We start from the raw sequence: 144,179 nt of genomic DNA, 5'->3' as shown, positions 1-144,179 counted from the left end.
ATTTAACTTTTATGAATTATACAAATCAATTAAGCGAAAAAAGTAAAGTGAATTTTATAGGCAAGAATAAATTAATATTACACTTTACCAATATAGCCAACATAAAAAAGGGTATTCTTTTCAGAAAAGCTTTGCTACTAAAAAATGAAATACCGCAATTTAAACAAAAACGGGTATAGCCCCTTTCATAAAATCGCCTTCTAAGGGGCGTTTCGTCATTTTTTCAAAGCAGCTTTTCTCCAATTTCTTGCCCCTGCGGAGGGCTCTAACCCTGCGGGACGATCACCAAACCTAACCTAACGTAAAGTAACCTATCAAAAGCTACTGTGAAAATATGACTTAACACCCATCAAGAGGCGATGTCACGAAAGGGACTATACCAGAAAAACTAATGCTGTAATGAAAAAACGTCAAAGGTAACACTAATCGCTTCATTAAAAGAAAACCTATTTTATGGGAGAGATCATTTCACCCCTTTATATTCTGACAACAGAATTTTTAGAGGGCTTGTCTACCTACAATTTAGACTATTTCTAACCCCCCCTTAATAAATCCACGTAAAATAACCTTAAACTTGCACGTTCGATTCCATTCAAGTAAAGAAATTTAATTTATTTACTAGCAGCTATTAATATATCAGTTGTCTACAAATATTGACAGCCGTTTACGGTATATTACTTAACAAACATATATACATCAAACTACTTTAATACATATACAGTTGGTACATTGGTATTTAAATTTACTCAGCCCATATTAGAGAAATCAAGAAAATCTATTAGATATTTTCTCAACCCCTTTATAGTTCTTTTTGTGAATTAAAAATGGGGTTTTAAAATTATCAGTATTCATTTTTTCTCATGGAAGTTTTGCGTATTGTTATTTGAAATTAATTTTAAAGAAAATTTATCCTGAATTATCAAAAACTTTAATTCTAAATAGCGAAGCTTCTCAGTAAGAGACGGTTTTTCATTTGTATTCAAACCGGTCTTAGTCATACTGAAAAAATGTATCATATCATATTATAGAAAATTTTAAAATAATCATTAAAGTGATACAAGTTTTGTTAGCTCGGGCCTTCGACACATCGGGCTAACAAAACTGGTTTTAATCTCTTAATTTTCCATTTCAATATCCACGGAAAGCTGTCTATGATACGATGCGATAAATAGATAATTCTTGTCAAAACATTGTTTTCTTAATATAATTGAATAATATTAGTATTGGTATATTATGATAACATAAAAAATAACAAGAACAATTTGTCCATGACTAGAAATACCATCAAAACTTGAAAGTCATCTTTTTGAAATTAATACATAATAGCCAAAACAGCGAACTTGCTATTTTGTAATTTTTCTATACATAGTTAGAACTTTTTCGCTCTCTTTTCACAAGCCCATTTTCACCATAAGATACCATGTATAGTTTGTTTCATAAACCTTGTTCTCTATGTATAGGATGGATAATTTTTACCCTAAGATACCATGTATAGTTTGTTTCATAAACCTCGTACTCTATGAAAAGGAGGGATAATTTTCACCCTATGATACCATGTATAGTTTGTTTTATAAACCTTGTACTCTATGTATAGGATTGATAATTTTTACCCTAAAATACCATGTATAGTTTGTTTCATAAACCTCGTACTCTATGTATAGGGTTGATAATTTTCACCCTAAGATACCATTTACGAAACATATCGGACAGATGGACCAACCATAATTATAGAAAAGCTTTGCTTTTTAAAAAGAAGTAAGTTTTTTTTGTCTGTAGCTTACAATATCAATAATTACTTCACCAATTTAGTTCAACATTGGATAAAAGCTTCACATAGGTATCAAACTTGTTTTAATCTATTTAATTTTTAAATGATATTCCCAGCTATGTATTAAGATGTTCATGTAGCACACTGTGGTTTGTATTGGTGATTAAAGTTGTATGAATACAGGTAATAAGATACCTTACCCTGTACATATACTTAGAGGTTCATGTACCTCACTGTGGTTTGTATTGGTAATTAAAGTTGTATGAATACAAGTAATAAGATACCTTGCCCTGAATATCCTAAGAGGTTCATGTACCACACTGTGGTTTGTATTGGTGATTAAATTTGTATGAATACAAGTAATAAGATACCTTGCCCTGATATATACTAAGAGGTTCATGTACCACACTGTGGTTTATATTGGTGATTAAATTTGTATGAATACAGGTAATAAGATACCTTGCCCTGAATATCCTAAGAGGTTCATGTACCACACTGTGGTTTGTATTGGTGATTAAAGTTGTATGAATACAAGTAATAAGATACCTTGCCCTGATATATACTTAGAGGTTCATGTACCACACTGTGGTTTGTATTGGTGATTAAAGTTGTATGAATACAAGTAATAAGATACCTTGCCCTGATATATACTAAGAGGTTCATGTACCACACTGTGGTTTGTATTGGTGATTAAATTTGTATGAATACAAGTAATAAGATACCTTGCCCTGAATATCCTAAGAGGTTCATGTACCACACTGTGGTTTGTATTGGTGATTAAATTTGTATGAATACAGGTAATAAGATACCTTGCCCTGAATATCCTAAGAGGTTCATGTACCACACTGTGGTTTGTATTGGTGATTAAAGTTGTATGAATACAAGTAATAAGATACCTTGCCCTGATATATACTAAGAGGTTCATGTACCACACTGTGGTTTGTATTGGTGATTAAAGTTGTATGAATACAAGTAATAAGATACCTTGCCCTGAATATCCTAAGAGGTTCATGTACCACACTGTGGTTTGTATTGGTGATTAAATTTGTATGAATACAATTAATAAGATACCTTGCCCTGATATATACTAAGAGGTTCATGTACCACACTGTGGTTTATATTGGTGATTAAATTTGTATGAATACAGGTAATAAGATACCTTGCCCTGAATATCCTAAGAGGTTCATGTACCACACTGTGGTTTGTATTGGTGATTAAAGTTGTATGAATACAAGTAATAAGATACCTTGCCCTGATATATACTAAGAGGTTCATGTACCACACTGTGGTTTGTATTGGTGAATAAAGTTGTATTCATAAGGTACTAAGATACCTTGCCCTGTACATATACTTAGAGGTTTATGTACCACACTGTGGTTTGTATTGGTGATTAAAGTTGTATGAATACAAGTTAACAAAGGAGCCGATGTGCTTTTTAATAATACTTACAACGAAACCCTTTTCTTAAGAGAAACGGATGAATAATCTTTTCAAAAAACATATTGCATTGTATAAATAAAGGTAATAAGTAGTTATGTATAATCAAGACAACTAACTGGCCCTTTTTTTCTTGGGGACATTTTTCGTCTGCTAGCAAACTGCTTTTTGCCCTTTTGTAGCGCCTTGGCTGTGTTAATATTTATGATGCTATTGGCAAATATTCAAATACCCAATTAAAAGTTGGCCCAGGGTCCACAGTTATTTAACCCCTTTTCCGTCTATTGTTTTACTCTAATATTGTATCTCAGTTTACACATCGTCAATGGATTTAGGAGGTAAATTTTATTTCATTCTTAAATAGACTAGAAAGTATAACTTTTCATGTAAATAGTTTTATTTATTGAACTTTTTATGGTGTAAATGTGTTAAGAAATTTATCAAATATATTTGAAAGTTTTCAGCTATTTTTGATTTAATATCAAAACTAAAATATTTTCTAAAGAATTCACATTTTGTCATGAATTTTATGTATAATTAGGATCAGGTTCAAATCAATGTACTCAACCTTTTTCCCTGAACCTTAAAGCCCTTTTTAAGGTCTAAATAATGTTATTATTTGGGGTTCTCATGAAACTTGTGTTTTACAATTGCGCCAGTTTTTGACATGACTCATTAAAAACAAGGATGACAATATCCAAAAGTTTCAAAGAGACTTAAGGAATCTTAAGGGATAAGACAAGGTATGATAAATTAATGAATACCCCTCCCCCCTCCCCCAATTAGTTTAAACAAAATTACTCCTTCTGGGAATTAAAATTATCTAGTTTGTACTACCAAATAAAGATTTAAGAATGATAGAGCGTGTTCATATAACATTGAGTACCAGTGTAATCTTTAATACCTAAGAATTTGATAAAACAGCCACACTGATGGAGAGACTGATGATCAAAATTACATATAAATAGAATATATGCCCACTTGTAGAAGTAATATTTTCCCCCTGACGATCTAACAAAAAATTAAGTCTTAGAGAAGTGTCGTTCCAGAAGACAACTAAACACAAAATGTGGACATTAAACAGTATGATGTAAAAGAGGGCGAAACTACTTTTGAAACACTATTCTAAGCAAGGCTGCGCCATTTTTATTATCTTAATAGCAAATGAGAAAATCATTCTTTCTCTTTAATATTAATTACAGATAGACAGACTTATAGAGCAGTTTCTAAACAGGAAGGAATCTCTAGAAAGTGAATATAATCTAGCGCCTGCGCCCTTTCATCTATGGAGGGAATCATAAAACCATCCCAAGATTTAAATAATATTTATTTCTCGCATCGTATTATAAACAGCTTTCGCGGATATAGAATGTACAATTATAAGATTAAAATTATAAGATTATGATTGTACATTTTTATATTCGTAGAATGCTGGATATAATACGATGCTAGACATAGTTTTTTCGTATGGATGAGAACCGGTTCCTATCCACCGGTTCGAATGAATACGAGAATAGTTATTTCTCGTATCGTATTATAAACGGCTTTCCGCGGATATAGAATGTACAATTATAAGATTAAAACTAGTTTTTTTAGCCCCGTGGTGCCGAAGGCACCGGCTAAAAAAACTAGTTTTAATCTTATGATTGTACATTTCTATATTCGTAGAAAACTGGATATAATACGATGCTAGACATAGTTTTTTCGTATTCATGAGAACCGGTTCCTATCCACCGGATTCAAATGAATACGAGAAAGATTATTAAAATCATCTAGGGAACTTCCCAAAAATAAAGACATCAATTGGGAACACAGTAATAGTGTCTGACTGATTATGACGTAACAAAAAAAAATTAGCCAATGAGAGGCCGTTATTGACAAATGGTAAAATTTATAGTGGCCTCTCATTGGCTAATTTTTTTTGTTACGTCATAATCAGTCAGACACTATTACTGTGTTCATCAATTGGTTTTATGGTTAGCAACGGAAAGACTAAAAAATCTTTTTCTACATAAAAGTAACAGGATCAGTGTCTATCTGTCTGTTACGTAGGATCTCTCCAAACTCTGAACCGATATGGATCTCCTTTTCTGTGTAGTTTCTCATGCAGGTCCTGAGAAGGTTTATAACTATTTTGGGAAAATGTACCAACCTCATAAAATAACCCCATAAATAAATGACACTCACCAATTTATTTTTTACCTTTTCATTTTTCAAAACCTTAATTAATTAAAACAATTGCATTTAGGGGCGAGGCTGGTAGTTAATTTATATAATTGGATGGTGGGTAAATACGTTGATTGATTATTATCCCTCTGTTTGCCCTAATAACCAAAACAAACAATTAGTCAAAATTTAATTAATCCATCACATGAGTAGATAGATAGATAAAAAAGAACAAGGATGAAAAATCAATAAGTATCGACTCGAGTATCCTACTTTAATTAATTGATTCACAAACAGTTTACCGCAGATGCACTAAAAAACTTTTTTAAATATTTTTTCTGTATCTAAAAAAGAACTACAATATATTTTTTATGTTGTTAAAAAAAGTATTTTTTTATGTTTTTTTAGGTAAAGTTAAGAGCCATGCTAAAGAATATATTTCTTGCAAATAAAATAAAACCGATTTGACAACGGACCCTCACCAAACGGATGTACAAAGTAGGATATTAAGTAGCTGCGCTACTAACACAAATAATAATTACTGAATTGCTAATTGAGTAATCTCTAAAATGAATTGCCTCAAACTGTTTAAGGAAGAAATATTGCTCAAGGAGAAAGAAAAAAAAGAAAGAAAGGGAGAAAGAAAGAAAGGGAGATGGGGAAAGAAAGAAAGAGAGAGAGAGAGAGAGAGAGAGTGAGAGAGAAAAGAGAGATAGAAAAAAGAGAGATAGGAAAAAGAGAGATAGGAAAAAGAGAGATAGGAAAAAGAGAGATAGAAATAAAGAGAGAGAAAAAAAAAGAGTATTAATTATAGAGTTGCTACGCTTTAAAATAAAAGTTCAATTTGTAAGACAGAGAGACAAAGGGGTCTTTTTTCAACCCCCCTCCCTTTATCTTCAATACACAGATTTTAATCTTTTTAAATCAAACTTTGAAGTCATCCTACAATTTAACTTTAGCCACAAAAACTATTTTTGAAAGTAAAGCTTTTTATACAATTTTGTATGTATGTTTGTTTACAACGGATAGCTTTAAAATTCAGATTGACGCTACTCTTTGACAAGGAAATGTAAGTACGTCCCAAAATTTCTTATTGTAATGAAATACATCGAATTGTTTACTAAATTAAGGCCTCAATACAAATTTTAGAGTGAAGCTTATCTTTAATTAGAGTATTTGTGTAAGTCTTTAAATAACGGAGCAAATTTAATTTATTATTATTTAATCAAATTGTTCTCTTTTTAAAATAACCCTAATTGCTTAAAATGAAAAAAGAGAAACATTGGCTTGGATTTATATAAACAAAAAAATTCTAAATGATAAAATTGCTTTATTTTACTGCTATAATCTACATAAACACATAATTTTAAATTAGCATAAGTAATGCGGTAAAAAATTCTTATTTCTAACTATAAAGTAGTAAGAATTTTTTTCTAAGGGCGAAGATTTCAAAAACTACTGAACCGATTGAGTTCTCTAATTAGGTTCCAAGATAATTAGGTTATTTTACTAATGGATTTGAAGTGTTTTAAGATATTTTTGCTTCTTCTCTAAAATAGCAATCATTGGACCTTTACAAAGCTCTGAAGAATCTCCCTGTCGATATTAAACCTTAAATTTAGATTAATGAAACAATAAGGTACACTTTAGAAAGTGTGTCAACTCTATATTCAATACAAGTAAGTCTTTTCCTACTTATTCTTTTATTGGTCTTTGTTAAGAGTTCGTTTTAGGTACTAATACCATTCGAGGGAACAACGACGCCTAATGGTGGGGGTAAGGAGGTTAAAGTGGTGATTATCCCCCCCCCCCCAAATGAAAAAGCTTGGACGCCCTTGCGAGGGAAACCGCCGCTAGACTTAGATAAATAAACTCTGACAAAAGCAAAATTTTTTATCAATTTAAAAGATCTGTATAAATATATTTGCGTTTAAATTATAAAATTTGCAAGCACAGAATTGTTTATGTTGCCCACGCACGGTTACATAGATAGGTTATTATTGTCAGTTTTTTTTATTCATTGTGTTGGTTTTTCAAAAACATGTTGCTCCTACTGATATATCATCGACATAGTTAATGTTATTAAAAGTGACCATGGCTGACATATTATCAAAATATATTTTAAATCCTATACTTAATGAGTGGGGAATTTTTTTATCTTCCATTGACGAATCCCTTAATCCCTTATTTAAGCAAAGATTTTAAATATAGGATAGGATAGCTAAAGTGTTATTTGAATATGGATGTATTATTTTTCCAACAATTTTGAAATCTGAAAGAATTCTGAACAAAAAAATGATATTAATCTGTCGTAAAATGCTAGAATAGAAGCAACATATAAGAACATACTTAGTGCTTACTTATTTGTAGATTTATTATGCTTATAACAGATTGCCTAATCGCCATAGGAATGAACATTTAAAACATAGTTAATTAAGAACAATTATATTTGCTTTGCATTGCTTGCATTTCTATTGCAGGTATAAAATAAATGTGACAATTCTTACAAGACCAATTTTATTTTTAGTGCGATTCGGATGGTAAGACGATCAGATCCTAAATTAAGAAAAACTAAATGGTTAAATCAAAATGAAAGTCTAGTCTAACTTTGAAATGTATTGATTTTTGTTAAGGAGAATCAGTGCAGAATAAAATGTTATCTCCTTGTATTTTTATTTCTATTTAGAGAGCTATGGTGGAATGAATCGGTCTCTTGGGGTCTCAAATCTTTTAATAGGATGCATCCATTTTATATATCACTTAAATTTTTAAATTTTCTCTCCTTTTTATTCTTTTCTCTCTCTTCTTTTCTTTCTATTTCTGTCTTTTTACTTTTTTTTCTGTCTCTTTATCTATATGTCTTTGTTAACTTTTTTTTTGTCTTTCTCTATTTTTCTGTCTTTCACAATCATTCTCTCTATTTTTTTTCACTCTTTCTCGTTTTGTCTCTCTATCTCTCTCAGATAGTTTGTTTATGGTGCATTTAAAGTTGATTAGAAATGTCACAAAAAAACTATTTTAATACCAGGTTTGTGCAGGTATAAAATTCGCTGTAGCCTAATCCTTGGGTTCTCATCTCTGTTTCCATTTATCAAACTTCGTGACTTGGATCACGAGCACCACCAGCATGGTGTGCCCATACTTCTGCAAATTGCCATATCCTCAAAGTTTTCTTATAATAGCCAAACAACATTTATGCAAATTAATTGTATAGGTTTTTTAATAATTAAATAGTGAAGCAAATGGTAAGGGGCTTTTGAGCTGTTATATTATTTGCAGTTATGATAATTTGTTAATTTTAACATTTTAGTGGTAATGATGTCACACCCACCAGAACAGTTAGTTACACAATACTATACACTTTCTATAGTATGGGTAACCATTGTAGTATGTATATAGTAGAGATGTACACCTAATAGTTAGTTACACTATTCTACTCACTTACTATAGTATGGGCAACCATAGTAGTGTGTATATAGTAGAGAGGTACACCTAATAGTTAGTTGCACTATTCTACACACTTTCTATAGTATGGGCAACCATAGTAGTATGTTTATAGTAGAGAGGTACACCTAATAGTTAATTACACAATACTATACACTTTCTATAGTATGATCAACCATACTAGTATGTATATAGTAGAGAGATACACCTAATAGTTAGTTACACAATACTATAAACTTTCTAGAGTAGGGTAACCATAGTAGTATGTATATAGTAGATAGATACACCTAAGGATTATTTACACAAACTGTACACTATCTATAGTATGGGTAACCATTGTAGTATGTATATAGTAGAGATATACACCTAAGGATTATTTACACAATACTATACACTATCTATAGTATGGGCAACCATGGTATTATGTGTATAGAAGAGTTATACACTTAGTATGGGCAGCCATAGTAGTGTGTATATTGTAGAGAAACATGACAAGCCAATAGATTGTTTGTTGGATAAAATGTAATTAAACCTATTTCAGAAGAAATTTGCTCCAATAAAGAAAACTTTATGAATGTTATTTCAAAAAATTTTTTTTTATTTGCGCCTGAAATTTCTATTGAATTGTTATTCAAATAATCAGAAACTGACAAGATGACAATTTAATACTTTTGTACAAGTTTAAGTTGCTCTTATAAAGTGCAACATTAATTATAATAAAAAATCATGTTTTCAATCCAAATTGTTTTGTTAAAAGAGTTGTTATATTAATTTCAAACTTTTATTACTTTTACTCAATTATATATGATTGCAATTATTTTAAGTTAATTGCCTATTTTGTGCAAGAAACAAATATTTTATTTATGTTTCCGAGGATTAAATGGCTTATTTCAACATTTAAAACCGGTTTATATCCAACGGAAAATAATCGGATATGGAGTTTAAGTTTTGAAACTTAACCTTATCAATCTCAGAGAGAGAAGGGACAATGGGCTGTTTATCACACTAGTCCCCAAAGTTTTATAATAACGTTTTCTTATCCGTTGGCTTAACAACTTTGGGGTCATAAGTGAATTTTGACTGATTTATTAAGTTGAGTGTGCAAACGGTTTATTCGCTACAGTAGGGATAATTTTGTTTATCATCATTGGGGATGTACATCAATTTATCGGCTATTGTCTTATCTCTTTTAACCCCTGATCAATCTATCTTTGAACGGTATGCATGCTAAAACAAACCAAATTTGTTTCCATATATGGGGCATAAGAATTTTAGCACAAATTGTTGCATAATTTTTAAATACAAAGCTTTTCTATATGTCTAAGGATGCCCCGTTCGTCCATCACATGTAATAGTAATAATTGTCAGTTTTAGCTTGGTAAAATCGTCCTTTTGATTTGAAACTGTGTATGAAGATTTCTGAAATAAAAAGAAATAATTTCCGAGGCATAACAAATGTATAATTATTACAAAAAAATGAGAAGCTAATACCAACTATCTGTATTTTAAGGATGATATTAAAGATTTTAAGACAAAAAATTCTTAATTAACGATAAACAAAATTGTCCGTTGGACAACCCATTTGATTTGATAAACTCCTAACATATGGAAGATCGTTTTTATAAACCTTTGGGAACCCCCATCTTTTACATTCGAATGTTCTCTATCTCTCTGATTTTTTATGGATATTTTCATCCTTGTATGAAGATCCTCTACCTTACTGTTACAAATTCAAAATAGAGCATCTTATAGAAAGCTATAGAGAGGTAAGCTCGAAGATGATTAAAGTCTCTCCACGGATTATGACGTCATACGATAGAATAACCAATGAGAGGCCAGCATAAATTTTACCATTACAGTCAATTACAGTGTATACTGGCCTCTCATTGGCTATTCTATCATATGACGTCATAATCTGTGGAGAGAATGTAATTATCTTCGGTAAACTCTTTTCAAAGAATTCAACTATTATTCATTACACGGTTTTAGGCCAATTCCTTTGGGTATTTATCTGACATACCTCTCCCCAAAAAAAATGTCAACCCCCCCCCCCCCTTTTACTTTAACATATTTATTTATTTATTTTAGTGAAGTTACCCATACACCCTTTTGGAGGGCCTCTAGGGGCGTATCTGGTGGTAAGATGACAAAAAAAATAAGTTATAGTATGAAATAAATCAGATGTTTGAAAAAAAATTTAAAAAATGTCTGTCTATATTCAGTATGTCTTCTTAATAGACATGGTCTGAAGGTATTTTTGAAGTTTTTTCACATCTTGAAATCACAATACAAATCTAACCTTAACTGAAGTTCATTTACTAGTGGAATATTACAATATAAAAGACCTTAGACCTCACTTACTAACCCCCCTTGCTGAGTCCAAAACAATAAAATTTCCTGAGCGCAATTTTATTTGTTTTACTGCACATTCAATTCTTTATGGAGGCTTTAATGCATAATTCAAAAAATCAACAGTCATTGGACGTAAGATCTCGTACAGTTTTTTTAGCTGCATAGCTACTCTATAAATCATCGTTCTTTTTAGGAAAAGAGTGGGCATTAGACTTCTACCCAAAGTTTTACAACTACGTGTTTATTGTTGGCTTAAAAACTTTGGATACTTTTATTGAATTGCTATCGGTTGGATCCAAGCTAGTATTGCCCAAACTTTTCCATTGTCTTATCCCTTCAAGATCACTGGTTCTTTCTGTCCGTTTTTTTGTCCCTCATTAAGATATTTTTGGCGCACTTATTCTGATTATTTTAGGTTTTTTAATAGTTATATTTTGATGACACTATTTTGAGCTGAACTACCCTACAATATAGTCACAAAAAAAACCTTAAAAATCTTGACTATTAAAGAAAAAAGAAAAAAATTATTTCTGTTTAGTTTAGAGATGGAGGGGCCATTTTACAGGTGAGCAACGTTGTGATCTCTCATTCGTTGCTTTTAAAACTTTAGCTACTTTTATAGAATCTTGATCATTTTGTACAAACCTTCAGTGTCAAAACTTTACTACCAATAATAATAATCCACATACTTTGATTTATTGTGTTTTGGTAAATAAATGTGTCGTCCATTGTCTTATCCCTTAAGATTCCTGAGTTGTAAAAAATATGTGTATGTTCAATAACTTTGAAGATGATTAAAGTCCCTCCACAGATTATGACGTCATACTATTGAATAACCAATGAGAGGCCAGCATAAATTTTACCATTGGTCAATTACAGTGTATACTGGCCACTCATTGGCTATTCTATCGTATGACGTCATAATCTGTGGAGGGACTTTAATCATTTTCTATAACTTTAAAAAGTGGCACAAAAATCAGTCATGTAACGTCATAAAAAGGATGGAGATGGGAGGAGAAGTGGGAAAGAAAACCCCTACAAAAGAGGAAGATAATCCCTCATTTTTATAATCTCACATGGCTGTGTAAAGTTACTATGTACATAGTTCATTTGTAAAAATGCACATTTAATTAGGTCCATTTATTGTTGACTATTCAAACAGCTTCAACAACATACATTTAAGCACTGAATCATATTTTGGTGTGTCTTTTCTTTCTCTCTTGTTTCATCCCTTCAACCCCTTGACCCAATCCGCTCCCCTTATACTGGATGAACGAACTGGCCAATAAATGAGTTCCATGTTAGCAACCTAAACAATTTTTCCCCTGTCATAATATCCACGTATATTACATATTCAATGTGCCAAATAACTGATCCATTATAAACAGTTCTTAGATATTCATCTTAGTTTTTTTAAAATTTGTATGTTATATTTTCACATATTTATCTACTAAAATCTTTTCATTAAACATATAGAAAGGCTAAATGGTCTGAAATAACTCGCAATCAAGAAATACCCCTTTAATACACAAAAAAGTCAGGGATAAGGGATGGGAAACGTAAGAAAATATTATTCCAGGCCTATTTTCCAACTAGGCCTAAAAAACTAGTTTCGGGATGACGCAGTAGTTAGATTTGAAAACTATGAACAATGATGAAATAGCTATTATATGAATGCAAAGAAAAAAAGTATAGAATAGAATTCAGGTAGTTGATTTCACCAATCATAAAATATAATAAAAACTTTCCAAAGAACCAATATGTTATTGGCTTTAAGTAGAATCCCGTTATTACTTCGCCAACCCCCCCCCCGGCCCCCCCCCCCCCCATTTAAAAAAAAGTTTTTTTTGAGATGGTTAAATCTGATTTATTTTCAAACATTTTAAGGGGGGATCTATTTCACCCCAAAATTTGTATTTAGAAATAAACACCGCTTTAGCCCCCCAGCTTTAATAAATAAATTAAGTAGATTTGAATAAGTACATGGGTAACATTCTATCAACTAATTGTTCCATAGCACACATATAAATTAAGAATTTTTAAAAAAATTAATTTTACGTTAAATATTAACAAAAAAGTTCAATTAAGTGTGCATTAATTTTTACCAAAATTAATGAAAATTTTTTTTTAACAAAACACAGTACACTTTTATTTACATATTGAACTAGTTTTGTATTTGTAATCATTTAGGTGGGTTATCAATTCCACATGAAATGTAACTTTTAAATTGTCTAAAGACAATGAGTTTTTCACATTGTTCTAAAGTATAAAATGTTGAATCCTACTCAGTCTTCAAAAAACGATCTCTCAATTTATGTTTTGCTATATGGACATTTATTAATGTGTAGATTTAATGATAAGTTGATGTGATTGAACGTCATATATATTGTTGTCCTTCTGATAGCAGAAACTTTCCATTGTTGTCTTTCTAATAGCAGAAATTTATGTTTGCTTGAATTAATTTAGCCAATAATGAACTGGGGGACGCGTTTGTTATTAATAATTGGTTAATGCTAAAAGCAAGTTTCAGGTTATTGGATATTGGCCTACAGCCAATGAGGAACTGGCGAAAATGAGTTGATTTTATAGGCAAAAAAGAAAAGTTGCCCCATCACTTTTAAAAGGAGGCTGAGACCTAATTTTCGGCCAGGTTTCCCATCCCTTATCCCTGAAAAAAGTATGATAATACAATTATTTTACTGCTATGTACAAGCAAAAATATATAAAATTAGAAGATTTATTAGGTTTTAAATTCAAATTCCTTAAATAAAATCATTATCAAAATTATGTAAGATCTTGGGTACGCCTTTAATAAACCCATGGATATCATATTAAGGAGAATGTCATCTCACATTAACATCTTACATGAATCAAAGGGGGGGGGGGGTTGTTTTGTTAGAACGGGCCTTCGGTCCATCGGTGCCAGCAAAACTGAAATTAATTTTCTTCTCCTGAAAGCTGTCTATAACACTATGTGATAAATAAGTAAAGTAAAGTGTGACAACCCTGCTTTTATTGTTTATATGCAGCTTCGTTAACTAAGTTGTCTCAATTTAGAAAGAAAGTTGGAGTATGCATTCAAAATAACAAAACTATTATGCTCAATCAATAGCAACTATATAAAACCTTTACTTATTAATCTTCAATGATATTTTAAAATTTAAAATATGGTATTAAAATTATATACAACAATGATCTATCTTATTATTTTTCATTTTTTATTCTCTTTGCTTTCATACTTGATTTATTTTGTTTTGTTTTTCTCTAAATTCCTTTATCTATTTTTTCATCTTTCTTATTACTTACTGATTTCTCTTACAAAATATAAATGTTTATTTGTGTTTTTTTTCTTTTTTACCATCCTCACAACTCAATTTAACTAAATTAAAGTTTCAATTTTCCCTTTCACATTTAATATGTTTCATATTCTTTTTTATTTCTTTTCGTATTTCCTAAAAAGGGGCTTCAGGATTCAAATACATTATCCCCATTTTGGTCAAGATAGTACTCCTGTAGCTCCTGGTGCATATCCTGAAAATTTTCCTTCTTTTCCACCAATTTATACTACGTTAATAATTAAACTCTTAGTCAATATTATCTTATTTTTTTTTGTATGAGATTAAACATCATAATGTAAACTCTAAATTGTCGATAGATAGCAGCAATTTAGAGTATTGTATGTGCTATCTCCTAAGCTGGGGGGTACCTGGCAGCACCAAATAAACATTATTATTATTATTATTATTATTAGCAACTCAGAATTATTTGGGCATAATCATTTAATCGTTGAACTACAATATTATAAATCAACGAATGAGTGACCTGTTTCAAAACTTAAGGGACTTAATGTAATGTCCTCCCTGAAATGTTTTGAATGGACATACGGACTTTCTGATAACGATTATAGAGTTGCTACGCTTCACAAATCGTACCTTGTTGTTATATGAATCATGATGTAAAGTTTGAAATCGATATGACAATTCTAACGTGTTAAAATTAACGAAAAGAGCTAACCGTTACGGATGGACGGACAGATGTACGGACGGACAGACCTACCTGTAAGAGAAAAGCTTCGTTTTTTAAAGATAATCTAGGACATTGAAAAAACACTGAGAAAGAGTAGAATAAGATGAAACTTTCCACCTTTTGTTTCACATACCAAGTTTTAATATGTTTATATAAAATGTGGCTATAAATAATGACGAGAAATACTTTGATCTGAAATTCTATACATCAATTAGTAGCCAAGTATAATGTTGGTCGGTCTGTCAAAAATTGAGAATATCTTTAATATGTATTTAAATTTACTCTTCTTAAAGTCACTCAACCTGAATTTTTACAATACCAAAAACAACCATTAATTTTAAGACACTAAAAACATTTCAGTGTGGCCTCGAAACCGAAACTCCGCTGGATTAGAACCTGTTCAAAGCCGTACCGAAAATCATGTATAGCAATGTATTACAGACAATTTACCACGATATTAAAATAAAAATCATAAAATTAATTCCAGTTTTGTTAGCCTGGCCACTCGGGTCTAACTAAACTGGTTTTAATATTCTAAATTAAATAACTATTATCATTTTATCCATGATTATTTAGTACGTCTATTATTTGACCAAGACATAAAATAAATTTTGCCTCATTATTATTTTTTCAAACAAAGATTTTTGCCCATCCAATAATACAGGGAAAAATATAACACTAAATGTTTTCTTATAAACTTATCAAGTAATATTAATCTTGTATTTAATGTTTTAAAAAGTGTTATGGCAAAAAAATCTAATAATACCCAAATGTTTAAAACTTATAATTGCACTTTTACAGAACTCATTAAATATTCTGAGAAAGCTTTTTTATTCCCAGGCAAACAGACGAACGGACGCAATGTATAATTGTAGAAGTTTCGAATCAAGACCAGATGGAAACTTAAATAGAAAGTGCACACTAGTTTTTTAGCAGCTTCGCCCCAAGCATCTAAAATGTCTGTATTTGAAGAACAGTAAAATAGCATAAAGCCATCCCAATCAGTAAATAAAAAGCCTAAAACTATCAGCTTACCTGAAGTAGAGAACCCAATCGGTCCAGTAGTTATTGAGATCTTAAGCTTCAGACTAAAAACTCTTGATACTTAATATAATAGGATTATTTAAAATAGATTTGAAAAAGTGTGTTTATCCCTGTAAACATAATGAAGTTGCTATCTTCACCATAAAACAGTTTTTAAGACTTCACATAAAACTCAAGTTTATGATTGGTAAGCCTAATACACGGTGTGTATTCACTTCCGTATATTATCACATGATCATGGTCTCCAGAACAGAGCCCTGTGGTACTCCTAAAGTTTATAATTGGTAAGCCTAATATACAGTGCCTATTCACTTCTGTATATTATCACTTGATTATAGTCACCAGAATAAAGCCTTGTTGTACTCCTAAACATTATGATTGGTAAGCCTAATATACAGTGCATATTCACTTCCTTATATTATCACTTGATTATAGTCACCAGAACAGAGCCCTGTGGTACTTCTAAACTTTATGATTGGTAATACGGTGTGTATCTACTTCTACATATTATCACATGATCATAGTCACCAGAACAGAGCCTTATAGTACTCCTGTGTTTCATATTAGCAAAAAAGATGGAAAATGATGAAATTGAAGCAATTGTGTTTGCTGTTATAATAAAGTGTACTTTTAATACTTAAATAAATGTAACAAGATGTCTAACTGTTGCTTAATATCTTGATATGGTTCTTCTTTACTGTTAAGCTTCATAAAGGTTCAGGGGAGGTTTAAGATTATTTAAGGGTAAGGTATCCCCCCCCCCCCACACAAAAAAATATCCTACCATAAAAAGAACTAAAATTAAAAGCTCAGGGTGCCCCTCGAGACCTAGGGAAGTATGAAATACGCGGGGGGAAGTAATTGCACACCTCCTTTAATACACAACATTTCTTTAATTTATGGTCCAAATTTTCTACAACCAATAGTGGGATTAAATGGCGATTTAAAGACTTTAACTGCTAACAGGTGTCGTCAGGAAAAAATTTTAATTATCTGATGTATATAATCATACCAATTAGTAAAATATCTAATTATTAATTTAGTAAGTTTTTTTGTTTGTCTGTTATGACAACGCTAACTTTTAAGGAAGCTTAGGTCTAAGGTTGGTTTTATGATATTTGGTATAGTCCCTTTCGTGGCAACAACCCTTAAGGGGCGATTCGTCGTATTTTCAAAATGGCTTTAGATAGGATATTTTAGGTTAGGTTAGGTTATATTGGGTTAGGTGATTGCCCCGCAGGGTTAGACAATTGGCCCCGCTGTGTTAGGGCTCCCCGCAGGGGCTAAAAATAGGAGAAAAGCTACTGTGAAAATACGAAGAAACGCTTCTTAAGAGGCGTTGCCACGAAAGGGACTATACCCCCTTTTTTTCTATTTAAGTATTGGGATGGTATTAAGCTATTTTTCTACCCGCTTCGGCGGAAACATAATTTTTTGGATGTTAGGGTTAGTGAATCAACTGGTAGATCATAAACTAGTGGCTACGCCCCTAGAGGCCTCTAGATGCACTATAGGGAAGGGGGGGGGAATCGATCCTCCACTTTAAGTTTACAGTATTAAAAGAAAAATAATAAAACTTTAGATGGGTGATTTTTTCCAATGAAAAGTTCTCTTAAAAGCTTCCCTACCCTTAATAGTTATATACTTTTATTGGACCTATGAGAAGCTTTACTGTAAAGAAGAACCATATAGGTCCAACAGTTAGCAAGATCCTTCAGTTCAAACACATAAGCTTTTATAAACTTAATATCTAAAATTAATTCAAAGTATAAAAACAATACCTACCTAATTATTTTAATAGATAAATATTAAAATTAACTGTTAACTGTTTTTATTTAAAAATCATGAGAAAAATCTGACCTAAAACTATTTTTTAGCTTTATTAACGAGATTATTAATCTTTAATGGGGAGTAGTATTTTTAAAGATATTACTAACCACTTAACTGACTGAATTCTTTAATTTTAAAATGTTTTTAGACTAAGTATGTCTCTATCAACAATTTCAGGCAAGCAAAGTATTGGTGTAGGGCTGTTTTTATGCATTTTATGGTTAATTATCTAGTTAGGGCGGAATTATCCTTTTGTCTAGAAGTCCTATCTGTGCATGGTAATGTGTTGTACCTGTTTATTGGCCACAATTAGTGTCAACTGCCAGACTTAGCAGCAGTAGGTACCACTTTTAACATATTTATTATGACGCATTGTGGACCAGACTCGAATTAGACACCTACCCAACAGCAAGCAGGCATGCTATCATTTAATTATTCCTAGACTATTTACAATGCCGTTTACGAGACCCTACTTGACATATATACATAATAGTCATTTCTCAAATAGTATTTTAAACAGCTTTCCGTGGTTATAGAATGTACAATTATACAATATATCCTTCGGCACCTTGGGCTAAAAAAACTGGTATTAATCTTATGATTGTACATTTTTATATTCGTAGAAAGCTGGATATAATACGATGCTAGACATAGTTTTTTCGTATGGATGAGAACCGGTTCTTATCCACCGGATTCGAATGAATACGAGAATAGTTATTTCTTTCATCGTATTATAAACGGCTTTCCGCGGATATAGAATGTACAATTATAAGATTAAAACTAGTTTTTTAGCCCCGAGGTGCCGAAGGCACCGGCTAAAAAAACTGGTTTTAATCTTATAATTGTACATTTTTATATTCGTCGAAAGCTGGATATAATACGATGCAAGACATAGTTTTTTCGTATGGATGAGAACCGGTTCCTATCCACCGGATTCGAATGAATACGAGAAATATATATATTCAATTTTCTAGAGAAAACTTACCCCTATCCTTGTTATTATTAATCACATGATATAAAGTTGAAAAGGTTTAAGAATATAGAATGAATTATGAACCATTCTACTATAGATAAATATCTCATATGTTTATATAAATACAGCCATGGAAAAAATGATAGACAAATTAGGTAAAAAATAATTAAGACATTTGCCCCTAGAAGTGTATTGTATTATGTTTTTTAAAAACCAAACATTTAAAGTGCCACTAGAGGGTTTTAGGGGCGTAGCCCCCAGTAAGAAATATTGCCCCTAAAAATACCCTCCCTTCCAATTTCTTAATAGTTATTTCTCGCATCGTATTATAACGGCTTTCCGCGGATATAGAATGTAAAATTATGAGATTATAACTGGTTTTAATCTTATAATTGTACATTTTTATATTCGTAGAAAGCTGGATATAATACGATGCTAGACATAGTTTATTCGTATGGATGAGAACCGGTTCCTATCCACCGGATTCGAATGAATACGAGAAAAATAAATATTTTTCAAGCTATTCTTCTCCCTCCAGTAAGTTACAATTGAGGCCGCTTTTTTTTCTTATACATAGGTATTCTTATTTTAATTGCATCCTCTTTTTTATTCGATTAACATATCAAAGTATCCCTGAAAAATAGGCCATAAATACACTTTTCTTGAAAAAAGGGTTATACGGGGTCAGACCTTTAGGCTATTAACACCTACCCTTCAAAGTGTGTAAATTTTAGTCAAAATATAATCTTTACTTCATAAACATAAGTAAGCCGTAAATACACAAAATTATTTACATATTAGATCATATTATTCTATTATATTAATTTAGCAGAATCTTAGTGGAACATTCACTCTCTTTTTATTAATCATTAAAAGAACAATAAGATTTAATTTTGATGTCTTATTTGATATAGGTGCAATCAAAATGCCTTTCTTATATTTTTGATTTGCTATTTTAAGTATGAAATGAAACTTTTCCCCAATAATTGAAAAGATTTAGAAATATTTTTTATCACTGGAGAATTTTAATAACTGCAACTTAAAATTGCAAAAAAAAAACACCAGACAAGCAGCTTTTACGTATTATACAAAAGTATTCACTCGTATAGTTGTTTTAAGTATTTAAAAGAGTTTTTTTTTAGCAAGCAATGACTCAACCCTCTTCCATTCAAAAGCCTAGAAATCTAACCTCTTCTAATACTAAACTTCCCTAAAAAAAGAATTTTAAAAGATTTACAGTATACAGACAAGCATACATTCCATTACTTTAAAATATGATATTTATGTTTTAGTTATTAAATTATCTCATAGCAAATTACTTTTAAGTCTTTTTGAACCTCAAGGATCTTCAGGGAAAAGACGAGAATAGTCCCTTTCGTGACAACGCCTCTTAAAGGGCGTTTCGTCGTATTTTTACAGTAGCTTTTGATAGGTTAATTTAGGTTAGGTTAGGTTAAGTTAGGGTTTTGCCCCGCAGGGTTAAAGCTCCCCCCAAGGGCTAAAAATAGGAGAAAAGCTATCGTGAAAATACGACGAAAAGCCCCTTAAGAGGCGTAGTAACGAAAGGGACTATACCCAAAAAGACAATGGACAATATACTGATATGAACAAAATTTTCCCCTCTGTAGATTGAATCAATGACTGAAAAATATAGACAATACTAGTTAGGAACCAACAAATCAAAATTAAATGACAATAAACAAGTCCCCAAGGTTTTTGGCAAACGTTTAATATAACGTGGTTATAAGTCTTTGGGTACTAGTGTAATTTACATTCCAATGTCCCCTACCTCCCTGGTAAAACTAAACAAAGATATGAAAGTTGACAGGGATTAAGGACATTAATTTTAATTTTTTGCGGTTTCCCTACAAATGCCTTGAAGAGCAGAGAAAACGTCCACCCCCTATTTTTAAAAGCGAAGCTTTTCTATAATTAGGGTCGGTCCGTCCGTCCGTACGTCCGTCCGTCCGAGATAGATAGCTTTTATTCGTTAATTTAGGCATGTTAAAATTGTCCTATCGATTTCAAACTTTGCATGATGATTCCTGTAGTAGTTGGGTACGATTTAGAAAGCGTAGCAACTCTATAATCATTACCAGAATGTCCGTACGTCCATTTTAAACATGTTGATTTTTCTATTTTTTTAACAACAAATTTTCAAGTTTTTTAATTATCCGTTTGACCTGATTTTTGGTATATTGATTCCTGGGACAACAAAGAACAATATTATAAGCAAAGCAACTCTATAATCAAGTCCAAAAATGTAAGTATGTCCATAAACATTATCCTGTTTTAAGCAGTTTTTCAACAAATTTACCTACAATTTTGATTCGACATTTATACATTTATGTTCTGATTTTTCAGTTCAGATACTATACAAGTGTTAATGTCCGTTTGTCCTACCGTTTCAGTGCTTCGCTTTTATGGATGTTGTCATCCTTGTTTTAACATATTGAGACGGATAGATTTTCGTTTGTTTATTTCTTATTTTAGGTCAGGTTAGGTTTTGTTGGGCACTATGTAGTCTCGTCCCCCTTAAAAGGACTGTCCGCAACAAAAATAGATTTAGATTTTTCAAAATCTAACCTCAAACTATTGTTCTCTTTTCAATTTATGCAAATTTTTATTGAGAGTATTGCGATCGAAGCCCATTGAAAATTTTGACCTGTAATAAGTGGGTCCTTTAGTGGTGGTCTGAGGAGTTAACAAAATTAACAAATCCAAAATGGACGTATTAACTTTCTGATAATGATAATATAGCGTATCTACACGTTCTAGATTATTCTTAATTGTTATAGTAATCCTCATGTAAGAGTTTGAAATCAATAGGACAATTCTGAAATGTCTAAACTTTACATCCGTTATCCCTGAACAGATCGTGACAGAGAAATTGGTAAAATTAAGTTCAAGGGCCTTTCATCCAATCCCATAAATGTTTCAAGTTATACACATTTCTTTTTTATTTTGGTAATTTTAAGTTCTTTTTTAACTTTTTCAACTTGAATTGATTCTAATTATGATATGTTAGTGGTTAATTCAGTATACATACATGTATGTTTCTTATAAAGGAGGAGGGGGATTTAATGATTTTTAAAGTTGAAGTTTAGAATTTTATCACAATTGTAGAATATTTATTTAACACAATAATCATTTACATGAATATTTTTGTTTTTGCCGATTTTGAAAACGTAAAGAGAATGTTATTTTTCTTAAAATCGAAGCTTTTATATATTTATGATCGGTCCGTTTATGCCAGTCCATAAGTCTGGTACGAATAGCTTTTTTTGTTAAATGTTAGAATTGTCATATCGATAGAGTTACATTTAAATTATACCTCTCTTTTTTTATAAATGGTAAATTTTCTTCTCCTCCAAGAAAATAAAAATAAAATTATGTCAGGAATTAAAAAAACACTCAATTGATTTTGAAAAACAATATATTTATCTTGCATTGACCAATCCCCTTTTTTTCATTGGATGTGAGCACCAGGGATCTAAAGGGATAAGACAATGGTCGATAAATTGATGTACATCAATAATGAATTTGCACAAAGTTAACCCCTCTGTAGATTAGACTAGTGGTTGAAAACTTTATAAAAATTTAATAAAAGTCCCAAAAGTTGTTAAGCCAACGAATAAGAAAACGTTATTATAAACTTTGGGGACCAGCGTAATAAAGAGCTCAATGTCCCCTTCCTCCCTGTGTAACCCCTCACCACCCTCATTTGTTCCGTTCTATAATTTCAATTTTTATGCACCTTTTTTACTCCCCCAGACTGATATGGGTGTCCCCATATTTCAACCTACTTTTTTTGTCTATTGAAAAGCGACGTTTTAGTCTCTGTTTTCCAATAAGCCGCTTTTAGATCAGCTGCATGTCATTTGTAAGTAAAAAAATAAACAAATCAAGAAGAGAAGCCTAATAAAAAATGACGTCAATAGTATAAAATGACCAATGATAGGCCAGATACATAGTTATTGACGTACTTTAAAATGTATTCTGGCCTATCATTGGTCATTTGTATTGTATGACTTCATTTTTTATTAGACACTAAAAGCTGCTTCTCAACTGCAAGCCTTAAGAGTACTTTTCATTCCAGCTGCAGCCGTCAACTGCCGCAGCCACAAATTTATAGCGGGTTTCGTCGTATTTTCACTGTAGCCTTTGGTAGATTTTTTTAGGTTAGGTAGGGAGAGGTAAATGTTAATGATTACCTCGCAGGGTTAGAGCTCCCCGCAGGGGCTAGAACTGGAGAAAAGCTACTCTAAAAATACGACGAAACACGCTACTTCGTTTTCTTCCTATGATTCGTAATTTTTAATTTCACAATCTACAGTCTACCTAGCTATAAAAAATTTAGTCACAAGTATAATTTAAAAATTTGCATCCTTAGCTAATTTTAGAAAACACCAGTGATCGAGATTGGTATGTTTTATGTAGTAAAATGAGGCATAAATCTGGGGCTATTTTGTCACAAGGCATAAAAATGTAGGCAGACAGAGAGGGCATGACCGATTGTAGACCTTAATATGTAGTTTGTTCCCTAAATATTTTGCGATTCTTTGAAAAAGATGTATAAAAAGAAACAATTTTTAGAAGTGCAGCTACTCTTTTTATAACATATTTAGGTACGTCTATACAATTTAAAATTATAAAGAAATATTTTTTTTGTTATTTCTCATAAAAATGATATTCAGTTTCTTTAAGTAGCGCAACAATTACTTTTTATTGAAAAGAAAATTATATGATAATTTTTTTTATAAATTTTCAACATCCAAATATATGAAAAGCAGATTCAGACATTTTTACAGAATATTGAGTAGATAATTTAATAAATGTACAAAACAAAACTGTCAACAATTGGTCATCAATATTGGGCTACAAAGGTCATAGAGGAAAATATAGACTATTTGTCATAGAATAGTTAAATAATAGAATCACTTTCGCATCGTATAATGAACAGCTTTTCGCGGGTATAAAAATGTAAACTTATAAGATTTAAACCATTTTTTTATCCCTATATGCCGAAATCACGGGCTAAAAAAACAGGTTTAATCTTATGCTTGTACATTTTTATATTCGTAGATAACTGGATATGATACGATACTTTACATAATTTTTCAATATGGTTGAAAACCGGTTCTAATCCACCGGATATTAATCGGTTTTGAAGCCAGGCCAGGTTAGGTTAGGTTATATTTAGTACAGGATAATGGCTCCACGCAGGTTATGCATAGGATTGGATGTAGAATATACGTGGATATTATGACAGGAGGAAAATTGTCGTCAATTTTGGTTTATTTTTCCTCTATCATTTAATGGGCAGTTTGTTTATTTAGTAGGAGGGGAGGGGATGAGATAAAGGAGGGATGGGGGAGATCGTTATTTTAGCCCTCTACATGTGTCCTTATATTAGAATACATGATAATTAGGTGTAACATCCAAGTAGCAATATTTCCATTGGCATATATGAGACAATTCAATGATTAAAAACAATCTATACCAACTGCATTCTAAGAAAGTGAAGACAAGGGTCGGGAACATTTTTGCAGATGAATCAAATAGTCTCCAACTTTTTTGGGTGTCCTTACAATCTAGCATATTTATTCCATATTTTTGCTTATTTCAGTAAGTACAGTTGTGTACATCTTATATAGGCTTTCTAATAGCTTTCATTTTAGACAGTTAGAACTGTTATTTTGCCTTTAAACTTTTAAGATTTACCTGATTTTTTTCAGTGTATGTTTTTCTTTTTAAAACTTCATACTTGATATTGTTTATGTCAAATGTTAGATTTGAAATTCTGCATGTCGATAATATGTAAGCTATTGTCTCTTCTGAATAATAATTAAAAAAATGACTTCAGGTCTAGGAAAAATTTTAATATGCTAATATTGTGAAATATATTTCAGAAGGTTTGAAAAAACTTCAAATGAAATGGTTCTCTTTTTCTTTGATACAGTTTTTGCATTTGGTATCCACAGAAAACAAATAAATAGAATATTTTTGATAGCAAGCTATTGCACTTTATTAGATTATGCGTTTATATCTAAAATACCGAACTATAAAAAGTGAAAGATAATTATTTTTTTAACATGATTTAAGTTTTGTTGAAGATTTGCTGTTTTATTAGTAAATGTCCTAGAAGAATCAGTATTAATTATTTAATTGTTCACAATAAGGAAAGAACACTTTACCATATCTAAATTAGATACAAAACTAGAGATATTGATAAAGGTTGTCATTTAAAAGTTATATTTGTTTTGGGTAACTATACCTGAGGTGGATTCTTAAAAAACTTTTTTTGCTCGCTGCGTCACTAGAATTAGTGATGCTCGCTAAATTTTTTTTGTAAAAAATCCTCTAAAATCGCATTAAAAACCTAAAAAATTAAACAAAATCTTATGTTAATAACCTTTTTATGATTCTATTTAATTTTTGTAGATTTTTATGTGATTTCGGAGGATTTTTCACAAAAATGTTTAGCGAGCCTCACTAATTTTAGTGAGCCATTGCACAGTGGGCCAGAATTGGCCAAAACGGTTCAAAATTCAATAACTCAAAAACTATTGGTTTTAGAGAAAAAATTGTAAAACATGAAATGTCTATCTATGCAAAAACTAAAAGTTTGCTTATTTGTGTATACTCAGTTTTGGGAGAATTTTCGCGGATTTTTTTTTCAATTACTACTAAATTTCATTTTACAGTTTCAACATCAAAAGAACAATTTCATATTTTTAAATTTTAAGCAACTTTGCTTTTATGTACAATTAACCTCAGACCACTCCTTTATGTGGTTTTGGTGTATTTTTTGCGGATTTTTTAAAAATTACTTCTAAACTTCATTTTACAGTTTCAACACCTAAAGAGCAATTTCATATTTTTAAATTTTAAGCAACTTTGCTTTTATGTACAATTCACCTCTAACCCCTCCTTCATCTGGTTTTGGTGTATTTTTTGCGGATTTTTTAAAAAATTACTTCTAAACTTCATTTTAAAGTTTAACACTAAAAGAACAATTTCATATTTTTAAATTTTAAGCAACTTTACTCTTATGTACAATTCACCTCTGACCACTCCTTCATGTGGTTTTGGTGTATTTTTCGCATTTTTTTAACCTACAGAAATTCATTTCACAATTATTGGTTGAAACGTTTGAACACTCAACTCAATGAAACAAATAATCAAAAGTTACAAAAGCCTCATAAAGTTGAAAGCCAAGGAATAAGAAAACATTTTTATAAAACTTTGGGGACTTGTGTAATAAACACATTGTCCCCTCTCTCTCTGGAAAAAGCAGTATAGTAGTTTGGGAGTGAGGGGACATTGGTCTATGTACTACTTTAGTCCCCAAAGTCTTATAATAACTTTTTCTTATTCGTTGACTTGACAACTTTGGGGACTTATTATTAAATTTTGATTGTTTGGTTCTGAAAGTTGAGTGTCCAAACGTTTCAACCAATAATTGTAATCTACAGAAGGGGTAATTTTGTGTATCATTATTGGGGATGTACATCAAATTATTGGCTATTGTCTTATCCCTTTTGATCTGAATAGTAGTATAGCAATGCATAAGCAACAATTGTTAAAGGCTAAGCTTTTCCATAATTCCGGTCGTTCTATCCGTATGTCAGTTCGAAACGTATAGCTCTTTTTTAATAATTTAGACAAGTTATAATTGTCCTATCGATTTCAAACTTTTCACAATAATTCCAACAGTAGGGTACTATCTAAGAATCTTAGTATTCAATGCGTTTTTACTTTTTAAAGATGCATGTTTTTCATTCTTGTTCATGGACGTGCAAACATTTTTAACTGCAGGGGAGAGGGGAAATACCCAGTTTGAAAAAACTAGACTGAACAAGATTAATAACAAGGATGACAAAATCCATAAGAATCAATATAAATATCTCTACAACTTATATTATTAATTTATTTTATCCAGGGATCATAGGGGATAAGACAATGGATGGTAATTGATAATGATATTAAATTAACAAAGTTCGGGGGGAGGGAATAGGAATGTTAAATACACAAATACCAAAAGTTTTAAACTTATTCTTATTTATTCGCTGGATTAAAAACTTTGGGTACCTTTATTAAATTTGAGTTCTATAAAAGCTTTCTAATTTTTCAACTAATAGGTAATTTTTATCTACAGAAATGTTAATCTTGTTTGTCTTATCCATTAAGATCCCTGACAAATTTACCCAGGTTGAATAACATTATTAATAAGGAATTTGGGACCAAGCAACAAAATTCAATGAATGGTTTTGAGCCAACAAATAATATCACGGGGTTATAAAACTTTGGGTACCAGTATAATTTATGGTTTAATGGTCCCTTCCTCCCTGTGTTTGCTTAAAAACGTTTAAGTAATGATGCCCAACAAACAGCAACTCATTCCAACTATACCTAGTATGAATGCACCAACTTTGTCTGCAAGTTCCAACTATGCATTGAACTAAGTTGCGCCTATTTATGGGCCAAGGCATTCACCCTCTCTCATTATTAGTGTCATGTATCAGACATAGCAGCAGAAGGTAATATTTTTAATGTCATTAGTATAACATGTTGTAACAATGCAAGAATCGAACACACAGGCACGCTATTATATACGACAGGTTTTTAATATAAAGTTTTACAAATGGTAATATTCGTTTGTCCAACCGCTTCAGAGAGCTTCGGTTTATGGATGTTGTTATTCTTGTTAACATAAAATTAGTTATTTCTGCGAGAGAGTGAGAGAGAGAGAGGGAGAGAGAGAGAGAGAGAGAGGAAGAAAGGACGAAAGAGAGAGAGGAAGAAAGAGAGAGAGAGAGAAAGAGAGAGGAAAAAAGAGAGAGAGAGGGAGAGGGAGAAAGAGAGAGAGAGAGAAAAAGAGAAAGAGAGAGAAAAAGAGAGAGAGAAAGAGAGAGTATACGAAATTGTCACATTTATACATATAATATTAGGTTTATTTTTTAAAAAATGCGCCATGCAAATAATTAACATACGTAAGAAATTGTAGGTTTCAAAATTCAACCAGCAAATTTTAAAACTTTCTAGAATACACGGCTGCAAACGGCTGCAGCTAAAATCTTTTCTCCTGGCCTATAAATGAGCTAAATTCTATGAAAGTTAAGATCCCAGACCGTCCAAGTCCGTCCAAAATTTTCTACAAGCTTTGAAAGTTTACCTATGCTTAAAAATAAGCAAAATTTTAGGAATATTCTTTATATAATTGATTGTTTAAATACCATTTTATTTATTTATTTCTAGTTTTACTTTCATTATCGGATGACAATTGTTATAACGTTTATCTGAAGCTTGATTTTTTGAAAATCGGCCATCATTATCCAGAGTAATCAATGTTTGAAGATGGGTTGGTAGTGGTCAAAAATTGCCTTAAAAAATGCGACCCTACTCTACTTTGTTAGGCACTGGACGCACTCAGAAATACACTTGGACCTTAACCCTTAACGGTCGGGGGGGGGGGCGTTGAACGCCCCCCCCTCCGGTTTTTTCTATCTCATTTTCTGTGTGTGAAAGATGAAGAGCCCAAACTGCTTGACTTTTTAAGTATGGGTATGACACATAACTGAGAGTTAGAATTTTTTGAATATCTCCATCCTGGCGGGCACAGGATGCCAGCAAACCTGGCAGGGTCATCCAGGTAAAGAGCAAAAATATTTTTTTGACTAAAACAAAGCATTTTATCATACCAAAATACTAAAAAATCCTCTAGTAGTACATCCTTATATAAAATACAGGTGTTCAAGTCACTTTCAGGTTCCAGGTATGATCCTGCAGGTCCTGATCCTCCAGGTCTCCAGAAATCTTTAAAAGGCTCCTGTGGCCGCAAATTTTGACTTAGAGACTTCAAATTTTAAACTTAAGCTTTTCTTACATGTCTACATAACGTATTAAAATTTCATGAAGATCCGCCGCCGTTTTCCCGCCGACCGCCGACTGCGGCGGCTGGCAGCTGCCAAGTACAGCTGCGGCCACTGAAATTTATATTTTGATATTTCTAATGTAAAATTTACATAAAGATAAAAATTTTCTAGAAAAAAATTTTTCTTCTAGCTTCAAAAATAAGAAAATTACAGCCGTTTGAAATTTTTAAGTAAAAAAGGACCTAAAAACAAAGGTTGTTAAATAAAAGGGTGAAGGAAGCGAAAATTGACTTAGACTTATAAAAGGTCGGAAATTCATTATCAAACAGAGGACTTGCACAAAAAAAATTAGCCCTCTAGCTCTAATAGGAACTGAGATAATAAGGGGGGGCGTTGAACGCCCCCCCCCCCGACTGATTAAGGTGCGGCAAGGGGCCCGACTGTAAAGGGTTAAAAATATCATTTTTAAAAGCCCTAATGTATGTAATTTAGTCATATAAAGAAAAATATATAAATACCAAGAAACCAAATACCCCCCCAATTTTTCTATTTTGACACCTGCTGGCCCACTGTGCATTGAGCCAAAAAGTTTTTTTAAGAATTCACCTCTGAATCAGATTTATAGTAGGTTCAAAGCCATTTTTGATTCCAAATTTTTATCCAACCCCAGGAGACATTGGGCTATTTAGTAATAAGTTTTTCTTAGTCGTTGGCTTAACAACTTTGGGGACATTGAATTTTGATTAAGGTTAGTATCCAATCCAAACATTTCAACCACTAATTGTTATCTACAGAAATATAATTCAGTGTAACATCATTGGAGATGTACATCAATTTATCATCGATTGTCTTACCCCTTAAGATCCCTGATCCAATCCCCTGTCAAAATAAGGAGGGATGGATACACCCCTCTACACCTCCCTTTACAAGGCTCTACACCCCCATAATACACCTTCCTAAAACACTCCCTGACAAAGCTCTGTGCACGCCACTGTATCTATCTATCTATGTAATATTTAAATAAGAAAGTGTGGTACTTATAGCTAAGAATAGGCTAAAACACAGAATATATTCAAAGATTAAAGGTCTTACAACCAATAGAAGGGTAAATATGTTTTCCATTTTTTCTAGATATTTTTATAATTTTTATTAAAGTTAAATTAAACAAAAATAATGATATTTCAGACTAATGATTTTTATAGGCAGAATTGTCATTTTTACAGCTGCTATTGGAGATAGATAATATTAATATTTGAAAATATACATCCCTGAAAAGCAGAATAACGTTATTAACAGCAATAAAACTAAAGAAGAACTCTTTCTATTATTCTCCCTCTATCTATCTCTCTCTCTCTCTCTCTCTCTCTCTCTCTCTCTCTCTCTCTCTCTCTCTCTCTCTCTCTCTCTCTCTCTCTCTCTCTCTCTCTCTCTCTCTCTCTCCTTTCTCTCTCTATCTATCTATCTCTCCCCCCCTCTCTTTATCTTTCTATTTTCTTCTATCTTTCTCACTTTCTCTATTTTCTTTCCCTATCTATTTTTAGAAGCGAAGCTGTTCTACATTTAAGGTCGGACCTCCGTAACGGACAACTATGTTCGATAATTCAGCATTTTAGAATATTGACATAAGATTCCTGTAACAATCAGGTATAATATGTTAAGTGTAACAACCATACAATCGTTACCAGAAAGTCCGTGTGTTCATTTCAACAGATTAACATAAATTTCAAGTTCAGATTTTTAAATTAAATTCTTTTGCTTAAACATTATGCCGCTTTTATAATTGTTGCCATTCTTGTTTTTTTCTGCTCTTTTCTCTTTGGTTGATATTTCTTTGAAATGAAAGGTGAACTTTTACGACCGAAAAAAAAATTTCTTCATGCTAAAATTGATTTGAAATTTAAATTGTAAATTGCATTTGTACTAGTGGTTATCCCCTAGCATCTAGGGGATTAAGTTGGAGCGTGGATTACCCCTCTCCCTCCCTAAATTTATATAAAAAAAATTGAAGAGGTTAATTAATCAGATAAAATGGGTGATAAAATACGAACATTCAGTTAATGATTAAAGTTTGAATTCGATAAGACTATTCTATGTTGTCTAAACTTATTCTGAGAGCTAACAGTTTAGAACTGACGGACCGACATTTAATATATAAGAAAAATTAAGATTTAAAAAATATTTTAACTGCTACATTACGTACTGAAAGTTTCAAGGAGGGAGGATTTATTGAGCTGTTTATGACAATAGTCCCCAAAGTTTTATAATAATGTTTCTTATTTGTTGGCTTAACAAATTGGGGACTTTTAATGATTTTAGATTGGTTTGCTCATCAAGTTGAGTGTCCTAACCACTAAATTTAATCCACAGAAAGAGTAATTTTGTGTACTATAATTGGGGATGTACAACATTTTATCGGCCATAGTCTTTTCCCTTTAGATACAATCTTAACCTTGTTATTTTTATCTTAGAACCCTATGGGAAATATTCAAACATATTTTTTTGTGAAAAAAGATAGATAGATAATTGATATGAAGATAAATCAAATTGAAGAAAGTGTCAGGGATCTTAAGGGATAAGACAATGGAAGATAAATTATATAATACATTTCCAATGATGGTAATTACATAGATTAAAATTATTGGTTGAAAAGATTGGACACCTCAGGGTTGGAACTAACTTATCGAAATTAAGTAAAAATACCAAAATTTTTGGGAAGAATGTGTTGATAAAACTTTGGGTACCAGTGTAATTTCTAGTCCAATGTCCCCTCTCTCCCTGGGAAAGTGTAGTTACATAAATCATGATACATAAGTCACCAACTAGGCCAAAGCTTCAAGATTTTAGAAAAGGTTTAGTTATTTTATGTTTTCTACTAGCGCACTGTGGTCTAGAATTGAATCAAGACAAAAGTATGTGCCGAGCCCTGGGACCTATGTATGGTGAAAATAGACATAAAACCATGATTATTCCAGGTAAAACCAAAATATTTCAGCGGGGGCTTTTTGAGAAAATTAGATTTGAAAATTTCAAGTTCAATTTTCACCCCCTAGGAGTTGCCGCATAATCATACAAGAAAAGCAAATATTATTTATTTTAAATTTTGAACAACTTTGCTTTTATAAAGTTCTTCATAAAACCACTCCTGAAGGGAGTTAATAAATGGCCATTTTTATCACTTGCTTTGCAAAGGTCACGAAAATTCAGCCTAAAATAAATCATATATAGAGAGGTTTTAAGAAGGACTTCTAAAAAGCAAAGTTGTTCAAAATTTATAATAAATAATATTTGCTTTTCTTGTCATGATTATGCGGCAACTCCTAGGGGGTGAAAATTGAACTTGAAATTTTCAAATCTAATTTTCTCAAAAAGCCCCCGCTGAAATATTTTCGTTTTACCTGGAATAATCATGGTTTTATGTCTATTTTCACCATACATAGGTCCCAGGGCTCGGCACTTACTTTTGTCTTGATTCAATTCTAGCCCACAGTAAGCGGCTTTGCCATAAGAAGTAATTTTAAAAAAAAATAAATAAAAGATTGGAGGTGCCCTAACAAATTTCGAACTTTTCAACAACAACAAAAATGAGGGGATTTTTTTGTTTTTAATGGGGTTTTGGGTGTTCACCCCCCAAGAAAATAGCCTAAAACCACCACAGGACCAGTAGGTATATTCCCTGAAGAGTAGAATCCAATCGGTTCAGTGGTTACTGAGATCTTAAGGGACAGATGGATGGACAGACAGACAGACATACAGACATCATTCTACATTGTATTATAGATAATTAATCACAGTAATTTCATGTCACTGTTTAATAAGAACAACAAATTTAGTCTCGTAAGTGCAATATTCATGATTTTTTGAGTGTTTGATAGTGAACTCCTACAAAATTTAATAAAAAGAGAAGTATGGCTTAAAATTTATTGGCTTGAGTGAATATAATTTTTCTTTTGTTTATCCTTATTTAAAAGTAACATGATCTGAGTCTGTCTGGCTATGTGTATCGAAGGATCTCGCTAACCGCTAAACAGATATTGTTCTTCTTTACAGTGCACAGTGGGCCAGAATTGGCCAAAACGGTTCAAAATTCAATAACTCAAAAACTATTGGTTTTAGAGAAAAAATTGTAAAACATGAAATGTATATCTATGCAAAAACTAAAAGTTTGCTTATTTGTGCATACTCAGTTTTGGTGGAATTTTCGCGGATTTAAAAAAAAAATTACTACTAAACCGCAGTGTAGGTTCACAGAGGTCCTGGGAATGTTTATTAATATTTTAGGGGAGGGTACCAAAACCCTCCCAAAAGAAATCACCCTAAACACATGACACCCCTAAATCATTTTATTTTTAAAACTTAAACTGAAGGCCTCTAGGAACAACAGTCAATCATAGCTACTTTTATTAAATGCCCTAGTCGAATTAAACCATTGTAATTGCTTGTCAAAAGATGTCGTAAGTTATTGAATTAAACGACTGGAAAATAAAACAATTGTGTGATACAACATTTCTTAATCTACACCCATTATAAGACATTGTTTAAGAGTTTTATACAATTCCTTAGAATAACAAATCTAATTGAAATCACAGAACAGTAAGTATATCATTTAGGCTAAAATGGACTGCCATACTCTTTACCAGTCCCGTTTTGGAACCAACTCTAGTTGTGTAAAAGACAAATGGGTGTGATGTTGAAAATTACCACAAATTATTATGGTTTAACTATTTATCTTCCAGGTTTTTATTTAGAGATGTGTGCTTTCTTGCTTGCTTCATAGGGAAGTTATAAGAAAATCTGTATGTTAAAGTAACGGGATGTCTGTAGCTAAAGATCTCACTTACCACTGTTTCATTCACTGTGAAGCTTCTTACAGGTGATGGAAAGGTTTATAAATATTTTGGGGGAGTTTACTTCCAACTTCCCCCAGAAAAAAACTTTAAAAAAAAACTAAAATATAAAGTAGAAGGTAGACTAATATCCCGTCCCCCTTTTATAGAATGCCCCTAGAGACATCTAGGGGCGTAGTCGCAAGTAAACGATAAATATATATGACGATGAACAAAATTACCTTCTGTAGATTGAAATTATTGAATGATTTAGACGCTTCTATTATGTATTACAATTACCCAAAGTTTTTAAGCCAACGAATGCTATAATGTATTTATTCCCTCTTTACCTGGCTAGGCTTGGTTGTCAGGGTGCTTTTATCAGCGCTGCTACTCTAGGAAAACAAGGTATGTCCGTGCATTCAGATATAATAAAAACTACGCCCCTAGCATCAAATTGGTCTGAATTCAAGGTGGCGAAAATTGCCTAAAACCATTGCATGACTTTTATTTAGTCTAGATAGTCTAAAACCTTTCAGGGAATTCTATGAAGATTTTCTAAAATAGATAACTTATTCGTTTTAGTGGTTAAAGATATCTTGAAAGACAAGTTAATTCAAAAAAGGAAAGTTTATAAGTAGATTTTTGGGTGATAGTAATAAAGTTGTTTTATCATAATCAAAAGCAAAAAGAATCCTTATTCATAAGTTCTAGTTGGTACTCAAAAACAAAATAACAAAAAAAACATTTCTTATTTAAAATTTATTGATATTTAAGGCTATTGTTCTAATATCTAGCAATTCATAGTTCAATGTACAATTATTTTAAATATAATTATTATTAATAATGTCTATAGCGGATACAAAATTTCTTAATTAGCTCATCAATTTTAAATATGGTTTAACATACACATTTTTACTTAGAAATTTACTTAAAATTAAAAAGCCTTTATTTTTTTCTAAAGCTGTAGACTATTTGAAAAAAAACATAGAAATGTTGGTAAAAATACCCGTCAAATAAAAAAAATACTCAACCTAAAAAGTTTTCATAATAATAGCAATAAAAACTAATAAAAAATGAAACTGCAAATTCAATTTCATGGACATAGTAGATGATATAGCTTGGATATTTTCAGACTTAATTTTCACTGGTCAAATTTAATCACAGACAAAATAAAACATACATATTTCATAATATGTAAATTATAACATGGCAAATTTTGCATCAAAGTTTGGTTGATTTTTTTTTATAAATTTTTAAGCTCACTAAATATGATGCTTTTGTAACAATTTTTTTCAACCTATAACAAACAAATTTCCAGTCAGAAATTGTTAATAAAATTTCACAAATGTTTTTTTTTTATCTCAAATTATTATAATATTCATTGTTATTAGTATCACTAGGATGAGAGTTGTCTGTGGTTTCTTTCTTAACTATTCTGTCCACGTTCTCACATTCCAAATTTTTGTATCTCTCATACGATGACATCTGAAAAATAATAAAATATATCAATTTCTTTTTTATTACTCAAAATTTTAGATATATATTTTATACCCAGTAGAAATTTATTGATGTAAAACTATTTTTTGTATGGTCAATCTATCTTTCACTAACTTATACTTTAACGACGATTTAAAAACTTTTTTATATGTTGATTTTTAATCATCCATCCCGTCCCATCCACCCAAACTGGTAATCAAAGTTTTAGATGAACTGAAAGTAGTTGCCGAATGTGTACGCAGTTTCCTGGGTGTTTCCTCATCCTAGCTCAATATTTACTACTAGCTACAAATCTTCAAACTTCCCTTAAAAAAATCAAAATTTGAATGTGTAAACGATTTATACATTATACATTATAAATTTGAATTTTTTAAATTTTGATTTTTTTTTTTTTGAAGTTTGAAGCTTTTTTAGCTAGTAGTAAATATTGAGCTAGGATTAGGAAACACTCAGGAAACTGCGTACACATTCGGCAACTATTTTCAGTTGACCAAGTTTTATTCATTGGCTTTTAAAAAATTGTCGGATTTTGATTGGTTAGTTCCAAACTAATAATGTAAAATCTTCTAATTAAAATTTTAACCAACAGTTGGCATAATTTTGTTTATTATCATTGTTCCATGATAAAATAAATTTTGCACTGTTTCAATAATCTTTTTAAAAATTACCTCTGATTCATTCCATAACAAAGGAGCAGGTGGCACCATACCCTGCTTCACAGCTGATGCCAGATGGTCACGTGACGTGTCCAGAACCGGTTTGAAATTGTGCTCGCCCAAGTGCGCAGAATACCGCGCATGCGACAGCAGCGCAACGTCGGCCCCGTATAGCGAATCATGGGGCGGTTGGTAGACGGGGCTGCTTGAGGTATCGGAGCCTAAACTAGGACTAGACTGTTGGGAGGAGTACTCGGCCCCCCGCACCGAATAATCACGGCTGTGGTAGTCTTTGGAAAAGTCAAGCGGCCCCTGGAAAAAGTCTTTGGTACTGCCTGTACTTAAATTATGCAGGGTGTGATCTGTTGTAGATGCAGGAAGGTGGTAGGTTGGGGCGGGATGGTTGTAAAGGTAACTGGAATATAAACCGCTAGATGGTGTGAAGGAAGAACTAGAATGACCAAGGTAGGCTTGGCTTAGAGAATGGTGGGTGTGGTCGTAGAAGGGTTGAGGTTGGTGGGTGGCTGCGGTTGCACCAAGAACCTGAAAAAAATATACATTTATTGCTTTTAAACAGTTGCAAGAGGAAAAGTAAAAGGGTATTGTATTTCTATATATTACAATTATTGTAGGCTTTGTACAATAATTTTACTCATAATTTGTAATGAATGTGATGAAATGGAAAATCAGATTATTCCAAGTAGAAATTATGCCATATACTCTGTAAAGACTGAAATCAAATTATTTCTTTCGACATTAACTAAGAAAATAGAACAATTTATCATTGAAAGCAAGCAATCCTAGTTAAAAACTACACGGTAAAAATTTCTATTACTTAAAGAAATTTTAATATGCAAATCTTTTTCACATTACTTGTCTCTCAATTAAAGAGAACTCAATTTTCATGTGAGGATAAGGATAAAGTTTTGTACCTGTGGATAGTATGCAGCCAGCCCCGGGGATGCAGGATGAGTGGTACCATATGCCAGGCCATACTGCAGCCTGCTCTGCACCATGTAATAGTGGTACAACCAAGAGTTAGCGCGCATCACCTCCGCCTCGGTTGAGCTAAACAAAATTACGTTTTTATTAAAGAGAAAAAAAATACATTTTTAATTTTTCAGACCCAGTTGCGTTTACAGGATCTTACCAGGATGTGAATTTCAAGGGAGTGAAAGAAATATGAGTGTTGCCCCTGCCCCAAACTATTTCTTAGGTCAGACCTACTCTGGTGACTTATAAAGTTATTTTGCATCTAAAAGCTACTTTTTAATTTCAAAACAAATACATATAGTAGTATATATTATATACTACTTGGAATTGGCATGCATTTTATCCACATAAGTAGAATTGAAAACATTCTCTCTTTATTGATTTCAAGAATTGCTATACACAATTCTTTTACATATAAGAATTGCAGCAAATCAGTAGGAGAGATTCTAAGTATCTACATTTAAAGAAAACTGTGATTGCTTTTATTTTTAGATTTTTTTCACATCTTACTTGCTTTCTTCCAATGCTCTAACCCTGCAAGACGTTCTTGATCTTTACTTTGCCTAACCTATCCTAAAAGAAGCACCACAAACAACTTTCAACCCGAAAAATTAAAAACAAATTTCTTTTTAAAGTAGTAAGGAATTTAGTCTGATGCTTAAGATTTCATAAAATTGGAACAGATTGAGTTCTCCATTTTATGTTCACATAAATCTCGGTGTGGTTTTAGGCTATTTTACATTAAGTTAAGTCTTTAAGTTTAGGATTAAGCATTTTTCTGTCCCTACTTACCTCTTTAAATACATGACTTTATAAGCAGTAAATTAGTTACCTAAGAATCTGGTTAGTGCACAGTATGATAGGGTTCTGAGATTCTTCTGTGTTGTCTTTTACTTGCAGTACTGTATGGCACCATCTAAAATAATTATGCACTAGTTAGTCTCAGCAAATATTATCCTTTGAATCTATGAGAACCCAGGTTTAAGGATTCACTTGTAAAGTGTATGAATTGCAATATATTTCTACTTTATGGATTAATTACGATGGAACATTATTCCCAACAACTTCCTTTATTTATCTCATTCTTACCCACTTCGCTTTGGTAAAATTAAAAACTATTTTAACCCGAGTTTAGTCAAACAAAATGCTCAATTCCAAATTAAAGTACTCAATTTAGTTCCTGCTTGGACAATTATCTATAATTATAAAAATATGAATGCATTTAACATCTAGATAACTGAAATATATTTCAAAAAAATTCTATGAATAAAATATTTTTATTTCACCCTAATTAATTTATCAAAAAGCAAAGTTGTTTAAAAATTGTAAAAACTTACGCAAAAGTTCCATTTTCTCTGAGAAGTCTGAGTAACAGGATGGCAGATTTGTCTGATTCAGTTCCAGATACTAAAATAAGGAGCTCCTTTAGTTGTAGAACCTTAAAGTTTTTGGTCAGATTTATAAATAGAATTAAGTAGTTTTAGAATTCAAACACTTTAAGCAAAAAAATGGACAGTACTCTTTAAGTAATAGAGATCAAAGTGATCAATACCTTTGAATTGCTGAAATTTGTTAATAGACAAGTAAACTTAGGCATTTTCTTATTTTTAGCTGCTGTATTTAATAGACTATAAAAGGATAATGCTTATATCTATGTTTTTATTTTTCTGAAAAGGACAGTACATACCTAATCTATGTTTAGCTTGTAATTCTCTCATGCTATCTGGATGTAGAAGATGATAAAAGGACAGTACATACCTAATCTATGTTTAGCTTGTAATTCTCTCATGCTATCTGGATGTAGAAGATGGTAAAAGGATACTCCAATTAGATCTTTTCTCAAGTAACCCAAATGTGTTTCACCACTGAAAAAAAACTATGATTAAAAGTGAATATATTGAATATATGTATATATTTATTGGTAATTTATCTTTTATAGACTAGTATATATTCACAATGTTTAAATGTAGTGGGACAAAGTGACTCAAAAATTAGCCATGTAACGTAATAAAAATGAGGGATTATCCATCTCTTTTTGGGGGTTTTCTATCCCGCTCCTCTTCTCATCTCCCTCATTTTTATGACGTCGCTTGGCTGATTTTTGTGTCAATTTGTCCCACTAGTTTAATTTTTATGCTTTCTAATTGATCAATTCTTTTACCGCTAAGTATAATTTAAAGTCTTCTTTGAACCGCGAAGAAATATTAATTCCATCAGACCTTTATCATTTTTAATATATTTAATTTTAATATTTTAACTATTTTCCAGTGTGGCTTCAATGCCGAATAATACCCGATTTATCAGAACCAGGTCTGAGCCATACTAAAAAATTATGTATCGTATCGTATCATAGACAATATTCCACAAATGATAAAATAAAATTATAAAATCAAAACTACATAATTTATTTGGCACAGGCCTCAGGCCTCTTGTGACTAAACTGGATTAATCTTATATAATTTTACTTAATTTATCAACAGATAGCTGTATATAATACGATGCAAAAAATAACTATAAAGGTAGACTTACTTATCATCCATATCAACAATTTTCATATCCATACTGTGGACTGTTGTAAATACATTTGTAGCTCCCTAAAGTAAATATATTATAATTTTCATATCCATACTGTGGACTGTTGTAAATATATTTGTGGCTCCCTACAGTAAATATATTATAATTTTCATATCCATACTGTGGACTGTTGTAAATATATTTGTGGCTCCCTACAGTAAATATATTTTAATTTTCATATCCATACTGTGGACTGTTGTAAATATATTTGTGGCTCCCTACAGTAAATATATTATAATTTTCATATCCATACTGTGGACTGTTGTAAATATATTTGTGGCTCCCTACAGTAAATATATTATAATTTTCATATCCATACTGTGGACTGTTGTAAATATATTTGTGGCTTCCTACAGTAAATATATTATAATTTTCATATCCATACTGTGGACTGTTGTAAATATATTTGTGGCTCCCTACAGTAAATATATTATAATTTTCATATCCATACTGTGGACTGTTGTAAATATATTTGTGGCTCCCTACAGTAAATATATTATAATTTTCATATCCATACTGTGGACTGTTGTAAATATATTTGTGGCTCCCTACAGTAAATATATTATAATTTTCATATCCATACTGTGGACTGTTGTAAATATATTTGTGGCTCCCTACAGTAAATATATTATAATTTTCATATCCATACTGTGGACTGTTGTAAATATATTTGTGGCTCCCTACAGTAAATATATTATAATTTTCATATCCATACTGTGGACTGTTGTAAATATATTTGTGGCTCCCTACAGTAAATATATTATAATTTTCATATCCATACTGTGGACTGTTGTAAATATATTTGTGGCTCCCTACAGTAAATATATTATAATTTTCATATCCATACTGTGGACTGTTGTAAATATATTTGTGGCTCCCTAAAGTAAATATATTATAATTTTCATATCCATACTGTGGACTGTTGCAAATATATTTGTGGCTCCCTAAATTAAATATATTTTAAATATTCCAATGTTACAAATTGGTTGTCCAAAAAAGATAATTTTTATCTATGAATGTGACTGTTTTTGTTTAATTATTTATCATAATCTTTCATTCATGTCTTACTTGCAATGCTTTTTGTTTTCCAATTATATAAAAATGTATGTTTTTTGTTCATCCGTTAAGGTCTTAATAACAACTAACTCGATTGATTTTTGCATTTTAGGGATGCCTTCCATAGGTCTCATGATGGTTGTAGGATATTTTACATTCAGATCAAAGTCTTGTGATGGTTTTAGGCTATTCTCATGCCATAATCCTCCCTCGAATCATGTTGGTCTGTCTATCTTTTTACGTTGTCTGTAACTCTTAAAATACATACCTGTACAACAATTTCTCTATTCTCAGGCATAGCCAGAGGCGTGCACCATGCCACAAAGACAGGCTCGTCCCTACTGCATAAGGGTAGGTCACCGTAAAAGTGCCCCTTCACCAGAATAACCTTCTGGTCTCCGAACCTGACAATAATAATAGATTGATATAAATAAATGTATATAAAATAGGAATGTGAAAAATTAGAGACTCCATCCTTTTGGGCTTATGTGATTTGCTAACACTTGGAACTTGCAATATAGATATTTGTTTTTAAAAAAATTGCTACTCTGTTGGGATTAGAACAAGGGAAGAAGGGGACATTGAACTGTAAATTATACTGGTCCATAAATTAATAAACACGTCCTTTATTCGTTGGCTTAAAAACTGTGGAGATTTTCATTACATCTTATTGGTTGCTTTTACAAATATTCAAAAAATTTAATTTGCAGATGTGGTAATTTAGTTTATCATTGTTTACGGTGTACATCAATTTCGTCCCTTATATTATAAGATCTAAGAACATTATCTATCTGACAATCATATTACTTATTGTTTATTGTACAAGAAATAGTTATTAAATGGAAAAATCATACCTCATTTGACGTCTAGCATTTCTGGAAACATTAATTCTACACAAAAAGGTTTGGTTTCGTCTTTTATGGCCATGCTCTATTTCTTCTTCCTCTCTAAATAGATAAATAGATAGATATATGGATAGACAGAAAGATAGATAGATAGATGAATGAAAAATAGATAAATAGAAAGATAAATAGATGGATAGATAGAAAGATAGATAAATGGATTCGTCTTTTATGACCATGCTCTATCTCTTCTTACTCTCTAAATAGATAGATAAATAGATGGTAAGATAAATCAACAGATAGAGAATTAGATAGATAGATTATCTATGATAGATAGATAAATAGATGGATAAATATACAGAATAATAAATTGTTTTGTCTTTTATAGCCATGCTCTAGCTCTTCCTCCTCTCTAAATAGATAGATATATAGATAGATGGAAAGATTAATAAATTGATAAATAGATGGATAAATAGATAAATTCAAGGATGAATAATAAGATATATATTTAGAATAATGAATATGTAGATGAATAAATAGATAAATTTATGGATGAATAGATAGAAGATTGGATTTAGAAATAAATTCAGATGAATAGATAGAAGATTGGATTTAGAAATAAATTCAGATGTACAGATAATTAAATAGATAAAAAATTATATAAACGGATAAACTGATAGATAAAGATAAATAGATGGAGAGATAGAAAAATAAATAGATGGAGAGATAGAAAAATAAATAAATAAATCATTACCTTGATAGTTGAGAATGTATGGTGGGATGATCTTGTTTGTCTACAATATCATAAATACTGTCTCCATGGATCAACAAATCCTCCTAAAAATACAATACAATAAAATTATAGAGTAGCTACGCTTCAACTTAAGCTAAAGAGCTTTAAAGAATTTGAGTTATGTTAAAGATGAATGTTATTTGGTGTTTCTTTGATGTACAGAGAAAATTAATCTAAACACAAGCAAACTTTGCGTATTTGCTCTTTGCTATGAAGGCTATGTGTTCGAGTCTCACATTACGTCTTATAATTAGAGACTTAGATTGGTTTCCATTGCTACTATGACAGGTGTGTGACGTTGATTGTAGCAGTAGGTGAACGAATAAAGAGGTTTAAATCCTTACAAAAATAATGAATTGTTAATATAGATGAATTTAAGTCATAATCGTTCTTTATTTTGCTATATTTGATTAAACTATTACCATAAATGTATAAACTCTACTATAAAAATGTTGAATAATGTCTTTGAGTCCCTTTACACTCATGTCCAAATAAAGTCTCAGATAAGCGTTTGATTTAGGCCCAATTTTTTTAGCTAAACATTTTTGAACATCCATGCTTTTACAGTTATCATGAGGCTAGCAGGGGCAGGATTCAGTCTATTTAAATGGGTAGATTTATGATAGACCCCTTCTTTCTTCGATTTAGGCAAATGGTGTGCTCAGTATTTTTACAGGGGGAGTAAACCATTAGTGGGTGAAAAAAGGGGAAAGTGGCAATCAAAATTTTAATTTTACGAGGGTTATTAACACCCCCATAACCCCTTTCCGCACGGTTTAGCTTTTTACCCAAATCCTCAGGTTCATAACTTTTATACAATCCACAAGAATTTTCGAAAAATTTTTACATGGAAAAATCTTTGAAATGATTAACGTGTTTGCAAATTTTATGTTTAAAAGTTGTGGAATGTTGATATTTATCAGTTCACACCGACTAACACCAAATATATACTAGCTATCCATCTACCCATCCATCTATCTATCCGTCCATCCATTCTATATCTAGTCTATATCGGTTTCCGATCAATCAATCAAGCAGCGTGGGACCCAAGACAAAACAAGTACATTTACATCTGAAGCTGACGAAGCTTATTTATAAGGTTGAATATTCATCAAGCAACTTACCCAGTTTAAATACACATATACAATTTATTTTAAGTAAGTAAAAAGTTTTTTATGTTTTTTTTGTAAAAATTACATACTTAGTACATAAGGACAAACATACAACTTGTAGAGTAGCTTTGCAGCTTAAAGAAGAAATAGCGGCATTCTTCGCTCATCTTCAATATTTATCATTTCCATTTAAATCTCAGATTTCACAGGGATAAATGGATAGTGCAATGAAAAATAAATCCATTGAAAGCCATCGAATTCCAACCTCCAAATACTAGTGGATGCGCCCCTTGCATCTTAGGGATAGGTATTTGAAAAGGGAGGAATGGATCAGAAAAATAGTGGAAAACCATCGCAAGACAAAATTTTAAAAATAAACTGGCCTATATACATTCCTTTACTTATATAACGCCTCTCTCAAATGGAAATCTTAATCTGTTTAATAACAACCCCAAATAATACTGCCCTATAAAATAGGATTTATATCTTCCCAAAAAGTAAAAGTTACAAAAAGATACATTTTTGCATTTCATTTTGGGAAAAGATTGATTTATCCTTCATTGACCTTTCCTTTTATCCCTGGAAGATTTGAAGATTATTGTTGTAAAGATTAGAACAAGGATGACAGCATTCATAACTTATCACAAATCAAAATTGTCACAATTTGATTTATAATGTTAAAATTTTGGCGGCTCTGTACAATATTTTGAAAACAATGGAATCAACAATAACTCCATGTTAGCTGTAAATGTTATCAACAAAGACAAAGAATAAAATTTTAGCTTTTGACTGATTTATCAAACTATTAAGATAACCTGAAACCTATAAAAAGCTTCCTTAAAGAGATCTTAAGGCAAATTAGATAAAAACAAAAACGCTTACCATAGAATGGCCAAGGTATTCCGCCGCATTTTCAGATATGTACAACAATCTTCCAGTCTGTGTTATCATTATCAGAAATCCATTTAAAGCCTGTAATAAAAAAACACAAAATTAGTTTTCATCAAAATACAGGCATTTTTAGAAATTATAGACATAAAAAGCTTTCCTGGAAAATAAAGAGAAGAAAAAAACATTTTTTCGACTAAACTATTGATCTTTAGACAAAGATTCCTTAACAGAAAAGTTAACTAGAAAACTACTTTTAAGGTAAAAAAGGTTTTAAAAAATAGCATGATCGGAAAATGTGAAATCTCTAATCATTTGCCTTGCAGGTACTTTTATGAGAGTAAACAAAAATAAAAAAGATCCATTACAGTTTTGTCAACATTTTAGATTAAAAAAAAATAAAACATCATTTGATAGTAAACTAATAAATATAAAACTCTTTCCATTGCATAGTGTTTTAATAAAACAATTAATAAAAAAGGCCTGAAAGCAAGTTAAAAATTGCCTTTAACCAAAAAAATCCTAATTAAGTTTTAATATTTTTTAGGCCCTAATCTTAACTTTTGAACCTCGTCACAAATTAGAGCAATGCTTGGATCAGGTCCATCATTTGAAATAGGATAATTTAGTTACTGCTTGCAGCTACAGGTTCTTCAGGGATTAGACAAGGACGATAAATTAATATACATCCCCAGTGATAATAAACAAAATTACCCTTCTGTATATTGAATTTTTTTTTGTTTGAAAGTTTGAACACTAGTAGTCTATAGGCAAAAATCGAAATTCGATTAAATTTTTGATTATTTGGTTCTATTAATTTATGCGACTAACCGTTTGGCCACTACTAGTTTATAAAGGAAAATATACTCTATAATTCCGATATGATCCTGATGTTTTGAGTCTGGCTAATTAAATAATTAACTGGTATAGAGTAAAATTATATATGTGTACAATCATTACCACAAGATTTTTCAATATATTAAATCATTTTCACCGCTGATTATTAAAACAGCAAAAATTGTTCTTTCCCATATTAATAGAAATATAAGAATAGAAGCATATTCTGAACCTTTTTTTCGTTTAATCTAAGAAGGAACATTTCTAGCAGACAAAAGTATTGTTTACTTTCGACTCAAGCTGATGTGGATTCTTAAAAATGATAGACTCGCTACTCGATAGTGAGGCAAAATCATTTTTGTGAAAAAACATCCAAAAGCACATTAAAAATCTACAAAAATTAAACAAAATCATATGTTAATAACCCTTTTAAAATTTTATTTAATTTTTGTAAATTTTTTTATTCGATTTTGGAGGATTTTTCACAAAAATAATTTTGCCTCACCAGCGAGTAGCCAGCCTACCTTTTTTTAAAGATTCCACCTGTTTCGAAGCTTTCAAATTTAAACGAAATTTTGGGGCAATTAATTCTGATTCCGCAAAGCTTTCTACTAAGAAAATATACTGTTTACAGCTGACTTTTATCCATGTATGAAATGAAAAAAAAACATGCATTCGTAACAAGATGTGTACAAAATTTCAACCAATGAATTAAATGTATGTACCGATGCGATTCTCTTATTGGCTCAATCAGATATTCCCTCTCTTTCTTAGTACCTTTATTCCCATATTCATCACACTAGACTTTAAAAACCAGGGTGGAAAGGGAATTTTATTGTATTTTGGTTGATTTATTAAGTTGAGCGTTTAAACGTTTCAACCACTAATTGTAATCTACAGAAACGGTAATTTTGTGTATCACCATTGTGGATGTATATCAGTTTATCGGTCATTGTCTTATCTCTTTAGATCTCCGATTAAAAGTCCATTTTAATCATTTTTATACGAAAATGAAATAATTCAACAAATGTAAATTTGGGGATGTAATAGCGCAACAAAATTATACGCTGCTCATGATTTAGCAGCCATCATAAAACCCTTTTCTATACACCTTAGCTCAAGTCACAGGATTAGTTCAATTTTTAACCTAACCTAACGTTATAAATTGATGGAAATCTACAATTACGATAGACAAAATTAAACCTCCCGTATATTAAAATTATTGGTGGAAAACTTTGGATAAAGGTTTGGTAAACCTTGTGTTTTCCCCGAAAGTTTTTAAGCCAACGAATGAAAAATTGTGATTACAAATTAATTTTGTTTCGGTCCAATGTCAACGATACCTCAACGATAAATAATATTTTTTATGGTTTAGATGTTAGGTTAGTGTTTTATAGTTGAATTTTGACTTCAGCTGATGATTACATCTTTATAATACCCTCTGCCTTTATCTTTAAGATTTAACATTTTAATCCGGCCACATTTTATGGGCATAATTAAGGGCTGGCGAGAGTTCTCAGCATAAAACCAGGTGAGTCTTTATTGCCGCACAAATATCACTTTTATAAGTTTTTTTCTTGTATGGCTGCGAAACCAATAAATATCCGCTGGATTAGAATCATGTGTAGCTTCGTATTAAATACAATTTTTCACGAATATTAAAATAAAACTCATAAAATTAATACTATTTGTTTAGCCTGGGCCTTCGGTCATTTGGGAATAACAAAACTGGTTAATGTTTTTAAAAAATTTATTTTGATATCTGTAGAAAGTTGTCTAAAACACAATGCTATAAATAAGTTATAATTGCACTAAAATCCTAGCAATCAGAAGCTAATATTTCTTAAAGTTTTCTTTGAATATTATATTAATTAATTAACCTTTGCAATAATGAATTTAACAATTCTCTTAGATTGTTGTTTTTTGGTGGAAGGGATCGCACATCCACAAAAACATGAAAATAATTGAATTTCTCATGTATACAAAAGATTTTATATGATGGATATATTTAACTATCTTGGCGCTATTTCTATATTGGTTGGGGGGGGGGGGGGAGGGGGGGAGTACTAAATATCTTTATTCCAAAAAAGCCACCATCTGTTATTTCTGAATCTAAAGGAGATAACAAGACAAACTGAAAAGATGATGTAAGATAAGATTAAATTAAGTTAATGACGTTATCAAATTTTACTATAAGTCATCATAACGTTCACTTTTTGTTATTTTCATTAAAGGTAGTGTACCTTTTATTATTCTTTTAATTAATTAAAAGAAAAAGCAATATTTTTAAATCAATATTTTCGACATCCTAACTTACATGGTGCATGAAATATAATGTAATTGATTTAGTTCTTCATTTGTTGAAACCTTTTTAAAGCGGTTAAATTTCAGCCAATTAGTTGATAATCCTTTTATAAATTGGAGATAAATATAATCATACACAATACAGACTCATAGGAGAACCACATCGGTTCAGTGGTTATCGAGATCCTACGGCACAAACAGACAGAGATCCTGTTACATCAATATAAGGATTCTATTTTGTGGTATCACTGAAAACTAACTTTTAGAAATAAAGGTACTAAGAAAGAGAGGGAATGTCTGATTGAGCCAATAGGAGAATCGCATCGGTACATACATTTAATTTCATTGGTTGAAATTTTGTACACATTTCATTACGAATGCATGTTTTTTTTCATTTCATACATAGTTAAAAGTCAGCTGTAAACAGTATATTTTCTTAGTAGAAAGCTTTGCGGAATCAGAATTAATTGCCCAAAAATTTCGTTTAAATTTGAAAGCTTAGTAACGAGGTGGATTCTTAAAAAACAAGGATGACAACATCCATAAAAGCGAAGCACTGAAACGGTAGGACTAACGGACATTTACACTTGTACAGTGTCAGAACTGAATAATCATAATATAAATGTATAAGAATCAAAGCAAAATTGTAAGTAAATTTGTTAAAAAACTGATTCAGGATAATGTTTATGGACATACTAACATTTTTAGGACTTGATTATAGAGTTGCTTCGCTGATTACATTATACTTTGTTGTCCCAGGAATCAATATACCAAAAATCAGATCAATCGGATGATTAGATCACATAAAAATTTGTTGTTAAAAAGTAAAAAAATCAACAGGTTTAAAATGGACGTACGAACATTTTGGTGATGATTATAGAGTTGCTACGCATTCTAAATCGTACCTAACTATTAAAGGAATCACCATGCAAAATTTGAAATCGATAGGACAATTCTAACATGCCTAAATTAACGAAAAAAGCTATCCGTTACGGACGTACGGACGGACGTACGGACGGACCGACCCTAATTATAGAAAAGCTTCGCTTTTAAAAAGTTAGGCTGGCTACTCGCTGGTGAGACAAAATTATTTTTGTGAAAAATCCTCCAAAATCGAATAAAAAATTTACAAAAATTAAATAAAATCTTAAAAGGGTTATTAACATATGATTTTGTTTAATTTTTGTAGATTTTTAATGTGCTTTTGGATGATTTTTCACAATAATAATTTTGCCTCACTATCGAGTAGCGAGTCTATAATTTCTTGAGAATCCACATCAGCTTGAGTCGAAAGTAAACAATACTTTTGTCTGCTAGAAATGTTCCTTCTTAGATTTGACGAAAAAAGGTTTCAGAATATGCTTCTATTCTTCTATTTCTATTCTTTTAGATAATAATCTTAAAATAGGGCTTATATTTTACCTTTTCATTTGATTAATTGGGTAATTAAAGATAACATTTAGGTTTTAAGGTAAATAAAAAGTGAAAACAATTTGTCTCAACTAAGATACAGCGATAAGTAAATGAAAGAAAATCGGTGCTTTACCTCAAAGTGCTTGTCGAGCACTGAACACCAATTTAATATATTGAAATATAGGGGTTTACCCAGCGGTACCATAACACTGCGGGGATACCCATTATTTAATATTACCTAACCTAGCCATTTTTATTTAAAATAGCTGCGTTGGGGGGGGGGGGGAGGGAGGGGGGTTCTGAGCTCAACAAGTAACTTTGAGGGAAAAACACTAGAAGGAATTTTCCATAAACCATAATAAAAGACTTAAAATGTTGAATTATGTGATAAGGGGAAAGATAGAATTATCTTTTATTGGCCTATCTTATTCCCTTACCCTTCCATTTTGCCCCCAAGATCTTCATTCAATGTATAATTATAGGCGGAAGTGAAAAAAACATTTAAGATTGAGCTAAAAATGGGTACTTTTAGAGATATTTTAGACCCCTTAATAGCCAAAAACATGCTCCGGATTAAAAGCACCTGTGTAGTTAAAGATCGATTAGTTTAAACATTTTGAGATAATAAAGGGTAAACATTCGAGTATAGGAAGATTCACTGTAATGAAAAACCATATCGGTCCAGCAGTTATCGAGATCTTAAGCTACAGACAAACACATTAAGAGACCAGATAAAAAAAAACAAGAATATTATATTTCATTTGATCAGTCTAAGTTTTGTCTATTGCGAGCACCCGAAGAAAGGGGTCAAAATAAAGACATGAATGAGCTTTTTTTATGGCACAAGTGTAATGGGTATAATCACTACACAAACTTTCCTCTTGCCATGGAAACAGATATTGAACACAATATTTAAGATAAATTGATTTATACCCCTAATGATGATAAACAAAATTGTATAATTAAGATTTAGTAAAATTTTCTAAGTCAACGAATGAGATAACGTGTTTAAAACAGTATAATTTACAACAAAATGTCCCCTCCCTTCCAATTATTTCAACCAATCGCGTCAATATTTTCTAGAAGCTCTTTAAAAGAGTGCCTTTAAAATATGACGTCATACAATACAAATGACTAATGATGGCCAATACACAGACTAAATCACTAATGGTAGGCCAGTTTACATTCAAATTGACTAACGGTAGGCCAGTATGCCGTCATATTTATAGGCACTATAAAAAGCTTTACTTTTCTACCATTCAGTTTTGAGAAAACCTGTCTATTTCCTTAGGTGGCTGTTCTTACCTTAGCAAAGCCGAAATTAGTGATTTCCTGGCGTTCTTTGGCACCCAGCCCCAGGCTCTTGTACACTGAAGAAAATAAATACAATTAGTGTTCAGTCATAACTGCACCTAATAAAATGTTCTATTAGTTAGGGATCTAAGGAAATGTTTGATAATTTCATGTACATTGTACATCCCCAATGATGACACACAAAATTACCCCTTCTGTAGATTACAATTAGTGGTTGAAGTGTTTGGACACTCTAGAATGAACCAACCAATAAAAATTCAATTAAAGTCTCCAAAGTTGTTTAGCCAACGAATAAGAAAACGTTATTATAAAACTTTGGGGACAAGTTTAATAAACTCCACTCCCTAACTGGCTATTAGTCCTTGGGGAAAGTTAAGGAATCTGTAGGTAGATATATGTACCATTAACTGTTGTTTAACACAACATTTGGAAATGTCTTAACTGTTAAACAGGCGTAAATAATTATTAAGCACAGTTAGAACTTCCAGACAAAGAACGTTTCATTAAAGATGCTTACAATAACAAGGTTTGTTGTTACATTTTTTTTTATGATATGTCTGATATAGTAGCAGTTCACATTCTTAAGTAATCTTTTTTCAGCTAAACTTTAGTAAAATATATATTTATTTTAATTGAAGTTGGTTTGTGGGACAACTGCAAACTGAAAATAAATATAATTACACACTTTTGGGGTTAACAGTTAGTCAATGTAAAGAGTCTCAATTAAAATGCTCAAGCAACGTTCTTTATATAAATGTTCCATACATAACATCATTTGGACCATGGAAAGAAAACGAAGTAGCGGGTTTCGTCGTATTTTCACAGTATTTATTCTGGGCTTTAACCCTGCGGAGCAATCACTAACATTTACCTTACTTAACCTAACCTAAAATGACCTAACGAAAGCTAATATAAAAACCACTACTTAGTTTTCTTCCAATAATCCTAACATTTTTTACATATGCCATTAATGACTTTTTTACCAATACATTTCAACTAATACTAATTATTAAATTGGAAGATTAAACAAATGTTCCAAGTCTAAAAAGATTCAAACTTGGCAGATTAAGCGTTTGGGTCATTGAACAAAAGATAATGAAAATTAGCGGAAGTATAAAAGTGCGAGTTATATACTTTTTTTTAGATGTATACAGTTTAATTAGGTAGCTAGATATATCTAGAGTGGTAGGAAGTCAATTTTATATCTTCATACAATTTTACTGAATGTCTTTAGAAATCATAGATATCTAGAAGACACATAAAAAGATATCAAGTGAAGTGACATCTTTCCTTTGGAAGATTTGTATGAAAATTTTCAAATATTTAATTGTATGAATTTTTAAATTTATTCTATCATATAAAGTAGTAAGGGTTTTTGCCTGAACCTTAAGATCTCAATACCTATTGAACTGATTGAGTCCTCTATTTTAGGTAAGCTTCACATAGGTCTTGTGCTGGTTTTAGACTATTTTATTTTCATATTTAATATTTTGGGGGGGTTCAAGCTATTATTCTAGCCCCTATATACTGGGGGCGTAGCTAGTTATTTATAAAATATCAAAATAAATAAACAATGAACCAATAATTCATTCATATTGAATTTTAAATAAAAAAGTTAATCATTACTAGCCTTTCCACTTTTTACTAACTAACAACCTTTACTGTTTTGCTTTGTTAAGCTTTGTAATTAAAACTAGGATGTCAGGAAATTGTGATTTAGGTTTAATTAGGGCGATTAACACTTTTACTCGTTAAACTATCTATCTATTTATCCATTATCTAAAATTTATACCTAGCTTAAAATGAAAAAATTTGGTATTAGTCTTTTTTCAATAATGAAAATAGTTATTAAGTTCATTTATAGGTGGTGGGGTGTGTTTTACCCTCGGGAAAAAATGGCATTAAATCATTGTATGGCCAGATGCCCAATCGGTCCAGTAATTACTGAGACGGACGGACAGACAAACAGAAAGACATTTCTCTACTTTTATGTTAGATAAACTGATTTTAAAATGATAAAAATATTATTTTAGAGTTGAAACCCATTTAACATAATCAGTTAAAGTTAAGGTTTTCAAAAAGTTTTAAGCGTAATATGTATTTGCTCTCATTTTGTTGACTTTTAAAGGGACCATAAAAATCTGCCAACCCATTTTTAACTGGCAAAGGAAAAGAGTAATTATAAAAACTAGCTACATAAGATTTGGATGATTTCATTCTAGTTTACACTTATGTACGTTTCGATAGCATACATTGTATGTATATTTTAAGAACATGAGTTTCTTGAAAACTGTATTTTAATTTCCTTACTGATAACCTTTTTAATCACACTAACAATATTGTACTTTTTGGGTGCCATATAATTTGTTAATTTTATAATTTCAAATAATTTAGTACAGTATTCCTAAGCAGACAAAGATTGCATGTTTAGAGTGTGTTTTAACTAAAATTAACACTTTTATCTAGAACTGGAGTCGGATGCTTAAAATTTTTTACATCTTTTTCAATCAAATTGTTAACAGATAAAATTTTGATAGTTAGATTCAAAGCGAATCTGGAAACTCAATTCAATATTGATAATATAAAGGAATTATTATATAAATCAAAGAAAAAAAATCAAAAATTTTTCATCAAATACCTTTTTCATAGCTGTTTTTGATTGATTTTAAGTATCGGGCAGATGGGTTAATTATGATTACACTTTGCAACCTAAACTTCTGAAAGATGTATATTCACATCTGCATATGTATCGCAATATTTAATCAACATAAAACACATATTATTTAAGGATCTAAAGGGATAAGAAAATGGTAAATAAATTGATGTACATCCCCAATGTTGATATACAAAATGCCCCTTCTATATAGTTAAATTAGTGCTTTAAACGTTTGAACACTAAACTTTATAAACCAACCAATCAAAATTCACTAAAGTTGTTAAGGCAACGAGAAGAAAACGTTATTATAAAACTTTGGGGAACTAATGTAATAAACAGTCCATTTTACCCTTTTTGAATATTAATATAGTTGCGAAAACTTTCTATTTTTATCACTCCTCTGTGTAATTATATATTCGCTAATATTTAATTTTTGCTAATATTAGGGATTCTGTGGAAGTGTAGGAACTCCCCGTTCTAAACACTTTGACTAATACGTCAACTTAAATCATTCATTTCTAAATCAGAGTTTGGGATAATATTTATAATGATTTGTGCTGTGATTGTATCAACAAAGCGATATAATACAGGGTGCAAGAGGACATAGGACTTTAAATTATACTTGTACCCAAGGTTTTATAACCACGTTATATTATTGGTTGTTTTAAATACTTTGGGTATTTTTTTGATGATTCCAAAGTAGCAACGTTTAATTTTTTTACACAATGATTTTAATCTACAGAAGAGATAATTTTTTTATCTCTTTATTTATATGAGTGTTGATGAATAGAATTGCCCTTAAGAATTTTTGATTAATAAGTTTTGACACTGATAGTTAAGAACCCTACCAAACATATAGTTTTTGAGCCAACGAATAAGATAACGTAATGGGGTACCAGTATAATGTACCATCCCTTCCTGAGAATCATGTATTATTATATTAATATCGTTATGGTCGTAGTTTAATAACAGTAAAAAGTTTGACTGGGTATCGTTAAACAAAAATGCTTATAAAATCGATATTTCGTTAAATTCTTAAAGAATCTATGAAAAACTTATATCTACAATGTTATATTCAATTCTATCTATTTTTTTCATAAAACTTATCACTATGTGTTAATTATGTCATAAAATTTAAGCTGAACAATTACTACTAGCTTATTATTGAAACATAAACTATTTTCTATAATTACAGAAGAAAAATAAACTAAAAATTATTGCCATTCATTTGGAAAATCGTTTAACACTTTTGAAAAAATCTGTTATTTTCTTATTTCTAAAAACTTTAACATGTACGTTTTTATAAAGTTATTATTTGTGACTTTTGAAAGTCTTTTACCTCCTTTTATATAAAAAATTATTGATCAAAAATTTTTAACACTACTAATTTGGAAACAACCAATCAAATTCAATAAATGTATCCAATGTTTTTAAGACAACGAATAAGATAATTTATGAAACATTAGGTACCAGTGTAATTTTCAGTTGAATATGAACCATTCCTCTCTGCTAAAATCAGAAAATTATGGAATTAAAAAGCTTACCCCTCTACGATATTTATATTATTATTACTAGCAATAATATGATTTTATATTTATGTTAAAATTTAATTTCTTGACAAAATCATTAAGTTTTATTGATTTTTCTTTTTTATGCTTTAAGTTATTAAAAAAAACTAATAAATAAAGAAAACTACTTAAACTAAAAAAGGCGTAACTGTGTAACTTTTAAATTATCCACAAAAAGTGACAAGGGTTAATAAAAAATAACTGTAATGCGTCTAACTTTTCTGCCATTGGTCATACATAGTAGCATCATCGATCGACATAGATTGTAGTGGTTATATCTGACATATCATCGACATACATGTATTCAAAGATCATAATTAAAGTTACTTATTTAGACTAATATATGACATGAGATATTAGATAAAAGTATTTATGGACTCATTTTGCTGAGACAATTAAATAATATTTTTAAAGTAAAATTTAACAAAATTACTTTTAAAGAACGCATTATGTTCTTTGTTATTAACAATTACAGCATCAAATTGTATAATACCATGTGAAAAAAACGACACCTCTTTTCTTGGCAAATAGGTGATAAAAAGTTTGAAATCATGAGACATAATCCTCACTAAAACACCACTAGAGGCTAGATAAGCCTTATTTCGAGAAAGACAAACATCCTGCTACTTTTTGTTATACAAAAAATAATAGCGAATGTTTATCTGTTTGAATGTATGACCCTGGCAACCGCAAATGTGGTTCTTCATCCGTATTCAATATAGTAGCTGCAATTTTATATACAACTAACTAACAAAACAGGTATTTTTGTGCTTTAAAATAGCAAATAAATAAAAGGAAAAGGTGTTTGTCCCCTACAGAGTTATCTATTTTTTTCTTTGGATGCATTGTTAAATAGGGGTTTCCTTAACCCTGTCCACAAACAGATTTAAAAAGGCTCCATAATAGGTTCATCAGTTAGAAGAATCTTTTGTACGAAATAATAAACTTCCCAGCCTCTGTTAGTTTAGACTATTTTGAAAGTAAAAATAAAAATTTTAACTTAAGAATGGTGAAATGATAATTGTCATTTCATGCAAGTATATTTAACCAAAAGTAGAGATTGATTTATTTTCATTAAATCTTTAAGTAAAAATTAACCCTATAAAATTTTCATTGATTTTTATTCAGGTTTATCAAGTTTGCATGATATAATCGGATGGAATAAAAAAAAAATTTAAAAATAAATAGATACATTGAACAATATTTCCCTTATATTATCAAACATCCTATAATATTCATTTGCTATTGCGTTTATTCCAAATATTATCGCTATCAAGATGCAATGATTGTATGCTAAGATGTATAAACTCCAAGGATTGGGGCGGTACTAACCGCAGATTATAATGAAAAACGAAACCAAGAAGAAACCAACAAGTTTTACTATTTAGGTAGATAGATAATTCTTTTTGCAACTCTATCCGCCAAATAAGAAAATTAGGATTCTTTAAGATTTTTTTAGAATCTTTATATGAAAGTAGCAGGATGGCTGTGTGTATGTATGTCTGTGTGTGTATGTAGCTAAAGATATCGCTATACCTACATGGTTCTCCTTTGCAGTAAAGCTTTTTATTGGTCCAGTGAGGTTTATAATTACTCCACCCATTTCCTTAAGTGCGTTATATGTTACTAGGGACGTATCCGCTATCTAGGGTTAATGTAACAATAATAATACCCTTCAATTGCATAAAGTTTGTCTGCAAATCCTAACTGTGCATGAAATTATTTCTCACCTTATAATAAAAAACATGGCAAAATTTTTTTTAAACTTACTTTTTTCAAAATAATTAGTTTTTCTGACATAAACAAGGATGAGAGCCATTAGCTGGAGCTGAGACAGCCGTTGTCTGAAATAAGATTACAAATTTTTATTTAAATATTGTTTTTTATACAATTGAACAAGAATATTTAAAAAGACTTTTCATCTACAAAAATCAATTTGTTATTTAAAACGCATCTCCTTCAAGACTGTGGCTTGTCTGTTCTTTAGTCCGTACAATTATCTAGCTATCCGTCAGGAATTAAAAATCAAAAGCTTGTCTCTTTACAACCAAACCTTTTTTTACGTTTGTTTGTTGTCTAAAATTATTATGAGAGAAACCGTATTTATTTCTTTGAAAAATTCCTTATGAATCGTTTAAAAATTGCTTCGTCTTTGGATTTTTCACATTTTCAAGAGTGACATTTAAAAAATATGAAGTGCAACAATAACAAAATGATAACTTTAAAAAATATTATATTTATATCTTTTTGTAAATGATGACAAACTTTAAAGAAAAGGTTAGGTTATATGATTTAAAGGTTTGGAAAGTCACTCAGGGATAGGGTTAGAATCCATCAAGAATTAGGTATGTTATGTTTCTTAAAAATAAAAATGAAATGTTCAAGGGGGTCTACAATAAGTCAAGGTGAAAGCACCTGAACAATGTAATTACCTGGCTGAGCTGGGAATTGGAAGGAGATCTCTGAGTCTGTTAATCTCATAGTTGATTGAGTCTCTGCGCATCTTACTCGCACCTTTGGTGGATTTCGTTCCTGTCTCATAGCTGTACAACAAAATAGAAAAAGTTTTAAAATAAGAAGAAAGAAAATTTTATCTTTACTTTTGTTGAAATTAGGGTTTTTTCGTGCGTTTTGACATTAATAAAGGAAAAAAGGAATTAATTCTTTAAGAAAAAGTTTTATAAATGTGCAAAATGCTTTACTTATTTGCATAAAATAAAGAAAGGAGATAGAATTTGACAAAAAAAAAGCAATATTCAAGAAGGAATGCAGTTAAAAATTTAGAATTATTTGCTTTTTTAACAAAATCTATATTGCCCTGTTCAGCTATTTAAAAAAAAACCTTTTTAGTATTTTTATGAAATGAGAATACAAGATTGAAGAAATTTTCCTTTGGTTTTATTTTGTTGGGCATCTCCTCCCTGGGTTCTGCAAATAAGAAAAGCATTTTTTGGGGGTGGAATAATAGTTTTCGAACAATCTAAAGTCAACCATGCATTTTTTAAAGTTAAAAATAAGTAGTTTAATTATTTTTTAATCTTTTCTCAGCAAAAAAGTTTAAATCTGATTTCTTTTTTGAAGACTTTTTTTGAATGATTTTCATTTCAAGTGACTTAAGAAATTTTTGGAGAATATTTTGATTTGTATGTATTCATTTATATATTTAGAACTTCTTTAGGGGCTTTTAATTATTATTTTTTAATTATTACTTAAAGCTTAACTTAACATTTGATTTTAATGTATTTAGATGCTAATTTTTTTGCTGCATGATACATTACTAATTTTAAAAAACAAATTGGAAATAAAATGAATATAGATAAAAAATGTTAAAACATTGGGGCAATGGGTCTTTAAGGTGATAAATTATTATAGAAATTTTTAACAGTTCATTCTTTATTAAACTAACTTAAAGGAAAACTATACAAAAACTACCAATTAGTAAACGATGACTTTTAAAGGGGCTTATAATATGGTATATTTCTGATTTTATTTGTAAATATACTATAGTTTACTTTTTTGGAAAATGTATATTGTAATCAAATAAAAGGTTTTAATCAATTTTTTTGTGAGAAAAGATATTTGGTAATGGGAAAAAACGGAGTATTTGAAGGAACTATTTCAATAATTTCCCATCCAATTTACGATGTTGTTCTGTTAGCGGGCGAAATCACTTTAATAATAGATTTATTGCTGTAGAAGATCAATCATATACAATAATACGTTCAACTCAAAAAGGAATTTCTAGCAACAGCAGATTTTGGTTTATATTTGGTCACATTTTTCATTTCAATAATACGAGCTAAGTAATTATTGGATGATAATTTCCCAAATAATTGCTTTATAATAAGAAATTTAACTATTTTATTTGACTTATGCTATATGGGCGAATGAATGAAAAAATAAAAGCCCTTTTGTACCAAAATGTGTAATCAATGTAAGTTCTAAACAATATTAAGGCCGAATTGTCCATCACTTTTTTATTCTTCCAATTTTTAATGAGGGATCTACAATATTTATCAGTTAAATTAAATCAAAGATCGATTGTTTATAAATAAGTTTTTTTTAAAATTCAAAATTTAGTTCTCAAAAAATATTTTAATTAAAGAAAATTTAAAACGCGTAATAAAATTAGAAATATATTTTTAAAACGTAATTAATAATACTAACCCAATATTTTGTAGATGGTGGTTTAAAGGATTTTTCATATGATCATGCATCATTTTTAGGCAGAATATTTTTCACTTTTTTCACTACAATATAAATAGGTTAGTTTATTATTTTGTTTTTTAACATAGTAATATTATATTCACTTCTATTTCATTATGTATTTGTTTTTTATATGTATCACTGACTTTTTAGAACATTTTTTCTTATGAGAAAAAACACCTGGCAGAAGACACAATTTTGTGGTACCCTGGGCCAATACTGGTTAAGTTGGACACGATTTTGCGGGGCTTCAAACCACCGCAGCGCACGATGTCCTTCTTCTTGTGTTGGCTGTGTCTGTTGGTTGGTACAGCGTCGGTCCCCGAGGTCGTGAGCGCAGTGCACGATTTGCAGCTTGAAGGCCAACTGAGTGATTCAGAGAGAGGAAAAGATGCGAGGCAGATCATGGAAAAAAGAGCGGAGGTGCTTAAATTGGGTGGCGGTGAGAGAAAGGAGGGGAGAGCATGGGGGGGATTTGACTTGCGCGACTTTCTTAGGGATTTTCGATGATAAGATAACCCCTAAACGCGAATGGCTTTAGGCGCAACCAACGCAACTCTCTCTCTCTCGTTCTCTCTCCTCCCCAATTTCTTTATTAGTATATTCCCCAATTTCTAACCACTCTTTCTAATATAGGGTGGACGGAAAAGAGCAAAGCGCAATTTCTTAAATTTTTGGGGTTTCTGCTTTTGATTCTTTGTATGATATGGTATAAAGATGGGTCAATGGAAGATTAATTGATTCTATTCCAAATTGAAGACTGCAATATTCTTTCTATATGTAGTAGGGGAAAGAGGGGTCATTTTTTGTTTCTTCTGTTTCCCTGTCTTGCGGGTCTAAGCTCGAATATAACCTAATATAAAAAATAGCAAGAATTAACCCCCTATTATTTTTAATTTATTTCAAAATAGATGGTAGGGGAGTTCTTGTGTGTTTTACTAAGAACTTTAGGGGAAACCACCGCATCATGTTTTTTTTCTGTTTTTTATAGTTCATCATTATGATATAATTGAACTCAATTCAAAGAAATAATACTGCATTTAAGTGTTAATTGAAGGCAATATAGTTCTTCTTCAAATAAAAAATCCAATTCTGAATTTTATTTATCCAAAATATTTGTTGTTATTTTTCCGTAACTTTTTCATTTGCCAAAGATGTTGTTCATTTCTCTAACTAATCCCCCCCCCCCCTTCTCCCCCTATCCCATCCCTATTGTGTGCCGCCCCCTTTTAATCAAACGCCGCTAAGTTATAACCAATAGGAGTGAAGAAACTTGATTCTCCGCTGAAAAAATGCGCGAATGAGCGCACGGCGCTCAGGAACTAAGCTCTATCCGTGAGTTCAACACTAAAACTAGGAAAATCAAGTTCGTAAGTAGCGCAGTTAAAACTAGAAGAAAATATTTTAGCTTATAAAAGAAAGAAAACGTATTAGAAAGGATTTTGGGGGGAATTCTTAGGTCTTTAAGTGGTGAGGATATATGAATTTAGAAGCAGTGTGGAAAAAGTATGAAAAACTCATTAAACATAAAATTTTAAGCAATCAACGTTTGAAAATCCATAATTATAGAGAAGCTTCGCTATAATAAAAAACGGACATACACCAAACTTTTACAATTAATATGGCGACTTTTTACCGGTGGTGGAAACGTCAACCCCCTTCCCCCCCACAGTGTTGTGACATTTTTAGAGAAAGGACACGTTTTTGCCCGCCAGCCATATCCATACGTTTCTCTGTTTGTCTGCTGACAGGGAGGACGAGGACAATAGGCTGTTTCTTACACTAGTCCCCAAAGTTTTTTAATTGTGTTTTCTTGTAAGTTGGCTCAACAATTTTGGGAATTTTTGTTGAATTTGATTGGTTAGATCACTAAGTTGAGTGTCTAAACGTTTTAACCACTAATTGTAATATACAGAAGGGGTAATTTTGTTTACCATCAGCATGTACATCAATTTATCGACCATAGTGTTATCCCTTTAGATCCCTGGTCTCCTTGTCCAAACGTCCAACATATATAGAAATATAGGCATGACGAAACTCACGAGAAGGCACTCAAAATATTTTGGAATAATACATACTAAGGTTTTTATTGTATTTAGCTTAAGATTCGATAATTACTACACAGTTTAGGTTAGTTATTGTTCTCATAGGTCCTGGGGTGGTTTTTAGGTCATTTCATATTAAGATTTAAGTCTTAGAATGGTTTTAGGCTATATTTATGTCCTTCTCTCAAAGCCGCAAGTATTGATTGATAAGAATGAACGTTTTTTTCATTTGGCAGCTTCACTCTCCCTTCGAATACAGAGCCCCCAGATGCTAGGGACGTACCGCCTTGTCCTTATCTAAGGGTTCCCGGTTCAAGCCCCGCCACGTACAAAATTAACTCTGATGAATTGAGCCATACTGATGAGCCCTAAAAGGGCGAAACACTGTGTCTATGGATATTATATAAAGTAGTAAGGAAAAAGTTTAAGCTTTTAATAACCAGAAAACTAGTTGAGGTCTCTCATAAGAGAAGCCTTACATAGATCTACAGATGGGTTTAAGCTTTGATATTTTAAATTTAAGCCCTGTTGTTTTAGCCTATTTTGTTAATATCATATGAAATATAAACGGGTATAGTCCTTTCCACGACATCCCTCCATAAGGAGCGATTCTTCGTATTTTTAAAATGGCTTTTTATAGGTTATTTTAGGTTAGGTTAGGTTATATTGTGTTAGGTGATTGCCCCACAGGGTTAGGTAATTGGCCCCGCAGGGTTAGAGCCCCCCGCAGGGGCTAGAAATAGGAGAAAAGCTACTGTGAAAAATACGAAGAATCGCTCCTTATGGAGGGATGTCGTGGAAAGGACTATACCCATATAAACTTCTGCATATACCTTAATTGTCAGATAGGCATACCTAATATTCTTTAAGAATTCGTTTATTTGGTTTTGAAGAAAATATTATTAAATTTAATATTAAAGCTAAGAATAGATATATAAGCTAGAATAGGTTTTTTTCTTCAATCTTTTAAAATCTTTAAACATCATCTTATTTTAGTAAATTCAAGTTATTCTTTGAATTTAAGAGTATCCTATGGCAAGGAATCAAGTAAAAGTTATCTAATTAGAATGTTGCAACGCCAAGCTACCCAGATGGTCAACAACCAGAACGTTAGAAAAATGTACTTGCTAAGGGTCAGAGCATGACAGACATCACGACCATCTATCTATCTATCCATCTGTCTAATTATGTGTGTGTGTGTGTGTGTTTGTGTTTAGGTCAGAGGCATGACATAGCTCACGACTGTGTGCGGTTTTACGGCCATACACCAACTTTCTGCAGCCTCACAATAAACATTCAAATAAATAGACATCTGACTCAAACTTTATAACTTTAAAATGCTAGGATGTCTGTCTGTGAGTGTGTAGCGAAGGATCTTGATAACTGATATAATTATTTTCCTTTACTATAAAGATTCTTACAGGTCCAGGGAAGGTTTGTAATTATTTTGGGGATGATAACTCCTAACAATCAGAAGAATTCGCCATATTAATAAAATATCACTTTGTAACAAGGGTAGTTATGTCTATTTGTAGCATGCAGCTCACAATATTGTAATAAAAATTTGATTAAATATCTCTTCAAATTTTCATAAGAACAATGAAGTTGCAATTGTTTTAACATTCAGACAGATGTACATAAATATCTTATTCAAACAGCAGATTCGCATTTATTAAGAAAATTTTTAAAAGTAAACTTTCCTGAGCTGGATCTTTAAATCATTTTAGTGGCTCACCACTAAAATGATTTAAAGATCCAGCTCTGATGAAAACCACTTAGGATGATTGATAGCAACGTACGTCCCAAGACACTAACACCCAACCAACTCTTTTGATTGATCACACGACTATTTCTTGAAGTCCTAACTGTGCATGAGAATCAGTTGTTCAAAGACATTTTATTTTACCCTACTCTTACAATTGATATCGCAAATCTGACATAGCAGCTGTTAGTACAACTTTTAAAGCCTTTAATTATGACCCGGTTTGGCTGTGATTCGAACCCATACCATAAATTGTGATTTTTACTTTAAACATTGCAATTGTGTGCCTCTATTTAATTTTATCTCTGTAAAAACGGTGATCACGTATCTTATCCTTTTCTCCTTCAGGGTAAAACTACACAGGTGCAGATGCACCAGATAATTAGGTATCCATCTATCTATCTTCTCAGGAGATACCTAGCTGGATAGATAATTGTTTATTTATCTGTCTATCACGAATTTTCCCGTTAGATTTGATTGGTGCGTCATGCACAGGAGTTAATTGTTGTTAGCTGAGTAATTCTTAGCTTCAAATAAAATCTTTAAATAAAATAACTTTTAGGTAAATGTTACCTTTTAAAAGGCGAAAACAGGGCTCGACAGTTGCGCGCCAGCCGAGTGTAAGCCCCAGTGAAATCACTATGAACTTTAAAATTCGGCTGAATGTCTAAATCTAAAACTGTTCCTAAGCACATATCCATCTTTACGAAATGTTTCGGCTGAGGCGCGGCTGCTGAGCCAAGTGTTCTAAAAGTAGAAGCGGTCCGTCCGTCCGCAACCTTGGTATATATATCATAATTTTGTTTTCATTTCGAAATTATATTTTAACTCTATGGTATTAAAAGTTAATCACTCTATATTTGCCACGTTGGTTAGTCTGTCTAATTTGTTGAGCTTTGCTTTAGTGGATGTTGTCATTTTTGTGTTTGTTAAATTAATTTAGAAGATTATTGTAATCAAATAATTCTAACAATATTAATCGGTTTCTAAGCTATACTGGAAAATCGAAATCAAAGAATAAACAAGAGAATTAACTAACAAAACCTAACTTGTAAGGTTAATTGAAATGGTTATAAAGAGAGGTTTTGTGATTTTAGATGTTAACATTTTCGCACATACATACATAATAAGCGAAAATTAAATGGTTATTTTTTAACAGAGGGGCGAAAATTGATAATGCGACTCGAACAAAGCTTCATTGAAAATAAAAAAAGAAGTGGTTGCTGTTTTAGAGATATTTTGCTTTGCAGTAAACAAAAAAAGAAAAACAGACATCTTAGAACTTTATGAATGACTTTTGAGTATAAAATTTCTGAAAATAGGGGTAGTTAGTTGGGATTTATGTACACTCTCAAATTAAGTTAAACAAAATTACTAATTCCATAAATTATTGGTGGAAAAGTTCGGACACAGCTAATATTTACTACTTTTGTGTCACTTTTGATTCCTGTGACGTCATAAAATGAGGAAGATGAGAGGAGAAGTGGGAAAGAAAACCCCTAAAAAAGAGATGGAGAATATGACGTCAAAAGTGGTGCAAAACTTATGCAGTTTGGCCTTCGTCAAACTTTGGGGTCTAGTATAACTTATATAATTTCCATGTCCTCTCCCTCCCTACCCGCCCTGATCCCAAGATATACTATTTTTTCTTAGAAAAAATTGCTATTTTTGGTCCAGAGAACAAAAACAATATTCAAGCAAAAACAAGGATGGCACACTACACAAAAGCAAAGCCCAGCAAAATTAAAAATCAGCCAAATGAATAAAAAAAATATACAGTTAAGGGGCTTTTACTACTCAAGAAACAGAATATTGTTACAATATTAAATTTAAATTAAAAATAATCCTAATTATCATGGGTATCATTCAAATTTAAAAAACGAAGTTAAAAATCAACGTAAAACTGGTCATGATTATAGAGTTGCTACGCTTTAAATATTATATCTAATTGTTACATGAATCTTCATCAAAGATTTGAACCCGACGAGCTATCCGTTACGGACAGGTGGACGGACCACCCAAAATGCAAAAGAGCATTGCTCTATATATAAAAAATAAGATGCAAAAACGGCCCCACTATACATCTGAAAACCAGGGAGGGAGGGGACATTGGACTGTAAATTACACTGGTCTCCAAGTTTTTAGAACCATGTCATCTTATTCATGGGCTCAAAAATTTAGCACTTTTATTATATTCTTATTGTTCAAAACTAATAGTGTACACACTTTTAAACCAATAATTTTAATCTACATAAAGTTCAATTTTATTTAACATTATTTGTGATGAACATCAAATTATTCTTTATTGTCTTATCCCTTTAGATCCCTGTTTGAAAACTTTGTATTGCCTTTCTGCACTCTGCAATACCGCTCTATAATTCATACTTTTTTCAGGGTTAAAAGGGCCCATACCCCTCCCCCCCCCCCATCCCTCCATCCTAATCAGCTCTCTATATTTTCAACATATTTGCATTCAATATTGACAGCATGTGGGGGAGAGATGTTCCCAAAACAAAATTTGGATCATGGAAAGAAAACGAAGTAGCGGGTTTCGTCGTATTTTCACAGCTGCTTTTGATAGGTTGTTTTAGGTTAGGTCAGGTGAATGTTAATTATTGTCCCGCAGGGTTAGAGCCCCCCTAGAAATTGGAGAAAGACTTCTGTAAAAATACGACGAAACCCTCTACTTCGTTTTCTTTCCATGATCCCAAAATTGATTTATATTAGTTCTATAAATTAGTGTTCGGATTCAATAGTTTTTGTTTTTTGTCTAGTAAAAAATTATTGGTTGAAAAGTTTGAACATGCTACTCTAAGTTAGTTAATGTTCGTTTGTATGTCTGATTTATAGACCTTTATTCAATATTTTGTTACATACACAATACACATCTCTCTCTCTGCTAAAAGAAAGATTCAATACGATGCACTTTTAAGTTTTTTTTCGAATAAAAAATATTTGAACTCCTTTTTGTAAAAAATGTGCTAAAACATTGATCCTTGTAGAATAATAATTTTGAATTTGAAGAATGTAAATACTTACAAGTTGCAAATCAAGTAAACTGTCTGGCATTACGTTGTTTTATCACATCTTGATTATCATTATCAATTTTCTGGTATTTATAAAAACTTAGTTATCAAATATGTCTCTAGGTCTATATTAAATAGCCAAATCTTAAGAAATTGCAATTTATATCTTTTAGAGTTATGTACTTGAAGAGAGTATTAGCTATCTAAATGGACATATGATATAGGTGGATATATTGACAGGGGGAAATTTGTTATCGATTTAGTTTGCTAATATGGACCTCCTTTATCATTATTTTAGCCAGCTGCGAGATGAGAATCTTGTGCAACATCCGAGTAATAATATATCGATTGCTACTTATTGGTTATGGTAATCTATATCTCATATAGAAGTCAAGAAAAACAATGTAAATTCAAACGGCGTAATGGAAGGGCAGACTAACAAAATGAGTTATGGAGTAGATAATCATTGATCAGAGGAAATTGTCCCCCCAAAAAAACTTTAGCCTTCTACTTATTATAGCAGATAATAGGTAAAGACGAACAGAAAATAAAGAAGATTTCGTCCCATATTAGCGAAGCTTCTTTTTGAATTTATTATAGTTACACAATAGAGCACAAATAAAAATTACAAAGAAAAGTAAAGGAAAAGAAATAAAAAAGAAAGGAAAAAAGGGGGAAAAAGAAGAAGAAGATAATAATGTAACAATAGAGTAGCTATGCTCGTGAAAAAATAGGTACATATGTTGTGTAAAGAATTTTTACTATCCCAATTTCCCAAACCTAGAAAAGTATTTGAAATTAACATTAACGGTGTGTCATCAATTCCACTAAATGTCCCACTTTAACAAATCGTCAGAACAGAAAATTGTTGGATCATGGAAAGAAAACGAAGTAGTGGCTTTCGTCGTATTTTCAATGTAGCTTTTGATAGGTTATTTTAGATTAGGTAAGGTTAATGATAATGATTGCTCCGAAGGGACAAAATAGGAAAAAGGCTTCTGTGAAAATACGACGAAAACCGCTACTTCGTTTTCTTTCCATGATCGAAATTGTTATTAGTGCACAACTGCGTTAATTCTTTTCAATTGCCAAATCTCCATATAAAATTTTCTGCTGAGTCTTTTTAGTAAATCTACTCTAAATTTCCATTTGGTTGTTTGTCTCTCAGTCCATCCATAAAAATATGGGGGGAACTCAGATTTTCTCGGCTGCTATTTGACATAGACTTCTGATGTTTTAGTGAAGGTAACCTTTACCAAAGTGCATCAAGTAAACAATTTAATTGGTAAGTCAGTCTGTTTTAAAAGATTCCTTGATTTTTTAATTATTCTCTCTCTTTATATTTTATGGCCACTGAATATCTACACTATAGCTCACTTTATCTGATGTCCAACCATGTTTTTTTTGTGCTTCACTGCATATTGATGTTGTCTTCCTTGTTGCGAATATAAAACCATTTGCAGATAAATAACACTCTGCGGCAGTGATTGCTAACCAAAATTAACAATACAACAAAAGAAATCTACTTTTGGGTTTCTCTAAACCTCAAATTAAGAAAAACTAGGAAAGCTAAACAGAGATAGTTCTTCTGAAAACAAACAATCTACTAAATCTACAAAGTTTAAGTAACACCTAACAGACAACCAATCCGTTAAATTAACCTTATTAAAAGTTATAATGTAATTTGTTGCGCATTTTTTGTTGGTCGAGCAATTGGACATTTAACCACTAGTAGAATGTTATTTTTTAGTCGCAAAGCTACTATATACTTGCAAGTCAACGTCTGTCCGTCCGTTTATCTGTCTGCTATTTCTTTTTTAGTATTAGTTTTTCTCAGCTTTTATCAAAGATAGAAAGATAAAATTTGGTATGACTTGACTATCATATGACTACCGAATTAAGTGATTATGTCCTTTTGCTTAAATATTCTTAAACCTCGTGTAATTAAGAACTTGGCTTCTTTTAGATTTTTTCATCCTTGTTTCATCAACATCAAGTTTTATTATTATGAAACAGAGAGATATGGCAACAGAATAAAAAAAGTCGGATCATGGAAAGGAAACGAAGTAGCAGTTTTCGTCGTATTTTAGAAGTAGCTTTTCTCCCATTTCTAGCCCCTATGGTGGTCTCTATTCCTAGCAGGGCAATCATTAACATTTACCTAGCCTTAAAATATTCTACTAAAAGCTACTGTGAAAATACGACGAAATCGCTACTTCGTTTTCTTTTCATGAACAGTCAACAATGAGCAAAGCATTGTCTTTAAACATATCCATAGTTTCTTATTGGTGACAATATATTACCTCTCACGAGATTGTTTAGTCCTTTGACACTGTACATAATTATTATTTGATCTGTCCTTAATATTTTATTCATATTAAATTTTTTTGTTTGTATATGAATATTTAATACCTGTATCACCGCGGCTCGCTCACTTATAGAAATGGGAAACTTATAAAAGTTTTACTCAACACACGAAATCGTAACAATTTTAATGAGAAATGCGCATTTTATAAGGCATACAAAACGCTCTAATTTTCGTTCTATTTAACGTAATTTTATAATTTTTTTTGCTTTTTATTTTATTTTACATATACTTTTATCATTTTATCAAAAAAAAATTTTCTTTTTTCATCATTTTTTTGAGAAATTAATGCTTAAACTAAGGGTATCTTTAGACGCAAAATTGACGCACTTAGAATAAAAAATGCGTATTGAGTACAAAGGGGGGATAATTTCAAGTCATGAATGTTCTAAAGATATCTTTTTTTCCATAAAATTTTAATGTTTAGTCTACCCCACGTCACCCCGAAAATTATATATCAATTTAGGAAGATAATTTTTGTAGAATAATTACAGAATTTACAACTTTATGGACTCTGAAAGTATAGTTAAGATCAAAGGCGTGCAAAAGGTTGGTGTAGGGGTTGTTTACACCACCCTTCTAAAATTAAGGGGGATGGATACACCTCCCTAGGTGTCCACCCATGTCCACCCTCTTGACAAGAGCCTACATCCTCAGATACACCCCTCTATGAATTCCAAGGGGGTGTAAAGGAAATAAATTTACACCCCTTAAAATAAAGTGGGGTTGGGGGTGTTTAAGGAGGGTGTATATAAGCAAGTCACAGATTCAGATAATTATATGCTATCTATTTTTAGATAAATTAATTACCAGACTTTACTAAAACAAGGATGACATCATCCATAAAAGCGAAGCACTGAAACGGTAGGACAAAAGGACATTAATATTTGTATAGCGTCAGAACTGAATAATCAGAATATTAATGTACAAGAGTCGAACCAAAATCGTAAGTAAATTTGTTGTAAAACTGCTTGATACAGGATAATGTTAATGGACATACTTACATTTTTAAGACTTGATTATAGAGTTGCTTCGCTTATAATATTGTACTTTGTTGTCCTAGGAATCAGTATACCAAAAATCAGACCAATCGGATAATTAGTTCACATACAAATTTGTTGTTAAAAATGTTTAAAAAATCAACATGTTTAAAATGGACGTACGGACATTCTGGTAATCATTATAGAGTTGCTACGCTTTCTAACTCGTACCTAACTATTACAGGAATCACCATGCAAAATTTGAAATCGATAGGACAATTCTAACATGCCTAAATTAACGAAAAAAGCTATTTAAAACGGTAAAAAAATCAACATGTTTGAAATGGACGTACGGACATTTTGGTAATGATTATAGAGTTGCTACGCTTTCTAAATCGTACCTATCTACTAAAAGAATCACCATGCAAAATTTGAAATCGATAGGACAATTCTAACATGCCTAAATTAACGAAAAAAGCTATTTAAAAAAAGTAAAAAAAATCAACATGTTTAAAATGGACATACGGACATTCTGGTAACGATTATAGAGTTGCTACGCTTTCTAAATCGTACCTAACTACTAAAGGAATCATCATGCAAAGTTTGAAATCGATAGGACAATTCTAACATGCCTAAATTAACGTATAAAAGCTATCTATCTCGGACGGACGGACGTACGGACGGACGTACGGACGGACGGACGGACGGACGTACGGACGGACCGACCCTAATTATAGAAAAGCTTCGCTTTTAATAATCTTGCAAATGTTCTGTACAACTGTACTGTACAACTTTTAATTAGTAAATTGATACATGAGGAAGCTCTCATACATATGTAGGGGGGGGGGGGGGAGTTAATGCAACCATCCCATAATCAATTAATCCAAATTAGGTCTGTTTTTCAAAATTTAACAAAAAGTTAAGCTTAAGGGGGGGGGGGTTAAGGCAACCATCACGTAATCAATGCACAAATGGCACTTAGCATTCGAATTTCATTACAAAACCTGGCATGAGTAATCCTATTTTCCCAAAATGGAACAAAAAGTTGGAAAAGTAATGGCTAATGGCTGTTTGCTCAGCTGTTTAGCCGTTTTTGGGCTATTTTCAGGGCAAATCCATCAATAATCATGTAGGAATCATCCATTAGGGATAGGTTTTAATGGGTGCTGAGCTGAAAAATACTACCAAAAATAGTGGCAGCTGGGTAATGGCTTATAAGGTATAAAAAAATTGAATATTTCCATGGAATTAAACTTTTCTTAATTAACATTATAACTTTATGTCATGGACATATTACTAAAAGAACTTTTTTTAATTTCTAGATTTCGCTGTCATAACAGCTAAAAACTGCCAAAAATGGCTGAGAACAGCTGTCAACAGCCAAAAGTATATATTGTAGATTAAATCATCCCGCCCTGGAAAAATTTTGATAAAAGTTTTGCCCCCAGTAAAAATTGGTTGATTTAAGCAAAAAAATGCTAAATATTTTTTCTGTGATGCAATAATTGTGACCTCATGAGCACTGCAAAGTTTTTGAAATCTGCAAAAAAAAAATGTTTTTGTAGTTCTTTTGTGTGATCTCAATTTTAAAGATTTTTACAAAATTTCAATTCTAGTATGTCAATATAAACCTGAAATTTACCAAAAAAATGGAGCAGTCTCAATTATAACATATGAAGGTGTAGCAAGTAATCTGCAAAGTCAAATTCCATTTTTGCAGAGTTTTTCTTACATAACTTAAAAATAAAAATTTTAATTTTGTTTTTCATTTAGATGCAGTAACTAATGGACCAGGCAGTTTCAAAATTTTAGCTCAATATTCAATCAATTTTGCTCACCTTCCAGCACTAACCCCCCCCCCCCCCCCCCCTTTATTGATAAGAAGACCATTAATTTTATTTGGGGTTTCCCTCAAAGTTTTTACACAGATAGTGTTAGTATTTATAGTAAATTATGACCTTAAAAATTGAATTATATATGTATGCAATTTTGACTTTGGAAGATGTGACATGTCTAGGGTAGTTTTTTTTAAAAACATACTTTTGCTTTAATGTATGTTAAATTATACCGATAACCATATTTTAATTTTCAGTACCACCCACTTAACAGCTAGAACTGGCTGGAAACAGCTGGGAGTGGTCAAGAGTATGATGAGTAGATAGGGCTTTTGATGTGTCTAAGGGTAGATTTTTATGGGTGCTGAGCTCAAAAATACCACACAAAATCCATATGGCAGCTTGCTAACGGCCGCAGCTCAGCTGGGAGCGGCCAAGAGTAGAATGAGTAGATAGGGCTTGTGAAGTGTCTCTAGGTTGGTTTTTAACAGTTTGTGTAACAGCCCCAGCTGCCAAATGGATGGACCCCCACTATTTATAGTAGTATTTTTGAGCTCGGTACCAATAAAAACCTACCCCTAGACATGTCAAAAGCCCTATCTACTCTTCATACTCTTAGCCGCTCCCAGCCATTTTCAGCCAGTTCTAGCCATGTAGCAGCTGGTACAAGAAATTTTAAAAATGGATATTTAAAGCAAAAATATGTTTTAAAAAGTTGATTCCTATGTAATTAATGATAGTTTTGCCCTGAATATAGCCCAAAAACGGCTAAACGACTAAGCCGCCAGCTGTTAGCCGTCACTTTTCCAACTTTTTGTTTCATTTTGGGAAAATAGATATACCAAGGATTACTCATGCCAAGTTTTGTAATGAAATTCGAATTCTAAGTGCAATTTGCGCATTGATTACGAGATGGTTGCATTAACCCCCGCCCCCCCCCAAACTTGAATTAATTCCTTTAATGATCTTGATAGATATATGTTTATAACTTTTAATATATTTTACAATAGTGCTCAAAGTTAATGTTGGGAGGGAGAAATATAATAGACAATTAATTAGATAAAATCCAATAGAGAACCTGTGAATGATCAGACAGACAGAGGGATAGACAGACGGACAGACAGAGGGACAGGTAAATAGTAATAGACAGTCTTTGAGGCATTAACAAATTACAATTAGGCTATGCTAGATGATTCATTGAAATCCAAAAGAGAGGCAGTTAGACAGATAGACAGACAAGTGGTGGGACAGACAGACAAAAGGACAGACAGACAGAGGGACAGACAGACAGACAGACAAATGGGTATTGCCTAAAAACAGTTTGGCTGCTATATGAAATCATTAAAACCCACAATAGAAAAGAAATTTACATTAGTTTCTTTTTTTGATACTCAACGCCCCCCCCCCCCCTCCCCCACTCAAAGGGGTTTATTATTTCTTAAAATCAATAAGTGACTTTTCAGCATAATAAAATTGAATATACTTTTTATTTCATCAATTTATTTTAAATAGAACGAAAGTTATAATCATTTTATTGTCTACATGAAATATGCCTTGAGTAAAAATCAACCTAATTGTCAGTAAAAACGTCATATTTATGCATATTTACACAGTAAATAAATTTTAAAATTGTATTTTATTGTAATGAATAACTTAAGGGGGTTGTATGAATTATCAAAAACCTAAAAAAAACTAATTTGGTTAAATTAGTCCAAGTAATGATTGATTTAGTACAGCACATATGAATATGTTGTCAATTTCCTATCAGAGTCGCAGTGGTATTATAACACTGTTATTATTTTTACTTGTTATGTGTGTCATAAAATAAATATCTAATAAAGGCATGCTAGTGTTCCTGAACATGAAAACAAATTGTAGATTTTTAAACAATTTTTTTATAATTTCTGTCTGTTTTTTTTAAATAAAGAAAGTTGTTTTAGCAACACTTTCGCACGCGAAAATTATATACACATTTCTTTGTTAGTGTTTGTACATTACAACAAGAAAATTATATACACATTTCTTTGTTAGTGTTTGTACATTACAACAAGAAAATTATATACACATTTCTTTGTTAGTGTTTGTACATTACAACAAGAAAATTATATACACATTTCTTTGTTAGTGTTTGTACATTACAACAAGAAAATTATATACACATTTCTTTGTTAGTGTTTGTACATTACAACTAGAAATAGTTATTTATAATAGCACAGTCAGGGCGGGGCAATAGGAATTTCACCCCCCCCCAAAAAAAAAAAAAAGATAAAAAGCTTGGACGTCCTTTAGCACCTTTTTTAAAAATTGTTTTTGCGATACTAAAAATAGTTATATGAAAGCTAATTAAACATACAATTTTTGTATGTATAAGAATATGTGTTAAACTTTAAATTGTACTTGTAACGAAACCTCATAAATAACTTTGGATACTTTTATCTCATTTTATTTGGTTGGTTCAAACTAGCATGTCCCTTAAGATCTCTAAAGCCGAGAAAATATTTTTACTTTTTTACTGCTTTATATAAACCCCCTAGAATTAGATGCAACACAAAACGAGGAAAAATTATATATTTGAAACTCTTGTGAAATTTCGTTGTGAATTCTTAATTGTTTGTAAGGGTTATTTTCAGGGGTTTTTCTTACAAAAATTAAAAATTATATTAGAAATATAAATATTAGGCTAAAATGATAAATTTCAAATACTGAAAATGTCCTAAAACTTGAAAAGAATATTTATTAAAATAATTTTACATAATTTTGAGTTAACCCCGTCGTATAAATAATAAGCAATGCTATGAGATGTTTATATGATAATGTAAAAAAAAAATAATTAGCCTTATGCCAAAAAACCTTGATACATATCATTAAATACGACAATTGAAGATGAGAAAAATTTGCTTTAAGTTTGGACACTTATTTTTTAAACCAACCCATCAAGATTTAATAAAAGTACCCAAAGTTTTAATCTAGAGCAAATAAGAGAGTGTAATTTTTAGAATTTGTATTATCACAAGTAAAGATTGAATATAGTAGGATATTTAGTTATGATAAAACTTTCAAATTCTTCAACTTAAGGCTTTTTATTGGAAATTTATTTTTTTCTGTATGAACACCGTCTATAGTATACTATAGTTATGATAGGTTAAGGCGAATAAAGGCGGACTTCAACTCCGCCCCCTTTGGAGAGGACCCGCCCTTGCAGGCCTACAAATTATTTATACATTTTTTAACATGTAGCTATTTTAAAAATCCACCAGAAACTATCTTTAAAATATTTCTTTTGTTGATTAATTTTTATAAAACTTTAATATTATGAAATATTTTAATAAATATTATATAAAGATAAGTTTAAAGACATATGAGAAATAAAAAACTTTTTTAAAAATGTTATTTCTAATAACCCGATTTACTTTGATATTGACTAATATTTTTATTTTGTAAGAATACTCTTATTATTAGCATGACTAATTTTACTGATGATTTATATAGGAATTTAAAAATATAGCAAGTTAATATTCATTTAACTATTTTATTTTATAAGACACATAGTATTTTTTTAATACGCATTTAACATTGTATCATCCGTCCCAAAATTCACGAAGGACAACAAAAGTTAAATCAAAAACTCTCTTTTTATCTAATATATGTTATATCTTTCATATATACTTCTATGGTCGTTTTCGGTCTTATTTATATGGGGTTATCTGCTTTTATATATATCTTTTAAATAAAAGTATTAATATTATACAGCTCATATAATCTATATCTAAGTATTTGTGATATAAGCCTTCATACATATGATACAAGAACGAAAACAACCATTTAAAGAAAGTGACCAATTAAAAAATTAACAAGGATGACAACATCCATAATTAGCGAATACAGACAAAATGAGTTAAAGATCTGTTATCACAAAAAGGAAAAAGATATAGAGAATGAAAACCTTTCATTTATAAATATATATAGCTTTGCGCATAAGCTAATTTGCTGACTGACAGACAGACAAACATGTTATAAAAAAGCCATGCTTCTACTAATATACATAAATAGTCTTCATATATTTTAATATCTGCTTATATGTGCTTAGGTGGGACGATGAAATTTTTATTGTTTCTTTTTAGGTGTGTATAAATTTCCGCATATAATGGTATAATGTTTTCATAATAGCAAAATAACAAAAAATCAACCTTAATTTTTTACGCAGTTTGCAGCTGGTGCTGGTGGTCAAGAGTTACATATTTTTTTTTAATCACCTCTTAAGGTAAAGCCCCCAGAGGCTAGGGGAGAAACCGCTAGTTATATATAAGGAAGGACAAGTCAAATTTGTTTAATTTTAAAAAAGATATACTTCTCCCTTTAGAATTTGTATACATGCATACATGAATGTAAAAATAAATATGAGGATCTTTTAAAGACAGAGGGTTGAACAAGGAGGTTTAAAGATCAAAAACCACCCTAAAAAACTTGTGCTATAATTATTTAAACGTAACAGGATGAGCGTGTGTCTGTCTATAAGTACAAAGGGATATTGCTAACCGCTGAAGTATATGGTTCTCCTATAATGATACTTCTCATAGGTCCGGGGAAGGTTTGTAGCTATTTACGAAAGGGTACCAAGAGAAATCGCCCCTAGAAAAAGGGACCAACCCTCCAAAATGTTTCAGTTTTTAAATTGATATTGAAAACTTTTTATACGGTTGATGATAGAACAGTGAACTAATATACAGTAAAATAGTATGATTATTTTACGTAAATCTTGAACCGATTGTAAGATGTATATAGAAGCGTAAAACTATTTCATAAATAATTTTAAAAAATATTATTAGATAAATTTTTTTTGTGATTTATGACTCTCAAAAATATTAGTAAAATTTTTCGTGCACCCTAGTTAAGACCCCCCTGCGGTACTTTCAGATGATAAAATGATTTTATCGTGGCAAATAAACTATGTGTCGGGAGGTTGGAGGGTGTCCCTACATACCAACATATAAACTATGTGTCGGGAGGTTGGAGGGTGTCCCTACATACCAACATATAAACTATGTGTCGGGAGGTTGGAGGGTGTCCCTACATACCAACATATAAACTATGTGTCGGGAGGTTGGAGGGTGTCCCTACATACCAACAAATAAACTATGTGTCGGGAGGTTGGAGGGTGTCCCTACATACCAACATATAAACTATGTGTCGGAAGGTTGGAGAGTGTCCCTACATACCAACATATATACTATGTGTCGGGAGGTTGGAGGGTGTCCCTAGTCCTACATACCAACAAAAAAACTATGTGTTAGGAGGTTAGAGGGTGTCCCTACATACCAACAAATAAACTATGTGTCGGGAGGTTGGAGGGTGTCCCTACATACCAACAAATAAACTATGATAGGTTTATACAATAAACAAAATAACCCCTTCTATAAATAAGAATTATTGGTTGAAAAGTTTGTTCACTTCTAGTTAGAAAACAAACAATGAAAATTCAACAAAAGTATCCAAAATAAAATATTGTGTTATAAAAATTTGGGTACCAGTGAAGTTTACAGTCCAATCTCCCCTTCCTTCATGCTGAATTCCTAATTCCAAACAAAAAATTGACTGACATGGATTTCATGCAATAATTGTTGCCAATACAGAAAATATATATATTCACTATGCAGAAACTTTTATTTTTTTAGGAGCGAATCTCCATAATCTTTTGAAATGATTAAAACCTAAATTTAGATATACTGTCCTCTAGAATTTTGGCTGTTTTGTGGAAAGCCCCGTTGGGGTGTGCCTCTTGTCAACCCTAAGCCCTTTTATTCAGCATTAACTTTCCTACGCAATTGTCGTCAAAAAGAATTAGTACATGTTCGGAAAAAGACAGATACTCTAAAAATAACAATTCGAATCAGGTAGGTAATGATATTAATGCAAAGTAAAGGGAATGAAACTTGCCAATTACCTTTTATAGGCGAGGTAATGCTTTCATACAAAGCACCCTTTTGAGCACGTATAACAAGACCCCTCCTTTGTTTTTTAAATGATTTGAAAATAAGGAGGGGGTTAGTTTTTTTTTGTTTTTTTACTTTATGTCAGGTTAGGTAAAGTTATATTTGGAACTGGGTAGCCCCGTAGAGCAATGTCCAACTCATTGATTGCACAACCATTTTCTAGAAGACCCAACTGTGAATGGTAATGAGTTGTGTCTGTTTATAAGTTAAGGCATTCCTCTCAACTTGTATTTTTTAAAAAGAATAAGTGTCTCTTTCCCTATGAATATAAGAATATGTTATATATATTGTATGTATATGGAATTGTCAAGAACCCGGTATTAGTGTCTTAGAAATTATCTTAGTGACGTAAAAAAAATAGGACGTGTCGATACTACTAGGATTTTTAAGAATTGTTAATAAAGGCCTGAAATCAAGATTTTTTGTGCTTTTAAAAAATATTAAAAATATTTCTAAAAATTCTACATTATTTTTGCTCACTTTTAAAAAACAAAATCAACTTTTTTTTATTTTTTTTTATAAAATTATCTTTCAAAATTGAAATAAGATCTATCAGCTGATATTGTACTTCTTACATAACTCAAGAGTTGACTTACAATGTGTAAATATTTTATAGATTATTTAGCAAAATAATAAAAAACCTATATGTAATTTCGTGATTAATAATTGGCTTAATCTTACATTAAACATTGAATGATTTTAAATAATTTTCAAATATTTGCTTTTATGATTATACTTATTGTATAAACACCTCATAAGTTAGCGCAAAATGCTATATATTTTATCACATATGAGCTATTTTTTAAGCCAGCTTTTTAGTCAAAATTTCAAACCAATAACAATTAAATCAAAAGATATTAGGTTAAAACTATATATAAACGAGAGTAAAGAAATAAGATATTGCTATCAACAACAACAAAAAAGGGTTTTGTCTAGTTTTTGGTAAAAATAACGCATATTTATCATTTTAAATAAAAGCTATCTTTTCAAGATTACATCTATAAATTCGTCTGTATTTTATAACTTATACCTGATTTTCCATAATTATTTTATTTCTATATTAAATTTAGAGACAGCTAATTTTTCTTTAAATATAATGAGATGTTTATCAGAAATTTTTAATTAAGCATAATAATGTATATATAAAAAAGACAATTACAAATAAAAACAAAACAATCAATTATTAGATTATATATATCAATAAATTTAACGGAATTTGAACGTAATTGTTAAAAAAGCTAGCTTAAACAGTCTTGCCATTAAAAAATAACCTTCTTTATGAATGGTACATTCTAACAAGGGTAATGATATCCACTAGAGCAACATATTTAACAAATATGTCTTTAAATAATCAGTCTATTTAACAAATATCTTTTTAAAATGCATAAGTTATATTACCTTTCACAAGATTGTTTAGTCCTTTGACACTGTACATAATTATTATTTGATTGATCTATCCTTAATTTTTATTCATATTCAATTTTATTGTTTGTATATAATATTTAATACCTGTATTATAATACGGTTATTATTTTTTTTTGCTATGTTTTTATAAAATAAATATCTAAGCAAATGTTACCAATTCTTATAATTATCTGGAATTGAAAAGAATTACTTTCATTCGGTTGCTAAAAAGAGGAGAAAAAGAAATGTATTGAGTCAGATAGTAGCCTTAACCTGTACAGCTTTACATTTATTTCATAGATAAATTGAAATTAGATAAAATTATTAATTGATTTTAGATTATTAAACAAGACATGTTAGAATTATCCTATCAATTTCAAACTCTTCATTATGATTCCTATGACAGTTAGGTATAATTTAGAAAGCAACTCTATCATTGTTAACAGAAAGTCAGTACGTCCATTTAAAACATGCTTTGTGTGTTTTTTTGGCTGCTATTGAAGAAAGACAACTGAAATTTTTAGTGAAAATGTCTTTTAAGGGGTGTTTTAATGTATTTTTTTTACAGTAGCTTTTGATGGATTATTTTAGGTTAGGTTAGGTGATTGCCCTGCAGGGTTAGGAAAATGGCCCTGCATGGATAGAGCCCCCCCCCCCCCCGCAGTGGCTAGAAATAGGATAAAATCTACTGTGAAAATACCAAGAAACGTCCCTTAAGAGGCATTGTCATGAAAGGGACTATACCCAAGATATATGTGCATATACTTAACGACTTCCAAAATTTGAGGGTGCCCTCAAGTAATCACCCCTTCCCCCCCCCCTTGCATCTACTCTATACATTATTTTGTCTGTCTGACTGTCGGTCATGCTTAAAAAACCTTATTGTTGGAGAAATGTTATTTTCACGACTGCTTTTTTAGATAGCCAGCTGTAAGTTTTAGTCAAGATACCTTATATTTATACAGATCTGCTCCATATATTTATTGTCTGTCTGTCTGACAGATATACTTAAAAGGACAATTTAGTTTTAAAAGAAAAAAATTTAAAAAATGTTGGTGGTTTTTTTTCTAAGCGCGTGAGGGTGCAGGTACCCTATCCTAAAATAGTTATAAACCTTCCCATGACCTATGACCTATGTACCTGCAAAGGAGAAGCATATTAGTTAGGAAGATCCTTCCATATAAATAGACACACACACACAAACATTCTTTTACTTTGATATAAGGATTAGCATTTTGTTACTGTATCCTATTACTAGCGGCTACGCCTTAGAGGCCTCTTGGGGCACTTGAGGAGGAGAGAGTCCAATTTAATAAACCAATTTATTTTTCTAGATTTTAAAAGAAAAAGACAAACAAACAAACAAAGAGACAGACAAACAGACATCCTGTTACTTTATTATATCCTATTATATAAATTAGTAAGCTAAGCTTTTTTTGACTGTAGCAACGGATCTTGTTAACCGCTGAACCTAAAGGGTTCTTCTTTACAGTGAAGCTTATTATAGGTATAGAGAAGTTTATAACTATTTAGGAAGAGGGCTCTCCACTCTTCAAAAAAAATAACACCTAGAAAAAAAGTACCATCTCCGCAATTTTACTTCTTTGTTTTAAAACTTAAATTGAAAATTGGAAGAATGAACTTTCCCCCTTACCACCCTAAAAGCTTCTAGTGATGTTACTTCTAGTGATAATATATTATAGTTTTTATCAACATAATATGCGGATTTTAAGAAAAATTTAATCAAATATGCAGACTTTTTTCAACCTTTTTTTGACAACATTTATTAGACATATTAGAATTATACTATTGATTTCAAATTTTGCACGGAAGTATGTCCTTTTACTGTATGCTATATTTACGCAATTTTGCAACAAATTTATGTGCAATTTCATTTAGACTTCAAAATTAATATTCTGCTTATTAAGTTCTGACACTCTAGCTATTGTGCGTTTGTTCTACCTTCTGATTTTTGTGCCTCGTTTTTATGGATGATGTCATCCTTGTCTAGAAAATACAAATTAATTAATCTATGGTAGAAAGTACAGAGAGTATAAATTATTTCCTACATTTTCTTTATCAATTATCAATTATCAATCACCTCTATTATCCATCTCTTTTTTAGGGGTTACCTTTCCCACCTCCCCTCTAATCCCTCGTTTTTAGTTACGTCACTAAGATGATTTCTAAGACACTAATACCGGGTTCGTTATACTTCATGTTTTATTATTATAAAAGCACCGAAAGAAAAAAGTTTTTTTTATTAATTTTGTATTTTTTTCTATATTTCTATAATACACAGAGGAGTTACGGGGCAGATAAATAGCCTAAAACCATAAAAATTATTTTAAATAGATATAATTAAACAACTTTAAACCTATAGGAAACTTCACTAAAATAAAAAATTGAACTGGTTTTGTGGTTAGCGAGATCTTTATAGACAAAATAAAAAAATTTTATTACCTTATTTCCTACTAGTTGCTTCTCCCCTAGCCTATGTCCCAAGCGCTATTAGAATCGTTCTTAAAGTTATAGAGATATTATCAAGAATCTCTTTTATCAAATTTAATCTCTGGCAAAAAGTTATCCAGGTAAAAGCTTGAACTTGTAATTTTAACGTGTAGGGAAAGTCCAATGAAAAACAACTTACTCATAGTAGCATTTTTTTGTAATTAGTAAAGAAATATAGATAATGTTAATTATTTTTCTCCATTAATCTATCTTTGAAGGTAGGTACATAATATTAGTAACCCTATGTTCCAGTTTATCTAAATATTAGGACGTACTGACAAAACAATGGTTAATTAAGAAGACGCTACGCTACTTAATCATGGACATAGGGAATGTCTAATGTAAGAGAAATTTAATTTATTTATTCTTAGAGGGTATGATATGATACGATGCTAGACATAGTTTTTTCGTATGGATGAGAACCGGTTCGAATGAATACGAGAAAGTTAATTAATATCATTATTCTCCATTAATCTATCCCAGAAAGAGAGGGGAAAATGAGCTGTTTAATGTTTATTACACTAGTCCCCAAAGTTTTGTAATAATGTTTTCTTTTTCATTGGCTAAACAACTTTACAGAGACTTTAGTGAATTTTGATTAGTGGATTCATTAAGTTGAGTGTACAAAAAGAGATTTTAATCTACAAAGGGGTAATTTTGTGTATCATCATTGGAGATGTACATCAATTTATCGGCCATTGTCTTATCCCTTTATATCCCTGCATGCAGATAATATTAATAAACCTTTCACCTCTATGTTCGAGTTTAATTAAATCACACGCTGAGAATATAAAGTGGAGTAAAGATTAAATTTGACTTTTCTGGTGGGCATTCACTTCCACGTGAACTATTAAAACAGCGAAAACTACAATTTTACAGGTAGGTGTGTGAGGCATATTATTTTGGAGCGGGGAGGGGGGTTCATTTTAATTCATTTTTATTTAAGTTTAAATTTTTTTAATTCTAGGGTGGATTTCTCTTGGTATGGTCCCAGGACGGAATTAATACCATAAAAAAACCTAGTTTTTACCACTTTTATGGTAAAATTTTACCAGCCTATACGATTTAAAAGGTGGTAAAATTTTACCGTAACCGTGGTAAAAACACTTTTTGTGGTACTCTGTGACGCTTTTTACCAGCGATTTTTACCACAATTATCGGTAAAATTTTACCAGATTTCCGGTAAAATATTACCATTTTAGGACGCAAATTTATACCAGATTTTGACCAATTTTTACCACTTTTTTGGTAAAATTTACCGCAAATTTCTGTAAGATTTTACCGAAAAAGTGGTAAAACTGTTCAACACCTGGTAATATTTTTGCCCTAAATTGGTAAAATTTTACCAGAAATAGGGTAAATATGGTAAAAATTTACCAAAAATTGTGGTAAAAACGGGTGGTAAAAATCACGAGAAAGTGGTAAAAAACGACCTTAATTATAGAAAAACATCGCTTGTAGGTATAAATCGCAAAAATAAAAAAAAATTGTTTTCATTTTTATCTTTATTGATTGAAACAACACTTAAACATATTTTTCTTGATTCTACTGCTCTGGCCGCGAAAACTGTTGCGCAACCTCCTGGATTTGCTGGGCACCGGCCCCATTCGACCTCGTAACACTGATATTCAACCTGGAATAAAATTGCTCATTAGTTAATTAGATAATTACAGGGATATAAAGGGATAAGACAATGGCTGATAAATTGATGTTCATCTCTAATGATGATACACATCGTTACCCCTTCTGTAGATTACAATAAGTGATTGAAATGTTAGGACACTCAACTTAATGAACCAACCAATAAAAAATCAATAAAAGTACCCAAGGTTGTTAGGCCAAAGAATAAGAAAATGTTATTTGAAAACTTTGGGGGCTAGTGTAATTTACAGCCCAATGTCCCATCCCTCCCTACTAAATATCTAATCTATAATACAAAGTAGAACGATGTCTGTCCGTCCGTCCGTTCGTCCGTCCCAAAGATAAAGCCTATACTCGCTGTTTACGCAAATGTGTCAGAACTTCCCCCCCCCCCCTTACTCTCACACCTAAATTTTTTCTTTTGAAAGCAAAAAAAAAAGTGTGTAGGTTCGACTCCCCCTCTCCCCCCTCATTCATTTCCTACAGGCATCTTGACACGTGGCAAAAAAATCAGCAAACTTATCTAACTAAACATCTTTGAAAACGCAGAACGAGAAAAAATAAAGGGAAAGCTTACCTGGAAAACATAAGCAGTAACAACATCCCTGGCTAACAAGAACATGCTGTGTCCATACTACTCGGCATCATAACAGGGAACCCGATCTTGTCTGCCTCCGCCTTCAAGGTGTCCAGGCTCTGGTCCTCTCCGTGGTAACCGTGGATTACAGGTACGTTAGCGGCTTCCATGATCATCTAAAAAACAGGTTAAATATTAGAAAAATTGTAACGACAGACTTCTTTTAAATACACAGTTGCTTTTCCTAGAGCCTACTTGTGTTTCGTCTTAAAAGAGGATGGTTGGAGGGTTTTTACCAATGAAAATATTCGAGGTCATTTTTCCAAGAAGCGGTGTCATACCCCCCCCCCCCCCGCCAAAAAAACAGCATAAACATTCCCTGAAAATTATGGAAGACCAGAAGATTGAGATCGTACAGGACAAATGAACAGACATCCTGTTACTCCGGTATAGTATAGAGTGTTATTTTTTTCTACTTGAAATCAACCAAAATAAGTTCCTGAGTAGCTACTCTATCATTTACCTTAGATGTAGACTTGATACCCATATCTCTAATGGCAGTGGACGGTGGACCAACAAATATAACTCCTTTCTCCTGATAAAAAAAAAAAATTTAAATTAAAAGGTAGGTATCATTCTTATTAATATAATATTACATTCTTGAAATTAACCAGAAAAAAACGTAAGCAGTACAGTGGCGTGCACAGGGTTTTTACGGGAAGGGATGTAATCTTAGAGGTTTTTAAAAAACGGGGGGGGGGGGGAATCTACATAATTTTAATTTTAAGGGGTGTGTTGTCAACCCCATTCCTCACACTAATGACCGTGGACAAGATAATGAACAAAATATACATATATAAATCCCCAAATATATTGAACAAAACAACACCTTAGATTAGTTCAGACACTGCTAGTTTGAATGAACCAATCAAGATTTAAAGTTGTGAGCTAACGTGTTTATAAAACTTTGGGTACCAGTATAACTTCCAGTCTAATATCCACTCCCTCCCTGCAGTCAAATGGAAAATATTACCTGTCCAGGGATATAAAATACACGTGGATATTATTAATGACATATCATGGAAATTTGTTGTCATGAATTTAGGTTCCTAACATGGACTTCATATATTGGTCAGATCGTTTACCCAGAAGGAGGTAAGGGGGTGTTGTAAGGGAGGAATAAGGGTGTATCTTTATTTTAGCCCGCTGTGAGTACCGCTTTATTAGAGTACATGAAAAACTGGTGTAACATCCAGGTAATAATATATCCATTTACCCAAGAATCTTAAGGGATAAGACAATGGTCGACAAATTGATGTACTGTACATGTACAACCCCATTGATGATACACAAAATTACCCCTTACATAGATTACCTTTTGTGGTTGATACGTTTGGACACTCAACTTAATGTACCAACCAATCAGGGATCACTTAATCCCCAAAGTTGTTAAGCCAACGAATAAGAATACGTTATTATAAAAGTTTGGGGACACGTGTAGTTAACAGCCCATTGTCCCCTCCCTCCCTGCATTTACCTGGCAAAGATTAGCAAACTCGACATTCTCGGAGAGAAATCCATAGCCAGGATGTACAGCATCGGAGCCGGTTTCCGCCGCAACCTAAGATAATACAGTGTATGGTCAATAGTAACTAAGCCCCTAGAGGCCTCTAGGGGCACTTGAGTTAGTGGTGAGTTGAAATAGATACCAACATTTTTTTATTTTAGTTTCAATAGAAAAAGTAAAAAAAATCCATCTTAAGGCTTAAATATGATCAGAAAATAGAATAAAACCAACTCAGGACCTATGTGATGCCTACCTAAAATAGAGAACCCAATCGGATCAGTAGTTATTTAGAAAAAAAGTCTTACTGCTTTATATAATAGGATGATGCATATAAGAGTTATTCTAAATCTTAATAGGTAGATTCTTCCAAGTTTCAATTTAAATTATCAATCACACCATTAAGCAAAAAACAACACCCATTTTTTTTGCAATGTGAAAGGTGTGGGGAGGGGGGGGGGGGCTGGGAAAGAGCCGACCCACTACCTTGAATTTTAATTTTTCAAAGTTTTTAAAAAATAAAATTTTTGGGGTAATTTTTCTTAGGCCTATAAAAAAATCCATGTATAAATTAAAACCTTTCCGAGACATACAATAAGCTTCAATGTAGAGGAGAGACGTGTACGTACGCTAGATATTTCGCTACAAACGAAGACAAACAAACATCCTGTTACTTTTATTTAAGGATTATTTTTAACAATCAATTCTTGTAATGTCCATCTAAAACTAATACCTAACAGTATAATGTCAGAGATATAAAGGGATAAGACAAAACAATGGTCGATAAATTGATGTAAATCCTCAATGATGATTAACAAAATTACCCCTTGGATTAATATTAGTGGTTGAAACGTTCGAACACTCAACCTATTGAGCTAACCAATCAAAATTCACTAAAGTCCTGATGTCGAAAGTTGTAAACCAACGAAAATGTAAACGTAATTATAAAACTTTTGGCACTAGTTTAATAAACAGTATCTCCTCTCTCCGGTATAATATACCTTTAAAATAGTATCTCCCCTGAGATAGCTCTGTTGTGAGGCAGCTGGACCAATTCTAACAGCTTTGTCCGCCATGGCTACATGCATAGAGTTTCTGTCGCTGTCACTGTAAACTGCCACAGTTTTAATACCTATAATAAATTTTGACTAAAACACAATAAAATGTAGGTAACAAAGGAAGGGTTGGGGCGGAGGTGCCACTTTAGGAAACAAATAAAAATCGTCGGAAAAAGCCGTTTTTTAAGCAAACAAAAGCGCGTTTTGCTCTATCTGTGAGATATTATGAATAAGATAATGTTAAGATTTGATATTAAGATGAGAAAAATTTACGTTCACAGTCCCTTTAAAGACACAATACCTGTAATAATAATACCCTGGCCTTTCTCATTATAAGCCTAGGCAGAGCCATGCTGGTGAGTGATGCTAGCCCAAGCGTGGACCGTGGTGAACTGTACTTCTAACGCCAATACCTAATTACAGGGTTACGAAAGTTTAAATTGATGTTTTTTTTTTTAATGTTAATATTAAATGTAATATAGTTTTGTAATGACATATAAAATATATATTCGATAGAATATAAAAAAATATAGTGCATTCAATATTAAAAAAAAATATTTAAATATATATATAGTTGTTAACCATATAGAATCTATTTCCGGCCGGGTTCTTAAAAGATATTGCCGCGTTTTTTCGACATTTTTTACGCTATGAATAACAAGCGCGACATTCGCGAAATCTAAAAGAGTATACAATGATTTATTTAATTATTTCGCTTTTGATGGTACGGCCTTCATAGAAAAAAAAAGATTATCTTCAATCCATTTTTGCTGCATATTAATTAATGCATCTTTTTAGAGCTGTGTTAGACATTAGAAAAATTGCTAAAAAAATAATTTAAAATTCATATATTTTTATGTTATATACTCTGTTTGAAATTCTATCGTCAACGTTCAATCAATTAATGTCTAAAAAACGCCGAAAAAATGTGGCATTCATCTTTTAAAAACCCATCTCGGTGGTATTTCCGGTTGGCAAAGACAACATAAATATAGAAATCATGAAACATTGTTGTTCCACAATTTTGCCACATTTTTAAACATCTTGCTTAAAAAAAATCTTCCAAACAAATTGTAAATTCTACAAATTTAAATATTTAGAGAAAATTGAGTAGTAATTTACTTCTTGATTCAAAATATTTGATTAAATTGAATCAAAACTAATAATTATTTTTGGCACTCTATATTCAAATAATCATAAGCTTATCAATAGTGCGCACATGCGTGCACAGAGGTGCCATAAATTTCAAAACTTAAAAATATAAGTTTTGTAGCGAAATTACTCTATAATTCGAAATCTCTGTCTTTCTTTTAGAAACATTCAGGGGAATATACGAAAGCTTATATTTATATTAAAGATGAAAAATCGATAAATTCAAATGCACACGGCACATCTGCGTAAACACACAGACCTGGATTTTTTTTCTTTTAATTTTAATTCGTATGAAGCTAGCTCAAATAAGTAAATATTAAATTTGATATATTTTTGACGATGCGGGAGGATGTTTTAAAAGAAATGATGAAATAATTTTCAAGGTTTTAAAAAAAAGTTAGCTTCTTTTATGCGAAAAAATTCAATAAAAAGTAAAAATTTTTACCAAAAAGTTGGTCAAATTTTACCAAGTTTTTTTTTTGGCAGAGTCCAAAAATCTGGACTTAGCCTAAAAATTTACCTTGTCAATTTTTACCAAAAAGTTGGTCAAATTTTACCAAGTTTTTTTTTTTGGCAAAGTCCAAAAATCTGGACTTAGCCTAAAAATTTACCTTGTCAATTTTTACCAAAAAGTTGGTCAAATTTTACAAAGTTTTTTTTTTTTGGCAAAGTCCAAAAATTTGGACTTAGCCTAAAAATTTACCTTGTCAATTTTTACCAAAAAGTTGGTCAAATTTTACTAAGTTCATTTTTTTTGGCAAAGTCCAAAAATCTGGACTTAGCCTAAAAAAATACCTTGTCAAATTTTACCAACTTTTTGGTAAAAATTGACCAAATTGCGTTTTTTTGTCTAAGTCCGAAAATTCGGACTTAACCTGAAAAATAGAGTTGTAAAATTGACCACATTTTTGGTAAAACTTCCAAAAGTGGTAAAATTAAAAAAAAAAAAAAAAATTTAAATTTAGGCTTCATTGTATAGAAGTCATTATTTTAAAGTACTACAACTGATTATGAAGAGCTGTTTTTTATTTAAAACACAAAAAACGGGTTTTTTTGTTTCGTCAAATTTTACAAAAAAAATGGTAAAATTTGACTAATTTTTTGGCTAAAATTTTTGCTGGTAAAATTTACCACGAAACTGGTATATTTTACCAGGTTGACCAGCTTTACCACTTTTCTGGTAAAACGACTGTTTTTTTCTGGTATTTCGTAGAACCTGGGGTAGTAGTACTCCCTCCCCCCCCCCCCCAAACCATGTCAGCGGTTATCGAGATTCATCAGTGCAGACAGACAGACACAAATAGATCTTGTTACTTTCGTATAATTAGGGATTAAACTTATCTTTAAAAGTTTGATATTGTAGTAAGGCATAGAGAAATTCCTTATGAAGTATGTGGAGGGCACGGTATTGTAAATTTATTCTAATTAACGTTATCATATTCGTTGACTTTAAAATTTTGGGAACTTTAATTTAATTGGCTGCTTCCAAACTGGTAGTTTCAAAACTTTTCAACCAATAATTTTAATCTAAAACATTATTAAAGATGTATATCAATTTATCATCCATTGTCTTATCCCTTACGATCCCTGGATATTTGGGCCTTTATTTGAATATGATAATATGCGAAAGTGAATGCACACCGATTTCTCATCAGGGATAAGACAATGGACAATATATTGATATACATTTGCACCTCTAATTATAAAGAACAAAATTACCACTTCTGAAGAAAGAAGATTGCTAGTTTATACCAACCAATCAAGATTCAACTAAATTCCTTAAAGTTTTTAAGTCAGTGAATGATAATCGTGTTTATAAAACTTTGGGTAAAAGTATAATTTACAGTTTAGTTTGCTTGATTATCCCACTTACCCTGAACAAAAAATAATCATTAATATAAAATTTTCTTCATAGTCTTGGGAGTTTCATATTATAAAAAAAATGTCATGGTTTTCTGAAAAAAATGCCTAAAAAAACTTTACTCTATTTTTTTTTAAATAAAGCTTAAAAAAGCAAATTAACCTTTCTAATCTGTATAATATGATATTAGATTATTATTCAAATTAAGGTTATAAAGATAACAAAGAAAAGAATAATTCAACTTAGTAAAGCAGGGAGGAAGGGGACATTGAACCGGAAATTACACAGGTACCCAAACTTTGGGAACTTCTGTAAAATCCAAATTGGTTTGTACAGACCAGCAGTGTTCAAACGTATCCGCAAATAATTTTGATGAGATACTGAAAGGAGGATTGATAATTGGGGACGAGTTTCAACTTATCGTCCATTGTCTTATCCCTTGAGATCCCTGAGTAAAGCTTTCAAGAGAAATACATAATACGCACATACATACATTATGTGTTTTAAATAATTCGTTAAAATGTTTTATTAAAACTGTGAACAAAAAAAATAAATATAATCAGGTCCTATAAATAAAGATAATTAAGGGGCGCCAATCTCTCCTTTTCTGTCCAAAAACCCCGGGTATAAGATTAAGTAATATCAAACAAACAACCAACTCTTTTATTGCACGACCTTTTGTCTATCTTTGTCTGGTAATAGGTTGCGCCTGTTCATTACTCCATCTCTGTCTAATTTTGGCGCGTATCTGTTAAGCTCATACATTTGGTTTAAAAAAACAGAAAAACGAAACAGATGGACTGAAGCTCTACATTAATAGGATCTTACTAAATTGTAAAAACACTTTATTTGTTGTATTAACAAGATCATTTATGTCTTAAACTAACGAAGCTTACAATATTAAATAAAGATTTATACTTATTTTTAAAAACGAAGAATTCTTATGCTTGTGTTAAATCAGTCTAGCTTTTTAGATATATATAGCATCACCATCGGGACGTCTATAGGACGTACGGACATACCCGAGTGTTGTTATAGAGTAGCTGTGTGACTAAAAAGCCCAAAGGTTAAGAAAGGTCTGGAAAGGTCTGCATTATTTGCGCATATCTTATTATAATCTAACCTGCCAATATAAGCTCAGTAGACATACAAACCAACAAAAATATGCATTTTTCATTATCGCTATGTTTATAGTTTGTAGTGTTTCCAGGGACGTCCAAGCTTTTTATTTTGATAGGATAAAATGGGGAGTTTAAAAGGTTTGAGAGGGGTAATAAAATATACTTAATTTTTTTGGGGTGAGGGGGGGATAAAATCAGGTGTTTCAAAATTTCAGGGTTGTAACCCCTTTACCTCCACCCTTCTACGTCTATGAATGCATTAGTACAGCATTTTATTAAGATAGCTGTGAGTGATGGGTTTGCCACGGCTTATAAAAAGGTGGGGTCTATTAAAATGTAATGAAACACTTCATAATAAGGGTTATGCAATCAAATGGTATGTCGTCTATGTGATAAAAATTAGTGAGTTGTAAAGAAGATACATCAAAGTAACTGGATTCCTGAGTGTTTGTAGCTTAAGACCTCGCTAATCGCTGGACTGTAGAAGTTCTAATTCTCATTCAAGGTTCTTATGGGCCAGGGAAGGTTTATTAAGTATATTGGGGGAGATTACCTCCGTTCTCCCAAGAGTAATCTCCCCTGGAAAAAAACCACCCACTCCGAAGAATAAAAGAAACTTTTTTTTTGGAATAATCAAATACAAAATTAGCTATTTATTTTTTGGTGAATTTGAGAAAACATTCTCAATTTAATTATAGTTTTAGCAAAATAAAGTGTTACAGCTTTGCATTTTTTAACTAGGCCGAAATTTAACCGTCGTGTTTTGAGTCTTAACAAACTTTACTTAATTGGCTCATATTAATTTATGTATTTTGTATATAAGTTGCCCTTAGAAATTAATATTTAACGCTAATCTAATAATTAAAACTTTCTGTATATTAGGGTGAGAAAGAGAGACGGAGGGGGTGGGAGGTTAAACAACGATGCTGTGAGAATTGGTGCAAAAAATATGACGTAACATAAAAATTAGCCAATGAGAGGCCGTTATTGACCAATGGCGGCAATGGTAGTGGCCGCTATTGGTCAATAACGGCCTCTCATTGGCTAATTTTTTTTGTTACGTCATATTTTTTGCACCAATTCTCACAGCATCTTAAACAACTAAATCTCCCCCTAAACTTCCATTTTCTAAAGGGATAAGACAATGGCGATAAATTGATGTACATCCCCAACGTTCATACACAAAATTAACCATTCTGCAGATTACAATTAGTGGTTGAAACGTTTAGATACACAACTTAAAAAAACCAACCAATCAAAATCTATAAAAATTTTCCCAAAAATGTTTAGCCAACGAATATTAAAACGTTATTATAAAACTTTGGGGACTAGTGAAATAAAAACAGCCCAGTGTACCCTCTCTCTTTCTGGTGGAAATGGACAAAATATAAATCTAGTTAGCAACACTATACTGCACATTAACAATTATGTTGGGAAATTCGTGATTTTAAATACAATCAACATTTTCCTTGGGTACATTTTATATCAGGGAGGGAGAGGACATTGGGCTGATTATCACAATAGTCCTCAAACGGCTTAATGACCTTGGATGGTGCATTAAGTTGAGTGTCCAAACGTTTCAGCCAATAGTTGTAATCTATTAAAGGGGTAATTTTGTGTATCATCATTTATTCCAGGAGACGCTTTGACTCATAGATATAAATGAAGAAAAAAATGTATTTTCATTATCTAAAAAAACATTAAATTCCTCACATTATTTCAAAAATAAATTCAAGGTAATGGGGGTGGGTTTAGATTTTTTCTTTGCCTAAAACGATTGATACTCTTAGTTTTTCGTCAAATTCGAGTGCTTAAAAGTGTTACTTTATTTATGATCATTTGGAATTATAAGAATGCAACTCATCTAAAAACTGAGTAAACGGTTAAAAATATTTTTGTTATGAGAATCCCTTTCCCTGACTGAAGAAGACGCATCAGCTTTGAGCATTCTTGTCCCTGACCTTCCAATATACAATACATACATGTCACGAGTTTTCTAAACAGAATCTTTTCTATAATTAAGGTCTGTAGGTAACTGTTAGCTCTTTTTGTTAATTTAGGCATGTTGAAATTTGTCCTATCCATTTAAAACTTAAAATGATGATAACTGTAAGAATTAGGTCCAATTTGGAAAGCGTAGCAACCCTATAATAGTTACCAAAAATTCCGTACGTCCATTTAAAACATGCTGTTTTTTCCTTTGTTGACAAAATATTCATAAAACAAAATTAATCTAATCATTTTTACAATGATTTCTATCACAACAAGGTATAATATTTTAAGTGAAGCATCCATAAAATAAAGACATGTATATTAAGTTGATAACAATTTTGTTCAGACTTCTAAATTAATATTCTGCAAATTAAGTTTTGACGCTCTGCATGTTCGTTTGTTCTACCGTTTGATTTCAGAGCTTAGCTTTTGTGTTTGTTGTCATCCTTGTTCAATTTAAAACCAATACATACTGTACAAAATCTAATTAATTGTAATAAATTAATCTAGATGTATATTTGCCAGTGTTGGATGTATTTATGACATATAATTGAAAAAGTATGGATGTGTAAATGCCAGTGTCAGATGTATTTTTGATATATGTATTAAAATATTGGATGTATTTTTGCCAGTGTTGGATGTATTTATGGCTAAGAAAAAGGAAGAAAACATTTTGCCACAAATACATCAACTGTAAATTTGCTGGATGTGTAAGTGCTATAGCCCCATTCATATCCTTACATAAAAGTAACAGGTTGTCTTTATGTCTGTCTGCAGCATTAAAGATCTTACTAACTGCTGGATTGATATGGTCCTCCTTAACAGTGATGCTTTTTTAAGGTGCAGGGAAGGTTTATAATTATTTTTGAGGAGGGTACCTTCACCCTTCCAATTCCTAGAAATAAAATGGAAAGTGGTGGTTCCACCAACCCCCCTTCCCTCAAATGCCACTAGAGGCTACTAAAATTCTCCATAAGGGAAAACAAGATTACAGTTTTGTTATTTTTAGATTAGAAACTTTGGGAACTTATCCTCCATTGTCTTATCCATTAAGATCTCTGATTTCTAATAAAGTTTTGTTACCCCCGTTTTTGTTTTCAAATGAATTAAAATAAGGGGGGGGGATATTTTGTTTGCTTAAGTACTTCAGTCTGGAGGTTATATTGGGTACTCGTTAGCCCCGCAGGGATTAGACATTTAATTTATTTCAAAAATGATTCACAGGGGGAGTGTGTCCATTGTTCGATAACCTTTTAAAAGGGAAAGCACCAACTATTTCGAACCTTTTGATGTTACAATTGTTTAGTCATTTTTATTAAGACAAAGGCATATTTATTATTTTTTTGCTGTAATTTTGAAAGTATGCTGCATATGCTGAAACATAAAAGGATAAAAGACAAAATATACATCAGGGAGGAAGGGGACATTGGGCTGTTTATTACACTAGTCCCTAAAGTTTTATAATAACATTATCTTATTCGTTGGCTTAGCAACTATGGGGAATTTCATAGATTTAGATTGGATGATTAATTTAGTTGAGTGTCCAAACGGTTCAACCACTAATTGTAATCAACAGAAGGGGTATATTTGTGTATCATCATTGGGGATGTACATAAATTTATCTGCCAATGTTTTATCCCTTTAGATCCCTGATTAAACATAGGTAGCTATCTGATTTTAAAGAATGTTTATATGGGTGTGCTTACAAATATACTAAAAGGCCATTTTTAAAAATAAATATAAGGAATTGATAGTTAACAGCTTACTCCAACAACGAAATTAATTCAAAAAAGTCATGAAACCTATACGTGATTTTCAGCTGTCGTTGGGGGCATCACATAGTAGAGATGACGACTATTATTAAGATTACTGTACAATAAAGAGCTAAATTTGCCATTGCAATAATTTGCAAATCCGTATGAACACGGCATATATTTATGCATATGTATAAACATTTTAGCATCTCTGGTTGAAATATTTTAAACAACTTTATCCTTTTTAGGGAGAGGGAGGTAATAACTGAAAAAATATAATTATTAAGCCTCCAATTTTTAACATTGAGACACACTTGAATGTGTTTTAGAGTTTAGTCCCTAGATTTAGGAGCTTGGTATTCTTAGGGGGGAAAACGTAGCTTTAAACCACCCTAAGACTTGAATTTAGAAATAAAAAAAACATCATACGACCCATGGTAGGCTTTCCTAAGATTAAGAATCGTATCATTGGTTAGCAAAATCTTACCATTCAGACATAAAACTTATTATCTATTCTGGCGGCTGCGCTTTTTAAGGCTTCTAATGGCACTTGAGGGTGTTAAGTTCACAATTCACTTTTAATTTTAGTTTTTAAAAGTAAAGATACAAAAATGTATTATTTAATCTTTTAGATTATTTATCCCCTTGACTTTTTCTATTGTAAATGTATAGTAGCAGTTTTAAAGCAAGTGGCGGCGCCGTAAAAAAAACAATCATAAATTTCATAAAAATATTTATGATTGCCTCTTAAATGTCGGCAATTTCGCTTCAACTGAGTTTGGACCACGAACAAATATTATGAGTGTATTCCACTTTTTCATCGTCTAAATACACCCTCAGATAAAACCCTGTGCATGCCACTAGATTCTAGATAAGACATTTAAAAAATATCCATTTGGTCAAATAAAAAGAAAGCTAAAAAAATGTGACTTTTTGTATCAGTAAGAATATTTTATTCACTAGTATATAACAATATATTTAGTAGCGAAGTTACTCTATAGTTTCAAATATCCGTCTGTCCGTAAGACACGAGGTGAGCGAAACGTGGTTTTCATTGCTCCTATTTAAAATAGAAGGCTTAAACTTCATGTCAACTTTTCCATTATTTATGGAGATTAACAAACTATAAAATATCCATGGGCATCGGGTTGCTTTTCAGCAGGGTTTTTGGCTATTTTCACATTTTTCCCCATATCTGTCTGTCAGTCATCATACAAAACATAGATATCAAAAATAATTTAAAAGGTTTGGTGATTTTTTCTCTCCAATAAATAAATTCTTGTTTATAACAAATGCTCTCTAAATCTGCAGTGACATGTATCCCTGGATTCCTGAGAGAAACAGATGTTGAAAAATTTACCTTTTTTCTATTTGTCATTGCGATAGAATCTAAATTCAATTAAGAGCACAAATCTTTCATCAGAGCACCCTGTTAGACCAAGAGGTATTATGTTGACATTGTTATCAAATCAAGTACGTGCAAGAGATGGTGTTGACGCTATTAAAATCATTTTAGTTTAGTTTTTAATCAGCAAAGCTACTCTGTAAATCATTTTGTCTGTTTGTCCATTTTCTGTCAGTCCATAACGCTACGGGTGAAATGTGTTTTTTTTCTATGTTGCATGCTATTAAAGATAATGCATATACAGTTGAATGAATTATTTCTTCTATACGTTTAAATCATTGGAGGAAAAGTTTAGACACTGCTGGTTTTTACAACCCATTCAACATTAAGTCCCCAAAGTTTTTAAGTCAGTAAAATTTATAGTCCATTGTCCCCTCACTCCCTGATTAAATAGTAAATATTGACATATTATTGACATTCACCTTTTCCTAATAAATATATCGACAAATCACTTATTAAAGAACAAATTGACAAAGTGACGAAATGTAATAATCCTTCTGTGACCTTAATTATGTTGTTATAATAACAGCTTCAATGTTCAGCAGATCTTTCATTAGGAAATAATTGAATGAAATGGCAGTTTTCGACTTAAAACAAGAACTAACATTTTACATTGCTATGAAAAGTTTTATAATATATAACTATTAAGATATCTAAAAAGTCTGAAACCTGATGTTATGCTTTGGACAGTGATATATCAGGGATCTTAAGGGATAAGACATTGGCCGATAAATTGATGTACATCCCCAATGATGACTCACAAAATTAACCCTTAGGTAGATTCAATTAGACTATTAGTGGTTGAAACGTTTGAACAAACAACCTTATAAACCACTCAATCAAATTTAAATAAAAGTCCCCAAATTTTAAAAGCCATAAGAAAACGGTGTATAAAACTTTGGGGACTAGTGTAATAAACAGCCCAATGTCCCCTCCCTCCCTGGGGATATATAGTTACACACTTCTTCAAACTTTGTCAGTAAAAAATAACAACTATATTCAAAATAGTTATTTCATCGTATTGCATACACCTTTCCGCGGATTGTAAAATGAAATGTTATAAGATTAATTCCAGTTTTGCCTTCAGCAAAATGTTTAAAATACGATACGATACATGATTTTTCAGTAAGGCTTAGAACTGGTTCGAATCCAGAAGATGATCCGCTTTCGAAGCCATTCTGGAAATATAATTTAGAATAGGTATTCAACACCATTTAAAAGCATTTATTTAATATTTATATATATCGATCCTAAATGCACAACTTATATTTATCCTTGTTTAAGACCAAGAATCGTGCCAAAGAAATTTTGACAAATCATTTTTGTTTATACTCTTTTTAGACTTGCTTTAATATACTAAATTGTAACGCTTTTTATAAATACGTACATGGTTTTCTAAAAGGCTTAGATCCAGTAATTTTTTTTATTAATGTACGAATAAGAAAGAAATATTTTTTTAACGGGGGGATGACTCACCCGGTTTTAAAACTTTAAAATTTTATTAGTAAAAAGTTTTTAGGGGTATATGGAATGGTGAAGGGAGTCTGAACTAAATTCTTGAATTTTTATCTTTAAATTTTAAGTATTTAATTTCTATTGGCGAAGCCTTTAGCTTTAAATAAACTGTTTGAAATAACTAATTTTAAAGTAAATAATTTGAATACTCTAAATTTGTTACATTTTTTTCCTCTTTTAAACAGTTAATCATAAGACATAGTAAAAAACTAACAACCAAGAACGAAATATTTTCATTTGAGACGAAAATTTAAATAATTGTTAAAATTTCTATTCCTGAAAATGGAGGACTCAATCTGTTCAGTGTTAGCGAGATTTTAACATACAAGCAAGAAAATCTTTACAACTTTATAAAATACTATCTGCTTCGGTTTATTACTCTAGGGGACAATAAGAAAGTGTCAGAAAATATACTAAAACCATCATTTACAAAGGTTCCCCATTTCAAAGATCTTTAGATTCAGACAGGAAAACCTAATTACTCTATATGAAAGGATTGTACATGAACTAAAAACAGGCGTAAACCAGTTTATAAAGAAGTATCGCTTGCAAGATAAACCAACAGAAAATAAATTATTGTGGGCCATATTGAGATGGTAACTATTTACATACAATTACCCAGGTTATTTAGATCTATTTTTCATGCACATAACACCACAGGAGGGAGTAGATTCGAGGGTGGGGGGATTTAATAAGCAGGGGGGGGGGGGGGAGAGTTATGAAAACTGTTATGAAATAGGGTAATGGTATGGTGCATAACTGAAAAAAATATGTATACAAAATATGTTAGTCTATGTGTTTGCCATTTCAATTTTTTATTCTTTCTTGTTGATTACATTACAATTTTTGTTATGAATTTTATACAATTAAAGTTAAGAATCAATATTAAATCATTTATCATTTCTATAACTTCCGAATGTCACAGTTACAGTTAGAAAAAAAGCCAAATTCTGAAAATATTTATTATGGTAGCATAGGAGTTAGGGTCTTCTTAGCCTTATATAGATAACAAGAAAAATGTGATGTTCCTTATATTGCAAAGACCAAAACATTCATACGTACATTTAACTTGTGTACAATTTTGATTTAATGTACATTTAGTTATTTTTTTGGAGTAATGGGTGCTTTCCAAAACAGTATCTGACGAGCACTGAATACCTCCCAAACCCTCTTATATCAAAGGAAAACATGTTTTAAAAAAATGGAAATTATAGTAATATATCCAATTTAAGTAATAAGAAAAAGATTGCGTGATTTTTAAAGACGGTTTCTAATGAACATAAACTAATTTTGCGTTGGTTTTAGATTGCATCTTTAACTAGAGAAAACTGTTTAAAAACATACATCTACTTTTAAGCTCTTGTTATGATTGTAATATTTGCAAAATTCTAAAACATATACACACACACTATACGATTATCCTAAAGAAAATTTACTAAAGTATACAAAAAATCTATAGAGCTTTTCACATAATCAAACATTTCTAGAAAATCTTCAAAGTTTTCAATAAAATCCCAGCAAAACTTTATTTCAGTGAGATTAGTAGATAATTTAGGAAAATTTTAAGGATCATTTCCTTTTTCTGTTAGCCGTGGCTTTTATTTACGTTTCTGTAGACATTTTCTGTTAAAACAAACTTTATTTTAGTAGAAAAAAATCATATTAAAAGCCTTTTACTCCGCTTGTTCAAACATTTTTCTTTGAAACTAGTATCCAAAGCTTTATAGTCACGTTTCACAATTCGTTGGCATCCAAATTTTTGGGACTTTTAAAATTTTGATTGGTTGTTTCATTAAGTTCTAAAGTATCAACCAATAGTTTTAATCTACAGAAGGGGTAATTCTGTCTTTCATCAATGGTGATGTACATCAATTTATCGTCCTTTAAAATCTCTGGTTATTCTACACATCCGTCTGTTCATCTATACATAGTACATCTTATTAAAGTTGTTCTGAAACTATTGTGTCTAAACATAGATTATAATAGTTATGCATTGATATATTGCTGGCTAAATGTTTCTACATTAGTTAGGTATGAAAATTATACACTCTACCTAGTACAACCATAATTTTCATAGCTAAACATACATTTTTAGTGGGGCAGCGAATCTATAATTAGGCCATTTCTTACGTCCGTAACGGATAGCTATAACCGTTGATAATTAGGTCACATTAGAATCATCCTATTGATTTCCATTCTTGCAAATTTCCTTTACAAATTTCTAGGGAGGGCGGTGATGTTGGACTATAAATCACACTGGTACTCAAAGTTTCATAACCACTAAACTAACAGAGTTCAAACTTTTCGACCAAAAATTTCAATCCTCAGAAATGATAATTTGATTTATAATCATTGCAGGGAAACAATTTATTCTCCCATATCTTATCCCTTAACATCCCTGCCAATTCCCCTACTCCTGTAAAGATCAGGGATAAAGGGATGTGATAATCGACAACAAAAAAATGTAATCTTTTTGTAAAAAAATTTTATTTTTCATATTTGGTAAATATCAGTGGGTGGGGGGGGGGGAGGGTGAGAAAGGTTGGTTATTTAATCATCTCCTTATCCCTGTGATGAAGACTGATAAAATATGAGTATTGGCTGAGCAATTGAAGGTTCTATCAAGTTTTTATCTCTGGATAAAAAGCCATGTTGATCTTTAACTTTAATCCAAAAGTGATGCCCGCGTTGTTCTGAAGCGAAGCTTCTATACAAGAAATACAAGAAACAAACCAATCACAATTCAAAAAAAGTGGCCAAAGTTTTACAGTCAACGAGTTATATAACAGAGTGATAAAACTTTGGGTACTAGTGTAAATTACAGTCCAATGTCCACTCTCTCCCTGACATGTCTGCTATATAATTGATACAGTTTCCTCTAAAAATTGAAGATCTTATACTATCCCCGTAAAAGATGGGATAGAAGGGACATTGGCCAAACATATTAAATTTGGATTGGTTCATTCTAAACTATAGTAGTGTCTAAACTTTTATACAGAAAGGTTAATTTTACTAGGAATGTATAATGTACATACAATCATCATCCTTTTCTTACCTCTTAAGGTTCATTAGAGGCCTCTAGAGGAATTTTAGGTGGCAGGGGGGATTCAACCAACAAACTAATAGGCACCCTGTTTATTTTATATTGCTGGACTACTTTTGAACATAATAATTCTTGTTTTGTTGATCAGAATAGTTGTTATGCATATGAGGACTGGAGAGGGGAGTTACTCAGGCATTTTAAGGGATAAGATAATGGACGATAAATTAATGTAAGACCCAATGATGATAAACAAAACTACGTCTTTTGTAGTTATGATTATTGGTTAAAATGTTTGAATAATGCTATTTGTACCAACCAATGAGAATTCAATATATTTAAGCACCCAAAGTTTTTCAGTCAATGAATGAGAGAATAATTTGGGTACCAAAATGATTTAAACACAGTGTCCCTTCAATCCCTGGGAATAACAAGTTAATATATTAAGACATGAAATCTAAAACTATTTCAAGTTATAAAAGAGGACTTAAAATACATAATCAATACAGGGGTTACTTCATCTCAAGATAATCTTTTTTTGTGTGTTTTAAGATAGTCGAAAGATAATCATTATTTACAAAAATGTTTAAAACAAATTTTATATTTCTTTGGGGGGGGGGGGGGGGGAGGGTATTACATTAAACTTGATAGTATAATTGAATTCTCTGGACCTATAGAAGGCCTAGTTGTAAATTAAAATCAAGTCATTCCAACGAGATTATGAAGGTGGCTGGAAGGTTATCAAAGTCTAAAACTTATTAACTTGATTATTTAAATATTTCTTTGTCTGGTGTTATAATCTCAATCTACCACTTAATTAATTCAACAAAATTGTTGAAATTTTTCTATCCCAAATATGGATATTTAAAAGTTATATAAAAAGTGCTTTATATACATTTATTTATACATTAGGTTTGTTCATTATTTTTACTTTTTGAATTTCTGCAATATGGTTCGGCAGCCATTCAACTGCTGTTTTATAGACCAAGACCTGCAGCCGTCTGCCAAAAACACCCTAAATCTGCTCTCACCATCAGAGAAAAGACAATGAACGATAAATCAATGTACATCCCCAATTATGGTACACAAACGCCCAATCTTTGGATTACAATTAGTGGATGAAACGTTAGAACACTCAACTATATGAACCAACCTATCATAATAAAATAAAAGTCCTCAAAGTTTTTAGCCAACGAATTAAAAAAAACGTTATTATAAAACTTTGGGGACTAATGGAATAAACAGCCGAATGTCCACTCCCTCCCTGTATCACCATACAATTTGAGCCACCAATGTACACAATCCGCGGCACAAAATTTATAAAATGAACAGGCCTAACATATATATTATACATTTATACATACATTGTGTATTATAATAATCGGGGATTTCCTACAAAGTGCCTGTGTAGCACTGACTACCCCCCCCCCCCTCCCCCATAAAACCTATTATATAAAGTAATAAGTTTTTGGGTATAGTCGCTTTCGTGGCAACGCCTCTTAATCGGCGTTTCGTCGTAAGTAATTTTACAGTAGCTTTTGATAGGTTAGGTTGAGTGAATTTTCCGCATGGTTAGACCCCTCCCCCCGCAAGGTCTAGAAATAGGTGAAAACGAAAGGGACTATACCCAAGTTTTTTGTCTGAAACTTAGGATCTGATCTGATTTAGTTTTTCTCTATAAGAAAGCTTCACATAGGTCTTAGAGTGGATTTAGGCTATTGTATTTTCACGTACAACTAAGCCTTGGGATGGTTTTATGCTATTTTTTACCCCAATACTAAGCCTTCAATACGGTGTCCTTAGGTGTTAATGGCGCAGCTGCTTGTTAAAAATAAAGAGAAAGGGTTTTATTTTTTCTATGACTTAACCCTGCGGGGCTTTCAAGTTCCAATTATACCCACAATTAACCTGACCTAAAGTAATAAAGAAACAAAAAAATATCTGCAATTATTTTCTATTTATTAATGAAATAAGGGGGGAGGGGGGGTTGTATGTGCTCAAAAAAGGCACTTTGAAGAAAAACGCCTCGTAATCTCTACTCTACATACCAGATTTTTAAAGTAGATAGCTTTGAATGAATATTTCTAGAGATTTATCAGGGAAAAAGAAGTTTTCTCTTTACGCCCATAGAGACGTCATTTTTTGTGGTTGGGAGGGGGGAGTTTGGAGGTGACAGGGTATTATTTTATATCTGAAAAGGAGAACTATATCGGTTCATAGGTTAGCAATATTTTTCAATACAAACAGACTGGGACCCAAAGAAATACTTTCTGTTACTTTTATATAAAGATAGAAACTTCATTTTTTTCTGTTTTAAGACAATTGAATATCTAAAACTATAGCCACATATATGACAGCAGTCTCATCCTGTGGATTAGCACCGGTTCTCAGTCGTACTGAAAAATTTTATGTATAGTATCGTATTATATCCAGAATTCTACGAATCTAAAAAAGTACTATCATAATATTAATACCAGTTTTTTGAATCCGTGCTTTCGGCCTCTCAGGGCTAAAAAACACGTTTTAATCTTCTAATTGTACATTTTTCTATCCATGAAAAGCTGTTTATAATACGCTGCGATAAATAACTGTTACCAATCTGCAGCTGTTTAAATTTTTATAATATTTTACAATTCCTTCATCTTATTTTGAGATTAACTATTTTGTATTGGTGTCCTATTGGGCTGAGTTAAGTGGTTTAAATCTCTTTTTATCTCCCTATTTCCACACCCTCTAAACATAGAATAAAATTATAGAACCTTGAACTAGTATTCCAATACTCTATCAGCGAATATTTTCTACTTGTTGAATATATCTGTTAGTCCGTGCTGCGCAACGGAAATATAGAAGAGTACCTAAAAAAACAAGAGGGTTTAAATAAAAACACATAAAATAATGATAACTTTCATTAAAGCGAAACTTCAAAACAGTGTCAGAAACGAACAATAAAACTTTACTGTAAAGCAGAATATAAAAGCAAAAGTTTAAACATAATATATAAAAAAAATTGTTGCAAAACTGCTTAAATATAGGATGCTGTTAAATGACAGAATTACACTATTTTTTTTTAGATATCTTTGGATCATAACATTGTACTTTGTTGTCCTATGAATCAGCAAAATCAAACGAATAGGATAATAATATCACATAATTTTTTTGCCATAATGATAAAAATTAACATGTTTTACATGAACGTACGGACATTCTGGTAACGATGATAAAGTAACTACGATATCTCAATCGGACCAAACTATTGTAGTAATCACATGTCAAGTTTTAAATCGATAGTATAGTTATAATATGCATAAATTAACGACATAAGCTATCCGTCACAGACGGACGTACCGACCTAATTATAGACCATCTTTGCTTGAAAAAAGTTCTATATATTAATCTAAGGTAACCCCATCTGTAGCTCACAGTAGGCTTTTAGCACTTGAGAAATTATGCAAACACATTTATTTCATGGCACAATAATATACAGGGTCAACAATTATCTTATTTGAAAAACAAGTTCTTTTTTTGTTGATTTAGGCAAGTTGTAATTGTCCTTTCTATTTTATGATGATTCCTGTAACAATTAGTAAAATCTTTATATAAAAGTAACAGAATGTTTGTCTGTCTGGTGAACGGATATGTCGCTTTTTACAATGTAGATTCTCAAAGGTATAGGAAAGGTTTATAACTTATCTGGGGGAGGGTATCACCAACCTTCCAAGAGAAATCACCTCCAGAAACCCCCTTTCTGAATTAAATAAAAGTGAAAATTGGCGGAGTCGACTACGGGCGTAGCTGCTATTTTAGAATATAATATAAACTTTTTTTTTTAACTTATTACATTTTTAAAATTCTAATTTGAAAAAGGAACACTTTTGAAAAAAATACCACCCTGTATTTTGTATATAGCATATTTATTGCTCTATTTATGATTTCAACTTTTTTATTTGAATTTTCCTCATAGTTTAATAACCTTACCAAAAAATATTTCTGAATAGCATTCATGTATAAACACAAAAATGTGAAATTTACATGGGGGGGGGGGGAGGGGGGTGTTAATTTTCCGCAGAGTTAGGGCCTCCCGTAAGGTTTAGACTAAGGAAAAAAACTCCCCACTACCCTTAACTAATAGTTTACATATTTCTCACAGATTAACTTCGTACAGGTTTTAAGCTATTTTTTTGGGGGAGGGGGGAGGAGGTTTAACTCTCTCAACGGACGAAGACGGGGCCAAAAATACTTTTATCCCAACTAATCATAAAATCAACCTAAAAATAATAAAATTTGTCGTCTAAAAATCTTCTTATAGGAAATCACGTATTCCAATTATCTCATAACACAATTTTATAGCAGGGATCTTAAGGGATAAGACAATGAATGATAAAATATTAAAAGTCCTTAATCATGATAAAAAACAACTTCTTGTGCCTAACATTTTGTGGTAACAAATAAGATAATATAGTTGGGTACAATGTAAATTACAAGCCAATGTCCCATCCATAATGGAATTTATGTATGGTCTAATGTTGAAAAAAAATTTCAAAAAAAATCAGGGATAGAGGGGGCAGTAGATTACCAAAAGATTTATGTATAATCCTGATATCTCATTACCTTGATTTATTGGTTCAAACTACCAGTGTCAAACCATTATGTTTATTATCATTGGAAAAATTTGATTTTCTCTACTACAATTCAAGATAAACGACTGAAATTTTCTTTTATCAATGAGTATCTAGTACAGATTTACAGTCTACCAGTCATGCTAGAAAAATAGATATGAAAATATATGTGAAAGGTTTTGTGACTTTTATGAACTATCACAACAGCTGCTTTTTCACACTTTGTCAGTATTTACATTCATGAATTTTTGTGCTTTGCTATTTATGGATGTTTTCATTCTTGTGGGTCTACAGATTATCATTTATATGATTTACAGATAACCATAGATGGACTATCAAAAACATTAGTCCGCCAAACTGTAATTTACAAATTTTAATATATCTGAAAGCATGACTGATAGACCAACGGACCATGTAAATTATATACTGAGTGCTTCTTAATATATCTTTTTTTAATCAGTAGTCTATTTCAAACAACAGCCGAAAATATCATATTAGTCTCATAACATTACAGACTGACTGACACACGGGCAGACAAGGTAAGTTTTAGAGTAGCTTTGCTAGGTACTAATTAAGTTCAAATATCTATTTTAAAAACAGATGCTTTTTCTTTGTATACTTTTCTGCAGTTAAAGGGTGAATATTATACTTTCATCTTCCAAGGATTTATCCCTACAGCCCTGATTAACAATATTACCCCTAAAAATAAAACTCAATGACCTTTTCAATAAGTGGTATAATTTCCTCCTCTTTATATATTAATAACACAAAATAACTTTGACCTTCAACGACTTACTTTTTGAAAAGTGAATCTTTTATATATTTAGGGCATGTTCTTCCGTAAAGGATACCTTTTATATTTAATTTAGGCATTAACTGTCGTATCAAACTTTGTATTGTGATTCCTGTTACATTTGAGTACGATTTAGCATGCACATTGCACAAATAAGCTGATTTTAACTTTTAAAATACAATGTCTATATTTACAGTATAATTATTCTATTAATCTGATTTATTGGAAAATGATTCAAAGGACAACTAGGAACAAAATTATAAGTAAGCATTGCATCTGTATAATCCTGTCCTATAACAGTATCCTGTATTCAGGCAATATTTGAACAGATTTATATGCCATCTAAATTGTTAAATTTGTACACAAATTAATATTATACTTATTAAGTTGTGACACTCCACAAGTGTTTTTGTGCATTTGCATTACTTTCTAATTTTAGAGCTTCGTTTTTATGGATGTTGTAATTGGACTTTAATTAGCAGATATCCTAATATACAAAGTAGTAGGATTTATTTCTAACTGTAGCTAAGCTTTACGTAAGTCCTTGGATTGTTTCAGTCTATCTTATTTTAGGTTTTTGGATGGTTTGGAGCTATTTCCCTCCCCCTTCAAATATAGTACCTCTAAATACTAGGGGCAGCTGCTATTAAAGATATATACTACTAGAGTTGGCTCGATATAATTATCTCCCTATTGGCTAGTTTTCTATATGCATATCTATTTCTCAATAAATCTATTTTCCTCACCCGGCATTACTATCTAAAAGAAAGTAAATATTTAATAATCTAAATGATTTTAAAAAGATTTTTAAGATTATATTTTTTCTTTACATTACCATCACCAAAGGGTTTATTATATGATTACAATTTTAGTTCAATATTTGAATACACAAAATTGTCGCCACAATCGAATTCTTTTAAGACAGAGTTTTCTTAAATTTATTATATCATAAATTTAAATTTTCTTTTTTATGATTAGAAATTAAATACTTCATTTTAATGTAAATAGCAACATGAAATGAAAAAAATGAATTTGTTTTTAATAAAGTAAAATAATGGGTCTTATCGTTCTGGGCAATGAGAGTTTATTATGGATTATTGAAGCACTATGAGTTTTCAACGAATAGTCTTTGGAAAACTTGAGCTCGTTTATAGACATTTATTTCCTATATAGATCTGACATGGATCCTGAAGCAATTAAGCAGGCCGTTTTGTACAGGTTAAAAATTGGAAGATTTCATTAAATAAAATTTATCGCAAATATACTTAGTAAATAATTACTTTTTTAAAATTTTGCCCTAAGGTTTTGTGATTTTTAACTGAACCTTCATCGATTAAGGAGTTTAGAAAGATAAAATAACGGCTACTGCCTTCTGCAAACAAATTATAGAGTAGCTTCGCTTCTAAAAAAGCAACTACCAACAACAATTAAAATTTCTTTTACTGAAACTGTATTTATTATATAAAAAATTAAAATCAACATTAAAATTGTAAACAGTAAAGAAATAGTATTTAGAATTAGAATTTTAAGAGAATTTTAAATTGACAGCATCGCGATAAAAGTCCTTTGAAAATATTTACCTCCAACTATTTGGTTATCCCACCCGTTTGTTTTATGCTCCTTTAGTGGTTGCCTCTATAGTTTTATTCGATCGCGATGCTGTCAATATAAAATCCGCGCTTAAAATTGAAAACGGAATATTAGTTTCAGATTACCTAGAACATTACTGTGAACAACTGTCTATAAAAATAACTCGACACAAAAAGATATATATACATAATTATAATTTTCTTTTTTTTTTAGAGATTCTTATGTTATGAAATACAAATTATCATCATAGTAATCAACAATAAAATAATGGAGGGAGGAGGGCCAGGGGGCCGCAGTTTTGGCCAAGTTTTACTCTAAAACCTTTCTACTTCAGAAAAAGGTCATTTCTAAAATCATTAGAGATAACTGACTTAAAAACTATTTACTAAACAGAAGACTGTATTACAGAAAAAGTCCCGGGCTAGAAAAAACTGGTTAATCTTATGATTGTACATTTTTAATTTTTATATTCGTATAAAACTGGATAATGCTATACATAATTTTTCAGTATGGCTGATAACCGGTTCTAATCCAACGAATGTTAATTGGTTTCGAACCGATACTGAAAATAAAATTAAATGACAACAGGAGTATTCTTGCTTAACAACTATAAAGAAAAACTTTAGATTTTCATCAATGACAAAGGCATATATTTTACTTTTCATGAAATAGAGAAGAACAAGATTAGTTTTTTTTGTTATAAAACTTAAGGCTATGCAAAATACATTGAATAGGAGTAAAAGCTTCAAAAAACAAGCTCTAAATCCATAAGTCATATTAATTTAGCTGCATATTACGACTATGGCACAAAAATTGAATCTGTGTCAAAAAAGAATCAAATAGAAAAATATGATTAATACTGGCTTCTTAATGTATTATAGTACTACTTACTTTATTTACATTAAAGGAAACTCATACAGTATATGTAGATTGTAGATTACTAAAGCAAGAAAATGGCTAAGTACTACAACTAATTGTTAGCGATTACACCCCCTAGGGGCCTCTAGTGGCACTTGAGGGAATGGTTTGAAATGAATAAGCCGAAATTTCTTTTTTCAGCTTTTAAAAGGAAAAGTTGAAAATATTTGGTTGTTAGAGGGATGGTCTATCTTGGGAGAAAATAGATTCTCTAATCAAACAAGAAGCTTCACTGTAGAGTAGAACCTTATAGGAGCAGCGATTTGCAAGATCTTAATCTACAGACAGACATACATACTGTTAAGATAAACAATAATAAAGCAACAACATTGAAACTTTGTAAAAAAAAACTAATATAAGACTTTATTTTTAAAGCTACTGGCAAGTGGCAAGAATAAAATATATTTACAGGGTGTAAAATTTAAATTGTCACCGAAAAGTATAAATTTAAGATTCTATTTTGTGTTGTGCAGCTACATCTATTTAATCATAATGTAAGTCACCACTAGACAGCTAAAGTGTGGTGGGTGGAAAGGGGTTATGGCTTAAAAACAAGATCCAGTCATTTTAAAATCAAAAGCACCCTGTATTTTTCTGTATTGCTAACTTTAAAAGTTGACTATATATTTTGATTCTATAATGCCATCAATAATGATTGACATGTTAATGTTAATTAAGATCATTTTGATTAAGTTCAATTTTTTTGTTTGTTTTTTATTCAAATCCTGTTACTTATACACAAATAAGCTTGAAATAAAGATTAACCCGTTTTATTTCACATTTATGATATTTTTTTTTGTAACATTTCAGTCTAAGCTTTAAACACCAACTTTTAAAAAGGGGAGGGGCTTTTTTTCCTATTATAAAAGTTTATTGAATATCTGTAAAAAAAACCGCTGGGGAATTTAATTTTAGTTTCTGGGTAAGTTCAACCATTTAGAAACAAATATCAGTGGGGTGCAAAAAGGGGGTTGGTAAACCCACATAGAACGAGATATTAGGAAAAAAGCCCTCTACTTCTTTCATCCTTCTGAAGTTTTCACACATCCCTGTCCATGCCACTAACGAATACTATTATTAAATTTTTAAAAAATGAATATATCATTTATGTATTTTTTATTCTATAGGCATGACTTATGCTAATTTCCCCGTAGGTGTTTTTCTTTACTGTTGCACAATAGGTGGGTCGATTTTGGACGTTTTTATCAGAATACATGGCAGGAACTTGCACATGATTTTTATAAATATATTACACCTTCAGATGCTTTAAAATTTATCTAAAAACCGTTGGCTACCACACAAACAATTGTATAGGTAGCTATTTTTTGAATGGGAGTAAAAAATATTATTGAATCAGAACTATGACATCATAGTGCTCCCTGAAGTGGCATTGAAGAGTAGAATCAGGAACTTATGTCTGTTTCAAGATATGTAGTTCCTAGCCTTAGATGTGACTAAAAAACACCATTTTAACGTTTTTTTTTTGAGAATTCACTAACTTTTAGAGTATTTTTAGTCATTTCTAAGGCTAAGAACAAGATATTTTGAAACAGACAAAAGTTCCTCATTCTACTCCTCAAGGCCCTTTCAGGGAGCACCATGAAGCCATAGTTCTGATTTAATAAATATTTGACTCCTATTCAAATTGTATATGTGATAGCCAACGGTTTTTAAACTAAAGATGAATTATAAATTATTCGTAGGTTTATTATACCTTATAAAAATGATGTGCAAGTTCCCTCTATGGTCTCAGATAAAAATGTCCAAAATCAACCAACCTTAGTTAACAAAGATCTTTCTTCCATCTTTAATATCGCGTTAGCGTTGTTGTTGAAGTAGCTGATGTCATACTATTCAAATCCTCATTCATGGTCAAAGTTTCAATGTTGTTGCCACCGCCACTGTTTGTTGAGTCTGGCCGAGTCAGCAGTTCACTCACTCTCTGCCTCAGTGACCTGAACATGGGTGAAGTATACAGAAGCTGCGCTACAAACATTTAGATAAAGATAAACAGTGCTTGGCAATCATCTCAAAAAAAGCATTTTATAAAGAGGGAAGTCATTTTCTAGTAAATCCCGTAAAGGTGTGTGTTATAAGGCCTAAAAATAGTAGTAGAACGATAAGGTGATCTATATAGTGGTATTCCCTATTGAATAGAACAATAGGGAAATTTTTTTTTTTTTTGATAACCGTACCTGGAATAACTATCATAAGAAATTTCTATCAAACGCTTTGTTTGGCTCAAACTGACAAAAATTAAAAAAATATATAATTATAGTAATAATGTTTTCTATACTCTATAGGTACAAGGTAAAGGTTAAGAACAATCTATACCATTAAATAAAGGAAGAAGCCATTCTTTACAGGTTGTACAAGCAGTGAACATTAAAATGAAACTTTATCAAATCATTAATACAATGACTTAGTGAAACAAACCAACACAACAAGTTACATACAGACAATTTTGAAAACATTCAGATATACAATCTATATAAGAAGGTAAGAGATTCAAAGTGGAGGTTGCATGTCATATTCTTTCTTTGCTTGTTGTGTAGTATGTCATTTTTAGTTTCAAATCCTATTTTAAAGCCAGAATATTTTTTTTATAATAAAGATTGACCAAAATATAGTTAAAACAACTTAGTTTTTTGATAATGAAAGTTTAATTTACAGAAAAAAATGTTCTAAAATGTAGTTGTTCGCTGTAGTGAAATTGAAATGAAACAATGCACATTGAAACCTTCTACTTCAAAGCAAACAAACATGAAATTCCACAAACATAAAACTAATTTTTGTCACCTTGAATAAATCAACCTGTAAAGAATAGCTTCTTCCTTTGTTTAATGGTATAGATTGTTCTTAACCTTTACCTTGTACCTATAGAAAACATTATCAACAAAAAAAAAAATTTCCCTATTGTTCTATTCAATAGGGAATACAAATATATAGAGCACCTTATCGTTCTACTACTATTTTTAGGCCTTATAACACACACCTTTACGGGATTTACTAGAAAATGACTTCCCTCTTGGCAATTGAAGTATTCCCATACACCCATGAGTTTTTTAATGTGAACTTCAACCTTTTGTAGCTGGTCAATATGAATTTAAACGTCATTGTCCTATTAATATTTGAATATTCAATAAGAAAGGTGAAGGAGTTGATAAAATAAGTAATACCAACAAATTTGGACATGCATAAATGTATATAATATTTTGAAGAAAATGTATCAAAATATATCAATATTATGTAAAAAAATAATTAAGATATTTCACCTAACATGCAAACAGTAGAGTTAGACCTACTTTAACATGCAAAGAGTACAATAACACTTTACTTTACTAGTGGCAGAAAATACATGCATAAAATTATCTTTCTAAATGCCAATGAAACATGTTTTAAGTCTGTTCCATGGATATATCATAATTTTTTTTATTTGCATTGCAGTTACAAAAGCTCTACATCAAGAAATCAAAAGGCTTTGTTTGTACCTATGTTTTTAGAATATAAATACTGGGGTATAGTCCTTTCCACGACATCCCTCCATAAGGAGCGATTCTTCGTATTTTTAAAATGGCTTTTTATAGGTTATTTTAGGTTAGGTTAGGTTATATTGTGTTAGGTAATTGGCCCCACAGGGTTAGAGCCCCCCGCAGGGGCTAGAAATAGGAGAAAAGCTACTGTGAAAAATACGAAGAATCGCTCCTTATGGAGGGATGTCGTGGAAAGGACTATACCCAAATACTGTTATAGGTTAATCAATATATAGGTTAATTTAAAACAATAAAATATCGATTAATAAAACATAAAATTCAATATTTGTTTTAATTAACAGAAGAAAAAAGGTTTAAAATAATTTTAAAGGCATTATATAATCTTAATTCAATGCTAAAAATAGTTCATAATTAAAGCTTGGTTAAACATTAAAACAGTCACAAGATTTCAAAGGTCAAAATTAATAGGGTGCAAAAACGTAGAATGACAAAGACAACACAAAACATGTTTCTGCAAAATATGTACAGGTAATAATTGCAGAATATTGGCAAATAAGATTGCAATAACAAACTAGAAATCTAATATAAAATACATTTTTTCAAGTCTATTAGGGTCCAACAGTACTTGGAAGATAAGGAAAGAAACCCAATTTATTTAAAAATAAAAGTGAGTAAAATGGCATTCAAAAATAGTTAGAAGATTTTCTGTCCAATCAAAATATTAATTTGATATTTATGGAAAATCCGGGTTTCCTCCCATTATTCCCAAACTAGACAAAACATTTTCATTAATATTTCTAGCAAGCAATATGTTTGTGTTGGTGTATATGTAAATGTAAAAGTGTATGTGACAACAGCACTAGTGACAACTAGCACAAGGTCTATGTAAATCACTCTTCTGCAATCAGAGTTACCGTTGCTTCCATCCCAGTCATTTCTTGGTCGTTGCGGTCATTGAGACTGAAAGAGAACAGTTTAACATTTCCATCCAATCACAAAGCTACTACATGTTACATCATTGTAATCTCATGTATTGAGATGTGTTACAGCCAAATAGAGACAAGGAAAGGTTCAAATACCTTGTACAAAAACTTGATAAGTAGTTCATTATCAGATATCATACTGGATTCCTTGTCATGGCTTACTCACTTACATTAGACTGAGTTTAGCAGGTATCCTACTGTAATTCAGACTAATGAATTAATTTAAAGTGAGTATTGATGTGAACACGCCCAAAAGTATCTTCATTACTGATATCAAGTTTACAGGTCAATCAACAAGTAAACTACACATCAAGATTATTTTTATTTTAGATACTCTTAATCAGTAAACTCAAGGCTGATCATAAAATTCTTCAATTATTATTCTCTTCTAAATATATCATAAACAATTAATAAAATGATTTAGTTTAATTTACAATTTTTATATTTTGATCAAACAATTTCCTGTAACTTTTATACAAATTAACTGAACATCATATTAATAATTATCTTTTTATAAATACCATCTCCTACATGCACCTTGCACAATGCATAAAATATTAAAGTTAAAGAGATTAAAGAGGGGCATAACTGTATTTCTACAGAACATTGACCACTTGATGCAACCTCATTAGTGCTAAGATTGTCAAAATTTTCGAGTGTATTAAAATTATATATATTACACTTAATGTTTTATCTGCCAACGCATGTGTATTGTACATTATGATGTATACCCAAAGCCTGCACCTAACACAACTGCCTTGAACAAAATAAAAGTTTTTTTGGAGTAGCAAAAAATTAAAGCAGTTACTCTTAGAATCATTAGGTCTTCTTCTTTCTTAAATATTTGTCCAATGATGCCTAAATAAGCATGGTTAGGGGATTGTAAAGTCAACTGGTATCCTTTTTTATTAAACCACATTATCTTTTGGTGGCTCAAGAACTTTGGGTTCATCTTAAAAAATTCTATTGATTGCTCCAAAACTGTTGTGCCTAAACCATAATCTTAATCTACAGAACAGGTTATTTTGTTTATTGTCATTGTCTGGTACTCAACAAAACCAATAATTTGTCCAAGACAGATGTGCAGACTTACCATTTCATCCAAGTCAAAAATTTCACTTTTACTGGCCTGAAATCCAGCACCTGATCTCCAGCTAAAATTAACATAGAGTAGATGTCCTGCTAGAAATTAAACCTGGAAATTCGTTTCTCAATTAGGTAAAAATTAAATCATTTTTAAGAATTCAAAGTATCAAATACAAACAGGTATAAAAACATTTTACTTTTGACTTCATCCAATCAATAAGAGTTAAAATAAGAAAATATCAAAAATGAAATTTGATAATTTATCTCAAAGTATCCAGTCCTATCAAACAGGAGATTTGGTAGGGGGTCTTTTTGAATTTGGTAAAAAATAGACTTGTACAAAGTAATTAAGTTCTCATATAGTTATTCACTAAATAATCTGCTGGATTTTTATTTATACTAATTGTATCATAGTTTAAAGACTCTTATCTATTAATCATTTTAGCAACCCCATCTATGCTATACAGCTATTATTTCAAAATAGGAAACATTTTTTAATGATGAAATTGAATGAAATGGTAAGGCCATGCATAAAATATAATAGATTAACCTGAACTAAATCATTGGAAATTAATATTTTCTTTTAAAAAATCGATGATAACGGTAAAACGGCTGGCCGCAAAGCCTTGCAGCACCATTGGAACCGATGGAAGCTTGCATGCAATTTAGCATAAATAGCCAAGACCCAAAAAATTGCATAGGAAAAGCGCGTAAATTGAAAATACGCATAAAATTGGGTCTATATCATTAAAAGTTGCGGGGAAAATACCTTCAAATTGTCTATTCATTCTTTTGAAACTATATTATGCACATGATTTCGAATTTATTCCTAGATAAATAACAATTTTCTACCCTTACACCACTTAAATAACATGCGCAGGACGAAAGACTTAAACCTTAACATTTTAACTAATAGAACATAACAGACATACATTGTAGACCGAAGTATTATCATGTTTTGACGTGAGTAAGGCAGGTGTCCTTCTTTAAATCTACGCCAATGAATAATAAAATCTGCATTTTTGGGGCATTCAAAATAAAAGGAAAAATACATCTTTGTAAAATTTTCGAACTGGAGTATTGATTGCATCAATGCCCAATTATTTGATTTGTTTCTTTTGTTTATGATTCATCAGACAAACAAATTGAAAAGGTTACCTTCTAATTGGGGGTTTGGAGCAGACTAACACCAAAAATATTATAACTCCATAGAAGGCATTTGGTAAGTCCAACACAAATCTAAATTAGTTTCATAATAATTATAATCATGTTTGTTCAATTCCCACAAGGAAAAATTAAAAACCCGTATATTTGATACTTATATTAGGGCTGTGTTAGGAAGAGCCATCTAGAGAATAAAAATCAGTCTTTAGAATTTGAAAGGAGGAGGTGTATGGTCCTTTTGTAGGTTTAAGGGATACTATATTTGCTAAATATATCTAATTTTAAATGATATTATGAAACAAACGGTATCAAATGCCTTTTTAATGTCTAAAGCACACTATTTTCAAAAAAATATCTGAATTTCTTATTGTATTGGAAAGGAAATTGTATCAAAATCTTTTAACTTTTGTAGGAAATATGTTTACAAAATTTTTTTTAGAGCAATTAGAATTTGAAGACATACAGAATATTTATAGAGTTGTGGCGCTACTCCATATTATACCTGATAGGGCAGGTATCATTGATGCCATGTTCTGCAGCTATAGCAGAAGTAACAATCTCTAGAATCCAAACACATAACATGTACACAAACAATTTTATCAGAATCAAAAAGTTTTCCTGAAATAAATATATTCATATTAAATCAATATTTTGATTGGTTGGTTTTTAATTAGCTATGTTCAAACACTTCAACCAAAAAATTTTATATAAAGAAGTGGGAATATATTTCCTCTAGTCGTATTCATTCGAATCCGGTGGATAGGAACCGGTTTTCATCCATACGAAAAAACTATGTCTAGCATTGTATTATATCCAGCTTTCTACGAATATAAAAATTAAAAATGTACAATCATAAGATTAAAACCAGTTTTTTAAGCCCGTGCCTTCGGCACCTCGGGGATAAAAAAATGGTTTTTATCTTATAATTGTACATTCTATATCCGCGGAAAGCTGTTTAAAATACGATGCGAGAAATAACTATTCTATCATCAGTGCGGATGCACAGCAATTTATTGTCCATTGTATTATCTTATGAAAACATGAAGAAAAGATTATAAATAGACAAAAAGTAGATAAACAGATCAAGAATCAAGGGAATCATCATTCTAGAAATTTTAAAGTCAATAAAAAGTAGTAAAGAAAAACTACATTTTCACAAGTAGACAAACAGAATACATTAAAGAGTAGATCCTCATAACTCATTAAGAATAGAAATCTTTGGTTCAAATCAACTCCAAGTGTAACACACATGAGATAATTAAAACCTTCCTCAGCCGTATTGTTATTAGGTTATATTCATAAGATTAGATAAATATGGGACAACTGCCATACTAGGGCAAGTGCTATGTAATGAATAAATAACTTTATCCAGCTAAATATTAGGATCTAGCATTTTATGTTAAACTAGCGGCTACAACCCTAGAGGCATCTAGCGGAACGTAAAATATTTTTTTTAAACTTAAGTTAAGATCCCTCAAAATAGTTATAAACCTTCCCAAGACATGAAAAGCTATCCTGTAAAGGAGTATAATATCGGTTCAGCGTTTAGCGAGATCCTGCAGTACAGACAGATAATCTGTTACTTTATTATAAGAATTACCCATATAATATCAGGAATTCAAGGTATACTAGCATCATTTCTTCACCTTCTACGGTTGTTTCTCATTCCTATACCTGTCAACCCAAAAACAAACTACCTTATGATAATTTTCATGGCCAGTTCTAGCTTCCTGTCTTGTTTTCAAAATATAAACTGTTGTCTTGACAAACATGCCAACATTTGCCAACAGGATTATCAGCTGGTACAACTGAAATTATTTTTAGGTTAAATACGTTTTTAACAGACTTTTAGAGGTGGTTTCCCCTTATTATTTTTTTTGGATCCAAATAGAAAATATGAAGTGGAGGATGGGGGATATCCCTAGCAAATTTAAGATGATAGATACATTCACCCAACCCTACACCCTAATTTAGAAGGGTCTACAGGTTCCTGAAATAGCCAAGGGGGAGTCAAGTTATAATAATCACACCACCTTGAAATTCTTGAATCTAATAACAACTCTCTTGTTGCAAAATCTTGTGCACGTCACTGTACTGTGCGTTCACATATCATAATGTGTTTTATTCATTTTAAACTTTAAACGACGAGTTACTTCAAGCTGGAGAAGACAAGATATTTTATTCTCATTGTGATAATATAAATGTAGTTAGCTTCAATATTCCCTCTATCAAGAGTCATGTTTCTTTCCAGACAAATAGTGGTCCGGGTATAGTGCCTCTGGGGTTTAAGTCAGATCTTAATCATCCTGAACTGGAGACGGGCCTGGGCGCGCAGCTGCTACCTTACCGCGTCCGCCCTCGACACTTGGAGGTTCATTCTGACCAACAGACACAACTAGATCAGGTGAGACCTTGTCTTACTTTCGGTGCTTTACGCATGGAAAAAAATGCTCTTGTTTTGCTATTAGTATTAAAGGGTGTTAAAAAAATAACCGATCGCTCACAATTTGAACCACCATAAGTACTTCAAATCTTGGAGATAGACCCCACAATGTTTAAAGTTTTTGATGGGGCATGTAAAACCCTTTCTTTAGACACCTTAACAAGGTTTCTAACTCAATCTATGCCAATTTGACATAAAAAAGACATTCCCATCCAACTTTGAGGCATGACGGCTCTGTCTATTCCTAGTTCTTGATGATTGTCAGGTCTTTCTTTTTTGATGCCAAATTGGCTAAGATTGTGTTAGAAACCTTGTTAAGGTGTCTAGAGAAAGGTCTATACATGCCCCATCAAATACTCCAAACATTATGGGGTCTATCTACAAGATTTTAAGTACTTATGGTTGTTCAAATTGTGAGCGATTGGTTTTTAAAAAGATAAATTTGTAATAAAATATGCACTTTCGGCGTAGGGCAAATTTCTCTGCAAGGGCTAGGTCTTAAGCTCTAGGGCTCTGGAAAGGTGAGTAGATTTAAAACTTCAATATTGTTTTCTCATTGTCATTGCTTAGGCATGAATTGTATTATTTTTTATTAGTTTTGGACCAAAACTGTAAGGTTTATATTGAAAAAAGTGAAGCAATTGGTTTTTATTTTAACACCCTTTATAAAGTTTATACCTGAACATAAAGAAATTCTGGAGTAGAGAAATAGCTTGGTCGTGGACCAGTCTGCTGGTACCCTACAATATATTTATGAACCAAAGTTTAAGAAGTAAAAAAATAATCCTTATGTACTTATTGAATGTTTACTTATATATTAATCTAATATTGTCTGATGACAAATAACAGGAATTTAATCAAAATCAATTAAAAGTTCCATTGTTTTAAGTCAACAAATGAGAGAGCATGTTTATAAATCTTTGTGTATCTGTGTAATTTACATTCCAATGTCCGATAACTACCTGATAAGGACCACAAACTTTTGGAAAGAAAAAGAACCCCATATTTTTACGATTATATTAAGTTCTGTAGGTTAAATATAGGTTGGAAAAGCTTAATAGGGATAGATCCCTGGAAGATAAAGGGGAACATCATCACCTGTTATTGCTGCGTTATTCATAAGTAGCAACTACACCCCTAGAGGCCCTTAAGTTGGGTAGGAAGATAGGAGTCGACCCCCATCTTATTCTCAATTTTAGTTTTTAAAGGAAAATGTAAATTTTTTAGCAGGGGAATTATTTCTAGAGACTTTTCAGTACAGACAGACACACTCAAAAGACAGAAAGACATCATGTGGCTTCTATATAAGGATTAAACAAAATAATGTTTATTCTTACCAAGATAGCAGCTAAAGAGACCCATTTCTGGATACGAGTGTGGATCAAAGTGTGGATAATCTTTCGGGTAAAACTAAAAATATACATTAAATTCTTCTATTGAGAGAGTGGTAGCTTTCGCAGAGTTCTGTAATGGTGCGTGTTCTAAGACTTTAAAACAAAGGTAGAATGCTAATATTCACTATATAGCTTTCTTTTTTATTGAAAACAAATATTGACAAGAAAATTTATTCAAAAATTAACAGTAGGTACCTGAATACCTATTCATAAAAAAATCGCCAATTTTTCGTCAAATGCTCTGTTTAGTCAAACTGTCAAAAAATTCATTTTTAACATAGTACCTATAGCAAAATTAGAGCAGATTTTTTGGATATTATATGCATTTCCTTTAGTTTAGACTAAAGCATTTATGGATATTTAAAATTCTACTTTTAAAAATCTAACTTATTAGGTAGTAACATTTACATGTTTTTTTTTTGTGCGCGGGCACGTTAAATGGCAGGGTTTCAAAACAGAATTCTTTATATTTTTTTATTTAATTTATTTTAAAAAAGGAAAAATTATGAGCATTTGATAATTTTACAGTTTAAATAAAAATAATTAAAATTATTTATCAACTGTAATAATAATTCTATTTACCTCTTTATATTTTCTGACTTCATCAACAATTACAGTAATAATACAGATCAATAGAGGCGTTCCCTAGAAATAAATGTTCACAATTTTAAGACCTGTTCATATGATATGGCATTTTTATTTTTATTTTCTTATCAACGTACGCGTCGCTTCTAAATATTTCACATTTTAGGTTCAAAGGTCATTTCTTCAAAATGAAAATAGCTAAAACGATTTAAGGGATTAGACAATGCACGGTAAATTGATGTAAACTATACATCCTCAATAACGACAAACAAAAAAAGTTAAGTATACATTTTTTAATTCCAATTAATTTATCAAAGACGAATGAGTAAATTAATGGGCGCAATATAAAAAAGGAATCCTAAGACGGTGAGGCAAAATGTTTTAAGCGATGTATCTCGACAGTTAAGTGTTAAGCGTTTTCTGAGATTTGCGTTTTTTGAGATAGGCTTTTATTGAGATGGGCTTTTTTTGATATAGGCGTTTTTTGAGATGACCCAAGTGAAAAGTGAATTTTAGCTAGGTATTCAACGACATAAATGAATCAATTTTCGCTTTATTTCCAAATAATATTCTGTTTGTCAATGTTCGTTTGTCCGTCTGATTAGTTGAGCCCCGCTTTTATGGATGTTGTCCTCCTTGTTTAATTTACCTGGGCATAAACAAAGAGTGCTATAAACAGTTTCTTACTTCCCGACACAGTCCTGGGGCTCAGCCGTTCTAGCCCAACACTAAAATTATAATAAGATTAGTTTTATTCAGAGTTCTAAAGGGACAAGGCCAATAAATTGATGTACAATGTACATCCCCAATAATGATATGCAATATAAACCCTTCTTTAGTGGAAAAGCTTGTCTACTTATCTGTTCTGTTTACTTTAGATTATTGTTTTATTAATCAGCTTCGCTATTGACAGAAGATGTCATCCTTGATCTAAGAAAACTCTAATAGTTATTTATCGCATTGTATTTTAAACAGCTTTATTAAATTTAAATTTAATTATAAATTTAAGACCAGTTTTGTTAGGTACAAGCAAATCAAAATTGAAAAAATTGAAGAAAAATATTTTTGAGAGGATAACGCCCATTTTTATATTCGTATAAAACTGGCTATAAAAAGATGATATGTCAGTATGGATGAGAACCGGTTCTAATCCAGCAAATATTAATCGGTTTCGAAGTTATATTGGAAAAATACTTACAAGAAAAAGAAAGCCATGGCAGAGATCCAGAAAAAGAAACCCAGATTGAAATACTGAAACAAAAAAAAATTATGAATTAAAGGAGAGTTTGTCAGGGAGGGAGGTGTTTTAATCACTTATTGTTATTGTAATCTACACAAAGGGTAATTTTGTGCATCATCATTGAGGACGTACATAAATTTATCGGCAATTGTCTTATCAAATATGGGAGTTTGTACATTAAACAGTGAGCTCTAAAGCTTTAAGGCTATAAAACTTGTTAAGTGGGCCAGGCTAAGAACTTAAAAACTTGGAATATTTTAATTAGGCCGCTCAGCTGCTCACCTCTAGCCGCTAAACTACCGCCAGAAAAAGTTTTACAGGTATACTCACAAAGTTTTACTATGTGTGAGTTGGATATATATGATTAGTATCTAAAACTGTCGAGCTGCTAACTCGCAGCTACAATATCATATAGCTGCAACTCACCCGCCTCAGGCTTCTATTTCAAGATAGGTAAGGCAGGCATAAAAAATGCCTCTTGGGTCAGTTTTTCATAGATCTTTAATACAAATTTAACCTCTAATCCAGGTTTTTGTTATGGAAAAGCTGAGTTACAAGGGTTACAGAGTGAGAGAGACTAAGCTTTATAAAACAAGCTTTACACGCAACATGATGATAATACCTGTTGGAAATAGCCAAGAGCGATGCAACCTCCTGAGCCTCTTTCAACATCTATAGAAATATGGTTAAATTATTTTATTCAATCTTATTCTAAAATTTCAATGTTGTGAATGTTTTGTTTATAAATACTGGTTAACTGGAATTATGACAGTATTGACATTACATTTCAAGTCTATTTTAATTAGCATCCGAGAAAATCACATTTCTCCATAGCATTACATATTTGCTGACTGACAAACAAAGTGATTTATCGAGTAGCCTTACTACTAAAATAAATGAGCTCATAGATAAAAAATTCATTTTAATTATAGAAAAGCCTTTCCCTGCTTGAAACCTAAACCTAGATGAAAGCTAGGCCTCTACGGGTGGCATAAACTTGCAGTTTTAAACCCTTAACTTGACTAAATCCACCTTATCTAATGGCCATTTTTAAAGGGAGGAGTAGGTTGTGCTAAAAATCCGTGAAAGTGTGAGTTTTAAGGCTTAGAAATAGTAGTAGAACGGCAATATTCACTAAATATGTGTATTTCTTATTGAAAAGAACTATAGACAAAATTTATTTTTTAAAGTTAACTTAAATTTTTAGCGTTCTACTACTCTTTTTAGCTTAAAACTCACAACCTTTGTCAATTTCTTATCTTGGCAGTTCAAAATACTTCAATTAGACACGAAATGTAGAAAAGCATTACTTTAAGAAGAAAGAACTTACGTCCAAGCCTATCAATGACAATAAAAATGAAGTATAATAGAATATTTGTGAGGTACATCATGCTGATCTTTCCAAAAGTTGAATCTCTCAGCTGGGGCTCGATCAGATGGGCTGTTAATGTTAATCATCTTTGTGTGAATTTAAATGAAATTTATATAAATGGGGGGGAAGGGGGGCCTTTAAAAGTTTTTGCAAGTAGAGATGTTTCTGTTGGAACCAGAAAGCAATTTGAACTTCAGCTTTTAATTGTGCAAAGTTGTCATTAGAAATGTATCCAACTGCAAAATCCGCGGCTTATTTGTACTTTTTGTTTATAGGAAGGGGTGGCGTTGAATTATATTGCTTTGTCATTTGGTGAGAGTTTTCCTAAAACTAAATTTTTATCAATCAAGAGGGTAAATTTCCATAGGGGAGGGTGATATTTCCCTTTTTTTTGTGGTGATTAATAAAGTGGAAAATACCAGGGAGGGAGGAGACATTGGGTTATTTCTTCACTAGACCCAAAGTTTTTTAATAAGGGTTTCTTATTCGTTGGCCTAAGAACTTTGGGGACTTTTTATAAATGAGTGTCCAAGCGCTTCAACCACTATATGTAATCTTTAGGAAGGGTAATTTGAAAAAACCTTATTTTATCGATAATCAATATTTCCAGTATGGCTTCGAAACCGATTAATATACGGTGGATAAGAACCGGTTCTCAGCCACACTGATAAATCATGTAACGTATCCTATCATATCCAGTTTTCTAGAAATATAAAAATGTTCAATCATAATATTAAAACTAATTGTGTTAGCCAGTGCCTTCGGTATCTCAGAGCTAACAAAATCTTAAAATTGTACTTTTTTTACATAAATCCGCGGAAAGCTGTTTTATAGGATGAGATAATTAACTATTAAACAAGATGATTAAAACCTATGATGGCACCAATAAGGAATATGATGGAAACAAAGAATGCAATATTGAACACTGTCCACCTTGCATTCTCACATGCATCTGAATCAAATTAATATATCAGTAACAGATCTATAGAATAGATGTATATACAGATAACTACCTCCCTCCCTTTTCTAATGACCTTTTTCGTCTGCTAGCAAATAATTTTCAGCTACTTGGCTGGGTTAATATTCCCGACACAATAGGTTAATTTTCAAAGACCCAACTAAGTCGGCACAAGGTCATTGGGATGGGGAGAAACATTCATTTAACCCCTTCCCCCTCTAGTGTTTTACTCTAATATCTCAGGAACGGGAATGTGGCATTTGTCAGGGAGGTAGGGGACAATGGAATATGAATTTTACTGCCAAACAAGTTCTCTCTTTTGTTGGTAACTCCTTTATGTACTTTTCTTAATCTATGTTGGTTGGTTCAAACTTTTAAACCAATAATTCTAATATTCAGAAAAGGTTATTTTGATGATCATCAATGAGGGTTTACATCAATTTATTGTCCATTGTCTTAACCCTTAAGATCCCTGGATATTTAACGAAAAAATTAGGAAATTTCACGCAAAAATTATTTGGTCATTGTGTCAAAAGCATAGGTAATTTTCAAGATTAAAATTAAACTTACTGTTTTGAACTTCAAAATGGCAATTTTGGTAACTGACTTTTACTTGAGTTTCTTCCTCCTTCCCTAAAAATGTAAAAAAAAATATAAAATCTACTAAGCTAAGCAACTAAACGAAAAAATCCGCAAACTAACACATTAAGCAAATACTAAAACTTATGGGACCCATTCATTAAATAACCCTGACGAAAATTTTGTTAACCTTCACTTTTAATTCTTCACTATTTTGCTAATTTTATATATAATTTATATTTTATCTAGAAAAATATGAAGCTGTATAATGGTAAAATCTGATGTTTAGTACCCCCGTCCTTCCGACAACCGTACCTTTAATTACATTGTCTTTGTCTTAAAGTCCTAACTAGACATGATATTGAGATTAATATAAAAATTAAATAACATAAAACTATCCCAGAATATATGTAAAGCTTCCCTGAAATGAAAAAAATTAAAGGACAAACAAACAAAAAATTACTACTTTATGTTATAGGATTGTCTGAATTTATGACATTCCTCTTTAGTTAAGCCGCCGCGCCGCTGTAGATTGACGTAAATCCTAGAACTGAAATCTACCATTTACCTAACACCTTGGTGAAAAATAAGGTAATTTTTTCGCAATTTTCCGTAACGTTAAGTGCAAGCTTCCATTTAATGCACCTATAAGGTAAAACTGTTCTTAATTTTAACTAAATAATCAAAAACTAATAATTAAACGCATAATAAAGAACAATTTGACATAATAAGCGCATTTGACTGGAACCTTGCACCCAACTTTACGGAAAATACGCGAAAAAATGAACCCTTTTGTATTATAAACCTTTTTTAAAGCCGACACAGAAATGATCAACTTGGACATCAAGAAATTTCACATCATCTGTGGCACTGAAATTATAGAGAAAGATTAAGCAAAACTTTAGTTGGAAAATATGAAAAGGAAAAGGTGATTTCCCTGCATTGTTTTAAAAAAAAATCAAAAATGAGGATTTTATAGATTTTTGTTTGTTTGTTTATTACTTTAGATCAAAGTAAATTAGTTATAGTTGGTACTGGGTAGCCCCCCCCCCCCCCCCCCCAGCGTTAGAGAACAGTAGTATAGGCCCATTTTAAAATTAAGGGAGTGTGGGGATTCAGTGCTAGAGGGGCACTTTGAGGGAAAGCACCGAGAAAAAAATTGAAAAGTATCAGACTTTAAGCAAGATCAAAGTTTCAGTTAGTCAATTATACAAAATCTTAATTCTTAGTAAAAATATTGTGGAAAAAATACATGCTAGATATAGACACAACCACTAATAGAGTAGCTGCGCCCCTAGAATTGAGAGCACTTACTTTGGATCTGCATGATGGTTATGATCAACAACTCCCCGGAGATAACCATCTGTGTGCAAGGATAAGTTTCGACTCTAAATAAATTATAAAGCAAGTTAAATATGATGAACAATATTGAGATAAGTCTACAAAAAAAAATTTAATTTCTGAAAATAGGAACAGAAAAATACTTTCCAGATAAAATTCATCACCAAGAACTATCATAAATTAACAATTTTTAACTAATTTTCCTACGGCATCCAAAGGATAAAAAAGCTGGTTTTAATCCTATAATTGTACATTTTTACATCCACAAAAAGCTGTTTATAATACGATGTGATAAATAACTATTACTATTTTTTAAAGAAAATTCTTAAAGGATAAATAAAAAATGTCAATGTCTTAAATCACTAAAAATTCATAAATATTTAAACTTTCATGTAAAAACTATTAATTTCTACCTCGTGTGGTTCTGTTTCTAACCAGAGTGGTCTGCCTTTAGATATCTCATCAATTGGACACCTAGAAAGAAAGGAAGCAAATTAACAGAATATGGTTTCACACAAATTACCAATTATGCCCTCATAAAATAAAGAAGGGTTAATTGTTTTCCCCTATACCTAACAATCTACGGGGCGCCTTAACTCTATTCAATCTGTTTTTACAATATTGTAAAATCAATATTAAAAGAAGGATGAATGTCTTGGATCACAAACAGGCATCATATATTATTAACAGGCTATTTAATTGGTAGTTAGTCGAAATTAATCATGCAACAAAATTTAGAGCTGATGGCTATCGCCCCAAGAGGCCTCTAGAGAAGAGTAAGGGGGGGGGGGGGGGGGTTAAAGTCAGCCCTTAACTTTCAATTTTAGTCTTTAAAAAGAAAAGTGAAAAAAGATTCTTTGGAGATGGATTTAAATATATAGAAGGGGCCATTTCTCTTGGGATGGTGGAGATACCAAAACCAAAATGTTTAAAAACCTTCCAGGGACCTATAAGAAGATTCACAGTAAAGGAGAGCCATGATGTCGTGTCGATCCAGTGGTTAGCGAGATCTTACGGTACAGAATTGCAAAGTCAAACAGACAACCTGTTACTTTTGTACAAGGATTATTATAAATCTTACTGAAACACGTTGCCTTCAACTTCATCTGTATGTTGAGGACCAATGACCATATATTCTGCCCCAAGATTCCACGAAACTGGTTGGTTCTAAATATGTAAATAATAAGTGGACTTTTCACTACCAGATTTTATTAGAGTTACAATTCATGGCAAAATCCATTTTTATGAGTGAGTAAAGATTTTTTGCTAAAATCAATTAACAATTTTAAACTTATAAATTAAATAGATAACATAACAGACAATGTTCTGTTCATATTGTCAACCCATAGTCGCTATCTTGATTATATGAAAGATATCTGTAACAAACCTCTTGAGTTAGGAAATCTAACTTATAATTGAACTGTAGATCACTTGGCTCACATGGACTCAGATCATCTGGTAGACCAAAACCTAATTCAAACAAGATTAGTTGAATTCGTTCGTTTGGTCATTATTTCAGGTTATTTACTGGGTAGCCCTGTAGGGTTAAGGCACTGCATGTTTAGACCCCGAATGGATTAGAAATAGCGAAATAACTACCTTCCTCAATATATATAAATTTTTTCAGAAAATACGACGAATCGCCCCTTAAGATGCGTTGCCACAAAAGGGACTATACCCGAACTATTTTCAAAGGGGTTAGATAATAGATATATTTCAAGAAAAGGATTTTACTGTTACCTAGGTCTGCTGTATCGTATGAGTCATTACCTAGGTCTGCTGCATCGTATGAGTCATTACCTAGGTCTGCTGTATCGTATGAGTCATTACCTAGGTCTGCTGTATCGTATAATTCATCTCCTGAGCCAGACAAGAGACCGATATCATCTATGGCTCCAAAATCCCCGTCATAATCAAAGTCAAACACTGGATGTAATAAATTTTCAATCATTGTAAAAATAAATGTTTCTTGTTATTTTAAAGGGGAGCTATATCGGTTCAGCGGTTAGCAAGAAATTTCGGTGTAACTATAAATAAATAGACACACAGTTACTTAATTATAATAAAATCAATATAAAAAAAAATATTTTTCTTTCCATTTTTCATTTTGTCGCCCACGTTAGAAGAAACAAATAATAAACACCATTGTTTAAATAGTTTGGACATTGCTAGTTGGACCAACCAATCAAGATCTAATCTTAAAACAGTAGAATTTTATGCCCAATGTCCCAGGGATAATACAATGGCCTATAAATTTATATACAATGATGATACACAAAATTTCCCCTTCTGTAGATTAAAATGGGTGGTTGAATCGTTTGAACACTCAACTAACTTAACCTAACAATCAAAATTCACTAAGGTCCCCAAAGTTGTTAGGCAAACAGTTAAGAAAACTTTGGGGACTAGTGTAATAAATAGGGTGGCGGATATCCGGCCATTTTCAATATCCGGCCGGATACCGGATATTGAAACTATCCGGCCGGATATCCGGCAATAAAATCTTTTATATTTTACAACAAAAATATCTGTTTTTTTTTTAAATCTTAAATGGCATTAATTTTCTTATTATTAAAGCTAGAAGAACAATTTTTTCTGAATATGTTTATCTTTATGTAAATTTTATATTAGAAATCTCAAAACATAAATTTTGGCGGTGGCAGCAGTACTCGGCAGCTGCCAGCCGCAAACCGACGGTTGGCAGGTAAACGGCAACGGATTTTATGAAATTGTAATATGTCATAAAGATATAAAAAAGCTTAAAGTTTAAAATTTGAAATCTTCAAGTAAAAATTTGCGGTCACAGGAACCGTTTAAAGATTTCTGGAGACCTGGAGGTTAAGGACTTGCATGATTATACCTGGAACCTGAAATCGACTTGAACACCTATATTAAATATGAGGATGTACGACTATAGGATATTTTATTATTAGATAACATAAAATGCTTTGTTTAAGTAAAAAAATATTTTTACATTTTACCTGAATGACCTTACCAGATTTGCTGGCATCCTGTGCCCGCCAGGATGGAGGTATTAAAAAAATTTCAAATCTCAGTTATGTGTCATACCCATATTTCGAAAGTCCCTCAGTTATAGCCATCTACTTTTTATACACAGAAAATGGGATAGAAAAAAACAGAGGAGGGGGGGGGGCAGGCATTCAACGCCACCTCCCCGCCCATCCTCCAACCGTTAGGGGTTGATATTACAGATTGAGGTTAGTAATAGTTAATTAGATTTATTTGCTAAGAAAAAAGATCATTTAATAGTTACTTAATTTTTAAGTTTTAACCTTAATTTTATCCTATTATATAAAGTAGTAAGCTTTTTTTGTCTGTAGCGAAGGATCTCGCTAACCTCTGAACCGATATGGTTCTCCTTTAGGCTGTTTAATTTTTATAAAAAAAGTCGTTGTAAAATTTTAAATTATTTTGCACTTTCATGTCCCTTCAAATATCCCTAGATACTAGGGACGCAGCTGCAGTATAATATAAAACACCAGTTTATAAAGAATTTTTTTTCTGGTATAGTCCCTTTCGTGGCAACGCCCCTTAAGGAGCGATTATTCGTATTTTCACAGTAGCTTTCCTCCTATTTCTAGCCTCTCATGGAAACTCTAACCTTGCGGGGCCAATTGCCTAACCCTGCAGGGCAACTACCTAACCAAATATAACCTAACCTAACCTAAAATAACCTATTAAAAGCAATTTTAAAAATACAACGAATCGCCCCTTAAGGTACGTTGCCACGAAAGGGACTATATCCTTTTTTGATACTTTAATATTTAGTAATTTGGCCGGTTATCCGGCCGGATATCCGGCATTTGAAATCAGCCGGATATCCGGTATCCGGTATCCGGCCAAAAAAATATCCGGCCCAATCCTAGTAATAAACAGACCATTGTCCCCTCTCTTTCTATACCAATGTCCCCTTCCACCCGATTTATGTCTCTTAACTTGAATGATTGATTTATATTCCTTTGAGTTGTTGGCCAAATGGACAGCATAGATGGATACAAATCTTTCCTTCACATTGGTTGCAGGTTACAGCATATATCTAAATAAACAAGGATGACAACATTCTAAAAGCTGAGAAAAAAATGCGAAACTTTTTAAAGTTCAAATTGCTCGGCTTGTGTCAATAGTAGAAAAATACTAGAACCGCTAGGGTGAGGCGGGGCTAAACCGGTAATTTTTTCGGTTTTTTGAAGAAAAAAAATGAGGTAAATATTAATATTTTCAAACGAAACCAAGACCATTAGAAAGCTTACGGAACAGACTATCAGGTCCTAAAAGGACATTATCCTAGGACTTTTAGAAGTTTGTCATCATTGGACTCAAAGAAATTACCGACCTTTACCCCACGGTGGGGCTAATCCGGTAACGTCTTTACAACCTTAAAAAAATCGATGAAAAACGGTTATAGGGATTATCCACAAAATTTTTCACAAGGATCGGACTATTCCTTCTATAAGGAACAAATTTGATTTTATGTTTTATTCTGTCAGTCGATTAGAACATGGAAGAAAATGTCATTTTCTGAAGGTGGGTAAAAAATTACCGGTCTATGCCCCGCTTGACCCTATGAACTCTAGCTTTTGGAAATATAAAAACGATTCCTGTGGTAAAATGTCCCAACTGACTTCAAACTTGATTTGCGAGGTGACAGGTTATAGCTTATATCTAAATAAACAAGGATGACAACATTCTTATAAGCGAAGCACAAATAAAATCATGATAGACACACGGGAAAGTGTTTTAGAGAGTATTAAATTCAGTCGAATACAGTTAAAATTAGATCCAAAAAGCACATATTCTATTTCTAACAATCTTTCCAATAAGGGGGACGTAACTGAAGCTTTTTTGAGGCAAGGGGGGGGGGGGTTTCTCAGGAACCACTTGATGAACCGTGTAAATATTTTGGACTTAAGCTTTTATGGGTATGAACATCTTATGGTTTCGAAGTCAACCACCTACCCCCACCCCCTAGCCCATCGGGGCTCAAAACCCCTCTAAAAATGAACCTAACCGTAATTTTCTCAGAAACCATTTGACCAATAGGTATGATTTCTTAAACTTAAGCTTTTATGGTTATAAACTAACTCTTGGTTTAGAAGTCACCCCCTTGCCGCCAACCCCTAGCCCTCCGGGGCTCAAAAAACCCTAAAAATGAACCTAACCTTAATTTTCTCAGTAACCATTTGATCAATAGAGATGATTTCTTAAACATAAGCTTTTATGCTTATAAACTTACTTTTAATTAAGAAATCACCCCCCTGCCGCCAACTCCTAGCCCTATGGGGCTCAAAAACCCTAAAATAAACCTAACCCTAATTTTCTCAGAAACTATTTGACCAATAGGGATGATTTCTTAAACATAATTTTAAACTAACTTTTAATTTAGAAGTCACCCCCCTGCTGCCAACCCCTAGCCCTCTGGGGCTCAAAAAACCCTAAAAAGAACCTAACCTTAATTTTCTCAGAAACCATTTGACCAATAGGGATGATTTTTTAAACTTAAGCTATAATAAAATTGCTAATAAACTAACTTTTAGTGTTTAGAATTCACCCCCTTGCCGCCAACCCCTAGCCCTCTGGGGATCAAAAAACCCTAAAAATGAACCTAACCTTAATTTTCTCAGAAAAAATTTGATCAATTAGTATGATTTCTTAAACTTAAGCTTTTAAGGTTATAAACTAACTTTTAGTCACCCCCCTGCTGCCAACCTCTAGCCCTCCAGGGCTCAAAAAATCCTAAAATGAACCTAACCTTAATTTTCTCAGAAACCATTTAGTCAATAGAGATGATTGCTTAAACTTAAGCTATAAAGGTAATAAACTAAATTTAAGTTTAGAAGTCACCCCCCTGCCGCCAAACCCTAGCCCTCAGGGGCTCAAAAAAGCCCCTAAAAATTAACCTAACCTTAATTTTCTCAGAAACCGCTTGATCAATAAGGATGATTTTCAAACTTAAGCTTTTATGCTTATAAACTAACTTTTAGTTTAGAAGTTACCAGTAACCACATTATTAAAAGTTCAGATATTTTGGACTAAAGCTTTTATGTGTACAAACTACTTTTTTGTTTGGCAGATATATGGTTATATATCATAAAATGTGCAGATATTTTGGACTTTAGCTGTTATGGGAAAAAATTTACTTTTTGTTAATGAATTGATTAATAGATAAGATTTATTTTAACATTTTAGGAGAAGAAGGATGTCAATAAATTTTTGGGACTCGATACTTTGTTCATTAAATTTTTTTTAAAGCAAAGCTTTTCTTTCATTAAGTTTGGTCTGCGAGGGTTAGCTTTTTTCGTTAATTTTGACATATTGTAATTGTCCTATTGATTTTAAACTTTGCATGATAATTTCTATTGCATTTAGGTACAATTTAAAAAGCATAGCTAGTCTATGATCATTAACAGAAAGTCCAAATGTCCATTTAAAACTTGCTGATTTTTAAATTAATGTCATTTTTTTTATCCTTCCTTATCATTTAAAAGCTTCTCTTCTATGGACGTTGTCATCCTTGTTTATTAAATATTTTAAAAAGCGAAGCTTTTCTATAATTAGGATCGGTCTGTATGTCCGTTTAGAGGGTTTTTGAGCCCCGGGGGGCTAGGAAATCAGGGCAGGGGGGTGACTTCTAAAACATAAAACTTAAGTCCTAGAAATCTGCTGTATTGATCAAATGGTTTCTGAGAAAGTTAAGGTTAGGTTCATTTCTAGAGGTTTTTTGAGCCCTGGAGGTTTTTTTGGAGCCCCGGAGGGCTAGGGGTTGGCGGCAACGGGATGACTTCTAAACTATAAGTTAGCTTATAAGAATAAAAGCTTAAGTTTAAAGAAATCATCTCTATTGATCAAATGGTTTCTGAGAAAACTAAGGTTAGGTTCATTTTTTGGGTTCTTTGAGCCCCAGAAGGCTAGGGGTTGGCGGCAGAAGGGTGACTTCTAAACTAGAAGTTAGTTTATAACCATAAAAGCTTAAGTTTAAGAAATCATCTCTTTTGGTCAAATGGTTTCTGAGAAAATTAAGGTTAGGTCCATTTTTAGGTTTTTTTTATCCCCGGAGGGCTAGGGGTTGGCGGCAAAGGGGTTACTTCTTAACCAAAAGTTAGTTTATAACCATAAAAGCTTAAGTTTAATAAATCATTTCTATTGGTCGAATGGTTTCTGAGAAAATTAAGTTTAGGTTCGTTTTTAGGGTTTTTTTAGAGCCCCGGAGGGCTAGGGGTTGGCGGCAATGGGGTGACTTCTAAACTAGAAGCTCGTTTATAAGCATAAATACTTAAGTTTAAGAAATCATCCCTATTAGTCAAATGGTTTCTGAGAAAATTAAGGTTAGGCTCATTTTAAGGGGGGTTTTGAGCCCCGGGGGGCTAGGGGGTGGGGGTAGGTGGTTGACTTCGAAACCATAAGATGTTCATACCCCTAAAAGCATAAGTCCAAAATATTTACACGGTTCATCAAGTGGTTCCTGAGAAAACCCCCCCCCCCCCTGCCTCAAAAAAAGCTTCAGTTACGTCCCCCTTTCATCCATCTATCTTTAATAACAACTGAGAAAATCACACAGTTGAAAAATTGAGAATTTATGACCCTAGGGCATTACAGACAGACAGATAGACCGAGTAAGTTAAAGCTTATTGACATTGACCATATATATTCACTTTTCTTTATAAATGTGACAGGGCGGATGGGGAGATGGGCTTCACTGGCAAACAGAGGAAACTGCTTTTGTCAAAAATCATGACAATTTCAATTAAATATTTATTTTGTACAACTTTGATTCAAAGAAGAAATATAAAATATTTAATTTTGAAAAAAAAATTATAATTCTCTTCAATCGAAAGTGGACCATAACTTTTCAAATATTGATGGTTAGGGGCCAGAGAGATCGTGTTAAACAAAAGGGCTAGAAATTAATTGAAAAATATTGGAAATAAGGGGGTGAGGGTTTGATAGATGAAAATTCTTTTGTAATTACAGAAGATGAGAACTAGCGAATATTGACCGTTAAGCTAAGATTATTTAGAAGCTGTGCTAAAAATAACGAGGTACATACCTGATCTTTCATTGTATCAATACAGAAGTTGTCCCCTGATACAGGGTCTTTGTACTTGGGTGTAAACAGAACTTCTAAACAAACAAGGATGAAAATAAGATTTGTATTCCTAAAAAAAACCAAGCAGGAATAAAAGAAATGACATATCATTAAAGTTAAAAAATATAAGAGGCATGAGCTATGTGTAACTTTCCCTACAAGGCAAAGACCCTGTCCCGATTTTGTATTGGGTTTTTTGAAAATCAGCTGATAGATGGTAAACTAAAATTTTAAGATTTGGAATCATAACATTGTTAGGTCCTCACAAAAGAACAACAAGCAAAATATGAACTGAATTGTTTTGAAAAAATGAAAGTGACTTAATTAAATAAAAATGACAATAAACCAAAAGATAATTGCCACAACCTTACGTCTGCTAGATAAAGGGTCCTTAACATAAGGAGGAGATAGTTATCTGGAATATGCATTTATATTATACATTTAATTATCATTTTTATGTAAAAAGATAGAAAACTAAGCTAAATAAATATGCAGGTTAATGTAAAAAATAGAAAGGAGGGCTCTTTACTCTAAAATTAAAAATGACTTATAGTGTTAATTGCACGGCCATACCTTACATATTATTAAAAACAGCACCACCTTGCATGAAATAGTATAAAATAGCCCAAGCACAGATAGCACAATGATAGAATAAACGCGTAAACCTGGATATTTAGAGCTTTATTGTGACTTGAGCTTTGCGGTCAAAGGTAGCTTTAAAAGTAACAAAAATATCTTCCATCGCATAACTGACATGATCCACTATACGGACATAAACCTGGTGATAAGAACCGTGTCTAATTATAAAATGGAAAAACCTTGTATGTTATTGTTTACCTTTCCCTCCATTATTAGATACTCTGAACAGATCACTGTTATTACAAAATATTAATATATACCTAACAAGAAAGAAGAGGTCCAATAGTAATACAAACTAATTGGAAAAAAGGGGATATTGGACTAAAAAATATAATGTTATCCAAAGTTTTATATTCAAGATTCGTTATTTGTTGTATTAAAAACTTTGGGAAATTTTATTAAATCTTGATTTGGTGGTAAATAATATATAGCGTTGACTAAACTTCACCTATAGTTAATCTATCCATTGATAATTCTGAATAGCAAGATAGTGAAGTCAAAGAGTAGCCTTACTTCTGAAGTTGTTATTTTAACATAAAGGTAATTGAAAAATCAAATAAATAGAACATTTTATGTTAATTTGAATCAATATTTTTTCCTGATTTTTAAAGATTCCAGTTTTGAACATGATGGTTTTCCGATGCCATCCTGAAAGTAGATTAATAGATTAAGGTTAGGTTTGTCTATTAAGATCTCGCTATCAGCTCAACCGATTGAATTCTTCGTTTAAGGTAAGTATCATAAAGTTTTCTAGATAGTTTTATACTAGGTATTTTATTTTCAAATATAAGTCTTGTGATTGATATAGTTTATAAAATTCTGACACTAATAAATTTGAGTATTTTATGTGCTATCTCCTAAGGTCCAGAGAAACATAAAAAATATGGGGAATACACTTATTCAACCAAGAAATAACCCATGGACCTCTGATAAGTAGTCTGGTCGTAGAAGTTAAAATAAAGAGTTTATCATTATTATTTCATATAAATAAGTTAAAATTTATCCTAAATTTCTCTCTTACTATTTTTAACACATTGCATTGTACAGTCCTTCTGAATTATCCATTAGTCTCCATACTAAAAAGCCAACAAATTAAAAACTCCTACCTGTGTTCCTTCAATTTCAAAACCTAATAAAAGTTTGCATTTTAGAAAATATAAATATTACAAGGATGACAACACCCAAACAACAAAATCAGACGATAGGACAAACTAACATTTACAGTTGTAGAGTTTAAGCAGAATGTTTTAAAAGAATTGTATGTAAATTTTTGCAAAGCTGCTTAAATACAGGATACTTTTCCAGGACATAAGAACATTTCAAAGAATTTATATGACAATAAATATGATTAGTAATATATTGTTTGTTTATATATAGTATTTCAAGAAATCCTTAATCAAATAATAACTCATCAAATATATCACATTATAATACCTATCATCAAAATTAATATTTTATTAATTACTGCCCTTAGAGGCCTCTCGGAGGTTCTTAAAGGGATGGTTAGAGTTGAGTTGATACTTCACTTAAAAAGAAAAAGTATGAGAATATTTTTATGACAGTGGTTACTTTATCTAGTGGCGATTTTTCTTTGGAGAGTGTAGTTACCCTCCAAACAGTTGTGAAAAACCTTCCCTGGACCAATAAAGAGCTTCAATATAAAGGAGAACCATATCGGACAAGCGGTTTTACAAACCCTTCGGTACACACAGAGAGATTGATGGATAGACATCCTGTTACTTTCATGTAAGGACCAATAAAAAAAATGCAAATTTCCTAAAGAGTCCGCCAAAGATTGAACAGTATTCTCGGATTTTTTTCTTTCACAGGATATTCTGAAAATAAAATTATATTTCATTAATAGAGACAGGTATAGAAAAAATAAGTTAGAGGTTAGAAAAGGGAGAAAATAGTGATATGAAAATGGACGAAATATTTAAACCCCTAAATATGAAAATTTAATGTCGAAATTAATGAAGAAAAACTTCAAACACAACTAGTTTGTACAACCAAATCAAGTTTTAACAACAGTTTTCTATGTATTTGAACTAAGGAATGAGAAAATGCATTTTAGAAAACTAAGGGAAGCAGTAGGTATAAATTTCTTCCTTATACACACATACAATGTATAATTTCCAACAAACTTAATAAATGAAATAAGAGATTAATTTTTTAATCTTTTGAATTGCACAAATATTGCTTGGGTGATATTTTAAATCTTCGGTTTCTTTGATTTACAAATTATTTTTCAAAACAATAATCCCTTGTCCCTAATAACAGAGGAAGTCATAAAAGTAAAAATATAACCACAATCACTTTTTAACAAAATCTAAAAACTAAAGGGATAGTTGCTTGAAGTGCATTTCAGAGAAACGATTTTAAGTTACAAATATACCAACATATTTAATTTTGTTTTACAATAAATAACAAACAATTAGACATTACTAAATTACTAAATGCAGCTGAATTGTAATAAAATGTAAAATATGCAAGAAATCAAAAATAACATTTGCAGTTAGTTTGCTTCTTAACTGCATTTTGGACGCTTTAAAGTGTCCGTTCTTGTTATAATAAAAATATTTATTTACTTAATGCTAAGACGCAGTCACGTGACTTGTGTTGTGCTTAAGCATAATAATATGCAGAGTAATGGTAAGTGTAAAAATGCAAGTAAACTAAATTCGTTGAATTATTTCATAACGCCATTAACTTACAACTTTTTTTAGTAATTTAAATAAAAAGGTGTTTTCTAACAAAGTGCTAGTCGAGCACCGAAATCCCCCCCATCCATATTTTTAAAATAAATTGATATAAATAGGAGTATTGAATTTTACTCTGCCTTACCCTGCGGGACTACATACTACTGATATTAACCTAACCTAAGGAATCAACAAACAAAAAACTATTTCACCCCTCTATTATTTTCAATTTATGTAAAAAGTCAGCAACAAAGCCCCACCCACCCAGTTGTGCTCGCTCAGCAAGACAATTCGAAGAAAAACAGCAACAAAAAACTCTAGGTATAGGAAAAAGTAAAGAATGGTTGGCTGTATAGAATAAAGATGCAAACATGTAAGAAATCTGTAAAACACTTTTAGATGAGGTATTAGTTAAACATACTGTATTATATTAAGAGATAAAGAGAAAGAAATAGAAAGATATACATAAAGAAACACTTAGATAGTAGCAACGCTAATAATGAGGGCCAAGCAAAGGAGAAATTGTATTTTTGCTGACATTTGTCGTTCTCATTATTTAGTATTGTAACACAATTTGTAGAAGTAAGGGTACACCGAAATAATCAGAGACAAAATAGTTTTTCTTGTAATATTCCTTTCTGAAATCTTTATTTTGGTCTGTCATTGTATTTTCAAAATATTTAAAACTACATTCATTTAATTTATCTAATAACTAACATAACGTGGTGAGATCTCAAGAGATAAGACAATGGCAGATGAATTGATGTACATTGGACATCTCCAATAATGATACACAAAATTGCTGCAGATTATCATTGGCGCCTGAAACTTTTGGACACTCAACTAAAAAACCAACCGTTCAAAATTACATGAAAGTCTCTAAAATTGTTGAGCCAACAAAAAAGTAAACGTCATCATTAAACTTTAGGAACCAGTGTCCACTCCCTCCCTTTTACTGCTTGTAGTTATATACATTCCTATTATTTGTATACCTGTCATCACTTAATTCTTCATCATCTGGGCAACATTTCTTGTAACATTCTGCAGGAAACAACAAGCTGAAATAATAATATTATAATATATGAAACATTAACAATATAGTTATTCATCGGATCGTATTTTAAACAGATTTCCGTGGATATAAAAATGTACCTACAATTATAAGATTAAAGCCAGTTCTGTTAGCCACAAGATGCCGCAGGGACGGATTAAAAAAATGATTTTAATATCATGATTTTTATATATTTTTATATTCGTAGAAAATGGTTCTTATCCAGCAGATATTAATCGATTTCAAAGCTATACTGGAAAAATCATTATAAAAAGCTATTTGTTTAAACTTTTTTCTCTAGGTATAATAGCTGCTTTTTATTTCCTATGCATGATTTTTTTCTGATGTTAATAATTTAAGAAAATTTAAAATTCAAGTGAAGATTCCCTTAACAACTAAGCATCAATTATGTGAGTCATATTGTCCGTTAGTTTGGCTACAACAATTTAGAAACAGATTCTATATGCAGCTGTTTCCTACTGTGATTTCATTTTTGAAGAAATAAGGATATAACGATAACTAAGCTTTCTAAATAAATGAGACGGACAAACGATTATTAACAAACAAAGTGACTGTTCTTTTAATCCAATTATATCAAGTTGCAAGCTTTTTTAAACTGTAGCGAAAGATCTCGCTAACCGCTGAACCGATATGGTTCTCCTTTACAATGAAGCTTCTTGTAGGTCCAAAGATTTTTTTTATTCTGTTCTATTTTTATAAATAAGTTTGGGTATGGGTATAGTTTTGGTCTACTTTTCTCCCTTTCCATATCCCTTCGAATATAATGCTGCTAGATGCTACAGGAGCAACCGCTAGTATCAAAGAAAGAAACAAAATATTATTTAGATATCGATGGAACAATTCCAACATGCCTAAATTAACGATCAGAGCTATCCGTTAAAATGTTAAAACTTACTCAAGGTTACTATTATCAAGATTTGACATATGCAGGGATCCTATGAGATAAGACAATGAATGATAAAATAATATACTCCACTAATTTATCCCTTCTGTAGATTAAAATCTCCCATTGAAAAGTTTGGAAACAACTACCTAATCGTATTAAAAGTACCCAAAGTTTTGTGTCAACTAATAAGATAATGTGGATCCCAAACTTTGGATACAAGTTTAATTTACAGTCCTATGGCCTTGTTCTCCCTGGTTAATGATATATGTCATTGAATTATGTTAAATTGATAATTTTTATGGAGTAAAAAAATATCAAAATGTCAAGTAAAAGAAAGTTGACATGTATGTAGAATTTCTAAATTTTCAGTACCGAAACTTTTCTATTATCAAAAAACGGTCCGTCCGTAACGGATAGCTCTTCATTTTAAATAAGGCGGTTTTGAATTATCCTGATTTCTGATTAAAACTGATTCCTGTGAGAAGCATCTCTAAATACAATTCAACAAATGTAAATATGTCCGTATTGGGCAAATAGGATTCAAGTAATTTTGAGAAAGACTTTTGTGTAAACTTCTAGATTTTGTAGAATATTGTATGCGTTGTTACTAATACTTACTATACGTCAATGCTCATTAATCTGTCTGAATTGATGAGCAACGCTTTCACGTATGTAAGTTGACATTCTTGTTTTTGTGTATTTTTACATTTTAAAACTTTAAGCATTTCAACTCCAAGCATGTTTAATCCCTAATCTTGAAGTGGCTACTAAATCTTTGAAATATTGTACATTAAATTTGACATTTCATAGGTTTACTAAAATGCCGCAAAAATATATTATCAAAACACTAGGTAAGTAGCAGGTAAATCGAAAAGTCAAAATGAACAAAAATCTCTGAAACACACTAATTTATATTGTTTGAAATGAGTAATGAAAGGCGATTTCTCTAGAGAGGGTTGAGGTATCGCCCCCAAAACAAAGTTTAAACCTTCCCCCGTGGACCTAGCACTGTAAAGGAGAACCATCTCAGTTCAGGGAGAGTGAGATTCTTCACTACAGACAGACAGTCACCTTATTACTTTATATGAGTTGTGCCCTTTTTAGGAAGCCTACGTTTTCTGAATAATTTCTGCTGTTTTAACATACAATTCACATGAGCTTACATTCCCTTCGAAAAAAATATGTTGAAGGAAGGGGAATATTAAAAGTAAACAAAGAAGCCCTTTCAAAGTTTCAACAGCACTCAAACTAAAATGTTAAGTTAAAAACATAATTAAAAGTGCAGCTACTCTATGAATAGGATATATATCTGTGAGTTTTTACTTAAAATTTTAGTCTAAATAGTGTATATAATAATATTTTTGTTAATGACCGTTTCTCTTACTGTCTGATTTGTAAGGCTATGCTTTTATGCATTTTGTCATTCTATATTATTTATAACTAGTAGCTACGCCCATAGTGACGATTCCTTTAGGGGGGGGGGGGGAGGGGGAGGTGCCCTTCCCAAAAATTATAAACCTTCCCATGACCTATGAGAAGCTACAATCAAATGTAAAGGAGAACCGTACCGGTTCATCGGTGCTTGTGATCCTTCAGGAGACACAGATCTTGTTACATTAATAAAAAAAATGAATGATGAAAAGCAAAGATTAAAACAATACAAAATAAATGTATATAAAAGGGTGGTATCTGAAGCTGAATAAAATTCATGATCAACGAAGTGTTATATTTTGGGAAAAACGCCTACTTTTTCAAACTAAGTGCTTTCACATTTTCACTTCAACAACAAAATTTAAGGGATGCAACTACTAGATTGCATTACAAATGTTTAAAAAAGCTGATTCAAGAAAAAATACCTACATTCTTTTTATAAGGAATTTTCAAGGGGGGGGGGGGGGGCGGGGGGTATATAATTTTTAAGGGGCATTTTCTTTTTGAAGTTTCGAGGTACCCCTCCCAAAAAGTTATAAACCATATCTAGACCTAAAAGAAGCTTCACTGTAAAGGAAAACCTAATCTGTCAAGCGGTTAGCAAGATCTTGAGCTACAGACAGATATCTTGGTACTTTTATAAAAGGATACAATTACCTAAAATATGCAGCAATAAGAAGCAGGTAACGCATATCAAATTCCATATTTTAAGCCTTACTCGATGCCTCTACATTTTTTCCCAGGGATCCTAAGGGATAAGACAATGGACGATAAATTGATATATTTCCGTCATTATTATAAGGAAAATTATCCCTTCTGTAAGGATTTTTAACCAACAAATTAAAATTACTCAAAGTTTGAAATCCAACGAATGGAAGAACATTTATATAAAACATTGGAGATATGTATAATTAGAGTCCAATGTCTCATCCCTCCCTGATTTTTTCACGTGTATTTTTCACGCACTAGAGCTCTTGTTCCGTCGCCCGAACATTTTATACTGATATATATAAATATATATACTTTGTGTCTGAAAGTAGAGAGACTGTTGTAATCTAATATTCTATCTTTCTATCTACTAATACAACATACATATACATATGAAACAAGGATGACAACATCCATAAGTAACAAATCACACAAATTGAGTATGGACAAACAGTGAAATAAATAGCAGATATTCAGGGATAAATATTTTTTTCTAGAAATTGAGGAAAACTTTCAGATGGTTGATATATGTATTATGTATATATGTATATGTAAACAAAAATCAGCCATCTATCTGGAATAGTAGCCAAGAAATTTACATTTTCCCTATAACTTTACGGACTGACTAACGGATGGTCGGACAGACAAAGTTAATTATAGAGCAGCTTTACTATCTAAAAATATTTCTGTACAAAACAAATAATTTTGTTGTAACTTACAGAGTTCTAAAATGTAAATAAGAAGTTTTTAAAAAGGAAAGAGTAGGTTGTGCTAAGAATCCGTAAAGGTGTGAGTTTTCAGGCTTAAAAATAGTAGTAGAACGATAATATTCACTAAATATGTGTATTTCTTATTGAAAATAACTAAAGACAAAATTTGTTTTTAAAAGTTAAAATAAATTTTTAGCGTTACTATTTTAAAATTATAACTCACAACCTTTACGGATTTTTAGCGCAACCTACTCCTCCCTTTGTTAGGACTGAATATATTTTCTCACAAAAAGTTAATGTTGGCAACTTTGGCAACACACAAGTTGCCATTGCTGAGTTCATGTAGTACGTACATCAGACACAAAATAATACGATAGACGGCCTCGGATTGCAGTGTGCATTCATTTCACATACCTAGTGTTTCATATTTCCCCAACAAAAAAGGTAAATATAAAACAAGGATGACTACATACATAAGAAACAAAGCACTAAAAATTCATGGAAGGACAAACAGACAAATTAAATTATAGATATTATTTTCAGTTGATAAATGTACTATAATTCTTTAAAAATCACGAAACCTTGATATGTATATTAATAAAAAATATTTTCAATGTCTGTTATGGTTGACCGAGAGAATGACGGTCAAAGCAAATTCTACACTTGATGCTCATTGATACAGGGAATCTTCACCTAAAATTTCACCCGTCTAAATTAAATAACAGCCGAGAAAATCGATTTTTCCACAACGCGTTAGGGACGGACTGACGGACAGACAATTTGAATTATAGAGTGGCTTCGTTACTAAAAAAAATAGAATGTAAGACTAATTATATGTGAGGATCCAAATAAATAAAAATGGATTAGAGTGAGGCTTAGGGGAAGGGGCAGTTTGTGCTTTGATAAAAAATTGCAATTATGATTTTTGTTATTTTAGTGGAAATGACGCAACACCACAAATCCCCCGAGATTTGAGACAAAATATACGTTCAGCATATTTTCATTATTTTTAACCTATCAAAACTTGAAAAATAATTCGTTTCATGGTTAATAACTTAAATAATGATTTTGTTTACTATTAATCTTAAATTGCCCCTTTATTTCCAATTTATTCACAAAATAAATGGGTGGGGGTGGTTCTATGATTCAAAGAGACACTATGAGGTAAAACGCCTGCTAACTGCAAAGTTCAAATTTAGGGGCGAAAAAACAGGATAATATCATCAAATTCGAAATTTTTAAATACCTACCAAAGAAAATTTGAAAATTATGTTTCTAAACATTCTAAGAATATGGCCTCTTTAATCCAAAAATACTGGAGTTTAATTTTTACACTTGGAATTTCATTCCATGACAAAGTTACGAAAATAAGTACCGAGGTAATTACCTAGGTAAAAAGAGAAAAAAAATCGACAATTTATCAAACTTATAACTTTCTACGACAACTTTAAAATATTATAATATCTGCTATAATATCTGATTATGCATAAATTTCACATAAAATTTAACAATAAAAATTGAAACATACAAAATTTACTTTGAAAATTTAAATTCAGGCACGCAGTTTTTTAATGGCACTTTGATAGTGTTTTGATATTATATTTGATTTTGCTTATAAATATACAGAAAATGAGGGATATTGAGGTAGAGGACAAAACCTGTATTTTGAGCATTTTAAAGCTAAAGTTTTTTTTTTAATTGCAATTAAAAAAGGGAAGAGGGACATCTTAGAAAATAAAACTGTTTCTTACTTTACGCACAAGATTTTTGTAGTAATCGCCTCTCCATTTCTTGTATAAGACAATTTTATACACAATATTATTTAATTTATTCTGTAAATTTTAAATAAAAAAAATCTTTAATGAATTGCTATGATCTTAATTGATTGATTAGGTCACTGTAATGAATGACACTCTCCGCAGAGGAGCTTGGTATAAGGAGTAGTGTGGTATGCGGCAGCTCTGGACCATGCAGAAACCAAGACATTATAGTGATGCTACGCACCTAGCTAAATCCTGTTATTCTACAATTATAAAGCCACCTGAAAGTATGTCAGATAACGGTACTGATTTCATCTCTCAGTTGTCCTGCAAATGGAGGGAGGGGTGTTACCCCCCCCTCTCCCATCTTAAGCACCGGAACCTTCCCCTTCAACCACCAAGTTATCAGCACCACCTCAACCCTGAGGATAAAGGATCTAAACCTGCCCTCACCTGATAGAATCACCCCCACACAGACTGTGGTTGTCACAAGTAATCATCAAACCTTCCCTCTTTAGTGCCCAGACCTACCACTCAACCCCTCTATGCTTATCTACCTATTGTGCTGCTCCATGGGCTATCCTGCCTGCCCCAGACAGGGATAGCCATCTACCTAACCATTGCAATTATCTATGTTTTACTGTATGATTTATCTTTAACTATCTTTATTCCTAATCCATATGTATTTATATTATGGTTAACTGTATTCTTAATTCCCCCCACCCTTTCCAGGGATGGGGAATCATGATTGCCCAAACTGACTATTGTATATGTATTATAATGCTTTTATGTTATGATCATTTATTCCTATCCATGTAGTTATTGTTTGTTGTATATAGCTTCAGTATCCTTTAACCCTTCAATAAAGTGACAACTGAAATAGATGTTGATTCTTGTCTAGTGAATGCTAGAGAAGCGTAGCTTCTCTATAGTAAGGTGTCCACGTCTGTTCACACTGCCGTAGTCTTTATTCAAACTCTGGTGTCTGCCATTTACCCTAGGCGGATACCACAACTTTTGGTGACAGCTGTGTGAGATTACGGCGAACCACAAGTGTAGAGCAGACGCGCAGCTGAGGCTAAGGTACTCCCAGCAGTGAAACTGGCAAAACTGACACAAGCAACCTGAATTACCCACCCTGGACAGCAAGTCTAACTCTGCATCCGGCAGTTGTGGAAGTGAAACTTGAAGAAGAACCGCGAGAAGCGCCGACATCTAACGGAGAATTGAGCGCTCAAAAGGCTGAAACAGGCCTGCGGACCGGCTGAAACAAGCCAAATAAGTGTAAACGGCTGAAAATAGGCCAATTTTACTGCAAGAGATAGCAGGATCCGAACCAGTGGCGCTAGCAGGACGGGACATTCCCTGCCGCCATCAGCTGGATTTGGATAAGCGGCGCTAGCAGGACGGGACATTCCCTGCCGCCGATAGGCTGAAACACGCCACATAGCTGCGAGCTGCGAGCCAACATACGAGTGTAGTGCACCAAAGCAGAGAAAACTACGTCAACTCCAAGTATCCTGAGAGGCTACAACGCAGCCACCCATCTAGAAAAAACAGATATTATATCACATTTGCAGGGATTACCACCCTGGTGTGATGGTTAAACAATAGATTTATGAGCAAAGATTGGCAAACAATTTGTTGTGTTGTGATAAAACTAAAAATAGAACAGGCTTGGATTTACTGTGTATTGTGATAACAACTAAAAATAGAACAGGATTGGTAAACAAATCTGTTATGTAATTGTGATAAGGACAAAAATAGAAGCTAGATGTAATATAACAAATGCCCTGACACACAATCTAATTGCCTCAAACCCACGGCATTCCCCCCCTTCCTCACAGGGGGAACGGACAGATTTACCCCGTCCCCTCACGCGCTTCCCCCCTCCTACCCACACTTGACTAAGTCCGCCCATTGTGTGGAGCTAGTGACCGGGATCACAGAGCGCTATTTACGGGTAGCGCAACGGAGTGCGGAATATCATAAAATTCAACGGACAGAGCGGACCAACGAGAGAGCAAGTTGAGGGATAAGTGCGCGTTTTACCTGCGTGCGCGGATTGACGGTGCGTAAGCGCGCTGCACGGAAAGGAGATTTCACGCACACACACACACACACACAGGAGAGGGGCCACTCTATAGCATACAACAGAGATATTTTTTTTAGGAGAAAAACTTGCAAGTTCCTCCCCCCCTATCTACAGTGTGATAAGGAAAATTAAACCAGTTCCTAAAACCCGCTCAGACCCTCAACATCTTCCTAGCCCTACCAACTCTACTTCAAAACTGAGTGGTTAGTGAAACAAATATATGTATATATATAAATACCCAAGTGACAAATAGTGTTGTTTTTTTGTATCATGGGTGCAAGTAAGTGAATACTAACCCCACCATACAACACTGGAAACTGATATGGTAACTGAACGAAAGTACGCCCACCCTGTGGACATAGCCTGACTTGATGCCCCACACTGGGCAGTGGTGGTGTGTACCTGGACCATCGACCTCATAGTTGTGAATTTTATACAGAGGAAGCGTGATTTTTTTGGAGCAAGGAG

The 144,179-nt window shown here is 31.7% G+C and overlaps 3 protein-coding genes across 8 annotated transcripts; all 3 read right to left on the bottom strand.

Moving 5' to 3' along the window:
- Positions 1-34,488: 34,488 nt before the first annotated feature.
- dysf (neuronal PAS domain protein dysfusion) lies at positions 34,489-58,674 on the bottom strand. Its single transcript, XM_080172504.1, has 15 exons — positions 58,415-58,674; positions 56,680-56,790; positions 56,018-56,091; positions 50,015-50,079; positions 44,150-44,239; positions 42,117-42,199; positions 41,375-41,467; positions 40,789-40,924; positions 39,420-39,484; positions 38,649-38,755; positions 38,228-38,297; positions 37,723-37,806; positions 36,830-36,965; positions 35,910-36,440; positions 34,489-35,229 (listed from the first exon to the last, which is right to left on the bottom strand). Exons 1-15 carry the CDS (start codon positions 58,465-58,467, stop codon positions 35,101-35,103), a joined length of 1,827 nt encoding a protein of 608 aa, XP_080028630.1. The 5' UTR covers positions 58,468-58,674; the 3' UTR covers positions 34,489-35,100.
- A 23,187-nt stretch (positions 58,675-81,861) lies between these two features.
- LOC145328701 (methylcrotonoyl-CoA carboxylase subunit alpha, mitochondrial-like) lies at positions 81,862-85,751 on the bottom strand. Its single transcript, XM_080172503.1, has 6 exons — positions 85,513-85,751; positions 85,155-85,285; positions 84,127-84,210; positions 83,113-83,184; positions 82,590-82,765; positions 81,862-82,004 (listed from the first exon to the last, which is right to left on the bottom strand). The coding sequence occupies exons 2-5, from the start codon at positions 85,239-85,241 to the stop codon at positions 82,622-82,624; spliced, it is 387 nt and encodes a 128-aa protein (XP_080028629.1). The 5' UTR covers positions 85,242-85,285; positions 85,513-85,751; the 3' UTR covers positions 81,862-82,004; positions 82,590-82,621.
- Positions 85,752-105,893: 20,142 nt separating this feature from the next.
- On the bottom strand, positions 105,894-139,676 carry LOC145328689 (uncharacterized). 6 transcript variants are annotated; one of them, XM_080172480.1, is made up of 30 exons: positions 139,377-139,676; positions 139,096-139,188; positions 136,042-136,107; positions 134,127-134,185; positions 133,457-133,482; positions 132,952-132,998; positions 132,549-132,586; positions 131,673-131,746; positions 127,588-127,664; positions 125,348-125,535; positions 124,995-125,077; positions 124,689-124,774; positions 124,021-124,081; positions 123,581-123,654; positions 123,072-123,136; positions 122,258-122,320; positions 121,601-121,681; positions 120,688-120,798; positions 119,980-120,029; positions 119,316-119,368; positions 118,767-118,845; positions 118,115-118,177; positions 117,476-117,548; positions 116,817-116,878; positions 115,393-115,503; positions 114,198-114,313; positions 113,690-113,770; positions 112,539-112,599; positions 111,377-111,422; positions 108,744-108,923 (listed from the first exon to the last, which is right to left on the bottom strand). In XM_080172480.1, the coding sequence occupies exons 2-29, from the start codon at positions 139,140-139,142 to the stop codon at positions 111,414-111,416; spliced, it is 2,004 nt and encodes a 667-aa protein (XP_080028606.1). In that variant the 5' UTR covers positions 139,143-139,188; positions 139,377-139,676; the 3' UTR covers positions 108,744-108,923; positions 111,377-111,413. The 6 variants fall into 6 exon arrangements, with proteins under 6 accessions (XP_080028603.1, XP_080028604.1, XP_080028601.1 ...); XM_080172477.1 differs by lacking the exon at positions 111,377-111,422 and having other exon boundaries at positions 105,894-108,923; XM_080172478.1 differs by lacking the exon at positions 112,539-112,599 and having other exon boundaries at positions 105,894-108,923.
- Positions 139,677-144,179: the final 4,503 nt, after the last annotated feature.

This window comes from Acartia tonsa, chromosome 9 (assembly GCF_053477335.1).
Source record: "Acartia tonsa isolate MP-2025a chromosome 9, ASM5347733v1, whole genome shotgun sequence".
Classification (NCBI taxonomy): domain Eukaryota; kingdom Metazoa; phylum Arthropoda; class Copepoda; order Calanoida; family Acartiidae; genus Acartia; species Acartia tonsa.
This window is presented reverse-complemented; position numbering and strand designations above follow the sequence as displayed.

What these genes read in the sequence shown, in the direction of transcription:
- dysf (XM_080172504.1), bottom strand. Translation starts at nt 58,467, where the DNA reads ATGATGCATGATCATATGAAAAATCCTTTAAACCACCATCTACAAAAT. An exon ending in ACAAGCTAAACATAGATTAG is followed by an intron (nt 38,298 to 38,648) that starts GTATGTACTGTC and finishes TCCTTATTTTAG; the next exon opens with TATCTGGAACTGAATCAGAC. An exon ending in AGAGAAAATGGAACTTTTGC is followed by an intron (nt 37,807 to 38,227) that starts GTAAGTTTTTAC and finishes TAATTATTTTAG; the next exon opens with ATGGTGCCATACAGTACTGC.
- LOC145328701 (XM_080172503.1), bottom strand. Translation starts at nt 85,241, where the DNA reads ATGCATGTAGCCATGGCGGACAAAGCTGTTAGAATTGGTCCAGCTGCC. An exon ending in AGTTTGCTAATCTTTGCCAG is followed by an intron (nt 83,185 to 84,126) that starts GTAAATGCAGGG and finishes TTTTTTTATCAG; the next exon opens with GAGAAAGGAGTTATATTTGT. An exon ending in GTATCAAGTCTACATCTAAG is followed by an intron (nt 82,766 to 83,112) that starts GTAAATGATAGA and finishes CCTGTTTTTTAG; the next exon opens with ATGATCATGGAAGCCGCTAA.
- LOC145328689 (XM_080172475.1), bottom strand. Translation starts at nt 139,142, where the DNA reads ATGGAATTTGATATGCGTTACCTGCTTCTTATTGCTGCATATTTTAG. An exon ending in CACTCTTTGTTTATGCCCAG is followed by an intron (nt 118,178 to 118,766) that starts GTAAATTAAACA and finishes ATTTATTTCTAG; the next exon opens with GGAACGCCTCTATTGATCTG. An exon ending in CAGAATTTCTTTATGTTCAG is followed by an intron (nt 115,504 to 116,816) that starts GTATAAACTTTA and finishes AAATAATTTCAG; the next exon opens with TTGTACCAGCTGATAATCCT.